A 126,510-nucleotide genomic window follows, 5' to 3' on the forward strand; every position below is an offset into this window, starting at 1 on the left:
ATAATTTGATTTAAGAGGATCCCCTTATAAAGTTTAATACAATTGCATGGCCATTTTGCAATAGCCATGCTTTAGCAACCTTGGGTTTGACAATGCTTTAACATATATGTCTGTGCTGCTACAACCTAATTAAAGTAAATGGAATAATATATATGCATGAATAACACAATGCATATAAAAAACAGCAGCAACACAGAAGGGCCATATAAATGTTGTAATTTTAGACAAGCTTGTCTTCAAATTCCAAATGTTCAAGTATTAGTAAATACGCTGACCGAGGTATCAGGCCAAAAACAAGGAAATAGAGGCAGTGGTACATAACCTGGAGGCCTAATTATTATATGGTCAAGAAATGGAATCACTTGAGTTAGAACAGCAGTGTGGTCTCAGTTGCTCAAATAGCACTTCTACTTTTCTGATCTGCTCTGTGCAATATCACTAAAACTGGGGAGATAGAGACACAACCCTCACACTATGTACTAGTAAGTCTATGGTGGACAAAGGGTTAATAACCAGTGATTTAAAAAAATAAGGAAAAAAATCGTAAGCATAACAGCATGCTGGTGTAACAGGGCAGAGCCGGGCTCATCTGCATTCGTGGTTTCAGAGCTTTTAATCTTATTTCATCCCACCAGCAGGGGGCAGAGTCCGTAACGGCAGTGTATCACACAACACTGCCCGCTACACTGGGGTACCAGTTTCTTATGGTTAATTGTTTTGTTTTCCAAACTTTATATTCACTTTGATTGAGGGGTTGTCACTATTCCTACCAGCAAGCCTTTAGTTCCCGTCCTGTGTGAACATGCTTGTACATGTGTTCTGTGTGGATATATGACATGATTTGTAATGTCACTAAGACATGTAAGTACAGGTATGTGCAGCTATTTATATGTCTTGTCGTTGGGGATTAGTTAAGATGCATTGCTTTGCTTGTGAAGAAAATCACACCAGTGAGTTTTTCATAGTTTTAATTCACAGAACTTCAAGGACTGTTTTAAAGTATATTTTTTCAAGAGTGTTTATTCTCTTTGGTCAAAAAGAAACCCTCTGTAAAATAGTTGTTTAAAAAAAAAAGTTTTGTGATAAATATGACCTTTTAAAAAGATAGTCCCTGAAACAGTCCTTAAAGTTTTGTGCATAGAGCCCAGTGATGCTAAACTACAGTCATATCCACAGCTGTTCTTTCTACAGTGATAGAGCTACTGCCTATAAAGCTGGATGTGTGCATTGTCTCCACACATTCCATAACCCAATCATTGGTGTAGGTCAGACCGGATCTAACTGCTGTCAAGCAGCTGTGTAATGTGTTGCATAATAGACAAACAATCCCCACCTGCACTCACAGACTGAGAGCTCAGACAATCCTTACCTGCACTCACAGACTGAGAGCTCAGACAATCCCCACCTGCACTCACAGACCGAGAGCTCAGACAATCCCCACCTGCACTCACAGACAGAGAGCTCAGACAATCCCCACCTGCACTCACAGACCGAGAGCTCAGACAATCCCCACCTGCACTCACAGACCGAGAGCTCAGACAATCCCCACCTGCACTCACAGACTGAGAGCTCAGACAATCCTTACCTGCACTCACAGACTGAGAGCTCAGACAATCCCCACCTGCACTCACAGACTGAGAGCTCAGACAATCCCCACCTGCACTCACAGACCGAGAGCTCAGACATCCCTACCTGCACTCACAGACTGAGAGCTCAGACAATCCTTACCTGCACTCACAGACTGAGAGCTCAGACAATCCCCACCTGCACTCACAGACAGAGAGCTCAGACATCCCTACCTGCACTCACAGACTGAGAGCTCAGACAATCCTTACCTGCACTCACAGACTGAGAGCTCAGACAATCCCCACCTTCCTAAAAATGCAACTTGGTGTTTGTGTTTCAGTCATCATATCTTGGTGACATTTTTAACCTTTTCATATGGGGAAGGATAAAAAAAAAACTCTCTTCAAGTCTTTATATGGGGACATATGGAAGACGCAAATGCATGATGGCCTCATATGAGGATGTCATGTTTTCTTCATATAAAGAAATGGGAAAAATTTAAAAAATTGCAATGAAATATATATATTTATTATGTGTCCAAAATGTAATTCTTGAAAGGGTTAAAAACACCCCTGTGGCCTCAGCATGCTATCAGAATCATGTCTAACTTCTAAATACATCTGGGACACAGGACTGTAACCATTAACCTGCCCCCGGCCTCGAATTAATGAAAGAACTACAGTAGGGTGCATTAAACATCTGGATTTGAAAAAGACGCAGATGTGATGACTGAAACAGACAGCCATACAAAGTGAATCTAAACCTATGCATCAGTTACCCTGCTATAAAATTACTACAGTACTGCTTCAATATACTATAGTACTTTTTTTGTAATTTTTTGGCAGGGTAAGATTCTCACTTAAGATAATTCTCACCCATACTGATTTGATTTTTACAAGAATAATCCCTTATAAAAGTTGATCACAATAAAAGCAAAGCATAGTGTAATAAAGCATAGTGAAAGCATGATATAAGTATAGGAGGACATTGTAAAGAATAGTAAGGTATGGTAAAGCATATTAATACATCTGGCAAACCAGGATAAACTATGGTAAATGCATAGTACAACCATGGGGAAAATGCCATGTAAAAATACCATATTAAACTTGATTTCCATTACAGTACTGAAATACACTGTCCATAGCATAGCAATCTGCCATCGAATGAGGAAAGGAATTCAAACTGTGGACAGAAGCAGTACTCTGAAATATATCCCCCTCCCCCTCAGCAATGCACATCTGCTCCACTGTTGTGACTGAAGAGTGTGGCCATCACCCTGAGGGCAAGGGGCTGCCTACCTCCGATGTAGCCTGACATACTTCCTATGAAGAGTGCTTCAGGAATACGTTTACACTGTAAGGGCCATATTTTCAAAGCTTTTACTCCAATCTTTAATTAGCTCCTATTTGACTTTTCAAAACTAGTATCAAACATAAAAGTAATGTAACTAAAGGTCGCTTAACACTCTCACATTGTTTGTTTCTCCGATTTGTACGTTACTGTTGAATTTTCATCTTTAAAAAAAAATAGGAGTTCATTAAAAACTAGAGTAAACTTTACAGTTTACAGTTTTGTTTTACTTTGTTCATCCTACAGTATTCATTATTCACATATAAGTTATAAACATCATATATCACACCAGCCAATAAGGTTCTGAGCAGAGTGCTGTTTAGTGTTTAGGCATCTTCACTGAAACAGCAACAACAAAACAGATAAAAAAAAACAAAACAAAAAAAACCAAACACAAAACTGGTGTCAATTGAAGTATTGACAATCAATTAAGCCTGGTATCCTGCCTTTAAAAAGGGGCTGGAAAGCCAGTCTTTTGTTAATTTTTTTTCCTGTCCTTGTGTACCAGTGTGCCAGGTTGGATAGCCAAGCAGAGTGAACCGGATGGATCAGCCACGATTATCACCGCGTGTGTAACTGGGATAATTGTATAAACTTTAGGGTAGGGATTCATTTAATCAAAGTTTATTTAAATTTGTGTTAGGAGAAGGTTCCTGAAGCAGGACCTCCCTTTTAGTGGGAGCAACACTGAGCCACTGGATGGCAAACTTTAGTTTTTTAGCTCTTTTTCCCACTGTGTTTTGTTTTGTCTTTTTGCCATGTACATGTTTGTATGTATCCTTCCGCACTTGGGATACCATTGCTGGTACCCTAGTGGTGACCACCGATCACCGCCTGCAAGCCCTTGTTTATTAATAAAACCTGGACGACTAAGTGGCATTTTCAATTTCAACCCTCTTTTGTCTCTTTTGTCTCACAGTGGATACCCACACAGTAACAGTACACCCCTGTTACAAGGTGCATCAAATATCACCCCATTGGTGTTATAACTACATTGAAAACCATGACATTATAGTTTTATACCCCTCTTTTTGGAAACAGATTGTTTGCTGTCATAGATTTTTTGTGTATAAAGCAACGCTGATGACAAAATAAGGTGTTTTAGAATCATCAACAACAAAATGTTTTAATTGGACAGGAATTATACTGGTAGGTTAAATTAACTATAGTAAACACACACACACACAGGTTTGATTGTGCTGTGTGTGCATTGCCTAACCATTGAGCAGGTATTGGGACAGTCTTTGCTGAGGGCAGTTTATGCATAAAAGCAGAAAACACATTATAAATGTATTTGTCACAGGCTATGCAATGTTAAGACACAATACAGACCTGTCTTTATTTGCATAAACTGTCTCATAGTTACCAAGAAAAAACATTTTATTTTCAACCAACTTTTGTTCTTCTAGTTTTAAAAAGGGGATTTAAAAAAAGTCACAAGACCAGTTATCTTTACTTTCTTAAGCTGTACCCAAACCGCTGCAAGTAATCAAATCAACCAAGAACGGGAGCAATCCACTATCCCCCAGAGGTTCCCCAGGTAAAGGCACTACCTGCTTGGAGTACATAGTAAGTCAGTCATCTGTGTTTGTGCTGAGTTGCAGAGCTCGGCTGGGGTCCCACACTGTGCTGATTGGCTATTAAAGGGTGTATCTGAAGAACCTGTGCGGGGGCCAGTGTAATGAGATTCGATGTCGCATGGTGTTGGGTGTTGTCATGGTGACCTACAATCTAACCTTAACCCTTACCCTTACCTTAACCCTTTTCTGATACAATTGTGTACTTACATATACAGTATATATCATGCAAAAAGATTTCCACTTTAAGTACATTCTAACTATGCATAATAACATTGTAATTATGTGCAAGTACACATGTATTTACGAAGTAACTGCTATGTAAATACACATGTAATGTAAAGTGTTATCCACATTTTTTGAAGCATCTTGTTTTTATATTGTTAAGTAAGTAAAGTTTTATTTTTCCAACATCCTGATATTCTTGAAGCTGCAAAGTGTGTGACAGTAACAGGAAGTTCTGTTGCCCTGAGGGAAACACATTACGCCTGGATTCACTGCTTCAGTTCACTGTAACCTGTTGTCACCGGGCCGAGTGACTGGGTTTGGCTTGCCAAAAAAGGATGATAAAAAAACCCGATTTATTTATATGAAACAAAAGAAAAACAAGCGAAAGTAATATGCCATGAGTCTCTCCAGCATCCACCTTCAAGGTTAGAGCTCCCCCCCTGAGCATTCCAAGGCCTTTATATATAGAATGAATTTCCCATAAGGCAACTCTCATTTAAAGATACAGCTCTCATTTTTTAAAAAACAAATAAAAATAAATACAGATGCAAAAATGCTTCATTAGCATCATCAAAAAAATATTTTGTCCAGATCCACACACATAAGGTTAACCATACACATATATAAGACAACAACATAAAGAAAAGTGCACTTTTAAATATTAGCTATGACCTTTAACCTCAGCAACCATTTTGTTTCTGCTGATGTGGCACTATCAGCCATCTTTATATGCGGAGGTATCACTGGCAGCCATCTTTTATACACTGCTGATCAGCTACTACCAGCAACAAGGATTTTTATACACAGGTATGAATAATACAAACTTTGGTTTTTTAATTATATTTTCTCTTTGCTTGTGTTCTCCAAGAATGGGGATACACTGCAGTGATTTGGGGAAAATAGGGGAAATGGTAAGTCAGAATTCATTAATCATGCATATCACAAGCACACACACACATTCAGACATGAAGGGAAGTAGGAAAGGTTCTTGGAGTCAACAAAAATACCTTGGTACAAAAATAAATTAAAAAGCCACCCTGTCACACCTGTGCATTCCTCTATGGGGTGAAACCAGCACTTCTTCTCAAATCACAACAGCATTCACAGATTGTATCCCATGTTCACCTTGAACAACACCTCATAATTAAAAAAACGACATGGCATTGTTAGATATACCCTTTACTGATCTGCTTTCACAGTATGCTCAATAAAGTCATCAGATAGAGGTCATCATTCAAGCAGGACATTCCCTAGATGTACTGCCATGGACCCAGCCATTTGGGGAATTGCACCTCAGAAATATGGAAGGGGATCATTCGGTTAAAATGCAACACACAGTAATTACAAAGCATAAACCGTGCACATACTTTTGACACCTCTGAATTTCACGTTTTCAAATAGGCAAGGCTACATTCCAGTTTCTGAACAGGTTTGTATGGTAAGGACTGGGAAACACAGCAATTGTTTCATGTCTGCTTTTAGCCATGCAAGAGATGATACATACTGTGCGTCAGCCAACAGTAAAGACAGGGAACAGGTCTTAGGTGGAGAGCTAGATGCAATAGAATTGAATAGTGTTGTTTTTGTTGGATTGGAATGGCTGGTTTTAGCTGTGCTCTGAGGATGAATGCGCACAGCTGGCAGAAGGGTAGATTTAATTTAGCAGTTTCTCCAAGACATGGGCCTGAGGTACAGAAACAGATGAAACTGCAGATTTAAAAACACAGTTTAAACAAGCCTTCTTTTAGTTGTGTAATATACAGACATTATAGGCAGTTAAAAGTTTACCACAGTATATTCACAGGTTTTTCTTATAGTTACACCATGCATTTACCATAGCTTACAACGTTTTCAATATGCTTTACCCTACCTCACTGCGCTTTACATTCCTTACCTATGCTTTACCATGCTTTCACTATCCTTTGTTACACTTTGCTATGCTTTTACTATGCTAAACTTTTGTAAGTACATAGCAGGAAGGTGAAATCTGCTTGTGCTTCAAGTCTTCTATCTAGATAATTCAGTTGTGCCGGTTTTTCTGATATCAAGTGTGATTTAATCCTATTGGCAACACTCATAACAATAAAAAAATGTTGGACTATGAACTAAATCATAAATCCATCAGGGAACAATGTTACCTGCAGACCAGCATGGAGGAGCCGGCTACTCTAACAGGGGTGCAAATTTGGCACTATGGCGCTAAGTTTTAGCGCCAGCAACATTACATTCTGGGACCAGTAGACATGTTTACATGTTTTCTTAATTCCTTAGCAACGATAGATGGTAATAGTTTCTCATTGGGCCTGGACTGCTCATAACCCTACCACACTCCTCATCATACACAGGAGAGAAAGTTTGTGTCGTGTGGGAAGCTTAACTGCAGAAACTGATCGCAAACATGTCTTCATAGCGCACTTTTACTCAATTATCAATTAAATCAGCAAGTCAAAAATGTCTGTGGGCAATAGTAGATTTAACAGGTAATGATAAATGTATTTTACGTTTTTTAAACATTGTAAAATATTGTTTGGGTTGGCAAGCCTCTTCATTTTACCGCAAAAGTTAATTTTGTTGATTAAAAAAAACATCATGGTTTGAACTTATGCATATAATCACAGATTTAAGTTAAAACCAAATCAGTTGTTGCAGCTAATTGTAAATCTAAGCCATTAATACAATTCATCAAAAGTGTGCACAGATTTCTTTCTAACTATCGAGTGCAGCTGAATTCATGAGTTCTTGTTTCGTTAATATGTTCCACGTCTGGGCTACTCAGGTCTGCCGTCTTCGTTTTCTTAATATTGCATTTTTGTTCGTAAGCGATTATACATATAAATATACAGCACACGATTGTGTCTAATACTTTATCACGAAAAACTAATTGAAGGGGGGGGGGGGGGGTGATAATTTAGCACTAGTAGGCTCTCTTTCACAACAATTTAGCACCAATTTTCAAAACGATTTGCACCCCTGTTTAGAATTAAGACTTGGGCTAAGCAGTAATGGGAGGGTGCAGTGAAAAGGGAACTGAAGTTATTTGCTGAAGGCAAGGGTGCTTTACAAAATAAGACACAAGGAGTGTTTAACTGCAACCTTAGCCTCCTCTCACACACAAGAAAATTGTGTGCGAACTTAATTCTACGTGCGTCTAACTAATGTATTTTTAATGTGGGAATACAAATATTGTCTAAAGGCCAGTCAGCAGATAATACTGCAACATCATAATAGAATGTGTCCGAAAATTATGAGTGATTTCAGATATACAGTATATAATGAAGTGACCAAAGCATCTGGGATTCATTTCTGTGAATGAAGGAAACATTAAAGCACGCAAATATATGTTGGCATTAAATAATCGCACACAGTCAGTATAGTTTTTGTAATTTGGAAGGCTATAAAGCTAAGGAAACACAAAGCCACTTTTTCAGGAACAGTGGCTTGAAACCTGATTGCAGGAAACCAGGATACTTAGTTTGAGGCAACTTTGCTGTATCAAACCTCAAGTCTCCCCAGGTGTGCCATACAGTGGCCTGAAACCTAGTTTCCTGCAACCAAGTTCCAAGCCACAGAGTGGCTTCATGTTCCCTCAGCTTAAGTATAGCACCACCATAATTACATTTGAATCCCAGGTTGTTTATTGCTACAATTGAAGTGATTTTAATTCTTTGAGACGCTATTGCTAAATGGGCTGTAAATCCATCTCAGAGTGCAGCAGTGTGGAGTAGTGGTTAGGGCTCTGGACTCTTGACCGGCGGGTCGTGGGTCCAATCCCTGGTAGGGGACACTGCTGCTGTACCCTTAAGCAAGGTACTTTACCTAGATTGCTCCAGTAAAAACCCAACTGTATAAATGGGTATGTAAAAAATAATGTGATATCTTGTAATAATTGTAAGTCGCCCTGGATAAGGGCGTCTGCTAAGAAACAAATAATAATGGTGATGCTGGTCATTTGTGCCATGTCTTCGGAACCCATTGACTGATTAACAGTCCACAGGCAGTCAGTCATGTGTGCATCATTGTTATTAATAATATTATTGTGTAATACTCTCAGTACAGTCACTTTGAAGGCAGTCACACACACGCAGAAGAAACAACCCAATCAGAAAAGAGCAGCAGAGGCAACAGGTGTTTATTGAAGTGTTTGTGTTATTAAACAGTGTGCTGAGGTCAGGGGTGACCCTTAAACAGACACTATCTCTTTGTCAGGCTGCACAGGCTGTGCTTCAGAGCCGCCCGAATCTTATCAACGCATCCCTCTTTTCACTGGGGCTCAGATTGGCCGTAGATATCACATTCAGACAGCATTTGTTTCTGCATTAGCTTTGTGTCCTTTCCCCTTGGGAATTAGATTTTTAAAGTAGAAGGAGCTAGGAGGTTCAGTGTTATTTCAAAATACACCTAAGCAATGACAGGTTTGGAGCTTTTTCATTGAGATCAGTTCGGAGGGTCACAGGGTTAGTTGCAGTTACCGCAGCAGGTAAATTCGTCTTCTGAGCAGTTCATTGAAATTGTTTTATACCTTGGTAAGTAGATCTGACAGAACTTGCATCTCTCTGGTTTCTCTGAATTCTATGAGGTTATTTTTCATACATATATTTAAAGTAGTTTTCTGTGATTTTTAATGTTTACTTACTATATGAAGACAGTAAAGGCTTTTAATCCACAGCACCTTACCAGGCTTATCAAATAAGAAAGCCCAGTATCTGAGTGCTGAGAAGCCCTCAAAATGATTGCTAAAAGGGAAGGAGACAGAGACAAATGGAAATGTAATCTGATGCTTCTTGCTTTTTAATAAACTAAAGAAAGCCCTGAAATAAATAGTTATATCTCTTATAGAAGTAAAAATATCCAGCCTTTTTTTCAGAACCTGTCAAATCAGGTGGCAATCCTCTAATACACTCAGAGTACAATCTGCTGGAATAAAAGAAAGTCTTAAAATAGCCAGTTCAGCCTAGGGTGTTTACCTTCACAAATCCTTACTACCTCTGCTTTCTACATCTGATTTACACATTTGACTTGGGTTAATACCACACCCTGCCTGTAAAGAACACAAGATTTAAAATAGCAATGTGTATAATGTGTATGAATTGTCCTTCGGGTGGAATTTGACATTTTATCCTGAGCTTATACAAAACAGTACGATACAATACAATTCTATAGTGTATTTAATAACATGCTAAAAATACAGTTGTATGATGATGTATAACCTTTGCAAATGCCAATGTGTATCCATTCTTGATAGTACTTTAACATTTATTGCATGCTGTTAACTGAATTCAGTCAAAGCCTGACTAAATAATATGAAGACCATTTTTATTTGATCAGCAGTCCAGTAGACAATAAATTCAGTGATGCTTTTAAGGGACATTTTAGTTTATTAATGGTTAGCAACTAGCTTACTAACATTTGTTTTGTTTTAATGGTTGCTATTTAAATTTTGCTCATTTCTTGTTAACAGCTGACTTTTTTTTTTAAATGAGTTCATAAATAGGTTTCAATATACTGTGATAATTAATTGTTAACAAAAAATTAATTGTTCATATATGTTAGTAATATCCCATAAAAGTTTACCACAGTATCTTTGCACTGTATTTTTGCAGTTTTACCATGTTTGTACTTTGCAATTACCAGTTTACCATGGTTTGTCATGTTAATTAATATTCTTTACAATGGTAACTTATAAGGGGCGGCATAGTGGCGTAGTGGTTAGCACTGCTGCCTCACAGCGCCAGAGTCCTGGGTTCAAAGCCGGCCTAGAGTACTGTGTGTGTGTAGTTTGCATGTTCTCCCCGTGTTCGCGTGGGTTTTCTCTGGGTACTCCGGTTTCCTCCCACAGTCCAAAGACTATGCTTTATTACACTTCGCTATGCTTTTACTATAAAATATCCTTACTTCTTATTAGAGGATCTTGTTAGAACTAGCAAGCAACAATATCACTCCATTTTTTGTGTTGAAAATATTCTGTTTATTTTGCATTCTATTAGTCAATGCTGCTTCCTGGTCGTGTGCTGAGTAAGTCAGTTACACAACCTTGGTCTAGCTGCAGAGAGACTACATTACCTTTTAATGTACCCAGGAAGCAGTAGTGCCATTTTTTATATAGCATACATTGAAAGATCCCATTTTTATTTTAAATAAAGAAGCAAATAACTAAAATAGTTGTCCTACAATACATCTCCAATTCAATTTATATGTGTATAACCCCAAAATGACTTCCTGTTCACTTATAGATATCTGTAAATCATTTTAAGATATCTTAAAATGACTTCCTGTGAAAATGCTCTGTGTTTTGAATGGACTGCCTGTCCATTTAGAGATATGGTTCTATCCAGGATATGATTAATGTTTTTGCTAAAAGAACAAAAAACATTTCAAAGCCTGTGGCAATCCAATAATCTGCAGCCGTGTACATGCCATTCCAGGCACCGTAACCCGAGACAGTGTGCAGAAGAGTCCACGGGGATATCATTGAAGAGTCCACAGGGGTATCATTGAAGAGTCCACGGGGATATCATTGAAGAGTCCACGGGGATATCATTGAAGAGTCCACAGGGGTATCATTGAAGAGTCCACGGGGGTATCTTTGAAGAGTCCACGGGGATATCTTTGAAGAGTCCACAGGGGTATCATTGAAGAGTCCACAGGGGTATCATTGAAGAGTCCACAGGGGTATCATTGAAGAGCCCACGGGGATATCATTGAAGAATCCACAGGGATATCATTGAAGAGTCCACGGGGATATCATTGAAGAGCCCATGGGGATATCATTGAAGAGTCCACGGGGATATCATTGAAGAGTCCACAGGGGTATCATTGAAGAGTCCACGGGGATATCATTGAAGAGTCCACGGGGGTATCATTGAAGAGTCCACAGGGGTATCATTGAAGAATCCACAGGGGTATCATTGAAGAGTCCACAGGGATATCATTGAAGAGTCCACGGGGATATCATTGAAGAGTCCACGGGGGTATCTTTGAAGAGTCCACGGGGATATCATTGAAGAGTCCACGGGGGTATCTTTGAAGAGTCCACGGGGATATCATTGAAGAGTCCACAGGGGTATCATTGAAGAGTCCACGGGGATATCATTGAAGAGTCCACAGGGGTATCATTGAAGAATCCACAGGGGTATCATTGAAGAGTCCACAGGGATATCATTGAAGAGTCCACGGGGGTATCTTTGAAGAGTCCACGGGGGTATCTTTGAAGAGTCCACGGGGATATCATTGAAGAGTCCACGGGGGTATCTTTGAAGAGTCCACGGGGGTATCATTGAAGAGTCCACAGGGGTATCATTGAAGAGTCCACAGGGATATCATTGAAGAGTCCACGGGGGTATCATTGAAGAATCCACAGGGGTATCATTGAAGAGTCCACAGGGATATCATTGAAGAGTCCACAGGGATATCATTGAAGAGTCCACGGGGATATCATTGAAGAGTCCACAGGGGTATCATTGAAGAATCCACAGGGGTATCATTGAAGAGTCCACAGGGATATCATTGAAGAGTCCACGGGGATATCTTTGAAGAGTCCACGGGGGTATCTTTGAAGAGTCCACGGGGGTATCTTTGAAGAGTCCACGGGGATATCATTGAAGAGTCCACGGGGGTATCTTTGAAGAGTCCACGGGGATATCATTGAAGAGTCCACAGGGGTATCATTGAAGAGTCCACAGGGATATCATTGAAGAGTCCACGGGGATATCATTGAAGAGTCCACGGGGGTATCTTTGAAGAGTCCACAGGGATATCATTGAAGAGTCCACGGGGATATCATTGAAGAGTCCACGGGGATATCATTGAAGAGTCCACGGGGATATCATTGAAGAGTCCACGGGGGTATCTTTGAAGAGTCCACAGGGATATCATTGAAGAGTCCACGGGGGTATCATTGAAGAGTCCACGGGGATATCATTGAAGAGTCCACGGGGGTATCTTTGAAGAGTCCACGGGGGTATCATTGAAGAGTCCACGGGGATATCATTGAAGAGTCCACGGGGATATCTTTGAAGAGTCCACGGGGATATCTTTGAAGAGTCCACGGGGATATCTTTGAAGAGTCCACGGGGATATCATTGAAGAGTCCACGGGGATATCATTGAAGAGTCCACGGGGATATCATTGAAGAGTCCACGGGGATATCATTGAAGAGTCCACGGGGGTATCATTGAAGAGTCCACAGGGGTATCATTGAAGAGTCCACGGGGATATCATTGAAGAGTCCACGGGGATATCATTGAAGAGTCCACGGGGATATCATTGAAGAGTCCACGGGGGTATCATTGAAGAGTCCACGGGGATATCATTGAAGAGTCCACGGGGGTATCATTGAAGAGTCCACAGGGGTATCATTGAAGAGTCCACGGGGATATCATTGAAGAGTCCACGGGGATATCTTTGAAGAGTCCACTGGGATATCTTTGAAGAGTCCACGGGGATATGTGACAGTCTGGCTCGCAGTGTGATGACGTCACGGACCAGGAAGTAACTCAAACCAAAACAGTGGATGGGCGGGTGAAGCTGAACGCAATTGCGTTCAGCGTATTTAATAAACAAACAAAAGATTTAAACAAAACAACAAAACACAAAACAAAATGGCACGAGGGCCAAACGAATAAACAGACAAACAAGTAAGTGGCGTGCTGGCTAAACCAGCACGTTTTAGCAATTGTTTCTATGTCTTCTACGCGCTCTCTCTCCGCTCTCCCGTACTCTCTACTCCAACACTCCACCTTGAGTGCAGAGAGCTGCAGGTTTATATACTCTGGCCGAGGGATTAACTAGTTGTTAATTATCTTATTATCCCTCGGCCAGAGTCTGCATGCGTTTGGTAAGGATGCATGACTGTCAGCTAGTTAAATAATCAGTAGCTGATCAGCCATGCATCCTCACGGGGTTTTTAAATATAATAATAAAAGACGCTGCGCTTTTACCCGCGCCGCAAACAAAAATACAAATAATAATACATAGGGGCGGGACACTCTGCCACAGGATATCATTGAAGAGTCCATGGGGATATCAGTGAAGAGTCCACAGGGATATCAGTGAAGAGTCCACGGGGAGATCAGTGAAGAGTCCACAGGGACATTGGAGAGTCCACAGGGATATCACTGACGTCCAAGGGGATATGATTGAAGAGTCCACGAGGATATCATTGAAGAGTCCACAGGGATATCACTGACGTCCATGGGGATATCATTGAAGAGTCCACAGGAATATCATTGAAGAGTCCGCAGGGATTTCATTGAAGAGTCCACAGGCACATTGAAGAGTCCACAGGGATATCATTGAAGAGTCCACAGGGATATCATTGAAGAGTCCACAGGGATATCATTGAAGAGTCCACAAGGATATCATTGAAGAGTCCACAGGGATATCATTCAAGAGTCCACAGGGATATCATTCAAGAGTCCATGGGGATATTATTGAAGAGTCCACAGGGGTATCATTGAAGAGTCCACAGGGGTATCATTGAAGAGTCCACAGGGGTATCATTGAAGAGTCCACAGGGATATCATTGAAGAGTCCACAGAGATATCATTGAAGAGCCCATGGAGATATCATTGAAGGGGCCTCTTCTTCTACCATGCAAAGGCTGTTAGAGGTGGGTTTTAAACTGCAGAAAACATACAACAAAATTAAAAAAACCTGCAGGCAAAGCAGTAGATTGTGAATAAATGGTACTATCAGGGGAGTATTGGTGGGAGGTGTAGGGATTTTAAAAGAGCAATTATCCATAAATGGAACAAGTCAGTAGTACCAGTTTGATATTGGAACAAGATGAGCTTGAGTTTCATAGACTGGTTTCATAGTGCTGGTGGCAACTTGGCATTCACTCTAAACAGTTTCCAAAAAAACATTGTCAGATAACTGTCTTTTGTGTTGGCACTTTTCTAGAAAGCAGTGTCTGCTGCAGAGGGAATTAAGACACACACACACACACGCGCACACACACACATAGACAGGTACACACACAGAGACACACACACACACATAGACACACACACACACACACATGCAGTCGAGATGGCATGCAAAGCTATTTTAGTACAGAGTGGAAAAGGTAGAAATCAGATTTGAAGTCAACTGGAAAAGTACAAAAAAAAGAACTTTTGAAAGGAATGTACGGGAGCTCAGTAAGGACAGGAGGAAAATAAATAACTAGAAATGTGTTATGTGGAGATCACAAGATAAATATCTCAAGATTATCCCGTGTTCTCAATGAGCCACCATGGGAATGAGACACAGCTTGCAAAACAAAGACTGGGATGAGATACAGGAAGACTAATCCGTGCATGGTGGATACACAGAGTTCAGGGATGTAAAGTAATGCTGGAAATGCACCATTCATGTATCCCAGAGGTTCAAAGCCATGTTGTTGCTGCTGAGTCAATGGCATCCTTTTCTTGCAGTCATTGTCAGTCATGGGGCCACTTATTTGAGACAATACAAAACTCATACCAAGGTGTGTGGTTTTCCCTTGGTACTTTGTCAGACTCTTAGGACCTCATATAAATTAGTGTTCTATTGTACAGCTGCACTTGAGTTCTCAAGTCCAGAGGGGAACCCCCATAGTCTGTTTTTAGCTTTTAATCATCACTCGAAAGTAAAGCTTTCATGTTTTAACAGCTGCAGTTAACCAAGAAACGGATAAATGAATATTAGATTGTAAAATCTCCCTCTTTAGCATGAGTAATTTACTCATAGGCTATATTTAGACACATTTTAATTTAGTATGTGTTTTAAATCTGTGTTATATTGAAAAGGATTTTAAAATGAGAATAAACATGATTTTGCTTTCTTTTGCATTATTGTTTCTGTAAAAATAAAGAGTAACACTTTGCATTGTGTCTCTAATTACTGTGCATTTACACACAATTACAATATTATTTTATTATGTATAGTTACAATGTACTTAATGTGTATTTTTTTACACACTATAACTAGGGTGTATTTGTTTCACTGTAAACAATGGACAAACCCAGTTTTGGTGGTACAGGAAAGGTCCCATCCCCTCAGTCTTTGGGAATTGACAGTAAATGGATTATATTTTGGGTACCACAGGTTCTGCACTTGTGGGATGAATTTGAATCTTTAAAGATTGTCTGGCAACAGATAAAAGGATTGGATTGCTTATCTTTGATGTACGAAATTCAAAAAATGCAATATACTGTACCAGTAAGCTTAGACTCCACAAGATGATAAAATATTTTCATTTAATTTTTGGATTGTTGTTATAAATAAATTTCCTTTTACAGAGCTACTTTCTGAAGCTGGAATTCATTCCCTGTTATTTTGACTTATTGCTTTGCTTGTAGGCTTCCTGTCCCCAGACATTTACAGAATGCAAAGTTCCCAGAATTCCTTATTGAACTTCCAGTCCTAGCTCTGTTTGCCCTCAGGCCTGTCTGGTGCTAGATGTCACTTCCTGTGTCGCAGTCTGTTCTAAGAATGTTGAATACAATTAAAAAAAACAAAAAAACTTTGGCATAATTAGAACATTATATGATGCAGTACGTTTGCATTTTAAAATTAATAAAATCATATTTCAGTTTGAAAGAGCTTGGACAATCCCCTTCGAATACAGTTATTTATTTTTTGTGTTGATATTCAAGAACAGACAGTAAAACAGTTGTATTGAGTATACATTATATACCTTAAGCAGTCCTTCAATTGAGTATTTATCAATGGTTTTAAATCCCTTATCTGCCTTCCTGTTAATTACTGTTTATACAGGATATGCAAATATTTCTCATACAGCGCTATAGATAAATTGCTGCACACATTTGCAGCTAGATCATTGGAGGGAGAACCAGGAGATCTTCAGCATAAGAAAAGGGTGACCATTGCATTTAATACAGAAGGTTTTAATAACATGCATGGAGAATGGTCCCTGGTGCAGTGAACCATATATGAAAATACTTAATAAATATGCATGAAACATTTAGAACTGTTAAAGAAGGCAATAACTGTTTTGTTTGTTTGTTTTGTTAATCTCGAAATAGCTCAATATTTAAATATTTGTGGATCAGGCACAGATTTATAAAAATAAAAGGAAATCTCCTTCATAAAAATCTCATTACAGTAAAACTAAACGAAAGTCTAGATGAGTCGGAACCTAAACAGCACCATGTTTAAAATCACTATACAGGATCTTCCGAGGCATTTCACTTTTCTTTTCAGACAGAAATGCACCAAAGACCCTCAAACTCACTGTTAGATTTTCATAACCCTGGCACAACAATTGGAATGATCTAACTGGTAGCATTGACAGCAGTCGTCGTTTTTCTATCAATAGCTTATCTGTAGGTTTCAGTCTATCAATCCTGTTTATTTATATATCTCTCCAGATAAATAAATAAGCACCTGGAATGCTATGGGGGTGAGGCTCGGTCCTCCCTGTCCAACCTGCTGGCAGTATGAAGTCAGTGTGAGCTCAGTCTGTGTGTGTCTGGTGCCTGGTGCAGTGGGTCTATACAGACTGGCCTTTGTGCTCCTGGGACACAGCTTGTATGAGGACCTCTTAAAGAGACCTCCTGCGTGATGATGTTATGCAGCATATTCAATCGCTCTTGTTGAGTATCTGGAGAAGGCTTTGGGCTTATTTATTTGTGAAGAAAATCATTTTACACTGAAACAAGAGACCAGGCTGCCTACAAAGCTGTAAAGAACGACTCAGATATCAAGGGCTTTTCTTTGTTTTATTACAATATTGTGGTGTGAGTTCCTTTTGAAAACATACTATAGTGTAAAATGATCTCAGAATACAGAGGAGTCGTGTACTCCACAAGTTCAACTTCAAAATGCAAAAGTGAATGGAGACTTGGAGGCCCCCAGATACATCATTGCCATCCTTTTTTCTAAACCTAAACCTACCACCAGAAAGAAAGTAAAAAACTAGTAAAGCAGACAACGAACTCTCCCAAGTCTTTATTCCAATTGTCCCTGGGCCATTATAAATGATACATCTTATAGCTGTATCTCCTGATACGCAGGCTAGTTCAGACTGCTTCTATAGTGACCCTTTCCATCAAGCTGTTCATGTAATGGCTTGTCCCATTGAATTGAATGGAGAGGCAGGGGCTGGATGTGAACTGGTAACAATTCAGAGATGGGGTTCTGCGTGAGTTGAATGTGTGTGTGTGTTTTTTTTCTAAATGATTCTACAAAGTAGTGAAAGCGAGGGACTTGTCTACAAAACTAGTACAGTCAGAGATGTGGAATGATTCTGTCGATAGCAAACATCACTGTTTGTCAACCCCCACCCCCTGAAAAAACACCAGACTGTGTGCTCTGTTCTGCAGAAGCCAATATTTGCTCAGAGGGCCATGTAAATTCAACACCACTGCCCCTGTAGAAGAGCAGCATACAGGAGAAGTTTCTGTTTGCTGAGAAAAAGAAACCTAAGAAGGGAGAGTCGCATAACTACACGTTGCACTGATCTGTCACTGCTGACTGTGAACACGCTGATCAGCTGTGTGCAGGAAATGGAGCCTGAAGCCAGTCACTGATTGGAGGTGTCTGAGAAAACACAACAGAAATTCACAGTGTTGTTTCAACGCTCTATGTTCATGGTTCAAATGCACGGTTTAAACATTACAAAAGCAAAGTATAGGGCCAGCTTAAATAGGTTTTTTCTCCAGTTTTTTCTCTCACCGCAGGAATAAACAAAAATATACACATAAAAAATAAAAGGGTTGAGAAGGGGCTCTACAATGATGACTGACTGTCAAGACTTGTACCACACTGAATGATGTGCTTATCTTAGGCAAAATGAAAAATAAACGTCCCCCCGTCATTAAGCTTTGATAGTAAGTTAATAGAACTGGGAGCACAGCTGCACTTGGGTGGATGACCCTTTTCTGAGGAGCATGTGGTTCTAGATTTATTCACCACTTCCAATACTTGAAAAACTATTAGGCCTCTCTATTGATTATAGCTTTACCTCCCACTTCATTTACAAATATCAACATTGTTTAAAAAAAAAAAAAAAAAAGGAAATGAAAATGTGCGAGAGGATTAAAGTTGCAGTAAATAGCTTATGTTCCAACTTAACCTTGTAGCGCTTTGATTTTTGTTCACAGATATTATATTTTCCACAGCATTAATGAAATATTTGTATGATTACCTTTATTTTACCTCCACATTTTTCCCTTGTGTATTAAACTGGTCCCTAAAATAAACCAGCACCAGGGACAGCTGGTGTAGAATTAATATATAAGCTCCTGTTTGGGAGCTATGATATTATTTTAATATTTGTATTATTTATATTTTAATAGCAAGCTCTATTAAGTTTTTTCTTTTTTTGTTTTTTACAACTCTTATGGCTGTTACAGTCTATGCGGCAATATCATTTCTCTTGACTTTAACAGTGTTTAACTTGTGCTTAACTGTGCCTGATATAAAGATAAGATATGATCTGCAACATGATGCTAGGTGGGGTATTATCTTCTCCAGGAACTTGTAACCTGTTAGTGCTGGCTGAACACTCACTCAAGTAAATTGATTTGTTTTCATTCAGTTGCCTTGACAACACACACGTTCAGGAACAGGAACAGCTGTTTTGGTTGTTGTTATTCCCAAGAGTTCTCTGGTATTTCCTGAAGTCCCGTGGCCTGAAAATGAACTCACCTGCTTGCAACTCTGAAAGGGCCCTCCGATCAACACAGCCTTTCCAAAGGGGTGGTTCACAGCCCCAGACCAGCACTCGCCATAGACTGCCAAACCTTAGCTAAAGTAGTGCAAGATTAGTGATACAGATGTAAGTGGGTTCTGTGAAAGCAGCTATAAAAGGCTCAAAGATTGGTTTACCTTACAATGTGGAGAATAGGTGTACAGTAATATTATACATTTGTTTATTACATGATGTTTGTAAAGATATTTTTTGAAATGCTTAGGCATATTGTTAAACTACTGCTGTTATTTCCAGATATTTCCAATTAGTGAATAACATATTTTGCTTTCTATGTGTACTGTATATGTGAATATACAGTATGTTAAATCACATGATCAAAAGTGGCCCACTTTTGCATTGATTTGTATTATAAGAACATAGGAGAGGTAGCCATTCGGCTCATCTGGTTCTGAGTAGCTGATAGATCTTAAAACTTTGTCGAGCATCCAAGTGATTCAGCATCGACAGCATGACTAGGTAACCCATTCCATACCCTCAGCACTTTGTGTGCAGAAGTGTCTCCTTCCCTCTGTCTTCTTAGTACTTTCAATGATTAAATCCTATAGCAAAACATATTCATGCATTTAACATCTATATGACATGCATTGGTTTCCAACATGTGTTCAGACAAGTCCACAGCAACTTTGGGGGGAAAAAAACAAACAAACAAAAAAACAAAACGTTAACCTTTTTTGATCAGATACTGGAATCTTCCATTCTCCCAGTCATTCATTCAGTCAAATGAGAAAAGGGCTCAAAATGACATTTCAGTGTTCTTCTGATTATGTATCTGCCTGGCAAGTTGCTCTGACTTCAGTTTTCTTGTGCTGTTACATAAACTTCTTGTGTGCTTTTATCCACAGTTCAATTGACTGTGCTATAGCTTGTTAGGAATGGTTTATTTGGATTTTGACAATGCCAGGATTATTATTATTATTTTTTTTTAAGGAACAGATACTTTATTAACATTGCAAACATATGCACAGTGTCTGCTATAGCTCACATCCTAATGACCATTTCCAGCACTACACCAAGCTGAGATACAGAGCCTCACTTAAAAACACAGTAGATTTTGCAAACTTATATTCACCACATATTACAAAAGTAGGAACCTGTGCACGTACATACAGAGGGTCTTCATAATATAGTATTGCAGAGACATGTAAAATTGATAACACAAAGTGTAGTTAAGCTCAGTGAAAATGCAGCAAAGCTTACAGATGGAAAGTACCTTAAATGCATATATTGTAGTTTACGCATACAGTAACTGCTTTTTTATTTCAAGATATTAACGTTTTCAAAATGTAAAAAAAAAAAAAAAAGCTCAGCACCAACACAACTGTAAAATATTAACAGTAAAACACAACTGACGTGTATCTGAGTGTCCTAAATCAGAGTGCTGATTGTAATACAGAAAATGTTTAGTTTACACTAACGTTAATCATTAAGGAATAAACTATTTACTTAAAATTATATCCTAAAAGTCCATCTGTTTGAGCTACTGGCAGCTTCTTCAGTTTAAACGCAGAGAAAGTGGGTGTGTTTAAACAGTACTTTCAATACTAGTGTGTTTTATGAAGCAAGAACAAAGCCAAAAGGTCTGATACTCCGCACAACATCGCAGTTCTGACAGAGCGCTTTGAATGAATATGATTGCTTATATGACCATTCTTTACGGCTGTTGATTTAAACTAGAATAAAGGGCTTTCAAACCAGCTTTCTAATACTGCCTGCTTTTTTGTCCAATGACTAACTGTGCCACAGCTAATGTGCAACAGATCATCATTGGACAGTGTATGAATTTCCAATTCACTGAAGCCACATTGTATTTGCAAAAAAACTTTGACACACATTTTGACCGTTAGGGTTGACAGTTAAGAGATTTTACAAAGTTTACTCTGAGACTAAAAGGCTGAGCTGGTTTTTCAAACAAAAAACCTGGCTCAGCCTATTGTTCTAACCACTAGACCATATTGCCACTGAACCACTCTTCCAATACTTGACTCTCTAAGCACATTGGTTTGACAAGTAGCATGCCTCAAATATCTGCCTGTCAAATAAATTCGCTTTAAAAAAAAAGATAATAAATCAGGCACTGAAATGGAAGTGCCCTTACACAGTCCACTTCAGACTGCCTTGTTCCTGTGAGTGGTTTAATAAAAACGACTTGTTGGACCCTAACATTTTAAACAAGGCTCACAGCAAGCATTCCACGATTTGTAGACTATCCCTACTACTTGGTGCTGCATCCTGTGTCGTTTGAAATTTTAACACTATCACGATTAACTCTGTCAAAACAGCAGACCTTTACTGAGGTCTACAAAAAAACTGCAGATCACTCCAGTCGTACTGGACCGATAACTCCACACAACATAGCAAACTACTGTTATGTGTACATACCAGTATATTTTTAATTCGTTGTTCTAGGGTAGTGTTTTAGTAAATTTAGTTTGTGCTAACATAGTTAAAGACAGTTTTATATACTGTATGTGTTGGATGTTTTAGAGTTGGGGGCCAGAGAGTCATGTCTTTGTTTGCTTAACTTCGTACCCTCTTGGACTTTGTGAAGGTACTCTTCTGATAAGAACATTTGAGCATAACCTAGACCCAGTGACCAGAAGAGCACAGGTATGACAGTTCATTTACAGTCTGCCCTCCTGTGGAAAATCACTTCAGAAGCTGTTTGAAGTGCGCACCATGAAACACATTCACCCTCTTTAACTCTGTGCATAAATTAAATACTCAATGCGTATTTTTTTATGTAAAACTAATATGGAAAACAATATTTAAAAAAAAAAACAGCCTGATTTTGGTAAACACTAGTGCCTTCTGAGGCCAGACAGTTGCTAAGGTTTTCCTCGTCTAAATCAAGACAAGCATTTCCTATAATCCATAGCAACAGACTGGCTGTCTCAGAACAGTTACACACACACACGTTTCTGTAAATGTTACTTTGAAGCTGTCCTGAACAATGTGGCAAATTATATCAGACAATAAAAAAAAAAAAAAGAACGAACCACAAACAAATACATACACATATTTTATAGACATACCAGTACTGCTTCATTGTAAACATGGAAATACAATAAACCTCAGGCTTGCAGGCCTCATTTTCCCACTTTTCTGTTTGGAAAATTTGCAGCAGCCTTCATAACCGGAATACTGTACTGCAAACTGAACATACAAGATCAGTTCAAGGAAAGGTGCTTACTGTAAAAAGAGATACAGGAAACCAAGAATGGACACGGTCACGGGTGATTAAACAGCTGAAAGTCCCACATATCCTACTGAACCAGGATCTTGAACACAGATGTACAACTGTGAGCCAATCGCCATTCAACCCTTTAAAGCCCTTTGATGTTCTAATCTTTTATCATTGAAAAACTAATCTTGGAATGCAGAAAATATATATATATATATATATATATATATATATATATATATATATATATATATATATATATATAAAAATTAGAGAGAGAGAGAGAGAGAGAGAGAGAGAGAGAGAGAGAGAGAGAGATCATGAAAATGTAACTTGAATACACAGTTTGATTGTTTCTGACTGGGAAAACAATAATTTGCTTGTTTAACAGGTAATGAAAACCAGAACCTCATACATTCTCTGGCAAACTCATCTTTGGCCAAGTCCTTAAGAGGGAGTCTACAGTGAGAATAGTTGGAGGTACATTTAACACCTTCGTGTACCAACTGCGTTGCCTTTATAATATTACAACAATAATAATAATAATAATAATAATAATAATAATAATAATAATAATAATACACAATTGTGTAAATAGGCACAAAAAATATTTGGTATGTGTAGGATCTTGTTTTAGGACAACATTCCTTTGTTGAGGAATGAATTCCTCTGCTGCCCTCTGCTGGGGATATAAATACTGCAGACAGTGTAGCTTTTTTACTACATGCTGCATTAAAAGAGCAATTTATGGGTGTAAAATTGAATTATTTTGACTAAATGCTTCTTCTGGCTTAGATTCACGCTGTTGCATTTTCTGTTTCACTCAAGTACATCTGGTACACCCGAGTGTAACCATGAACCAATCCCCCTGCAATACTCTAATTATAGTGAATATGAGAAATACTACAAAGAACAAATGTGCCATTTTTACAGCAACTGCGGGAAGAGTGTTGTAGGGGAAGAGGTTAATGGTGAAACGCATGTAATTAGAGGGTGGACATTTTTCTGAGAGCTGTATTGAGGCCACAGGGTGCTTCCTGCAGATCTAAACAAGATGAATAGAATTTCAGATAACTCATTCCCACACCATGTTGCTCTATAAGGCCGACTCAAGCTTCAGCGCCTGTTCACATGCGTAGAACAACCTTAAGGGCAGCAAATCAAAGAACAGATGAGCCACTTGTTGAGATTCACATTCATAATTTCTCCATTGTAACTCTAAAAGCGCTTCCAGCTTTTAATTTAAAAAAAAAGGTCAAGCTGTTGTCAATAGAAGCATTGACTCCCGGAGTAAGGACAACGCATTAGTGAGCTATTAGAGGAACCATCTGAAAGCACTTAATATTGTTCCCTATAAATAAAGTTTCACCTTTTAGTTTTAACCCTATAATAAGATAACAGAGAACACAGGTTATACGAGACTCAGTCAGAAGACACACAATCACACTTTGTAAGAAAGACAGCAAATCCCGTTTTTAAATGTAGTTTTAATTTGGCAATTTGGGGTTTAAAAACAAATTCATTTTTTTTTTGTTGTTATGATAAAAATCAATTGCAATCCATGCTGATTAATACAATCAGGCTGATTTAAACAACAAAGCATTCACACAAACATTAAAACAAATGCATTTATTGATACCTCTGTCTGTGCCCTGGTATTTTTGAGCTACATTTGATTGTAAAGGTTTAAATTTTACTGAATGTTTTGGGCACTGACACTATAGTTCTGTAGCAGAATGTATTAAAAGAAATCATCAAGTTTAAAACTCCTAATTTGAATTATTAGCAGTGATCTCAAAACACCCAAACAGGAGATTGCAGCACCCCTAATTAAAAGGATCACAATCACATCTCAGCTTGATTTACTGTGGGGTCTTTCCAAGCCTCTGGAAAAACACATTTTAAAACGGAAACTACCCACCCAATCTGGGAATATACACATGTAGCTCAGTACCTGCTAAAACACACCCCTTATAAATACTAACAAATAAAACACATTCAAAGCAAGCATTGGGAAAAGTGCACTCTTATTGATAAATATCTAGAAAGAAATGCATTTGAAAGTTATTCTTCAGACAAGAAGAGTACATTAGGATTGTGTATCCTATAGAAATAGACATTCAGGATCAGAAAAGGATTGCTAAAGGTCTACTTATGACAGTGTCAAAATATTATGCAATTACTTTCTTAGGCTATCTGCTTATTAAGTTTGTCAAAAAAAAAAAAGTCACTGGAATAGGCATTTTATACATGTATTACAATATATAATAGCTTGGTCTCCATTTAAAGCAGATGCACAGCTATCTGAAATACAAGCATAACAGATCTAACAAATATTAATGCTAATAATTGTAATGCTCAATTTAATATGTTTTCAAAACAAACAAACAAACAAACAAACAAACAAACAAACAAACAATCTGTTGGAAGTTGGGGTGCACCGATAAAGATTTTCTTGGCCGATACTGATAGCCGAGGGTTATCTACCCATATCGGCCAATACCGATAGGATACCGATAATAGTGCAGTTAAGCTAGTGTAAATTACTAGAACAAGACATAGGTCCTATATTTAAACTTTTTTATAATTATAAATGTTGAAAAATGAACAGATATCGTTTACTTGTTGTATTTACTTCAGAAAATGACTACAAAAAGAATAATGTAGTATTATACTGTGTGCTTGACAGCAATTTATACATTTGTTTTACAACAGTCACAGAAAAATAACATTTTGCATTTGTACTACAGTCAGCACTCGGATATCCGTTACCCAGATACAAGTCAGTTGTGTTTTACCACCCTTGTATTAAGAATAAAATCAATCCCCCTTAATATATATATATATATATATATATATAACAATATGTAACAAATGAATGCACTTTCCCACGCGATTTCCGACTCCGTCTCCAGTTTTCTGGTACAAAGCCCATCTCTTCAATGTTACAGTTTATTTGAATATCCGTCCCAGCCTGCGTTTTTTTTCTTTCTGCATGCCAAACCAGTCTGCAGTTACACAGCGCTTCCTCCAGTTTTACCTGATAAAAATGCAGCCAAAACAAAGCGAACGAGACAAGCTATGGCAATGTAACAGTTAATCATATTGTTTTAGATACTGTGATGTATTTTTTTTGTAATCTGTGATCTTTAGTTGTTTTTGTGCATTTTCATTTGCAAGTGAACTGTGACATTAGGGCCATTATCGAGCACTATATTCTGCAATTTTGAATACTGACTTTGGATACTGTTAATTCTGGAAACTGTTTTTTTTGTGCTAAATTGCATTACCTTTTACATTATACGCAGTCTGTGCATGGGTAACATTTTGATTTCATTTTGCTGTTGGGTCGTTAACGGGGAATTTTACATACTGCTACAAAACGAACTGGATTTAAAAGTATGTACTGTATTACAATCCACGTGTCGTCACTTTTGGCAAAGTGATATTTTCAGAATCATATTGTTCTGAATTAAAATACTACTTCTGTTAATATAGTACTGTACCAACCAAACCAATACAGTACATCTAAATGGAAGCCTACTTATTTAAAAAACACAGTCTTTTCAGATATGTATTTTTGATATTGTATCTTTTTTGTGTTCCCTGAAAAACGGACAAGGGTTGGAACGGGCCAAAATGAAATAATCAGATATGCGTCACACGCGTTTAACCATCACTGAAGTCAAAATTTACAGGGTTGGATATGTGAGTGCTGACTGTAGTGAAAACACTTCTGTAGAAAAAAAATATTTAATGTGACATTAACTTTTATAGCCACTTGCTGTCAAACATTGCGTATTATAACTTCTACCTATACTGTACAGTAGAAAATAAAAATGTAGCCTACGCAATGTCAACTACAGCAACGTTAGTTAAATTCTTATTGTAAGCATACACTGCTTAAAAATGCAGCCCAACTTAATAATAAAAAAAAGACATTTCCGGTTATGAAATTTAGTCAAACTTGAATTTGTTACTTAACAAGACGGCACAGTAATACATTTCTGCTTGAAAATTGATCGGTTCGGATTTGGAGGACTGCACCTTTAAGTTTAGTTTTGGACTACTGTGTTTGCCATATAGGGACAGGTGAACAATAAAGCTAGAACAAATGGGATGTGACAAAAAGAGAGAAGCAGCAGTAAAATATACTCCTTGTCTATACTTTTGTTTCAAGTCAACTAAGCTGTGTTCCGACAGAGAAAATAAATAACACCTCCATTACTGGTACGCTTGCATCGCCCTGAATCAACACAAGTACAACTTTACAGCAGCATCAAGTCTGTTCTGCTGCACACAACTCGCTATCCTACTGTTGTCTTCAGATATTTAAAAACAAAATCCAAACACGGCTCTTTTGAGACAGATTTACTGCAGGTTGATCACACCTTAAACAATACTGCAAGGGAAATGACTGTCTCATAATAAGCGCGCCTGACCAAACATTCAATTCTGTGCTGGCAGAAATTTAAGCATGAATATCGGTGTACATTATCGGCTAAAATAACAAAAACTGGCGATAGCGTTTTATCGGTGCACCCCTAGTTGGAAGAATTTAAAAGTGAAAAGCACTGAACTCAGGCTGGGTCCACACAATACACACAATATAGTTGCTCTGGTCATAGAGCAATATTCCCACCTCACCACACAAGAAATGCAATTTGGAACACTGACTTTATGACCTATATATTATGTGGTTGTAGAAAGAAATGGGTCCATTTCTGCAGCCCCAAGACTAGAATTGGAAGCCATCTGCAATACTTGAGTCCAGTGTTATTCTATAAAACCACTTAAAATGCTTTCTTCCTAATTGGATAAATCTGGCATGCCAAAAAAGTCATTCATTATATGGGTAATATTCCCCATAATAAAAGTCTTACTTCCTCATATCATTTGAATAAAGAAAATGTTATATATTTATACATACATAAGAAATTACTTTGTTAAGTTTTACATGACCGCATTATGAAAAGGTACCGTACTAAAGTAATAAAAACATGTATTTTCCTTGACTTTAGGCATGCCACATTTTAGCAGCAAGACCTATGAGAGTAACTGATTATAACAAATGCAATGATTACCTAAAATGGTTTACTAGATATAGGGGCATACAAATCAATGTAAACCTGGGATCAGCTGGGGTTCAGCTAACTGTAAAAATTTTGTGGCAATACACAACTGAAGTGCAAATCACAGTTGGCTTAATATTCCCTTCTCACTGCATCAGAAGACATGTCAATGAACAGTCAATTAGTCTTTAGCATGTCAATACAGCTTTGCAGGAGAGACACGCTGCTCTGGAAAAAAAACAGAAGAAAAAAGTACATTTAGCTTCCCAGTAGTATTTGTAGGATTATGGGTAGAGCACAATTCAGCATTCTTTTCTAGTATTCCATATTCTATATTCTAGTATTCTATTGTCTAAATGGAAGAAATGTGAATTCTGATCAAACTCATGACTGTACAATGTTCATCAACAGCGTTGGAAAAACATCTTGGGCTTGGGGCATGGATGGCTGTAGGATCAGTGTTCTTTACCATGTTAAATACTTACTTTTGCATGCTTTATTTCTAGTTCAGCCATTTCAATAAGATTCTTGCGAAAAGCCACCACTCTCCTCCCTTTAAAACTTGTCAGTTCTGTAAAATACAAATGTATATATTGTAATTATAATATATATATATATATATATATATATATAGCTCGTCGCTCAAAGCTGCCCAACGTTTCGATATGTTGTACATATCGTTCTCAAAACATTGGAGGTATTTATAGGTTTTTGAAGGCATGACTACTTGTTATTATTTATATTCAAATCCATGATTTATTCTTACATGATGTAATGGTGTTCAATATATTGGGACATTATTTTTACTTCTATCTTAGAATCTGTATTAATTCTAATTAACATTACTTTATATAAACTTATATTTATATTATCATGCAATGCTGGCTCTGAGGATCAGCCTTGATTTGGCCTCCCCAGTGCATCAGTATGCACAACTTTTGAATGAATTTTGTTTATTTATTTAAATGTTATATATTTATTGAAGTTAATTAGTTCATTCTTTTCTGTTGAGTCCCGCTGGCATAATCGTGTTCAGTCTATTTATCCATTTACTTTCTTTTATTCTTCTATATGTCGCATTGTCTAATTTTAGCTGTTCTAATACTACAAACCATTCATCATTTATGTCATGTCCTTGACTGGTGAAGTGCTGTACTATTGGTTTACTACAACATATTTTATTTCACCACATTTTCCACAGGCTATTCCATAAACATTTCTATTTTTACAGTAGGTATTAGTTTTTAGTTGATATGTGTTGTTCTTATGTTTAATTATATTTTTACTGTTGTTTACACACTTTACATGGACTAGTGCAAGTACTTGTAGAACCTATTCTATCAATTATTCTTATGTTTACTGTGAACTAAAATATCATCTAAATTAGCTTCTCTTTTGAATGCTACAACTGGGGCCTTAACAATTACTTTCCAAACTATCTTAGAAATATTAGGCAAAAGTTTTGAGTAAGTTATTACTAATGTGACTCTTGACCTTTTTATCTCTATTTTTATAATCTAAATCTCTTTTTAGTGTATCCACTTTTCAAAACTCTGTCTCTATAATTCTTTCTTTGTATCCTCTTTTTTTAAGATTTGTTTTTAATACATTTCTTTGTTTTACATAGTCACTTTCTTTTGAGCATATTCTTCATATTCTTATTCTTAGACCCTTTGGGATTGCCCTTTTAGTGTGTATCGGATGTGCAGAGGACATGTGGAAATACTGGTGCATGTCAGTAGGTTTACAGAAGAGGTCAGTCTCAATTGAACCTTCTTCAAGTTTTACTATGGTATCTAAAAATTATACTTCTTTTCTTGTCCATTGAAGGCCCACCTTAATATTACTGTGTATTTAATTTGCCATTTTATGAAATTGGAAAAGAGATTCTTCTCCATGTGTCCAAACCCCAAAAATATCATCTACAAACCGAATGTATTCTAAGGGTTCTCTTTCCGATTTTCTAAGTAATTGTTCTTCCCATTTCCCCATGCATGTACTGGCAAAATGCATTCCTAATTTAGATCCTATTACTGTACCATCGTTTTGTTTGTAATTCTTATCAACAAATATAAAATAACTGTTTTCTAAAACTACGTTGATCATGTTCAGCACCTCTGCTGTTGGTATTGATTTATCTAGTCTATTATCTAGTGCTTAAGTTTCTTTACGAGGAACACTTGGATACAAGTATTTTACATCCATGCAAAATAAAATGGTATTCTCTGGAAGGTTGTGCTTTAGTGATTGGGGCCGTATTCACAAAGCTCACTTAAGCCTACGACCAAAACATGGGCTTAAGTCGCTTTTGCGGACTGACGTGTATCTGGGTAACGGATATCCGAGTGCTGCATATATATATATATATATATATATATATATATATATATATATATATATATATATATATATATATATATATATATATAGTATAGTGTAGATAGGTCTCATTACATCAGAAAATGAGATGTCCTTTTTTGGAATACCATGTTCCTTCTCAAAAATATGTTTTAATATTAACCTTTAATAAAGGAAAACGCCTGCATTTTGATGTATCTATTTCAGTGCAAAGTAGTTTCATCATTGTAATAAAGAAATAAGCTTTTTAAAAAACATTTATATTTTCTGTTTCTTGTTGAAAAAATTCTGGGGAGAGTCAAATTTATATAGCAAAGTAATAGTCACCCATAGTCTGTTATATTTGTACAGCAAAATAACACATTATATTTTAATTGAAAGGTTCTGGAAAGCTTTATAGTGAGGGAACACTGTATATATGATACACACACACACACACACACACACACACACACACGCACAGCATATGGTAAGCTGGTCAAATCAATTCAATTCAATTCAGTAATTCAAAAGAAAAAGCTTGAAAAAAATGTTTTGACAGTCAAACTGTCTTCATCAGAGGTAACAAACAGATGTACAAATCTCCTGTCATATCATCAATCTCATGATTAACAAACAAGCATTTCTCATTCCCTATTCAAAATTATTATTATTATTATTATTATTTTTATTATTATTATTATTATTATTATTATTATTATTTATTTCTTAGCAGACGCCCTTATCCAGGGCGACTTACAAATGTTACAAGATATCACATTATACATTATTTCACATTATTCTTTACATACAATTACCCATTTATACAGTTGGGTTTTTACTGGAGCAATTTAGGTAAAGTACCTTGCTCAAGGGTACAGCAGCACTGTCCCCCACACTGCTGCCCCAGAATAAACTACACACAATACTAGATCAGTTTCAAAACATTTTCAAACCAAGGCATTTTCACATCTAACACTTTACAACGACATCAATAGCTTATTTTAAAGACCTAGTCAATTAGCAATTAAACAAAAGTACAAAATTCAAAGTTTTTAATATGCACAAAAAATCCATACTCATACATTATATATATATTCTATATATTATATATATATACACACAGTATATAAACATCCATTAGCCTAATGTAGAATATTTAAGTTAATTGTTAAAAGCTTTCATTATATACTCTATAAACCATTAATTGATTCATAAAAATGAGGACAACTCTGTACGTTCACTTAGTCCCTTAGGATTTTCAGTCTCCAAATGTATTCAGAAGCACTCTCTTTGTAATAACAGCCTATCCAAATTCCCTCCCCTCCTAGGTCTATTAATTCTTTCAAGGAGGCAACACTGTGCTTATACTCATGAAAATGTTTAGCAACCACAGAGGTCACATCTATCAGTCTAATAGCACTCTTATGCTGCGATATTCCTGTTTTTAAAGTTCTGCTAGTTTTTCCTACATATGCAAGTCCACATGGTCAAAATAAAATATATATCACATTTTTAAACTCTATCGGTAACAAACTAGCAATAATGTTCCAATGTTTCAAAATGATATCCTTAATTGTCTTAGATGCAGGACAATATGTAGTAACACATGCAATCCTAGATTGTTCAGTTACATCCTTAGATTTTGTTTTTAGTAGTGTATGTCTGTCAGTCTCCATGTGCTTCTTTCAACCAATTCTGTGGATAACCCCTTTCAAGAAATCTTTGCATCATGTTTTTACCTTGAGATAGAAACTCGCTTTCTATGGAACAAAGTCACCTTAACTGAAGAAATTGACTTTCTGGTACAGGACGGAAGCTGTTGGGCAATAGCAGACAGTTCTTATCCATCTCTTTTTGGTACATTGTTGTGAAAAAACCTGTTGGTCTTAGTTATTGATGACACTAATTAAATAACACCTGTTCTAAAACCATGGCTTACAGATGAAACACTTCACAGAGGGGCTCTCAAAGTGAAGTCTTTCAGTGGACTACAATGACCATTTCAAACAAACAAAGGTAAATTCATAAATAAGCTGGAGTATAGCAGAGATAATGGCATTGGTGTGGAGTGTTCCTCTGTAATAATGGAACTGCCTCATTCAAATAATGAACCGACACAGGACTTCCATTATTACCACAGGAATCCTATTATCCCTCAATCACATCATTGGCTGTTTATCTTTAAGTGATTCTCATCCATCTGCAAGGAAGGCTTTTAAATGTTACCACAATATATAGGTCTGCAGCAGATAAAGAAAATGTTTGCAGCTCAGGGAATTCCAGTGCAATGGGCAGTGCAAAAGGGCCATGATAAGCAATAGCCTGAAGCACTGTGACCCTTCTACTGACCTTAGTGTAGCCAGTACCTACCTCTCTTTCCAGACTCGGAGAGCTTCTCAAATTTCTGACAGCAGAGTTGCTGGTGCTCTTCTGCTTGTTGCACCTCTTTGCTCTTCAGTTGTGCCTTCTCCAGAGCCTTATTGGAGTTCTCGTAGTCTGCAAGGGCTCTCGCTCGCCGATACAACAGGTCCTGTAGAGACAGAGCAAGCAATCTATTAATCATCATCATCATCATCATCATCATCATCATCATCATCATCATCATCAGCTGTGCAAGTGGTAATGCAAGCAAGGCACAGTAATGTTAACCTGTGAATCTAGAGTACTCAGTTTAACTTCTCCCATTCTTTTAAAATAAATTATTTAATATTACTAGAAAATGTGATTGCATTTCAGTTTCTTACCTTGTATTTTTTCTTATTTATGTATTTGATTAAGATGGGTGTCCTGCACAGTTTACAATTATGAAACAAAAAGAACCAATGATTTATTATACAATATTTCCAGTGTGATCCATTTTCTAAAAATGCAACACAAATATAGTACAGGGCAGCAACAATAGGAAGTTACATTAGTTCCATCTAAAGAGTAATGGTGAAATATTGCCATCTACCCTTCAATACAATAATTATAGGGAATTTAAATAAAAGGAAGGATAAAAAAAAAAGTTAGTAGCTTCAAATTACATTAACTTTATTTTACTGTCCCCTGATGATCATTCAGAGTAGTTCTTATTACAATTTCTACAATATTGACCCAAACAGTCTTTCCAATGACCTGAACAGTGGAAAGATACAAATACTGCTTCCCTTTCACTGGAAATCACACTGGTAGTTTACCGCAGGAAAATAAATCATTACCTTAGCTGCTTGAATGTCTCTCATGTAGTATCTTAACAACTCGGTCAACTTCAAATCTTCATCAGAAGCCACTCTCCCTTCCACTTTCTGAGTAACAACAAAACCAAATGAAATCATGAATGTGTTGCAAGGACTCAATAAGAAAATAAACCAAAGAAGCCATTTGTCAACTGGACAGGACTTTTTTTTTTTTTTTTTTTACATGCCATTCATTTTCCAATATTCATGCATGTTACTGATGATTGAGGAACTTACCCTGAGTTTTTCAAATAGCTCTGCAAGCTTCAGCAGGTACCTGAAACAGAAAGCACATTCCGTCCTATCAGCTTTGTTGCAGCTATAAAATAAATCATGTTAGCCAATCACATCATGCACAGCAATATGGCCATAAGCATGAGGTCAAGAAGACCCAGGCAACAGTGATGTCCCTATCAAAGCATCTCAAACCGATCCATTTAAGGTAAAGTTTTGAAAAGCTGCAGGCTGGCTTCCCCCTTTGCTGTTTTCTTCCCCCTCTTTCTTTCTAGTTCCTGTTTATACGATACGGTGTAAATGAAAGGAAATGGGAAAGTGATAAGTATCTGTGTATTTTTATGAAATGACTCTCTTCACACCAGGTACTCAGTATTTGTGTTTGAGCCACTCCATTGTTTAATACAAAGACCTCACCCTGCACTCCAAGCTGCAGTGCTTTCACTCAGGGAGCCCCCAAAAAACAGGAGAACTTTTCACTGGAGCAAAAGCATATGTTTAGTGAGTTCGGCTCTCTCTTCTCCTCAGTGTTACAGATGTTCACACATGTTTTACAAAATAACCCTTTACCCCTTTCAAGAGACTTGTTCACAGTAAAAGGATGGCTTCTTACATTTTAAGTGCAGTGGATTCGTCTGCAGAAAGGCTGTTCAACGTGGCTGAGAAGTGAATGTAGTCATCCGCAACATCTGAGGACAGAAAAAAGTAACAATGACATGCCACTGACTGTGAAGACACAAGCAAAAAACAAGAGGAGAATTGGCAATTTTACTTTTGTGTGTTCTTGTCATTTTTTCCGCTTTCGTAGTTGCATCTCGGATTTTGTTGTAATAATCAAGAAGGAATGTCTTCTCTTGATCAAAAAAATCATCCACTTCCTACAAATAAATAAATAAATAAATAAATAAATACATACATGTAAATAGAAGATAACAGTTCTTACAAAAAATTGGATTCTTGGTCCACAAATGCTGAAGCATTTTTTTAAAACAGCAAATTAAAGTTTTATGATTTTCTTTCTGCTTTTTGACAGATTCATACTCATGCACCTTATATTCTTGACTCCTTTAATGCTTTCCACTTTATAGTACAGTACAGTAGTTCCACAACACCATTTTTCTCTCCAATTTATATTTATACAAAGTATGAGCGCCAGTAGAATCAAACAGAAACTGTGTAAAGAGCACATGTAAATAGATTCAGGACACATTTCCATAGATCTGCCAGTTTAGTAGCCTTTCACCAAAACACAGTTTTAAGAAAGGACAGGGACATGAATATATACTACCCTCCAAGTCACAATCACAGAAGACTGCAGGCAAGTGTAAAGTAAAAAGCTACGGGGAATGCAAACACGAGTAAAAGAGACAAAAAGTAACAGGAGGAAAAAAATATTTGACAAGAGGAAGGAAAGAGAGGAACAGGTGGTCTATCAAATTGGTTTGTTACTTTTCTACTTTCATTGAAGAAGAGACCCCTGAGGTCTTAAAAGCTTGTGATTTAATATTGTTTTTGTTAGTCCAATAAAAGGTATTGCCTCTCCTTCTCTTTGGCTAATTACTTTAATGCACAAAGTCCCAATGGGGATAAGAATGTCAACTTTTCTCACTACAAAATTTCAAAATGTTGATTCTCTGAACTACAATATTTTTTTTTTGGTAAACAAAAGCTGACCAAAATAATATGTTTTTTTTTTTTATTGAAACAAACAGCATTACCTTTATTCCAGAAATGATCACTTCATCCGCAGTCTTCACCATGTTTCTAAAGAAACCGCCAAACATTTCCTTGGTATTCTTCCTCCTCACACTCAGCTGGAAGAGAGTTAAAAACACACTAGCATGGTAAGTGCACAGATTGTTACTTTGTAAAAGTGCATCTGCTGCATGCACCCTACAGACAGTTCTAAATGTATAAAAAGACAGACAAAAACAACAAAAACCATCTGCATTTGACAAGTGGAAGCGATTGCATATAACTATCTCTGTTGCTTTGCTTTTATAAAATGCAGGCTTCTATTCACAAAGCTTGAAATAAGGCTATTTTGATGACTTCAGTAAAGTTTGATGACTCTAGACTGCTGTTAGTTTCTTTAGCAGTCAAGTAAACTTTCATGAATATCTAACTTTACTTTATTTATCAAAACAGTTTTCCAGTTTTGCACAAGTTTGAGAATCTGGGGATTTTGGAACTACCTGTCTGTTTACATATATCACATTTTATAATGATTTAAAACTCATTTGCTGATACTATATTTTAAAAGAGTGGAAGTTTTTCTTATACGTGTCATTAGTGTGCCGTCTTGTCATGTGCACTAGAAATAATTAAACTCTGGGAACAGGTACAGTACTGTCTGTTACCCCTTCTCCACTAGCACATCCGACCAGTGAGGGCTTGGTACGGTACGGGTGGTTCTCCACTGGCACATCCGACCTGTGAGGGCTCGGTACGGTACAGGTACGGGTGGTTCTCCACTGGCACATCCGACCCGTGAGGGCTTTGTACGGTACGGGTGCTTCTCCACTGGCACATGCGACCCGTGAGAGCTCGCTACGGTACGGGTGCTTCTCCACTGGCACACCCGACCCACGAGGGCTCCGTACGGTACGGTACGGGTATGGGTAGTTCTCCACTGGCTATTTGTCAAGCTGAGCGAGAACCAAACCGCGAAACTCGGACCTCACAAGACATCCGAATCTGGCTGCGAGCGGAGCCATATGCAGGGTTAAGGATTTTCGTCATTACGTTGCATCAGTCAGTACACTCCAGAAAAAAAGCAACAAACATGGCGGGCAGCGAGTGGGATGAGAGAAAGGTACAGCCTTGGGACGTGGAGGAAGTGCAGGCTCTGACAGATCTGGAGTCTTGCGTCAGAAATGAGAAAGTCCATATGCCCAAATTTCTGACGATTTGAAGCAAATGGGTATGGTACACTTAACACACACACACTCAAACACAACATTCTACCAAATTTTTACCTTGACCTTTTATTATATTAATATAAAAGAACAAAATGCTAAAAATAAAACAATTCTAAACTTATTTACAAAAATAGTCATACAAAATACTGTACAGCTGTACCACACATACAACTACAGCTCTTGCTGAGCTCGCACAGCTGCTTTTTTTTTTTTTTTTTAAGCACCCAAACAAAAAACAACTAGAAAAAACAACTATCCTTAAACAAGATATCTTTGGCAAAGATTTTTCCCCTTCAACATAACTAACTGAATTTTAGTAAGACGATATAATCTGTAAAATGTGTGGATTATATAGAAATTGACGGGGAGCCCCTATGTATATAGTGTGCACCATTATGATGATTTATTGTATTATTCTGTATTTGTATTACGATTTCTGTAAATAAATATATGACGGCAAAAAGCCATGTTTTGTATTTTATTATTATATGGCCGGACGAGCGAGATGCTGCCACCGTTATTGTTTTGTATTATTTTAATTACCTGTGAGAATGCGTGACTGTCAGCTACTGATTGTTTAACTGGCTGGCAGCCACGCAGACTCAGTAAACCCATGCAGACTATGGCCTGCAGTTTGGCTGCACAGGGAGAGAGTGTTCATAAGTGGAGAACGAGAGTGGAGACAGGAGGTAAAAGATAATTTAGAAGAAAATAACAATTGCTATGCGTGCTGGTTATTAAACCAGCACAATACTTGTTATTGTTTGTTGTCTGTCTGTTTGGCCAACGTGCCCTTTTCTTTTGTGTTTTTCTTTAAACTGTTTGTTTCTATTATTTAATAAAAAGCTGAGCGCCGTAGCGTCTCTGTTTGCCCTGTCATTCCTTGTTGTGGTTTCATTTCCCTGGTCTGACATCACCCTGCAGCCACCCAACTCACAATACTTACAAAATATAGCGATGCAAATTACAGCTTTAGCGTTGGTCTATTCATTTTTGAACACCAATTGTTTGCGCATTTTTGGGCAAACAGTTAATAACAATAATTAATAACAACTGTCTTTCTTTGCGTGCGACGTCAGTAGCATGGCTCGGCTCTGCAGTGGAAACACAACCCAGGATCTCCTTAACCGCACCGTGAGGGCTCAGTATGGACCCAGCGCGGCTCGCTTTTGCAGTGGAAAAGAGGCATGAGTTGCAGAGCTGCAGTACAGAAGCACAAACACTAAATACAACACTGATCTTTTACTGTGAAATGCAATCCACTGCATCCTACCTAGAAACAATATCTGAAGTAAAAAAAAAAAAAAATACTGGAATCAAATCCGATCACTGATGCGCTCAGTTCTATTCTATCACTCTTTATCGCTCTCTGAAACTGCTGAACAAGGGCTTTTTGCAGGAAAAAGGTCAGGAAAAGTACATCCTTCTGTGCTTCCTGCCCTAGGATTCTAAAGGAAATGTAGAAAGTGGCTTACATCCTGATCATACTCCAAGAAAATGTGGAAGTTGCGATCTTTACTGAGGACTGGGTGTGAAGAAAGCCTCTGCAGGAAAACTTCATGGACTTGCACTGTCTTTTTAAATACTGCTAGGTACTCGCTGTAAGAGAAACACACACATTCGAGACATTTAGAAAATGAACACATGAGGCAACATATGAACAGCTCTGAACCCTTTAGAAAACACATGCCAAAATCAGAAAACTAGAAGTTTAAGGTATATATAATTAGGGCTGCTAATTATATATACATTAAATCAACTATGATTAATCAACTAAAGTTGATCACAGATTCTTTTTTTTTTAATTTAATTGTGCAGTTCTATTTTTGTATATAAAATAAAATCAACCAATAGAAGATCTGCATTTTCTCTGCGGCAGTCCAATCATAAGTTAACAGAGGCGGGACAAACAGCTGAAGGTCTTTAGTAAGTTGGTCTTTAACCAATGGGAGAGTCAAAGATCTGCCCCTTGTTATACAGATGTCCAATCATGAGTGTAAGCATAGCTACATTGAGCGATATTGCTTATTATAGAGACAGTTATGGAGAATTATATTGAGAACTTCGAAGTAACATTTCAAATTGCTTTTTACAAATTAAAAAAAAAAAGTCATAAGACAACAGAGACATTTTAGTCCATTTGGTTACAAATCAGTTTTCAAGAACTTTCTCAGAAAAAAATGGAGGTACCAATTCTTGAAATAGAGATCATTATGTGGTATTACTTTCTCTGATTTCTGACTACGACAGCATGTTAAGCAAATTCAGAAGTACAAGAAGGAAGCCAAGTACGTAGCTATGTAAGCAACCAATGTTCTGTGAAAATGTGTCCCATTTACTAAAACAAAAATAATAATAATAATGCTTTTAAAAAGACCAAATTCCCATTGGATTATTATTATTATTATTATTATTATTATTATTATTATTATTAATTTATTTTTATTTTATTTTTTTACTGTTGATTGTTTTAGTATTACTATGCAGGACAACCGCTATAATTTACCTTTATTAAAAATGTGCACAGATTAATCTACCGAATAATCAACTAATGCCCATAAATTAACTGATCAAAGATTGTAATCGACTGACAGCTGTGTGTTATATATATGTGTGTGTGTGTGTGTGTGTTTATATATATATATATATATATATATATATATATATATATATCTCTATCACACACACACGGATGAACCCATTTTATATCACCTCTCATCTACAAAAGGGATACATTTTCATGATATTCAGCAAAACTGATTCTCACGCTTCAAGCTCTTGTTTCATTTTGGTATACTCTTCTTTCGTCATGGTGGCCTCCCCTTCTCCCAGCTTGTGCATCTTTTCCCTCGGACTTTCAAAGTCAGGCTTCGGAGGGGATGGAGGAATCTGAAAAGAGGCAAGAAGAGCAAAACACAAAATGTGGGAACTGCACAAACAGGACCTCCAAGTTACCTGTGGTATCTCATGGTAAAGGCATTGCAAAATGTTCTAGAACATGCACAGACAATAACATAGAACACACATTGCTGGCTGCATCAAATGTATGCCAGTAATTATTAGCCATGACAGAGAAACATGCTTGAACTAGAAAGGCATCAGGGCATATGACTGTCTGCCTCTTTCCCAAGTTACAGTACATCGTCTTTAAGTTGCACTTTCCGTTTAACAAACACACATTTTGTACAAAACCAAAGACGTAGTTTAAAGGGAGGGGTAATCTTGTAAGCACTGGGAAGATGATCACTGGTGCCCCTTTCAATCTGTTGAAGATCTCTTGGCTCCAACATCTAGTACCGAATGATGCGGATAGTAGAGCTGTAATCAGATCATGTGACCTACAGCAAACATAGTGTTGTATTTGAATTATTTACATATTTTTTAATCGACATAAAAATAAAGTAATAAAAAAAATTGAGAAAAAATAAAAGGGGTACCAGTTATAATGTTAATTAACCTAATAAGAGGTAAGAGGTAATAGTTTTTAAAATCTAAGTTACAGTGAACACACATTTCAAAAATGGTACAGCTATACTAAATTGACATAAAAATGAATACCTAGTTACACTAACTACCAAAGTTTATTTCATGCATTATTTATTGAACCAGAATCTTGTAATGACACAAATCAGTCAAAGCCTGTTTTTTGGAATGTGTATAAAATTTGTTTGGGGTGTTATTTTGTGCTCTAGTTTCTACTGTATTTGTTACAGGCTCAGTTTTGAATACAGGCACTCACATGAGTGCTTAAGCAACGCTATGTATTTATTGTGCAATATGTTGCCACTGTGCGTATAAGGGTATATTCTGACCATCGTCAGCCAAATTCCAGGCAAGGGAGAAGAGGGCTCCAGGGTAGGTGTTGTGTGCATGCAGAAGAGTTGTGCAACTCATGTCTCACATGCTGATAAACAGCTTGAAAAACCTTCCCTTTCACACTATGGCCCAACTCAGACATTCATTCTATACCTTCTGATGTTAACATGTGCATATTGCTGCCAGTCAGACATACCAAAAACACTTACAATATGTCCTGCATACTCTTCAGTCTCAACAAGCGTGTCATGTAACCAGATGAAGTCTTCATGTTGTCTGAGCACTGAAAACTCTGGTTTCTGGAAGGTGCCTAGTGTAGTCTGCAATAAGATCAAATAAGAAGTGAAGGTGATGCTTATACAGCATGGTTTTTATTTTATAGCACAATCTGTTATTTCATGCATGCATACTTCTGAAATCAACCAAGTCTGAGAGTTTTCCAGAACAATATGAAACAAGTAGATATTGTGGAAACCTCTTTGCAGTACACACTATTAGTAATGATTACTCTAGCAGATCCATAACAGTTTCACTACCTGCTTTTATATCCAGGTTACATGCACTGCTTCAAACATACTGTACTTTATGCTTATAGAAAATGTTTTGGATTTTTTTTTTAAATGGACATGAAAACATATATTTAAAATCTCACCATTCAATTTAATGCAGATTACTTCACCACTTGCTGTAAACCAGATTATTTAGGTGGTGTTATTGGTTTAAGAATTTGAGGATTCTAACAATCCCTAGCTATTAGAGACCAGTCATACAGCAAGTGTCTGTGTCCATGTTAAATCAGCTCATTAAAACATTCCCAGTGGTGTCTGTATGTTTACTGTTCATGACCCATCACTTAGGCCCACTTAAATCTGCAGTATCCCACAGTCCTGTTTCATTTTACAGTGCATTAGGATTCTTTGGTGTTCACTACATTATTCCATTGTTTACCCTTAAGGGCACCAAAAGTACTGGCTCTTTAGGGTTATCTTCCGTTAAAGGCAGTTTCTGTTGCAAGATCACAAGCACACATGCTTCTCCGCTTCTTCAGCCCAGGAGGCAGAGGCAATCTGGGAAGGTGAACACATCCACAGCCAACTAAACAACATCTAACTGCTTCAGGCCCTAAACTGTAAACTCAACTAGGTGACATAACATTGTCCAGCACAAAACCGCCTCATGTTGTGGTTCCTATAAAACACAAACACACACACACACACACACACACACACACAGGATCCACAAATGGAAATGGATTAAATAAAAGGAAAGGATTGAGAACATTTAAACATAACATTCTTCTGTAAATCCATTATAATTTGAAGAGGCCATTAACGTGAGGTTTTAAATGTTCTCACCTTGGTGTGCACTGTAAACTTGACTTTATCTCTTTCACAGAGGGCGTCAGGAATGTCGATCATGAAAGAGGTGTCGTTGTTCAGGTCCACAGAAACCGATCTGAGCTGGAAAAAATAAGAAAACAATCATTTTTTTTATTACACTGAATACGAAGACTACGCGGTGATCGATTCAAGCATTCAAAATTCTAAAAGGTATTGACAATGTCGACCCAGGGGACTTTTTCGACCTGAAAAAAGAAACAAGGACCAGGGATCACAAGTGGAGATTAGATAAAGGGGCATTCAGAACAAAAAATAGGAGGCACTTTTTTTACACAGAGAATCGTGGGAATCTGGAACCAACTCCCCAGTAATGTTGTTGAAGCTGACACCCTGGGATCCTTCAAGAAGCTGCTTGATGAGATTCTGGGATCAATAAGCTACTAACAACCAAACGAGCAAGATGGGCCGAATGGCCTCCTCTCGTGTGTAAACTTTTTTTATGTTCTTAAATTTCCCACTTGCTCCATGGCCCTTAGAATTTCAATTTATGCTAAATAATTGAAAGCAAAAAGAAAGACACACTGGTTAGATGGTGTTTTGTTTTGCAGTTCCTGTTGAATTGCCAACTACTGCAAACAACGCAGCAACTTCCACAGCCTTTTAAAGAAATTGAAATGTCAATTACACTTTGAACTCAATTTGTTGTTGAGGTTCTCTTGCTTGTATGGTATTGTCTCTATTGTATGAGTGTTTGTAACGTCCTCGCTTGTCTACACAAGTCATCCTTGAGATACTTCATTTCAAGGGTCTATTCAGGTGTAAAAAGGGTGTAAATAAACATGTGCAGAAATTAAATAATCTGGTTAGAAATTGTTGAGTCACTGATACTACCAAAGGTCATAAAGGCTGCTGTAGTCTATTCCAATTGGTTTATTACATTGAGTTCTTTAAAAACAGTACAATGCAACAATTTCCTAGACACACATGCATGCACACACACACAGACACACACACACACACCTCTTCACAGAGGCCATATTTCACGTAGAAAAGGTTTTTTCACAGCCTCAGGACAAAAGTGGCTGAGAGACTAACTTGTCTATTTAAAATGATTAACTTTCCACTGGAGTTTAAAATCAATTTGCCCTCCTGTAGAGACGAGTAGAAACAGAATGCATTTGTTGAATCAGCACACAGTATGTGCACTATTTACAAACCTTTTTGGGATGCTAATGCAATAGTTCATGAACAGACAATTCTGCTCGACCTGCCCTCATATCTCCTCCTGATTTGTAATCCGCAAATCTTCTTGGCAATGCTTGCCTGCATTGCCTCTACAAGTTAAAATGTGCCTTGCTGCATGCCTAGAAAACAGCCAAGCCCTACAACATGCAATTAACTGGCCGTGGCTGTATGCTTGAATTCTGTAATTTCATTAGATTCCAATCCATAAAAACAAAAAAAATATCCTAGCTAAGAACCAGCAGCCAGCGTGTGAGGGTCTGCTGGAGTATCTCACACATCTGGGTCTGTGGATTGTCTCCCAGCACTCCAGATGTGTAGTAGTACGTTTTCTAATTCTTATAATGCATATGGCAAAATAACTTTTCAGCAAAACTTACACAGCACTGTATTCAATTTCCCACAATGACAATAATGCAATCAGGCAGTATTTCTTAATGATGTACTCTGACTTTGAACAGTCTCTTTCAGAATAGTCTCAGCTGGCTGCAATACAGTATTGGTTGAAATAAACCAAACTGTCCTGTATGTAGAAAATAAAACGGAGAAGCGAGAAAGGAGAAGGAACCAGTTGCTTTGGAATGCATTTCAGGACATTTTAAACAAACTGTTCTGAAGCACAAGATTGTGTGTGCACTATTAAGGACTGTTTTAAGAGCAAATAGATTTAGAACAACAGTAGCCTATATCCAACCTTAACATTCATGTGTTATCCCACAGAAAAAGAGAAATGCAAGTAAGTCTAGTTTTGTTTGACCTTCCTGAATTTTTCTATCATATTATAAGCATGTCATGCTTGTACAGTGTATACTGCAGTAAACTTTTACAAGGCCCAGGTTTAATACCGGTAACGCTTAACATTTGAATTCAATATTCATTAACTATACACAGCATCATGAAAGCTACTGTACTGCCATAAAGACTTAATGGTTTAGGTTGTCTTCTGTCAATTCATTTTGCCATACCACAGCGTACAACTGTTTTACAATATAAAAAGGACAGTTTTACAACTGTGAAACGTATATACTTCCTACTATGCAATATAAAACTAAAAGTAAGACAGACAAACACATTTCTTCTCATATTTAGATTATCAAATGACAGTGCATGACACGGGCTATTTTGTGGAAAAGCGAGCCCATGAATGCATACATTGGTTTATCGACAAGTAAATTACTGATAATACACCCAAGATAGCAATAGCAATTAGTACTTGAAAAGGGAACACGATAGTTATAAATTGTATAAAAATATGGTGTGCGGGGCAACTTTCAAAACGAATGAAAACAAGCGCCACAGCGCTTAAAAAAATACGAACCGTCCAAATGAATGTTTACACGTTTACAAAAATGTCTAAGACAGATGACATATGGTTGTTGTTTTTTAAGTATATACCCTATATTATTATATCAACATTACATCTATAGATAGATAAATTAAAATGCACTTCAAAAACAAATACTGTACAGTATAAATTCGTTTAAATTTAGACGCAGAACTTTCGAACAATCGGGACACTGTGTTACAGAAATTCCAAACAGGAAATGCAAATCTATTTTACTGAAGAAAAAAAAAAAAAAAAATTCTGTACAGCTCAGTTTTGTTTCTTACTTGTTTACCTTGCTGTCGTTATCGTTTTCCTCGGGAGTCGATGCCATCTTTAACCTATAAAGCGACAATGGACAACACTGTTCCTTGCACAGCTATTCGGGGCAATGTCATTAAATTAACGTTGAATTTAATTTGCAGATAATGCACAACGCTTTCTACCGTCCCTATCAATCACCCTGCCACTTCCACTAACTTTAAAACCCGACTCCAAACCCTCGCGATTGGCCAGACACTGGGTTTATCAATTTTTCTATTGGCTAATTTGTTTGCCATTCAAACTGTAACTATACAAATGCGCCTTGGAGATCAGCGGCTATCACGAGTTCCCAATTTAAGGCCAAACTCTGTGGGATGTATTCAGATGGTTGCCTCAAAGTCATTGACTTTGAATCACTGATCGGGACCGTTTAAATAAACTGGTTAAGGGCCTGTATATCCAATAGTGAGTCTATGTGGGTTCCTATTACAGATCATTTATTCAGAGAACGGGGGAGGTTTGGAGTTCATGCTTAAATGTGACTATGATGTTTCAAGACTTCCTATAAAAGTATCACACTCAAACATGCATCACTAAAAGGAAATTGGTCTTTCTCACAATTTCACACCTTACAACTCAGTGCTATGGAATAATAAACAAGAAATTGGTGTTTAAAAATGAATGGTTTGATAAAAAAAAAAGTGATATTTGTCAGAGATTTACTGGATGCTCAGGGTTTAATATCTTATAATGATTTTCTACACATATTCAACCTCTTAATTACTAACAAACCATTTAATACATTGATTAAAGCCATACCCAACGCTTTAGTGCTATATACCCAACCTTATTGATTAATGGTTTACAAATTCTAAATAATAAATGTAATAAATGGATTTGCGATGCTCTAAATATGGCCATGTTTAATGATTTCAAATCAAAGTACAAATATGACATCACGGGTCAGTTAAGACTTAGAAAAATCAAGACCCTTCTGTTCATTCAACCTGCCCAATTCCACCAAAAGCTAAAGAAACTCACTTTAAAATCATTAATTCTATATATCCATCCAGTGAATTTCTTCAGACAATGACAATAACTCTTGTGCATTTTGTCAAATATTGAATCTGTAGAACACTTATTGTATCCCTGCCCTCTTACTAAACAGTTTTGGAATGGAATTCATACTTGGTTGTCTATAACAGTTTCCGAACTACCAGATTTGATGTATGATGACATGATATGATATTTAATGCAACCTGTAATAGTGACATTTTATTAATTATAAATATTATTTTGTTTGCAACATGTTTTATTCACAACTGTAAATGAGGAGGCTTGAAGCCTTCGGTCATAGCCTTTACTCATGAGATAAAAATTTATGAAAAATCTCTAAAAATTGTCAATTCTAAACTAGCACAACACACATGATTGCTAAACAGTTTACAGTGTATTTCTTCATGTGATTCATCTCCTTAACATGTAATTAATGCAATCTGAATGTAATGTATCAGCCCCTGCCTTTTGTATTTCTTGCTCTTTGTTGTCATGTTCCTTTCCACTGTGTCCCACTTCGTACTGTAATTTCTGCATTGATAAAAATAAATAATTGAAAGAAAGAAAAAAACTCTCTTGGAGGCAACACGGTTGGGATTAAAAGGAGCACTACAATCAGCGCATTGATTTCTGGGATCCGTAGTTTACAATACTCTGGCCACGCGTCTTACTACATATCCCGTCACACCATTTTCACTCTGAGTTTGAGAGCAGTAAACCCTGGCGCAAACCAAACCGGGTAAGATTCAGTGTGTATTAAAAAAAAAACAAAAAAAAACGAGTGTTATTCTGTTAGTTAGATTTCAGGTAAATTAATTACTTTTGCTACAAAACTAACATTAAAACAATAGGCCATTGTTTACTTGCTACACAGATATAGCTTGTTTCTGTTGTAACGTCGTTTACAGTATTGTTTGTATGTTAGTTAGTCTGTGCATCTGTCAAATGCAGAATTGATAGAAACATTACGAAACCTAACATCACTTAGTCTTTATAACGGGATTAGTTCGCAAATACGAGTATTCATATTAATTACCCGGTATACTTTGAGAAGGCAAGTCGTCGTCGTCTCTACCCCACGCCCCCCAATATATATATATAGATGAGAAGAATCTTGTGCACCTCTCATAACAGGTGTTTCTTGCTTCTATTGGATTTATTTATTTTTGTAGTAGGAACCAGTTCATACTGTTATCGTACATCAAAGGTTAACCCCTAAATGTCCATACTTGTAATTCAATTCCTGGTATTAAAACATGCCTGTATTTGATGCAACACCAGCAGTACTGGTATGAGAGGTGCATTCTCAGAATGGAGATGATCCTAAGATAGCAGAAAAAGACCACGACAGATTCTGTACAAGCGTGTTTCATTCCCAACCATTCTTAAATTCATAATTGTTGCTCCACCTTGCAATAATGTAACACAGACCTACACCCAAGCCATTACATACCCCCACAAAAAGGGATGTTAAGAGTATATGTATTCAAAATATATAAAATACAGACTTTTTAGCAGCAGGATCCAGTAATTGTTAAATACAGGGATTATTTTTAATAGCACCCTTTTTAAAATCTGCTAATAAAAAGGTAATCATATAGTGAATAACCTGGTTACCCCTTTAAGGTACAGGGGACATGTGTGTCCCACAAATAAAATTATGCTAACTTTCTTATTTTTGCAATGAGGTGCACAAAACAGGGTTTAAAATCTGGTCATCCAAATTGTCAGTTTCCTTGTGATACCTGAGTCACTCTCAAATGTTTTTTAAGAAAAAAACGTTTGAACAGCCGCTCAAGTCCTTGTGTACCTTAAGGGTTTAAATGTATGTAATGCAACCCTCTACATTTATAGAAAAAAAAAAAATTCAATTTATTACAGATGTGATATGGAATGGCATCCTCTATCAGTCCTCATTGTTGCTGATTTCAGAGTTGCTCTGCAGAGCGACAGACAGTTTTTTAGAAGTCTTCTGCAGCAGAGCGTTGGCGGGATGCTTGTCCTTCAGGTGCAGGTAGAGGGCCTCGTGACTCTCGCCTGTGTACCCACAGTCCTCACAGACGTACAGCTTGTCCCGACGCTGCTTGTGGGTGAAGCTCTGCTCCACCCCGTGGATCTTTCGGAGATGCGACTCTAATGAGCAGCGCTGTGTGAAAGCCTTACTGCAGATGTCACACTTATAAGGACGGATGCCTGCAAAATGGTTACGACATATTTTACTTATAAAAACCTTATGGACCTATAATAGTGGATTCATCTTTTTTGAATGAGTAGACAGATAGGTAGATAATAAGATGTATCTATTTCCTGCAGTCCATTTTTAGCAGGGTGGCACATTCTTTATAAATACGACCCTGGTCATTTTGCTGAGCTATTTATTTATTTTTTCTCATTTTGTCCCCAATTTGGAAAGCCCAATTATTTTTTTATTTCAACCCGGCTCACCACTGCCACCCCCGCGCTGACTTGGGAGAGACGAAGACGGACACACGCGTCCTCCGAAACGTGTGCCGTCAGCCGTCCGCTTCTTTTCACTCTGCAGGCCCGCCAGACAGCCACCTCAGAGCTACAGCATCAGAGGACCACGCAGCTCTGGGCAACTTACAGGCAGGCCTGCAGGCACCTAGCCAGTCTACAGGGGTCGCTGGTGCACGATGAGCCGAGGACACTCTGGCCAACCTAAGCCCTCCCCACCTGGGCGGCGCTCGGCCAATTGTGCACCGCTCCCTGGGAACTCCCGTCCACAGTAAGGCTCAGGTAAAGCCAGGGGATACTGTAATTAAATGAGAGTTGCTGACCTGTGTGGATTCTGATGTGCCTCTTGAGATCGAAGGTGTCGTTGAATCCTTTCCCACAGAAGGTGCACAGGTGGCTCTTCACCAGGCGGTGGCACTTGTGGTGGCGGTTGAGCATGCGCTGGCTGTGGAATGCTTTACTGCACACAGTGCATGTGAACGGCTCTTCAGTACTGCAGGAGCCTGTTGTGAACTAACAGAAGCAAGACACCTAAATACAGGGCGGCTAACTCAACTGACCAGCTCATGCCAAGGGAAGCAGTCAGTGTGATTGACTTTTCGTGTCATAGGGGGTTTAGCACTGTTTGGGTCAGATTATAAATTAAAACAAGTACCCTTTTCATCTCTCTGCCTACATCTCTGGAGGGCCATTAACAATGTGGGTCAATGGTCAGCATTAAAACAATCAGTTTCTCTTCATGGCACCTCCGACGGCTGGTTTCACTGCTTAACGCTAGTCTGTTTAATACCAGAGCTGGACTACCTCACCTAAATTGATTATTAGGCAATCCAAGATTAGTGCTAATCCAGATTGTGAAACCTTCTTTTAGAGTGGTTTACACATTAAACGCTGGGGGATGGGAATAACACCAAACCCAGCGGTTTAAGAATACTAAAAAATAAGTTTTACCACTGAAGACATTAAGAAAGACAAGAGTGCTTAGTTTAGGTACATATTTGAATGTATTAGTAGTCGTTGCATTAGTTGTAGTAGGTGAAGGTAAAAAGAAAGAAGATGAAGAATCGTGTTATTACCTTGATTTTGGTCCTGGTAGTGGTGTGTTTTATTTCATATCTCATCGGTTCATCTGTGTTCTTCAGCACTGATTCTGTGTGACAGGGGACAGGCTTGTCTTGGTTTGCTGTGGTCTCAACAGCAGTTACTTCAAGCACTGACTTCTTGTCTTCCTCTGTGAAGCACTGGACTAAACAACTAGTCACTGGAACAAACCATGAGAAAATAAATGGTTAAGACATGGAAAATTAGTCTAATGTAAAAAAAGAAACTAAAATACCACATAATATAGACAGGCGTATAGAAGGTAAACAGTACTTGAATTTACCAATGTGCAACTCCATGCCTAGACAACTCACATGGAAAGGATAGAGGTAACTATATAACTACAGTTAGATCTAAAATGCCTTTTCATAAATTATCATGCAAATCAAATTTTGGCATGTGGATCCCCAGATACAGCCAATTATGTTACTACCATAAAAAAATGGCACAAGTATACAACAACAGCTCATCAAATTCGGACACGAGTTCCCATGATATGGCCTTCAATAGACCAGGCAATCTGGGGGATGTTTCATTTGTGTATCGTATTTTAGTCATTTAATATATGTTGCATATGGACTGTATTCATATATTGTAGTGTTAACTATTAAATTAACATTAAAAACATATCAAATTAACAGATATAGTTTTCAACATTGAAAAAGCTTTGTCTAAACGTTTATCATCGAATTTATTTTTGTGTTTCTAAATTCAGCACTTGATAGTTTTATATTGGATGGATGAAAAAATAAAACTAAATATTGTAAACTGCCTTATTTGCATAGTCATCAGTAAAACAAAAACTGTCTGATAAGGTTAATGCTGCATTTTCTGTAATTTAACTTGTTTTAACACTGTATACTTCCATGTTGTGCCTCTTACAAGTTTTTTCGTTCGTTTTTACATATGCATCATATTTCTATTGGGTTTCCATAGAAGGCCCGACAATCCTGGAAGTGCAATGTTTACTTGCTCAGGTGTTTCAAATTCTGGGTGTAACCATGAAAATCAAGTCAATACCAGCAGTATTCTTTAAGATGTTAACCCTAAATACTAAGTGGAACAATGGGAAAATCCGTTATGTTTACAACTGAAATTTAAAACGTATGCAACGAAATGCAAATCCAAAGCGTTTTGAGCAGGCTGTGAATCTACTTTACACACATTGTGAATATGTAATAAACACCCTAAGTAAAGTTAAAAAAAGAAATGTGACACCCACACTAACAAATCTTCTAACAACCGCTGACTTACCTGGAATATAGGTATCTGCTCGATCCTCGTCTCGTAGTTCATCCCAGTTCTTTAGGGTAGGGAAGGAATTGTTTCTCTTTACAAGGAACGCACGGGGCATGATGAAGCGGATTTGATCTCACCTTTGCACGGGTTTTACCTTCTCCGTTCGGCAACGTTTCGCTTCTGCAACAACGCGTGTTAAATAACGATACCTCCTGCTTTAATTGCAGCTAAACTTCGGTTTCCAGGTGAAATGATGTTTCCTAAGCTGAAACTGACGATGAAAACTACCAGGAAATTTGGAAGTGAGCATGCGTATATGAAAAATAACGGAGTCAACAAACTTACCTGTTCTACCGGTTGGAGCACATTATGTCCCAACCCATCCTTGAGGCCCGATTGTAAAGAGCATATATATTAACTGTAGCAGGGATTGTTCAGTGAACAGAAGTGCTGAAAATGCTAATACTATTTTGACTTTAAGAGCCGAAACTTGTTCAGGGCGTGACCACTTTAGGAACCTGCAATACCTGGTGATAATCGATCCTGTAAAACGCCTGTCAAATGTCACTACTTCCCATTTCAGTAAACAGATTATAAGCACTCGAATAATACTATATATATATATATATATATATATATATATATATATATATATATATATATATATAAAACAGCGATATGACAGCATGTTACAAAGTAATTTTTCACTTTTCTTATCAATCGCCATGAATGTTCTGTACATCATTTTTTAAAACTCCTCTCAACGCATTCTCCTTTTGTATTAATATAACCCCCCCCCCCCCCCCAAAAAAAAGAGGTTCATCGGTATTCTTCAGCACTGATTCTGTGTGACAGGGGACAGGCTTGTCTTGGTTTGCTGTGGTCTCAACAGCAGTTACTTCAAGCACTGACTTCTTGTCTTCCTCTGTGAAGCACTGGACTAAACAACTAGTCACTGGAACAAACCATGAGAAAATAAATGATTAAGACATGGAAAATTAGTCTAATGTAAAAAAGAAACTACAATACCACATAATATAGACAGGCGTATAGAAGGTAAACAGTACTTGAATTTACCAATTTGCAACTCCATGCCTAGACAACTCACATGGAAAGGATAGAGGTAACTATATAACTACAGTTATATCTAAAATGCTTTTTCATAAATTATCATGCAAATCAAATTTTGGCATGTGGATCCCCAGATACAGCCAATTATGTTACTACCATAAAAAATGCCCCCCCAACCAAAAAAAAAAAAAATGCTGCAGATTTACAAGTAAATGACACCATAAATAAAATGGAATTATAGCACGAAATTATGTTAGGTATTTTAGGTATTAAATGTGTAATTCCTGGAACAAAAAACATAAAACATGAATAATGTACTGCTTGTAAATCTGTCAGTTTAAATGAATGTATCATTCTGCATTGGTAGTAAATGGATACCATTTGGGGGACACTACGCTTGTGGGAATCGCACGTTAAAATCCCCTGACAAACACATTGGGCATAGGGGGATGTTTTTAAGACTGAAACGTCTGCAACTTTAAACATCAATGGTTTATGGTATGCTTATAATGTGTTAATGACATGTACAATCTTTACCCTAAGGAATAATATTAAGAAAACCATGCAGGAGAGCTGTGTTTATAAAACTGGTACATTTCCAGCGGTTGCAGTCGTCAGCCTCTCATATACTGTTTCCTGGTTTCAGGAGCTGTGTTTGGTTGACCAGAAGCCAGATTGTAATCTATACTGTATCGTGGTTACCGAGATACTCAATAAACCAAGATCATAAATACAAATACTTCCAAAACACTTTAGTAGTATTTCTCGACATTATTAATAGTATTTTTATATGGGATGTATATCTGTTAAGAAGAACAGGGGTAACATTTTGGTAGTACCAATCAACTTGGATAATTATCTATGAATGACAACTGGTACCTTGATTAAGCAAGGGTTGTTCATGGTGTACACTGGACTTAAAAACGCCCTAGCCCCGCCCCAGTAGTTCTGCAATATTCATCTGTCTCAGAGAAATATAATTTATATTGTGTAATAACCGACATAAGTAATTGGAACATGATTTATTGATTACAATTAAATATTTCTCACAATGTTGGACATGCTCTATACGCTTCAAATAACTCAAGCGTTAACGATCTGGCCAATCTTGCCAAGCCCCTTTCTCGACTACTCCACACTCGATTGATACAGACTGCGTGAGACAGATAGATTAGTTAGGTCTGTAAATACACATTGCCAGGTCTCTGTTACCCGTGTATCATTGGAGTGCGCCGTTTGTGTTTTGTTGTAAACGCTGTTAATGTTGTAGTTATGTCTACAACCTCCAAAGTAGTACTGGGTGTTTCTCTGGTGCTTACTCTGGGAACGGTGGCAGGAGTTCATATCAAACAGCATCTGGACAGAGAGGTATGTGAAGAAATCCGCTCAAGACCATCAAGGCCTTTTATAATAAACCTGGACTGGAGACAAAGGCTTCCTAATGTTAAGAATAGCACTGTGTTAATACTACTGTTTATTGCTTTGTAATAACGCTTCTAAACAAATTTGGCAAATAAATGGACAAAGTGGTAGCGAATGTGCACTGCCTTTGGGGTGCCTTTTATTGATGTCCGGGTAGGAAACACGGGAACGATATAATCATGCCTTTGTGTTAGGTCGCGTATTATATTGGGGAATACTACATTGTTTTTTTTTAATTTTGAATAATACATTTTCAGTATAAAATAATGTTATATATTAAAATATAGAAAAACGTAGAGACTGACTTTTCACGATCAAAATGTAGGCTTGCCAACTGGGTCTCATTTACACATAGTAAAGATCCACTATATGTCCAGTAGAAGATATTTGAGATGACAGGGTAGTAACAAAATACTCCTCCCTTAATAAAATCACGAACATTATTAACAATAAAATGATCCGTTATTATCATTTAATATTTTTGTCGTGCAGAACTTTGTGCCTTGTGCCAGTATTGTATAGGTAATAATGTACTGCTCACCAAGACACCAGAACATTGGTATTTATCATAACAAAGCAGATAAATTAGTCACTGTGATCCCTGTCTGTTCTCCTCTGTAGATATTAATCAGACTTAATGAGTATGTACTTTTCTTCACAGAGACTGCATGAAAGTGTCATCAGGGATCTTGAGAGACAGGCTCGTAAAAGGGAAAATCTGCGACAGCTGGAAGAACAAATCACTCTCACCAGAGAGCTTGAAACAGAACGGGAGAAGAGAGCAGCGGGCGCACAGACCTCCTAGACTGCCCTAGATATACTACACACCTGCTATTGCCGTGCTGGAAACAACTCCATTCATGCAGCAAAACTGCCTCTAGCAAGCAGCTTTGGACCAGAGTTTGTTGCTGTTCCTCATGCTTGTAAAGGGACTTTACTGCATTTTGCCAAATATTTTTTTTTTTTAGTTTTTAAATTTGGGGCGGGGTGGACTGAAAAACATATTGGTGAAATGCAGCTGTATGTGAGGCAATGAAGTGTGTTTGCTAGCATTGTTTTGTGGACACTGCTGTAGAGATTGCCTGTTGTTGTAGTTTAGTTTTCCTGAAGTTTTGAAGCGATGGATGACAGTGGAGACTTGAGAGGACTGAGAAGCCAGCGGGTGGACGATGACGCAACGCGGACCTCTGCCTCCGAGGGCCTGGAGGAAGGGGAGGTGGAGGGGGAGACTCTCCTCATTGTGGAGTCAGAGGACCAGGCCTCGGTGGACCTCTCCCATGACCAGAGTGGAGACTCCCTCAACAGCGACATTGGGGATGAAGGAGATAACAGCTGGACTGAGGAGATGTCCTTCTACTGTGACAAGTGTCATAAATGGATACCTGCCGGTAAGCAGAGTTTCATCAACTTTCAAATGCAGAGAAGGTATGGAAAAAGGACTGCAATTGCATAGCAGTTTGAGCCATTGTAGTTGTTTTCCTGTTTAATTAGTCACTGACTGTTGAGCTTAATTATAACTACAGATGAAAATCTCTGGTGCGGCTAAAAACTGGAATGGCTTTAACTGCAATGCAGTAAAAGTTTTAGTTCTCTATATGTTCAAATAATCTAAATATGTACCAAAGTGCTGCAAACAGGCCAGTTTTTTTGTGCCAAAGGTTTTACAAATGTACATTTTTAAGTATGCATTGCTTTCTGGAATAACGCATCCAGCTAGGGGGATTAGTTTCCCCCACGACTCAGGTTGGATCAGAAAGCTAGACTTGTTTCAGCACTGGGACATTGGCGTTTGCGATTCCTGCTTTAGTACTGTATAATGGTGGTTGATTTCTGTTCACAGGCCAGCTAAGGGGAGAACAGCCCAGTTACCTAAAAGGCGACAACTTCTTCAAGTTTACCTGCGCTGACTGTGCAGAAGACGGCAAAGAACAGTTTGAAAGAATGAGGCTGACCTGGCAACAGGTATGAGTCGAAGCTCTAAGGTTTGGGTTGGAAAAAAAGTTGGGATGGGGGAATAAACAATATAAATGGCCTATTCCTGCCTTTTTTAATTAGTCTTAAGCAATACAATTCTGGGAGTATAAGGTCCATTTGTGTGTTGAACTAATAACAAAAAAAAAAAAAAATTAAAAAGCTCAAGAATGACTTTTGTGTGGTGTAAATTACCAATTTGAGTTCAGCAACTATTGACTAACAGTGGATTATCCAGCACATACAGGAGTGAATGCCATTAAGCTAATAGGCTATTTGTTTTAATTGATTGTTGTAAGAATACTAAGCAGTCTATAAAGGACTGTCAGCCACGTTGAGCAATAATCCATCATTGCAGGATATCATGTGTTGGTTTACACAAGTGCTATTAGATAGCTAAAATGTGTAAATAAAGGTTTTAATAACAGAAGACCCTGCCTTGATCTCATTACTAGGACTGAACAAATTGCTGTGTTTGCAGGTGGTTATGCTGGCTATGTACAACCTGTCACTGGAAGGAACAGGTCGTCAGGGTTACTTCAGGTGGAAGGAGGATATCTGCGCTTTTATTGGGAGACACTGGTCCTTCTTGCTGGCAAACAGGTACTAGGTCCCCCGACTCGTAATATAATTAAGCAATAGAACTCAATGCGGAGGAAATTAGTGCTGGCAAGGTCAGGAAAGTCCGATTCGGACCCGCAGGTGACACGGGACACTGAACGATATGTTGGGTAGCAGCGAGAGCCATGTAATAAATATTACCTGGAACCCCCTCCAACCCGGTGGGTAGCTGTCTCACTTTGAAGTATGAGTTATTTAATAGGGTTGTTGCAACAGTTGTGTTTTATATTCCTAACTTCCTCGTGGTGCAGGAAGAAGACCACGACGTGGTGGAGCACTGTGGCCGGATGCCTGTCCGTGGGAAGCCCTTTGTTCTTCCGGTCTGGAGCCCAGGAGTTCGGGGAGCCCGGCTGGTGGAAGCTGGTCCTCAACAAACCTCCCACCTTGAAGCCCGAGGGAGAGAAAATAGCCTCGTCCTCACTGAAGGCAAAAGGTGAAAAGAAAACGTTCTTTCTACAAGTGTTCGTTACAGATAAAGCTATACGAAACAATGTCTCTTTTTATTTTACTAACAGGGACTGGGGTTTGTGTGGTCTTTAGTTTTAAAATAAACAATATTTGGTGGACATTCGTTTCTATGTCGGTAGCCAAGGCAGATTCTGATTTGTGTGTGTGCTTTAAGGGTTTTTCTCCTGCCTGAGTTCTTATTTTATTGCTGAGCAGAGTTTATAGTTTGTTTATCTGAAAAGGTAACAATGTTTTAGACATGGGTTTGAAATGTTTTTGTTTAAACGTCGAGTATATCGTTGACGGTTAAGTGGCCGTCTGCAAAACCAATCATGTCCATTTAACTGAGAATTAGTCAAATACAGAGGAAATTCCCAGTCCACAATGGATGTGGGGTCCCAGATTAAGTAGAGGAAGCAGAATCTAATCCTGAATTCTGTGCGGTCGCCTCGCAGCCTCTTCCAAGCCCCCCCTGGACCCCATCATTACGGTGGAGGGGTTGAGGAAGCGCGCCAGCCGCAACCCCGTCGAGAGCGCCATGCAGCTGAAGGAGAAACGTTCGCGGACGCAGGAGGCCAAGGACATCCGCAGAGCCCAGAAGGAGGCGGCAGGCTTCCTGGACCGCAGCACCTCCTCCACCCCAGTGAAGTTCAGCAGCCGGGGGCGCCGGCCCGACCTGGTCCTGGAGAAGGGGGAGGTGATCGACTTCTCTTCCCTGAGCTCCTCCGACCGCACCCCCCTGACCAGCCCCTCCCCGTCCCCATCACTGGACTTCTCTGCCCCCGGTACTCCCGCCTCCCACTCGGCCACCCCCAGCCTGCTGTCCGAGGCAGACCTCATTCCAGATGTCATGCCACCCATGGCTCTTTTTCATGGTAAGGAACCAGCAGTTGAAATGCCTTTTTAAGTGACTGTTAGGATCTTTAAGATTAATGGCTCTAGTTTCAAAGCATGATGCTTGACATACTGGCTTGGACCAAATCAAAATTATAGTGGCAACATAGTCCTTGTCAAGTTATAGCAATGCCACACATTTCACACCGCAGTCTGGGGAAACTAATACTGTAGCGTACTTGTGTGTAATTTATTATAATGTGCAAATTAACTTTGCAATTAGAGAAAGCATTTCAATAGAAAAAGTCATATCTGAATTGCATACAGACATCTTAAACAAAAAATTACAGACCCCACTGGTCTCTAACCTGGAAGTCCTACACTGATTTAAAACAAACAAAAAAAAAACATGTAATAGAAGAACCCCCAAACCAAAAAGCATATAATGTCCCTCGTCTTCCTGTTCCAGATGATGAAGAGCTGGAAGGGGAAGGAGTCATCGACCCTGGAATAGAGTACATCCCCCCTGTCAGCATGCCACCGGCCCCCGGCAGCGTCCTGATCAGGAAGAAGATGCGCACGGCGGAGCACATCAAGCAGGAGGCGGACAGCGAGGAGGAGAGGAACGACAAGGGGGAGCAGGACGATGGCGAAGAGGCCCTGCACATCAAAGTGCGGGGGGAGAAGAAGAAACCACAGCTGGAGAAGGACGAGGGGCCGGCCGCCCCCCGCTACGCCCCTGTCAGCCTGTACGAGGAGAAGCTGCTGCTGCAGAAGCTGGAGTCCTGCCCCAACGCCATGGCCGTCACCCCCGAAGCCAAGCGACTGCACAGGAAGCTGCTGGTACGGCAGGCGAAGCGGGAGAGGGGGCTGCCCCTGCTGGATCTGGACCAGGCTGTAAGCGGTGCGCTCACCCTCGTCGGGGGGATGTACGGAGCCAAGGAGGGAGGGGCCTTCCACAGGGGGACGTCTGGCATGGCAACGTACCGCACCACCAGCCAGGACCTCCGAATCCTTGACCGCTTCCAGGTATCTCTCTGTCTGTCTAATAACTGCATTCATTATTGGGTAGACAGTTGGATAGATATGTCTATCCAATAATTTAAAATCAACTGTCTCAAAAAAACACCACGAAGCTCAGAAGGTCAGAGAAATGGTTCAGTGGCTAGTTGTTTTCCACCTTTGTTACTTTCCCATAATAAACCAAATAGGTAGAAAACAATATAAACAAATCTCTTCAAAAAAGGGATTTAACAGTTTCTGTGCCATATGTATAATTTTTATTTCCCCACCCCCCAGACTACTTTGTCCAATAGAAAAGGATTTCATCAGGCCGTGGGCACGTTCTGGCATCGCTTGATGGGGTCAGATACAGCTGTAGACCTCTGCATCAGCAGTCCATACACGTCGCGCACCCTGAAACCGTTCATAAGGTACAGTCCAAGCATTTCTCAAGCAGTGTTGCTTTTAGTGACCTTTTTTCTTTTTTTAAATCTATTCTAAACTGTTGCTCTTTTTTCTATCTGTGCACACAGACGTGACTTTGAGAACAAACCTCCTAAACTCCACCTGCTGGCTGAAATCCGGGCGTACCCCCACAGGAACGATCCAGAGTGGAAGCCAGAGCCGGAGGCGCCCATTGATTACTGCTATGTCCGACCCAACCACATCCCCTCAATAAACTCAATGTGCCACGAAATCTTCTGGCCAGGTAGGGAAAGAAAAAACATCATAGATGGTAAACTGCTGTTGAAGTGCAGGTTTCACAGAACCCGATTAACACTAATCTTGAATTACATTACCTAAAATAAGGTTAAGTTGTTCAAGACTAAGTCTGTAACACTAGATCTGTGATACCTTAGGTAAGTAATTCAATTCCAATAAAAGTATAATCATTAGCATAACCGCATTCTCACATGTCACTTTAACCATTTTTTCTTGCCGCAGTGCCAGAATGATAAAGGTTTCCATGTTTTGGGAACTAGGGGGTCAGACATGGTTCCTATTTCCTCTCATCCCGTGTTTGTCTCTTTCTTTATCATTTTGTCACAAATTTAAATGCAAAGTGTATATATGTGTGTGTATATGTATATGTATATACATTTATATTTATATAATATTATGATTTTTTTTTTTAAATAAACAATCCAGAAATGAATTACACATTTTCCATCACACTACCTATTTTTTTTTCCTCGTCTCTTTCATTGCTTAGGTGTTGACCTGTCAGAGTGCTTGCAGTATCCTGACTTCAGTGTCGTGGTGCTCTATAAAAAGGTTATCATCGCCTTTGGGTTCATGGTTCCAGATGTGAAGTACAACGAGGCTTACATTTCATTCCTGCTGGTCCATCCAGAGTGGAGGAGAGCTGGGATTGCAACCTTCATGATTTATCATCTTATACAGGTATTTAAAAAAGACAGCTCTGCATCAGAAAGGCACAAGTCTTATAATTAAATAAATATAATTATAGGGTGATGCAAAACTTTTAACCATAGCTGTAGGTTACTCTGTAAATAGTTACATGTTGACAGTTTCCTACAGCAGCTTCCACATCCTCTCATTGTAAATGTCCCTGTGCCTGCCAGTGTAATTCCACGTCAGTGTTGACACTTTTCACAGCATCTATAGTGTTTGAAGTTCTACTTTTAACCTTATGCTTTTTCTTCACAGACATGTATGGGGAAGGATGTTACCCTGCATGTTTCTGCCAGCAATCCTGCCATGCTGTTGTACCAGAAATTTGGATTTAAGACTGAAGAATACATTTTGGACTTCTATGATAAATACTATCCGGTCGACAGCAAGGAGTGCAGGCATGCATTCTTTCTCAGGCTGCGTCGATAATGTTGTTCGTTGTCTGAACAAATACCGTTACCTTGTGGGGAAATGACTGTAGACATGTTGACCAAGAGTGGGTAAAGTTGGTCCTTCCAGTCTGTGTTTCAGGGTGTTCTAAATTGTTTAATTGAAACAAGCCGGAATTGCCCAGCCCTAGATATAGATAACTGCAGATAGTAATCACCAAAAGCAGTCACCCCAACCCCTTGTTAGGAATTTGTTAGATTAGTCTCTAGTGGAAACATTGCATTGCTGAGCAACGTTTATAGTTTGTTTATCTGAAAAGGTAACTGTTTTCGAGGTGGGTTTGAAGTGTTCTTGTTTAAACATTCATTGTGTCATTGTTAGTATTGGCACTGCAAACCCGACCGTGTCCTTTTAACTGAGTGAAGTCAAATACAGGGGAAATTCTCAGTCCACAATGGATGTGGGGTTCAAGATTTAGTGAAAATGTTATGGATTACCCAGGACTTAAGTTCTCCACACACCGGACACGATACAATTTGTCCTGCGATAAAAATATTATTTTTGCTGCGACTCTACCTTTCACACCAGTGGCGACAGGTGCACGCGATATACAGCTAATAAAAATGTAGAATACATAGTAGCTTTTCAGAATACTTATTTCAGTAAAGGTAAACGAATCATACACACCATCCAGTTCCCTGGCAATGGACTGCCAGATGTTTTCCCTCATTGCCGTGTCTTTAACTTTTGTGTCCTTTATTGTACAGCTCCGCGTATTTTGATACTGCAAGAATGATCTTTTCTTCCACCGTTGTTTACCGCAGGCACGCAAGGGAAGCTGTTCCTCATTGGTCACTTCCCTAGCTGCCGCGTGATAAAATCGCAAAAAAAGCCAATCCTATTTCTTTCGCATCGCTTCAGTGTAATCGGCTCGTATCAAAAAGAGCCATTTTTTTTTTTTTTTTGTTATGGTGTTGTACGACACGTTTGCTTATCGCATCGCGTCCGGTGTGTAGAGGCCTTTATTCTGTAAAGTTTTCATACATTCATTCATACTTTACTTTCATGTAAACACCAACAACTGTTCTATTGGGGTGTGATGTATTTGCTATTAAAACATGTTTTGTTTTCTATTTTGTGTTAAGTTTTGTGGTGAGAATGAAGACAGGCAAAGTTAGTAATCGCATATGGCTGTTACCGCTTAAGACAGTTGTTTGGACAGCAGATAAAACTGATATGTACACAGACAGACCATGTGTGCAACATGCTATCACAGTGGCACCACGAAATGCAATGACTTAGAATTGCTGAATATCTACAGCTACTTGTGCATGCTAATAAAAAACTAAACCCAAAGAATTCCCACTTTATTATTTAGCACTGAAAGTAAAACCTGTATTGTAAAATGGCTGTATTAGAAAAAAGCATGGCATAGAACACCACACAAAAAAAACGATAAACCCAAACTTAATGCATTTATTTCACCTGCTTTTTAGGAGAAGTTTAGCAAAGGTCTGCATTGTTGATTTAATCAACCTATATATAATCCAATGTACGTATTGCTTTAGGATTTAATATATTTCAGCATAAGCACAGCAACTTGATAAATTTGGTACAAAATTAAAATAAAACTGAAAATACACATTTTTATTCTGATTAATTGTAGTAGATCTCACTTCAGTAATAAATATATCAATAAAAAGGTAAAGCATTCTGCAGGCTGGAATAACAACATTCACCACATTGATGTTTTCAGGATCTGCCATCAGATGAAGAGTGGTTTATTTTTCCCCTTAACATCCTCCACCCCTCTGTTTCAACCACTTAACCAAAACCATAAGCACACAACCAACAGAGCCTGTCTGCTGACTTGCTGAGTAGCCAATCAATGTTACAAAGAGCAAAACAAACACATAAAGGCGTCTGTATTACCTCAGGACATGAAGTGATACTAAAATGTAGAACGTTTTATGACAGACAAATCTTCACACATTAAGAAAGACTTCTAGCTCTTTTAGTACTGCTGCGTTACTCCAGTACAGCTAAAATCCATCTAAATTAACATTCCTGGGCTTGGAAAGTTTGTCCAACATACCCTGGCCCATTTTCGCAGCAAACAGAGAAATGAGAGGTTCACAGCCAGTCTTCACAGCCAGATCGTAAGCAGTAAATCCTTTGTCGTTCTTTTTCCTAATACTTGCATTACAGCTACAAAAAATAAATAAATAAACCAGACATTAACATACACAACATTAAAATTAAGACAATTATCTTACGCACAGTATATACTCTATCAGATTCTTGGCCTCAATTTCTACTGCTGGAGTCTCAAAAGCTAGAGTGTATTAAAAACCTTGTTCATATTTACCCTTCAGTAAAACAATTTTAAATACACAATCTTTCCAGCTGGAAGAGTTTACAATGTCTTATTGGCAAGATCCCAACTCATGCTTATGTCTTTTTAAGATGTTTTAATCATTCCAGGGTACAGACAAGCTTGCACTTTGTACTATGTCTCAGTTGGCAGCTCTAAAGACCTTACCCCAGTAATGTTTCAGCACACTGCAATCCTTGGTTTCCAAGTGAAGCCGCCTCATGGAGGGCCGTGTTATTCACTCTAACGGACAAAGCGCATGTTTAAATCACTGATGCATTAACAATTGACCACCCTTTCTCAGGCTTGCTAATTTCACCTGACCTGGCCGTTAACCCAGTAATGCCCAGTGTTGTAAATCTAAATGTATACCAATGACAATTATGATATAAGTAAAAGTAATTGGACAATTGTATGTGTTAAATAAATGTGTTACACTAGTTCAACAGTGGGGATTACAACACTGATCTGTCACTGACTGATGCATATCATTTCTGTTATGAAGTTTTTAACCCTTTTGACAAGTTTGACAAATAGATGACCCTTTTATTCCTTGACCTCTTTAGACACCTGTAATGTCACCTGTCACTTACATTCCTGACTGCTGGTCAGTATCTGCCCCCGTCTGAACAAGAACAGGGATCACCTCATGGTGCTTGTTCAGTACAGCCACTGTTAAAGCCGGCCGGCTGTCATTGGTGAGACAGTTGGGGTCTGCTCCCTGCCAGACAGCACAAAAAAAAAAACAATAGTTTACATTAGAAAAGTAAGTTATGCGTTGTAAAACAATGAAGGAGATTATTCCCATACACCTGGAGTGAAAGTGTACAAAATTGTTAAAAACAGTATCGTTAGACTGCACTTTAGACGATGTTCAGTATTGAATTCAAGCGTGAACCAAGTTGAGTTTCACAATATGTATTACAAACAGTATGTGCCTTCATTCATTGAGATAAATAAATAAGTAACATTTCAAAACAAAACAATGAACATCGGTTTACAAGTTTTAAAAAAAAAAAGCCAGGAGTTAAACACAAAGTTCCCAAATCAATATGTGTGAGTTACAATCTAAAGTCACCTGGTTAATGCGAGACAAGACATCCTTATTTGGTACAAAAACACCCTTTTCAAATGTCCAGTGTCCCTTATGGAATGACGGCTCTCACTAGTTTGTCATCAATGGGCCGATTTACAACAGCAGTGTTTTCTGTTTCTCAAGACATGTATGACTCGAAATAAACATGGACATTTTGCCTTTTTGTGTTTACATGTATAGCCTCTCATTTCCCTTTGGATCACTATGCAAATGAAGGGGGGGGGGGGGGGGGGGGGCAGATTTAAATTAGCCATGCTGACGGCCCACTTAGATTCTCGTGCTGTTAACTGTGAAAGCCCCCAAAATACTGTTTACATGAGCAGAGAACAGTTTCACGAGAAATAATTCACGTGTCATCGTGTTTGATGTAAATAGTTATTAAAGATCTGATTTGCTAATGGATAGTGCCTGTTTTTTCTTTGTTTTAGTGTTGTTGCCCACACTGCTTTTCACACATCATCATCTGTCTGTGTGTGTGTGTGTGTGGGGGGGGGGTATCTTTATTAATAAACAGGGCCAAATCTGAGTGGTGGTTGAACAGGCGTTTGGGCTATTGAAAGGGAGATGGCAGATACTACTGAAGCGTACTGAAGTGAACACGAGTTTGTTCCCCAAATTATTACAGCCTGCTGTCTCCTGCACAATCTGTGCCAGGACCGTAAGGAGGTGCTCAGGCAAGCAGAGGAACAGCTACCTCAGCCTCCAGCAAGAATTGCACAACAGTGATATGAAGAGGGTCCTGCTGTTAGAGATGCACGGCTATCTTTATTTTTGTAACCCAAAGCTGTACTTTTATTTTGTATCACATTTTTGATTCATTAGCTTGTTTTATATCTCTTTATACCAAATATAGCATCCTCATTTGTGCTATATTGTATGACTGTTTCTGCTTAATAAATGGAATACTGAGTAGTATTGTTGATTCTCAAGAAAAAAGTCGCGAAAATTCGACACCACATTTTATTTTGAGAGTGGGGTAAACATTTTTTGTGTTGTGCATTGCATCAAGCTGCCTCATCATATCCTCTTCCCTTATGGATATTAACACCCGAGTCTCTTCATCGCTCCAACGGACGTAAGTGGAGGGTGGACACGAGTTTTGCTCAGACATAAGTAACTAGGAGAAATGACATGGGAGTGTAGTTATACACATTTAAACAGTACATAGTAGTACTTTACAATAAAGACATTTTGACAGCTGTTTGGAAAGCTATTTGCAAGTGTACTCTGAAGTACTGTACAGTAGCTGTAACCACATGAATTCACAAGCCCACGATGCAATTTATCAAACATTTTTTGTAATAGTTTTAAACAGAAACTTGGTAAATACAATCTGTATGATACTTTCCAAACACATTTAGATCCGTGTATGATTTGCATTATGCAAAGTTCTAGGGAGGACGGAGAAAAAAGTGGGGTTATCTGCAACATCAATCTGATAAGGGAAATACTGCAAACAAAAAATTAACTTCCCTGCTGACATCCTTGGACCATGGTAACTTACACATTCCCATGTGACTTTTATAGCGGCTTTAGGAAAGGACTTGAACGAGCTAATTAACATTTTCACATGAAAATGGGACTTTCCTGCTTAAATACATGCTCTGTTTTTTGGGCCAGTTTCACAAGTTTTTCCAGCCAACGTGCACGCGCATTGCCGATTCCCGTGAGAAAAAGCACTCATGTAAACTGTCCCAATGACGGCAATAAAAGACTTACTTCTTCAAGGAGCTGCTGTACTGTGGAGATCCTCCCTTTCCCACCAGGACCCACTTCCTTCAGGAGCTGCCTGTCCTCAGGCTGTGAGAAGAACAGAATTGTAATGGTTGGCTGTTGTTATTCTTGAATTCCCTGATAAAACATGGTCTATTATTGAATTTAATTAGCACATCATAGCATGTAGCTGATGTTTTAATATATTTTTTATTTACTTTTTGTGCTCATTGCAATTTACCTGTAATAAAAATGAAAAACACCTATATAGATAAAAGGTGGTGTTAATTCTATTGATCTAACTAGTGCTCCTGTTTAGAGAACCAGAAGAGGGCTCTTTGTGTACCAAGCTTCTAAAAATCAAACATCTGACTAACCATGTGAGTCTCTTTGATGTGTCAAACTATTCAAACAATGGTGGTATTAAGATAAGCCACTTTTCTTTTTAAGCAGAATACTTAAATTCTTTAAGTGTAAGAAGATTCATAAATGCTACCTTTAACTCAAGCTAATATCCCCAGTAGGGGAGCCATGCTTTTCAATGATGGCTATTCTTTAAGAAGCATTGGCACTTACGGGTAGTTTGTCTTCTCTCTCTAATACCTTCCTTTTCTTCTTTATCTTTTTATTTTTCTTTCCGACGCCTGCCCCCTCAGCACTGTTCTCACTCGCTGTCAAAACAAATGAAGAAATACAACTTGACGAGAAGCCGCGGTAACTTTGAGAGGCCAAGTCTGATTCGCATGTTGCTGTTGATGAAATACACATCAACGCATGCTTTATAATGTAACAGAAACACTGGCAGTATGCACACTTGTACAGTGCTTATACCTATGACACTGTGCTGTCTAGAATATCCAGTTACATCAACAGTCATGAAAAGAAGTCTGTGAGTTGTTCCAGGTTTCACTCTGATCCAAAATTAGACCAGTTTACCTAGTAAGGATCAAACTGACTAAAATCAAAGTGAGGTTCTTTGTAAATGTTAATAACGTCCTAAAAATGCCAGGAGTTACCTAAAGTAAAAAGAATGTGGACTAGGTATTAATTTGGTTTTTCTACTGTACTGTATACTGTAGAGGCCTACTGTACAGATTTATATTTTTACATAATGTAAGGTGTACAGAGAAGAAATTAATGTTATTTCAGTGCAATGATTAATACATTTAAAATACATTGAGCCCTATGAATGTGTGTGTGTGTGATTATTTATTTATTTCATTAAAAAAAAAAAATTTAAAAACAAGACACCTCGTTATTCTGATGACCTGTCTGTCTCCCGACATGTCCGATTTAGTGAGGAGCCTTCTGCCCATGAAGCACACACCTACCTAGACTGGTGTGACTGCTGTAGAGCCCTCTGCCCATGAAGCACACACCTACCTAGACTGGTGTGACTGCTGTAGAGCCCTCTGCCCTTGAAGCACGCGCCTACCTAGACTGGTGTGACTGCTGTAGAGCCCTCTGCCCTTGAAGCACACGCCTACCTAGACTGGTGTGACTGCTGTAGAGCCCTCTGCCCATGAAGCACGCGCCTACCTAGACTGGTGTGACTGCTGTAGAGCCCTCTGCCCATGAAGCACACACCTACCTAGACTGGTGTGACTGCTGTAGAGCCTTCTGCCCATGAAGCACACACCTACCTAGACTGGTGTGACTGCTGTAGAGCCTTCTGCCCATGAAGCACACACCTACCTAGACTGGTGTGACTGCTGTAGAGCCCTCTGCCCATAAAGCACGCGCCTACCTAGACTGGTGTGACTGCTGTAGAGCCCTCTGCCCTTGAAGCACGCGCCTACCTAGACTGGTGTGACTGCTGTAGAGCCCTCTGCCCATGAAGCACGTGCCTACCTAGACTGGTGTGACTGCTGTAGAGCCCTCTGCCCATAAAGCACACACCTACCTAGATTGGTGTAACTGCTGTAGAGCCCTCTGCCCATGAAGCACACACCTACCTAGACTGGTGTGACTGCTGTAGAGCCCTCTGCCCATAAAGCACACACCTACCTAGATTGGTGTAACTGCTGTAGAGCCCTCTGCCCATGAAGCACGCACCTACCTAGACTGGTGTGACTGCTGTAGAGCCCTCTGCCCTTGAAGCAGGTGCCTACCTAGACTGGTGTGACTGCTGTAGAGCCCTCTGCCCTTGAAGCACGTGCCTACCTAGACTGGTGTGACTGCTGTAGAGCCCTCTGCCCTTGAAGCACGTGCCTACCTAGACTGGTGTGACTGCTGTAGAGCCCTCTGCCCATGAAGCACGCGCCTACCTAGACTGGTGTGACTGCTGTAGAGCCCTCTGCCCATAAAGCACACGCCTACCTAGACTGGTGTGACTGCTGTAGAGCCCTCTGCCCATAAAGCACACACCTACCTAGATTGGTGTAACTGCTGTAGAGCCCTCTGCCCATAAAGCACACACCTACCTAGACTGGTGTGACTGCTGTAGAGCCCTCTGCCCATAAAGCACACACCTACCTAGATTGGTGTAACTGCTGTAGAGCCCTCTGCCCATGAAGCACGCACCTACCTAGACAGGTGTGACTGCTGTAGAGCCCTCTGCCCTTGAAGCAGGTGCCTACCTAGACTGGTGTGACTGCTGTAGAGCCCTCTGCCCTTGAAGCACGTGCCTACCTAGACTGGTGTGACTGCTGTAGAGCCCTCTGCCCATGAAACATGCACCTACCTAGACTGGTGTGACTGCTGTAGAGGTTGCTTCTCCCCTCTGTCACGCTGCTCAGATAGTTATTCTCCAACAGCTTGTGCGGCTTTCCTGTCAGGCCGTTCTGTCAATGAAATATTTAAGGACCACTCATCAGGAATCATCATACATACAGCTTGTTATTGTAACTTTTACATTTATTAAGTCTAGGTTGTTGTTACTATGAACCATGTAGAATTGTTTCTTCAATATCAAACCTAATTTGCATAATCAAAACAGACATTTTTTAAAATAACTGATGAGTGAAAAGCTTTGTGAAAATGGATAATAATATTACTCACAATAATACCTACATGCATAATTTCATTTTTAACTGACCTTGTCTTCAGCCAAAACAAAATTAATCCTCAGGCTAACTTCATAATTATCTTCATGAACTACTGCTGAAATCATCTGCAAAATAAAAAAAAAATGATGATATCAGCATGCATGTGTCCTATAACTGAAAAATGATGATATCAGCATGCATGTGTCCTATAACTGAAAAATGATGATATCAGCATGCATGTGTCCTATAACTGAAAAATGATGATATCAGCATGCATGTGTCCTATAACTGAAAAATGATGATATCAGCATGCATGTGTCCTATAACTGAAAAATGATGATATCAGCATGCATGTGTCCTATAACTGAAAAATGTTAAACGTCTATAAGCTGCTAGTGCTTCTAAACACCACATCCTCCTCTGCCCTTTTGGTCAGTATAGTGAACATTTTTCTTTTAAAATTGCACTGGAGTGAGAGAGTGTATATCTCCGAGTGGAGAATAATTCGGAATGAGTTTGAATGACATGCTTAGTGCACTATGTATAGAAAGTAAAAATGTTAAGTGGAAATGAGTGTACAAAAGATACATTCAAAGACATGCTTTCCACGGCTGTATTATATCAAGCTTTGGCAAGAGAATATATATATATTCTGACCTATATTTAACCTATGGTATATATAAGGTGATGGCTGGGAGATAAGCATAGTGTTTGACAGAAATTGGCTTATGACCAGTTGCTTAAGATCAGATAAAAAGGAAATAGTTTAAGGGCCCATCTTATTTTAAACCCTATGTTTTCAGTAGAAATATAAGTGTAGTTATGGGACACCCCGAGACGATTCAATCCCCTCCAGATCTCCTATCCACCCCCTGAAGGAGTCATGTACAAGTCACCTCGGCCTTTACCTTACAATCTGCTGTTTGATGCTTGTGACCGCCTTACATGACTCAATGTAACAGAACTGTAATACATGCATGTGTGTGCTTTGGAATCAAATACATGTGATCTTGTTAAGTTTCAATTATGAGTCATTCAAGTCTTATTTATAATGACAATAACACTGTTGTAATGATATGAAATGGAACCACAAGCCTACAGTCTCCAGTGAAATGTACAGCGTGTTGGAATATCCTGTATCCTTCACTTACCTTTCCCATGCGGGGCTCTGCGATCAGAGCTCTGAACTCTGTGTTATTCTGAGTGTAGCTTCGAAGATGAGCACAGATGTGATCCAGTTGCTTTCTCCAGTAACCTAGAACGCACATGGGCAGTTTATTAAATACTTTACCTCTAGATCACTAACAATTGAATGAAGCGCTCTCATAAGCACGTGTTTAGGAACTTGATGTCATTAATAATCCTAAAACAGATCAAACACATGTAAACAGAAGTCCAAATACCTTTCTCTCATGTGCCGAGTACTTTGCAACAACCAGATTGCTGTTTCCCTTCCCTGTTAAAGAGATTTATTACCTCTGCCGGGGCTGACAGCGGTGGCGAGAGGCTTGCGATCTCTCATCTGCTCCTGCTTCTCCTTCTTCTCAATGGTGTCCTGCGCCGCCTTCTCCAGGATTCTGCCGGAGGGGTAAAATAGGCCGACAGTCTGGGTTTGCTGGTCTACTTTCCCAGCCTGCTCTGCATTTGGCCTGGGCAGTGGGATGCTCAGGGGCTGCCAAGTGGCAGCAGCAGCGGCCTGCAGGTCTGAGGTCTGTGGACAGAGGAGGAATAGGAGAGTGGAGCTTAATGACGCTGTTCTCAACTGCAGCAAAAGAGCACACAAGTCTCCAGAGATTGTAGCTTTAAAATAGCAAGTGCATTTCCAAACATTTTCTAACATTTATAAATTTCAAAAGTAGAAATCTGCTTTTCTTTTGCATTCCAACTTAGAATTCTGTGTTTTGCTCTGCAAAGTTATGCTTTCTATGTCAATATATAAAGATGAGATTTACTAAACATAATGTATAAGCCTTGAAACACACCAAAAGAATACAATTTAAAAACTCAAATAAAAACATAAGGAGGTGATTTTTGACCACTGATACTAATACGATAATCAAAGAAACATTTATGAATGAAATCACCCCTGCCTATATATTCAAATGCGTCGGTTGTGACACTTACATTTGCCTGGCCCATGGGGGAGTCCAGCCTGGGCGGGGCCTCCAGGTACACCCCACAGGAGCCGCAAAAGTGGGCGTAGGGGTGGCTGCTTGCCCCGCACTTGGAGCAGGTCAGGTAGCTCACAGGTGGACTGGGCTACAGTGCAAGACAGGAGACCTTTGTGAGTAAACTAGTAGGGTTGTAATATGCAGGCAGAAAGGAACGATGGCTTATGATCATTAAAATACATTGTATCATAAAGATCCACACAGTTTATGAAAAAATAAATATATATACAGTATATATATATGTATATATATACACACACACACACACATACACACACTCTCTGTATATCCCCTTCTGTGAAAATCCATGAGTGACATAACTACATTTGATGGGGATGTAGTAGCATATAAGTAATAACAGTAGTGTTTTAAATATGAAGTAGAGGTGTCAGTTGTTAACAGTATGTAAGCAATGCTATTTGTAATTATTTGTTCTATAAGTATAGAGAGAGACAGAGCAAGAGTCTGCTGCACAAGTACACAGCTTTGTTTTCTTTGTCTGTATACCTTGGCTCCACACCAGTCACAGAAGCGAGCGTTGGAGGTGTTGATGCGGCTACACTTGGAACAGGACAGCATCTTCCCTGTTGAGCTGAGCAGTGGAGGTGCAGACTCTCCGCAGAACACAGACTGGGGAGAGCAAAGAGCGGGACTGTGGCAAAGCATCTCTTATAGCACAGTGCAAAATCAATGTATTGTTATTGTTAACACATCTTTTCAGTGTAGAATAAGACTCTGAGACAGAAAAAATCCTGGAACACAAGGGAAAGACCACTCTGTTTCTGCTACCCAGTGAGATTATATATTATATATATACATACATATACACACACATATAAAATACACTGAGGTGAACAGTTCATTGAATTTGTAAGTAATACAGCTCACATTTCCTTAGTATACCTCTGGCCCTACTTTCAAATCTGACACAGAGCAAAGTGACCAATATTTCCTTTACAAATATCACGTATACCCTTCCACAAAGATGAGTGAAAGTGTTCATGAACACTAAAGTGAATGTAAATTCTTAACAGTTACTATCATATTCATTCTGTCACTTTGCTTAGCTGTGGTGGGAAAAATAACAAACATTCTAAACCACAGAGCAATGGAGGCCCCGAATCATGTGGAACAGGTAACTAGAACTACCACATCCATCCACAGAGGGCGCTGTCGACGTAGCACAGGATTGTTTTTGCATTTACTGCTCTGTATCCATTCCATTCCACAGCAGACTGACTGGGTTTCGATCTGAGTGAACTTACGCTCTGTGATTCAGACAGTCTGCTCTCACAGGTGACACAGTGTGTGAGGTTTAGAGGGTTTCCGGTTCCACACGATCTGCAGATGATCTTGTCCTAAACCAAACCCAAACATCCTTATTGACATATTGAGAGCTTTGGGGTGAACAGGTAATTTGTAGATGTTTATTGTATTGTACAGAAGTTCCCCGATTACCTTCAGTCGGATGCTGGCTTGCGGCTGCAGCTGGGGTGCTATAGGGGCCTCGCAGACTATGCATGTTGAGGTGTTCATTGGAACCATAGTTTTGCACTCAACGCATAATCCCACCTGCAAAGAAAAATACTTCTTGAAATGTACCGTACAAAACCAAAGTTTTAAAACAAATTTAATATAGTTTTACAATAAGTTTTTTTTTTTACTTTGCCATGTGGCGTTCACCAATAATTAATTGGTATGCTTTTCCGGATTGCCACAATGCATCTTTTGTTGACTTTTGCTAAAACATCAAAGCTTTGTGTAAAGCTAATCTGAATAGGGCAAACAGTTAATAAACGTTTAGTGTGCTTTTGATTTCAAACAGTAAAGTACATCAGTATGGAATGTCCTGGATTTCTTTTTTAATGAGACACTGAACAATGGCAATGGGTGATAATGAAACAGTAATATTAAAATCATGGCTACCTGCCCTCCTTCGGTGGGAGGGAGCTGCTTCCCGGGAATCGGCGGCACTGGGGAACCGCATTCAAGACAGAAGCGGGCAAAGGGGTCTGAGGGACGGGGAGCCAAGCAGTGTGCACACCTACAATCACAGAGGAGTCTATCAATCCACACAGCAGGGATCACAGTAGGACAATCAGCGGCAGGAATGTAACTTGTTGTCTCAATATGAGGGGAAAGGGAGTTCAATTGTGATGTGGCGATTGTCCCTACACTGCATTACACCACCTAAGCAGGATTAAAGCGCTTCATTTGAAACGCACAGTTCAGCTGTATGAATACTAGTTTCAGCTGACAATTACCAAATCACATGCTTGAACATGTCTTTTACCCTTCCTTAAAGTAACTGTATGAATCTTGCAAACATGCACTGCCCTTCCGTAGAAACTGGGTGTAAGCAGAAAACTAAATATGAGAAGAAGCGCAGTAAAGGCAAAGTCACTGCATGCCGCACAAGACGCCCACCTGAGGAAGTCCGTTTCTCTTTGGATTCGCAGGATCTGAGTGCTGGTTAAACTTTTACGAGCGCTGTCTACGGATGCAGCAGTCTGGAAAATATAAAGCACATGTTGGAAGCACATTGTGAATACAATGGATTTTCTCATAATTAAATTACATGTATGTCTAAAATCACATTGCATTTAGAAGTTTTCAAATTGCTGTGAAACTCCCAAGTTTATTTAGGCACTAACTACAGAGTGTGCGAGGAGATAGCAGCCTTCTGAGTGGATAGAACCAGACAGCGTGTTGAATCAGAGCAGCATACAGTAACGCTCCACTGTCACCATGCACAGCAGTGCCGGGACCGCTACCTGTAACCTGTGAGTCTGTGGGGCGGGGTTCGGATGTTGCCCATGAGACGGGGTGCCGAGGCGGGAGTTGAGAAAGCGAGGGCCCTTGGGGGACTTGTGGGTGCTGCTGCCCTCGATCGTCATGGCTGGAAAATCCAAAAGAGCAGGGAATCAAAAAACAATAAAATGAGTAAAGTCAATGAGACAGCACATCCTGTGACACTTTCACGACCTACTACTACCGCCTAGAGAAGCTAAGAGACTTTGATTTGCATTAGAGAACATCGTTTTTTGCTCCTTTCCAAAAATAGGAATAAATGACAAAATATGGCTGTAAATTTAATTTTAAACACAATTGACAATGCCAGTGTGAATATTCTGTTAAAGGAAGTGTGTGAATTACCGTACCTTGATATTTCCGAGTTGTCTCATCCCAGGCTGTTTCCACTTTCCGGTTCATCCCCATCTTCAGCCCACCTCCAGTGGCGGCTATGCCTTCCTGGGACTCCTACAGCCTCACCGACATAACAAAGTGAATCACACGACCTAATGTGGGAAGCCCTAGCCTCTGCCTGTGCAATCCCTACTAAACTGGTAAGCATGCTGCCATATCTCACCCTTCATGAACACATAAAGCCAAGAACACCATGAAAATGTATGAACACAACAGAAAAACCATGCTATGTTACTTGCCTGTATGGATAGCTCTTTGGCATATTCTTTGAGGAAATTGTGTTCATCGTCTTCAGTGGAGGGCAATGGGTTAGACTGAATATAATCCACGACAAAGTACTTGGTGACAACTGCACTCTCCTTGCCATTACTGAAACACAGGGCCAGGTGAGAAGAAGAAGAAAAAAAAAAAAAAAAAGCGCACCACCAACGGAAGCATTATGACATTATTGTTTCTTGTTTTTCCCTACAGATTATTTGATGTATATATTAAATACGTACAGTTCACCCTGTATTTTATAATATTCAAATGTCTTAGTCTGGCTAGTCTATATGCTGAAATAGGCCCAGACACATAAAAGGGTCACCAAAAGCATTAGGCAGTTGACTGAACCCTCGCTAATTCGCACAATCTTTAAAAGGTGTTTGCCACGTAAAAATTCTGTTAGTATTAAAGGGGAAGTATTTTAAGCCACAATACTTTTATTTCAGGAGCAGCTTTTACAGGAATAAGTGTAGTGTTTTAGAATCTTTACAGGATTAACTGGCAGTATGTATGAAGGGAACTCAAATAGATATAATTCCAAAAACTTGCAAAAAGATACTTATTTTTTGAATCACATAAATCAACAGCAGTAAAAGTAAAATTATTATGGTTAATAATTATGATAATGATAGTGAAAAGTACTGTATCAGACCCACAGGGCTAATGAACATACAGGGCCAATGAACATACAGGGCCAATGAACATACATGGCCAATGAACATACTGTATGACTTACCTGGTGACTGCCAAGGCTTTCACTGTGACTTTGCCTTCAGGCAGTCTTACAGGCCCCCGGTATTTTAATGTACTGTTCTCCCCATAACCCGGTTTCTTCAGCACCTCAGGTTTAGTGCCATCCAAGGTGTAGTATATATTGACATCGGGAGTATCTGTGTGATACGTGGAAAAATGCAATGATCCTATCAGGTCAAATAACCGCAGGGGAACCACCATAACGCTATTCCATTAAACATACAGAAAACTGTATAAGCAAATCAAACTCTCATAGTATGTATTAGAGATTATTTGTTCAATTATACTTTATTTATTACGAAGTACAATAGAAAATGAGTTAGAAGGCCAGCCCAAAAAATACAATATTAATCATCAAATAATCATTACTTGATAATGATATTCATCAAGTATAATACATATCTCTCACCAAAGTAGGTCACGATGAAACAGTATGCGTAACAATCCTGCTTATAAATTAAAGGAAAGCATTCCTGGGTGTGCGATCGTTCTTCAAAATTGAATAATTTTTTGTAGCATAATGTCTGTTTAAAGTTTAACCAAATTCGGGTGTGCAGCTGAGGTGTCGAGCTTATGCTAAGGAATGTGCAAAGCAAGTTTCACCAGGTTCCCCTGTGCAGTTCAGAAGATGTAGGTAACAATGCACAGTGTACACACAGTTCAAACTCTTACCTGACTTTATCTCTATGGGTGTGATGGTGTCTATCTGGTGCTTTGCCTGCCCAGGCAGGGGGACTCTTATTGGAATGATCTGAGGCGCAACAACCGAACCAGCAGTCATCTTTCACTGCTGGAGTGCTACAGTATATCACTGCAGGCTGAAAGAAGAAGCATTGAACACCAAGCAGCGATTAACAATTGTCATAGAAATCTGCAATATCACAAAAAGAGTTTATCCAGACTGTAGGATTCTGCCGGCATACAGTTCCCATGCCTCAGGTCTGCCCTTTAGAGACCAACCTCTCAGTGTATTAGGAAGCAATTCAGTCTACAGTCTTCTTTTTCTTCTTCTGTTGAGATCTGTTTGGTAAAGCAAAACCTCATTCCTTCCATCCATTGGTTAATTTTATTATTGTTCTTACTGTGCAATTACTTTGTCCCAATCAGATCCAATTATATTAACCAAATTATATTTAATCAAATTAACTGAATTATTGCACTGTCTGCCCTATTATTGCACTAATATTTCATAGTGAGTTAAATCCTGAATCCCTCCTTTTCTTAATGTGTCAAATAGTTCTTGTCTCTGTATGTTTTATATATTGCAATAAATAACATGTTCTACATCAGCCATGTGTATGTCTCCCCACCCTGACCAGGCAGCGATTCAGTCCCTATTCTGATTCGTGTGATTGATGTTTCCTCTCTTCTGCTGTATGTATTGAGTTTTATATTTTATTTATATTTGCTTGCATTCTATAAATATGTATTCCTTTGCTTTTATGCCCAAACAAGCTCTGGTTTCTCTTTCTTTGACAGGCAAAAGTTTAGAGGATCAAATTTAGTTATTGACCCAGGACCTCCAGTGGTGAGATGCTGCCTCTAGTGCATTAACTATTGCAACTCATTTTTCTAACTGGTTGAGTTGTATCACGTACACATGTTAAATGATTGTACACTGAATATTTTTACTGGTCTTAGTGCAGCCGTTCCAAATGCAGCCAGATAAGCTGCAGGTTCTATCACATTCTAGAATGTGCACCGGTATAAAGCAGAACTTATTTTCCAAAGTAGAATTGAAAAATATGGGTGTGCTTGAATATTTTGCATTTGACAAAGAGATAGACCGACACCACACAATATTATAGTCTGTGTAAGAATCAGAGTCACAACACCGTTCAAAAAGACTTCTGTCGACTCAAGAGATACGTCGAAAACGAAAACACTCAACTAAAAAGCACATACACAATTATTTTTCAAAACCAAATGTTGATTTTACACTTGAGAGAACAGTTCAAATCAAAATGGTGTTTATAAACTGTGAAAATGAAAATGTTTTACGAACCTTTCTGCCGTCTTCAAATCGAAATCGAGCATTATAACTGAATAAACCAGGGAAAACAGCTTGGCTCGACTGCTGTAACCAGCGACGCTTCTGTAATCCCGACAACAACGCTATACCGTCGGTCGATACTCTCCCATAGCAACCAGGCCATACCTGGCAATCATTGACGAGAACAGAAAAGACAGTAAGTAAGTCACGGAGAGTTATCTGATGTATGTTTGTGAAATACTGCGATAGTAAGTAATACTTGAGAAGTGAACATGTTTCTAAACCATTACCATTATTTTAACAGAATTTAGTTTGTGTTCTTTGGGGGTTATTTATAGTAGAAGGCTTAATTAAAATCAAAAATAGCGTTTCTGCTAGAATTATTTGTTTGTATGTAAATGCCCACTTAAAATAATTCCAACGGTTATATGAGTGATTTTAATTCGTATTTTGTGTGTGTGTTAATTACCTGTTCTACGCAGGCAAGGCGTGGGCTACTACAGAATCATTTTATGGGGAAAAGGAACCTCGCTGCATGCGACACTACAAGGAAGGACCCTAAGTGGAAGTGGTTCATGTTTTGATGTTAACGGTTACAGGACAAGGGTACAGTGTTCATTTGAGAGAATTGTGGTGCTTTAACCATGGCAGATGTGAAGGTGAAGCAAGAATCTGCAGATCCTGTGGATATTGAAAACAGGTGACGTTTACTTTATATTAGGTCAGGCTGAAGAGCTCAGTTCCTGGGACAACATATAACGTACCTTTCCAATCATGGTATCTATAAAGCACATGTCCTAGTTAATACCATTACTATGTGTACCTTAGAATGCTGATAATCACACGAGAAACATTTGTCATCAATCACTTTACTGTTCAGGCGTAATGTGTTGTCACACGCTTGGGGAAATACTGCTTTACTGACTTGGGAAAAGACATTTGGTTTTCTAAATTCTAGCCCCATATTTTAGGGGTGTCTGAAAAAAAATCATCAATATGAATGTGTCGTAGCTGCAGTAAATAAGTATACACACAGATTCATCAAATATCACAGAGGTGGCCCACTTTTTGGAGATACAACCCCATTCGATTAACGCGTATTCGTCATGCCATATATATATATATATATATATATATATATATATATATATATATATATATATATATATATATATATAATATATATATATACAGTATATATAATGTTGGAATTTATATTTGAGACATAATTGTTGTGATTGTTCAACTGCTTTCATTCTAAGCCAGTTTGATGGACTAACAGTGATTTCAATGTAAGTAATTTGTTGCCACTGTGAAAAGTTCAGTTGAACAGAATACTGCTAATTGCAATCTTGATCAGTGATGTATTGGAATTGATTAACAGAGAATTGGAATTGGCCCCAGCCCTCTGTGTGTATATCTATGTCTATCTATATATATATATATATATAGAGAGAGAGAGAGAGGGAGAGAGAGAGAGAGAGAGAGAGAGATTGATTCCAGAGTCATGTTTTAAAACAGAATTGTTTGTTTGATTGCTTTCAGGATAAGAGATCTGTGTCAACAGTTCCCACATGGAATAACAGACCAGGTGATCCAGAATGACATGCCTCACGTGGCGCCACAACAGAGGGCCATGGTCATAAACAGACTGCTGTCAATGGTATCTTCTTTTCTCAACTTATTAAACAGCACCACAAAACTCATTTCATGCAAATTAAGCCTACTTATCCCTATGCAACTTTTTAATTTCATCTATACATTTTGGTTTAAAATATTTGTTGGAGTGTAGTCATAATAAAGTTTTAAAATAAAATTACCCGTAACATGACTGACTGACATTCTTCTGCTGACAAACAAAAATATGCTAATGTGCATTTGTGTTCTTCTCTTTACACCTGACATAAAAGTTACTATATATATATATATATATTTTTTTTTTGTTTTAACTATTTCAGGGCAAGCTGGACCTTCTGAGAAGTGCCTCATGTCTCATGTACAGGATGAAAGATGCTCAGACTGCAAAGTAAGGACCCTGTCAGTCATTGCTTTTTGTTACTAATACCCACTTTCCATCGTTAAGAGTGAGTCAGTGAAATATTATTCTGTATGGCTGTATGGCTGTATTTTTTTCACGGTTATCACAGACTTCACAATTTCCGTGTACTGTACCCATTGGAATAATGATGTTATTTTGCTTTCTTTTAAATTTGTATCTTTTAGGTAAATGTTCAAAATTATAGAAAAGTTTGAAATTGAGAGGATAACTTGTGAGGTGTAAAATTGTGGCTAATTTTTTTTCCAGCAAAATGAAGGGATCTGACAACCAAGAGAAGTTAGTTTATCAGATCATAGAGGATGCAGGAAATAAAGGTAAGCTATGAAGCAATTATAGTGTATCCTGTTTTACATGAACACTTCCACTGCATTAAGAAGTCACAGCAGAGAAAAGCATCCATTCATTAAAGTGCTGCTTTCAGTCTACTTTATAGATCAAATGTCATAATTACTTGTTGAATGTTCATATAATAAATTATAGGTTGGTGGTAAGGGAGGATGGATAGATCTTATGTGTCAAGTGATTTAAATACTGTGATTAAAATCCTCTAAATGTTGACTTGGCTTGGGACTGTGTTTCACTATTAATATGTAATAGTGTGCTGCTGGGGGAACAGTAATGGAGTATAAACATGTTCTTGTCCCAGGTATCTGGAGCCGAGATATTCGATTTAAGAGTAATCTACCACTAACAGAGATCAACAAAATTCTAAAGAATTTGGAAAGCAAAAAACTCATCAAGGCTGTAAAATCTGTTGCGGTGAGTATGTGTTTCAGCAGCAGTTCCTTTTGAGTCACTCACAGTGGTATTACTATCTTACACCTGGGGAAAAAATTATTAAGATTATAGTTTATTAAGTTTCTGATATTATTGTAATTCTCTCTCTCTCTCTCTCTCTCTCTCTCTCTCTCTCTCTCTCTCTCTATAGATATAGATATAGATATAGATATAGATATAGATATAGATATATATATATATATATCGATAGATATATAGATATATAGCTATAGATATAGATAGATATATAGCTATAGATAGAGAGAGAGAGAAATGGATAGATAGATACAAACTCTATATCTTGTAATATATATGTACTTCTTGCCTTATTTGAGAGCAGCCACAAACCTTTTCTTTGACATGCATTTCACTTGTATTCCAGGCTTCTAAGAAGAAGGTGTACATGTTGTATAATATACAGCCAGACCGCTCTGTAACAGGCGGGGCATGGTACAGTGACCAAGACTTTGAGTCAGAGTTTGTGGAAGTGTTGAACCAACAGTGCTTTAAATTCTTACAGAGCAAGGTGAGAGAGTCTGTACGTAATATGCATTAAACATTACAAAAACAATTAGGGTTGAGGAAGGAATAAAAAGATCAGAAGTACTCTTCCTCTTCGCTTTCCCTTCCAGGCGGAAGCTGCCCGGGAAAGTAAACAGAGCCCGATGGTACAGAGGAACAGTTCGTTTGCTTCCTCCAATGAAGTGTGGAAATTCATCTGTGAACTGGGCATCAGCAAGGTATGTGAAATGGGCATCAGTGAGGTATGTGACCTGGGCATCAGCAAGGTATGTGAAATGGGCATCAGTGAGGTATGTGACCTGGGCATCAGCGAGGTATGTGACCTGGGCATCAGCGAGGTATGTGACCTGGGCATCAGCAAGGTATGTGACCTGGGCATCAGCGAGGTATGTGACCTGGGCATCAGCGAGGTATGTGACCTGGGCATCAGCGAGGTATGTGACCTGGGCATCAGCGAGGTATCTGAACTGGGCATCAGCGAGGTATGTGAACTGGGCATCAGCGAGGTATGTGAACTGGGCATCAGCGAGGTATTGCCAACATACAGATATGTAGCCCAGGGCCCAAACAAAACAAAACAAAACAAAAAATGGCTCATTTAAAGTGTTTCTATCTGTCAGCCTGATAGAGGGACTCCTGGAGTTCAAATGAGGCAGGGTGTGGCAAGGCTGAGTCATGAGTCCCTATTTTTTTTTTTTTTTAAATAGAATTTTTTCTTTCTCCAAAGTTCCACTCGTATGATAGTAAGTAGGACAGTATAAACTAGTGCTTTGTGAATTATACTCATCAGAAATGCATCATTATTTTGTTTGTGATATTTATATTTTCAGTTTTTATCTTAAAGGTGAGCCTTGTAAAAGCAGTCAAAGGACAAAGGCCAAATGGCATATACTGTTAACAATATACATTGATTTACACATAGTGCAAGCATTGTATTTTGACTTGCTACGAGGAATAAAGTTTTACCTGTGGCTTGGTTTTAATTATGCCTAATTTCCAACAGTTGGGCTTTGTTTATGCCTACTTGGAGAATTCTCTTTTTTAAAAATGTTTTACTCAATTTTTTTCTAATTACAAAAAATATATATATATATATATATTGATTTTGTTTTATAACTGTGTTCTTTTTGAGGTTGAGCTCTCAATGGAAGACATTGAAACCATTTTAAACACACTGATATATGACGGGAAGGTGGAGATGACCATCATCGCGGCGAAGGAGGGGACAGTCGGAAGTGTCGATGGGCAGCTGAAACTATACAGAGGGGTCAACCCTATTATCCAGCCCACAGGCCTGGTTAAAACTCCCTGTGGCGTGTGTCCAGTAAGTTACTTTCCAATAATCACACAATTCAAAGGAGGTAATATGCCTGATTTAAGAGTCAACTGACACTGTTTCTTTAATTTGTCCTAGTAGTGAGTGATAAACATTCATGGAAATAGTAGTTTTGACATTTGAATGTATCAGTTAAATCCGTGTTCTTCTCCACGCTTAAATCGTTGATTCTGGACTCTGACTTGGTTTAAGTTCTTGGTTTTCTTTGTCTATTTGAAAATGTATTTTTTTTATTAGTGTTTATTATTTTCTTTCTTTTAAAGGTTTTTGATGACTGCCATGAAGGTGGAGAGATTTCTCCATCAAACTGCATTTATATGACAGAGTGGCTCGAATTTTGATTAATTTTTATTTCGATTAATTTTATGGACTCTTTAAAAGACATTGACCAAGCAGAAGAAAAAAAATTACACAGTACGTTCTGAACTGAGAAGGAAAACATAAAGTGAATTGGCCAGCTGAATGATAATTTATTTTATTTTAACAAAACAAGTCTGTATTTTGTGAACAAACATTATTTGTGTATATATAATCTAAGAAAATGTTGTCTATGTCTTCAACAACAAAATCACTTGTATCTGTGAGGATATATAATTCTGTAAATAAAATGAAAAGTATTCCACGCCTGTTGGATTGGTGAGCGACGGATAAACTATCTCTGTGTACTAAGCAAATTAAGTATGAATGCTGCATTGAAAAGCATGTGATGGCAAGCTAAATTATTAATACTGTGAAAGATACTTGCAAGCAGGTTTCATTAATTTGTAGTGTTGCACAAACTGATTATTCAGACTGAGCTCTCCACAGAAATGATAACTGGTCAAGGGTCATTGGTGTTTGGGACAGTTTACCACTGGAAGTGAACCAAGTGAAGAAACAGCAGCTTGGATTTGTGATTGATGCTTTTCTTCGACTCTGTGGAGAACAGCAGTTCATGGTATATCAGCCCGATCGACACCAAGAGTTCTCACCTGGGGAGAGCTCCATCCACATACTCCATTAATCAGTTTTTGCAGCTCTACTTATTTGACACCTCACAGATGCAACAGAGATATAACTTCTGTATTTCTTAATGCAGATTGGAGATCCTGGTCCTTGGAGATGGTGGATTTAGTTCGTTGTTTATTTGTTTACTAGGATATACGACCTGAGATGCTTTTAGCGTGGCAAAAGTTATGGTGGTAGTCCTAGAATGATGTCTGACATTGTCTGGTGTATTTACAGGATTGGCAGTATTAGATTTCCCAAGGGTCATCTGCAATTATAATAGCCAATCAATGCAACAATAAGAAAACAGTCATTAAAAAAAAGTAATTTCAACACAGCAGATCTGTACATTTAAACTTCTTTTATTGGTTTTAGCAGGGCGGGGGAAATGCACTCGCTGTTTAAGCTGGACCATTTACTATTTTCTGAACCACATTGATCAGTTCATGAAACTGGGTGTTCTGGAAGTGGCCCCGGTCTGTATATTTATGCAGCTCTGCGCCCAGGCCGTCCGCCACCTGCTGCTGTTCGGACCACGGTAGAAACGGATCGTCCGTGGAGCCGAACTGCACGATCTGACGACAGTTCGTCTGGATCGTCTCCCATTGCCACGGCCGGTTAAAATAGCCTGCAGTAAAACAGAAAAAAAATAATGTTTTTGTTCCCTCTTGTATAAAATATCAGGGAACATTTTGTTCCACTATCAATCTCTACATACACAGGTTCTGCTGAAGTATTAATGTTTATTGATTTATTTTCTGTTAAGTTTAATAGAGTTCTGTTTGTTCCCTGATAAACTCCATGATATTTAAAACAAGCTTCAAGAAAAAATATATCCAGACCGCTTACCGCTTTCTCTCTCATTTTCGTCCTTGAGGTCTGATACATAGGCAGACACCAGCACAATGCCATATACTTTGTGAGTCTCAGCATATCTACGAATAGGAAAGATAAAAATGATTCACCAGCATTAGCAATGTCCAAATAGATAAAAGTTACGAGAAGTTTGAGAAAGATGTACAGGATAATGCTGGCAAACATTTGATGAACCTTACTGCTCAGTGATTGCTTGTGGAACTGGAAACATTACTTTGTGATGCACTTTGTTTTTTTTGTTTGTTTGTTTTTCTTTAATAAAGGCCAGTCTGCAATAATAGGTTATGTGTGTGTTAACTGATACAGGCAATAGAAAGGTGATCCTACCTCATGGCAGCTGCTGCCCCAGAGCTGTGTCCAATGATCACAGTTTCTTCATCACAATGAAGTTCTTTTTCCATAAACGGAACCCATATACTCTCTCGAGCTGTCACTGCAAACAATGATTGAGATCTAAGTAAAATAACTCCTATCAGGTCAAAATTAAGTGTGCAGACCAATAAGAATTAATAATACTTACTAGGGTCAGGCATATTTTTAAGTAAGCACTGCATCTCTGGTATCTGTAATACATAAATAAATACATTGGCGATATTCTGAAGTTAGACTAAAAATATTCAGATGAAAGTTGTTTTATTGAGCAGGTTCCATTAATACTCAAACATTAAAGAGAAAATACATCCGAATTTTAAGATATAGCAGAAGCAATCTGCATTTAGTCCAACATGTGTCCTTTACTGTGTAGCAACTGCTTCATTTAATTATTTTTTTTTACCAGTTTTTGTTAATTATCTGGCCAATAGTGCCCCATAGATGGAGCCTAAGGGAATAGCAAAAACAAGTACCGGTATTTTTTTTTCAATATAATGAAAAAATAGCTTGACATGACCCATCCATTGTTTGTAAAGGAATTGTAATAAATAATGTCCTAACCAAGTTAAATCACAATTAGCGATTCACAAGATGTAAAAGGCTCGCATACTATAGCTCCGATTTATCTCCAGTGAGGAAAATAACAAGTAACTATATCTGGGTATAGGAAACTTAAAGGGCGGGATACGGTTCTGATGCCGTAGTTGTAATTCATGTAGAGAACGTTTTTTACAATTACACACTGAGCGATATGTTGAGATGTTTACTACTAGCTGAGCCTACAATTAAAAATACCGCCCGGGAACACAACGTATCTATTCTTTATCGTGCATGTTGTTAGGGGGGCACTGTTCTGGGATCATTAGAGCAGTCACCCTGTACTTTGTAAAAGGTTTTCCGATTCCTTACGTGTTGTTATACTTAAAAGTTTGCTGGATCCGTGTTCATTTCATTACAAAATACTGTACTTTACCTTTTTTGTAACGTCTCCATTAAGCACGCAACATTTTTTAAGCTTGGTACAAGGTTGACAGTAACACTGCATCGGAGTGCCTGAAAACTAACATTTTCGAATTTTACGCAGGAGGATTTACATGAACGGAAAATGTGTTGAAAATTCAATAGATTTATTTACGACAATTCACAAGAGCTGCAGTCTAGCTTTAATTAATTTTTTTTTTTTTTTTTTTTTTAATAAACTCGACTCACGTTTTATTTACAGATCATATAGTATCATAGTGCCATTGCTCTGCACGGGCACATTTTCAACCTGCACGGTTCCACGTCTTAGGTCAGAAGATGCGCATTCGTTAATTTACCTTGTTTATTTGCTTTTTAACCCACCCGTACCAGTTACAATGCTCCACATTTCCAGCACCATTCCCGGGTACTATCACAACTTTAGTTGGACGAATTATCTTGTCTTGATGCATTTTCTGGTAGAACTCCTTTTTTCCCCCACAATGATCATTCAGAATCGAAGTGCATTGTGGGACTTGTAGTTCTTAATCTCAAAATCTAATATGGCGTTTGACAGATCAAGGACTGCGCTAAATGTGAAATGAGCGTTTCTTTGTTTTCTCAGTCTAAAGTCTAGAACTTTTAGTTTTTATGTTAATTGTAAAACGTTTAATGATATAGTCAATATAACAAGAAATTAAATAAATATCTACTTCAGCTGAGCTTGCAGGTTATATGAACATGCAAGGGCAGCAGTGTGGAGTAGTGGTTAGGGCTTTGGACTCTTGACCGGAGGGTCATGGGTTCAATCCCAGATGGGGACACTGCTGCTGTACCCTTGAGCAAGGTACTTTACCTAGATTGCTCCAGTAAAAACCCAACTGTATAAATGGGCATGTAGAAATAATGTGTAAAAAAATAATGTAATTGTATGTAAAAATAATGTGATATCTTGTAACAATTGTAAGTCGCCCTGGATAAGGGCGTTTGCTAAAAAAAAAAACACACACAAAAAAACATGCATATTAGCACCAGTTACAGCTTGTAATGTTTGAGCCTTTATCTCTTGTGATTTCATTCCATTATTCTAATATCATTTTTACAACTGTTGGGAAGCAAAGGACTGCCACCAGCAGCTGTATAGTGTTAGTAATGCATCTGCAACTTGTAACGAAACAAAATGAACCCTAAAGCCCATGAAACGCTATGCAAGCCTTTTTTGGCACCTTTTCACAATTTGTTTTAGAGGACATTTTCAAGCAATTCTAACAAAGTAGCTCAAATCAAGAGTATTACAAATGTGTGTCCTTAATTATGCACATGTTAAAAATAGTTAAAATGTCCCCTAAGCTGTGTTGATTTAAAATAAAAGTTATTTAGAAGTTAGTGTTCTTTTTTCTTTCATGCATCTATCAGTATAAATAATTATTGTGATTCCAACAATTATGTTTTATTCAATTCAGTACAGCAGTTGGGTGTTCCATTGTCCCCAGGCAAAGGTCATAAGAGAATCAACAAGACAACACAGTTTGGGGATTTAATATAGCTTCTCTCACACATAACCCCTTATTCCTTAACCTATCAATAGGAAGCATGTTGTTGTGCAACCCTTTATGCAGTGACCAGGGAAAGCAAAGCAACCCCAGTTTGGTTCCGTTTGAACTTTATAATTGGGTACAACCAAACTTCCTGCCTTAGCTACCATATGTTACCATATCCCAGCAGGTTGCATTCAACAGATACGTTTACATATTTGAAAACAATGAATCTAAGGGCAGTTCAACTCAAACCACACAGCTCTATAGTCGGGATCCTCCTCAAACCCCAGCGATTTGAACAATCGGTAAGAAATCTCATTGCCTTCTTCGATGAAGCAGTAGACTGGATATCCCTGGCTGAGGAGGTGTTTGGACATTACAGTTACCAGTACCCTGGCCCAGCCCTTTCTGCGGCACTCAGGTAAAGTGTAGAGAAGTCCCAGAGCGCAGTGCTGGTAGAGCAGTATCCAGGCCACTGGGCTGCCAGACTCATCCAAAATGCAGAAGTTTGGGAAATTCTGTATATAGTTCTTGACAGATCTATAGCTGATCTCAGTGCCACCAAAACTCCAGGTTTTGTTAACCAGCTCCGCATGAGACTCATCCAGCGAGGACAGCCTGGGTGAGGCATCGCTGACAAAAACAAACCAAACAGGTGAATAATCAAGAAGAAAGCAGCGATGACAAATTAATCAGAAGGCACTGTATTTCAAACATATTTAAAAAAAAAAAAAAAAAGGATTTTAACATGGAGTGTCCCTCCCTTGACCAAAACACAGTGAATTGAGGGTAGTGAATTAATGAAGGCGCCATTACACAAGAAAGTATAGTATAGGATATAGTACATGGACAGCTTACTGTCGGTCACCATGGCCTAAACATGAATTAACCCAATTTGTGAATTATCAAATTGAAAAATAACACTGTAGATATTTGTACCAATCATGAGCCTGAATACGCCTCGATTTTCCTGTGAAGACCCAAAGTTTTTTTTATTATTATTTTTTTTTATATGAATAGCTAATTACTGCTGTAGCTCAGAGCAACATAAATTCTTTGCTGATTCTGTTTGAAAAAGTCCCAGCCATATATTGCATTGTTCTGGCCTCTCCATGGTGGCGTACCTTTCCGAAGGCAATTGAGGAAGACGTCTGACATCTCTCAACATCATGACATGCATCACCGATCCGATCTTTGAAGGGGTGTTTTTGGAAACGGCAAGTTCCTTCATCATGTCTACATGCCCAATTTCAATGCCTTAATGGAAAATGAAATATATAAACGTGCTGCCATTGATGTGCACCTTGGGTACATGTCACTGAACAGCCACGGTTTAAGAGAGAAGGTACTGGCTCTTAGCAAAGCAAGGGGTGCTTCTCGGCTCTATTAGGATTAAGAATGGAGATATCATTGCCCAAATAATTTCACCATGCTATATCTGCATATGATACAGTTTACCTTTTTTTAAAGTCGTCAATGGTTTTTACCCCAGTTCTCTCCCCAATTTGGAATGTTTTTATCCCGGTTCACCGCTGCAGCCCCCCAGCGACTCGGGAAATGGAGGCTGAAACACACGTCCATGGAAACGTGTTCCTGCCAATCAGTCATTTTTTCGCACTGCGGATCCACAGCGAAGCCACCAGACCTATAGTGCCAGAGGACAACACATCTGAATGGCTCCACCGCAGACACGCAGGCACCCCATCAGCCACAGGGGTCGCTAGTGCGTGGTGAACCATGGATTCCCCTGCCGACCTAATCCCTCCTTGTGCGCCGCCCCCTAGGAACCCCCAGTCACGGTCGGCAATGACATAGATCTTCAGGCTATAGGGCACATCCTTCACCCCACGCGGAGCGCCTTTACTGGATGCGCCACAGTTTACGAGTTTAAAAATACTTCATATCATTCAACACATGAAAGTAATTAAATGATCTAGCTTTTACCAAGACATAGGAATACTTATACCAAGTACCTGCAAACAAAGCAAATGCGCTCCACTCGACAACACCGGTCTCTTCCAGTAGTTTCCGCAAGTTGTCTTTGTTTTTCGAGAACACGCTGTATATATTAAAAACCCCTTCTCGATCCCGCACACTCTGAGTACACAGCAAATGAGGCAAGGGTTAACGAGGAGCAGCCATGTAACAAGAGACTTGAAATCCTGTTACCTGCGTCAAGTCTGTACCTTGCTGTGCGGTTTACAGATTACAGTTTTAAAGTCAGGCCAGGAATCCACCAGGACTTCTAGATTATGTGGTTTCTCTCTGTTGAGGTTGAAAAGGCAGCCATACACCTAAACATTAAAAAGACAAAAAACTAGTAATCTATAGAACAAAACGTGTGAGATTGCAACATGTAGCATTATGTATAAACACTGTCCCTCGCATGACTTTATGCAAAACATATTTTGGAATACATAAACGCTGCATTTCCCCGTCCCGAAGTTGGACTAAGCATTGGATCTGGCATACTTTGGTGGTGGGTTAATACAAGGCACTCAGTTAATACAGCTGTATAAATATACTTGGGAGAGGCGCCATCAATTTAGAATCACTAAAATAAACTATAAATTAAATGACAAACACTTTGACTAAACGTCTTTTCCTGTGTCTTCAGGGGTGAAATGTTTGTCCATGGATTTCACAAAGTGTCTTTTAGCATTTCTACATTTAGCACTTTTGAGCGATTTATAGTTATGGATGAGAGATTAAATAAATCTGAATTTCCTGTAGGGGATGTAAACAAACCAGAAGGACTACATGAAATGAACACAAAAAATGTGATGTCAAATGCAGTGAACACTAACAATAGTTTAGAAGTATAAAGCAAATTCAACTGAACGAAGTTTCATTTGAACGGCATTTTAAACTGCATATTGAACTGTTTTACTTAATTTGTTTTTGCTTTCCATGCCTTTGCCTTACCTTTTACCATTGTATTTAAATAATCTTTTAATTCCATATATTCCTAGAAGCCCACTCAGATTACAGAATGCCAGGTTTCTTACTGTTAATTAAAAAAAACAAAAACAAAAAAAAAACAAACACACAAACACAGGTGGTAGAGCATTCAGTTATAGGGCCCGAAAACTCTGGCATGATCTGCCTAGCTCTGTGAGGGAAGCAGCAAGTGTCACTGCTTTTAAAACAAGATTAAAAACACACTTTTATAATGTGGCGTTTTTATGCTGAAATTATGTTGGAGTAGTGGTTAGGGCTCTGGACTCTTGACTGGAGGGTTGTGGGTTCAATCCCAGGTGGGGGACACTGCTGCTGTACCCTTGAGCAAGGTACTTTACCTAGATTGCTCCAGTAAAAACCCAACTGTATAAATGGGTAATTGTATGTTTTAAAAAAAAAAAAAAAGTAATTGTATGTAAAAATAATGTGATATCTTGTAACAATTGTAAGTTGCCCTGGATAAGGACGTCTGCTAAGAAATAAATAATAATGTTCCTTTTATTCTCTGCCTTGTTTTACTGATGTGTTTTTTTTCTTTTTATTGCTATTCTTGCACTCTTACTAATATTTGTCAATGTTTTTATTCATGTGAAGTGCTTAGCAGCAATTTTTATTGTGAAAGGCGCTATATTAAAAATAAAGATTATTAGAATATCTCTATGGCAGGCAATGGCAGTTTCACAAACCCTGCTGAAAGTAATATACAATTACATAATCTGTTTTATTAATTTCAATTAGAACTCAGAATTATTGACACCATAAATAATGTAAGGGGACTTAATATATTTTAAAGCTATTTCCTCTTTTAAAAAGTTAATTAAATGCTATTGTGGGATACCTGTTCCCAGGGGTAAAATGCTGCTGGTATTCGGTACTGAGACTTATTTTGATACCGGTGTCATGAAAAATTAGCCTGGAAAATAAGTAGCTGCTTGCCTTTTTGCGCATGCGCGAAATTCAAAATTCTACAATAAAAGTCTCCATTAGTGGCATTTCAGGAAAAAGTGAAAATTATATGTAAAGCTGCGCGAGAACTCATTCTTCACCTAAAGTTATGATATTTTTAAAATAATTTTTATGTTGTACACCAGCTGCAGCTCAGTTTAAGAATACTTATTCTACCATAACTTAATTCATGCCCTTGCCTTATAATTTGAAAGACATCACATGCATCATATAAAGAGATCATGTAGCATATATTATATCACCAAACATCATAAATTAATACTTAAGCCCATTTACACTTCACAATTAATAACACATTTTAAAAAAACGTAAACATATAACTGTGTCACTCATATGGACACCACCCCCCCTAAAAAGCCCGACCTGATCATATTTAATTTCGGGGTGCCGAATTGAATCCCTCCCTAAACCCCTTACAAAATCCGAAATTACACTGGTCACCCAGTTATGTGCTTTGTTTTTATTTCCCCCCCTCCTCCCCCCTCCCTCAAAGATGTCTCTGGGTGATGCACGAGAATTTTTGTTTTCGGAAAGAGCTCATGCAAATTTGTTAAATCTTTTCATTCTTTTAATTAATTCCACGCTTTTCAATTTTCCTAAATCATTGCCTCCAGCATGGATCACCAGGATATTGGGTTCAGGGGAATTAAATTATAAACAATTTTAAAACAGGTGCCATCTCAGTCCACGCCATCCGAACCAGCGGACAGAGGTGCTTGGCAGCTGCTGGTCCAGCCTGAATTCTCCTGGCACATTGCTCCCCCCCAGTGCACAAAACTGCCCAACAATCCAGACAGAGGTGGCTGTGAAAGAATCAACAAGATATCCAATGTTATTTACAGCAGGTTGATTGCACTGATGATAGCAGTAGGGGCTGCTGAAATGTTTGCATTTTAGCACTTTATTCACTTTTTCCACATGTGGAGTGTGAATAAGATGAAATATTTCTGCTTTGGATTTTTTTGATATTTGTCATTGAGATAGTGTGCGAACATTAGACTTTAAAAAATATATAAATAAAATAAATAAATAAATAGCAGACAAAATAAAAAACACAGCACACTTTAGGAAAAGTGGACCTGCATGAAACCAACAGGATGTATGTTTATATCAGAGGTGTAAAATGTTGTGTATTTTAAGTCAGATAATCTGGTTGCTCCTCATTTGCAAATTATATAGACAACATGTATGTTTAAAAAATTGTACTGTATTTTAAGTTACTGTATTTTGTACAGAACATGCACAAAATACAGTAACTTAAAATACAGTAATCCATCACTAAGATTTTTCTACACATTTTTGGGTTATTGGTTTAATACACAGACTTGTATACTTACTAATCTGTTGACTTGTCATTTTTAAATGATTGGGATGTTTTTAGTCTGTTTAACGTCCATTTAAACAGAGCATAGCAGTAGTAAAAGTGAAATGCACCTAGAAATACACTTTCATAACAAATTTCACGTTTTATCGTGATTTTTCGTGCTCACGATAGAATCACGGCCGTGACATTTAGCAGACGACTTTCTCCAAAGCGACTTATACTAGAGACTAGTGGGTGAGCTATGAATCAACAACTGCTGCAGCGTCAATAGGACCTCGGCACGTCTCATCCAAAGGACGGATTAAAAATCTAAATTGACAAATTATCTTAACTCTGGTGTGATAGTGTACCATGTCTTTGTAAACTATGTGGTAAGGTAAAGTTAACCACTCACATTAAACAAGAATAACGATTGTTTTTTATATATTATAAAATATATATAAATAAAACAAATAAAAATAAATAAGTAAATAAATAATGTAAAAAAAAAAGTCTTCCTTCAATAATAATTAACTTAACGGTATGTTGTTCAAAATGGTATTATTACCTAAACGATACCTAATACTGTCAGAACACTTAAGTGTAAAAAATGTACTACGTAGAAAGACGGCAATCAAACATCAAGTACAGCTTGAAAATTAAAGTTCAGACAGAAAATGTCGACCACGACACAAACCTCCCCTTTAAATTTTGAATTTCGCGCATGCGCAAAAAGGCAAGAGGCTACTTATTTTCCAGGCTACTTAATTTCCGTGACACCGGTACTGGGTAGCGGCACTTATTTGATCTGCTTTTCATTCAATGCACCTGCATTCCATCCACTCAATCCACTAGCGTTCCGCTGGAAAGCACCATTGTCACAGCAACTAAACTCATTAAAATATTATGGGAATGAACCAATCGATGACCTATTGACCAGAGTAAGATCATAACAGGTTATTTGGCATCTTTGGTGCCAATCATTATTAAACCAATCGGACACTTTCATTTTGGCATGCTTCACAAATCTCTGCCCATTTAGCTTTGTGTCAGTGCACATTGGTTGATCGAGTGAAGGGATGTGGAAACAGCGGCATTGAGTTAATGTTTTCTTTAGTGTGGAAAAATGAGCCGAGTGTGAAAGAGCTGCTGCACATAATTAACTTGAAGGCAAAAACCCACGTCTGTGTCCCCGCTGTGAGTAGTTGATAGGCATTAGAAACGAGTCAACTTTGGTACCTGCCTGAAACACAAGAAAAAATGTATCATTTTAAAACTACTGTTCAGCATCCTCTGCTTTAGTTCAGTGGGGCAAAGCAAAAAGTGCTCACAACCAGTGGTGGCTGGTGGGTTTTTGTAAGGTGGGGCAGAAACCTGATAATACACCCCCCCACCACCACTTTTTCGTCTTTTCCGAGATGTGCTTCAAGTCGCTCACTCCTCGGTCCGTCCAGGCCAAATCCGACGCAGTTGTCCGAAACAGGAGACATGGAAAGCAGAACACTGTGTTGCGTTGTTGCACACCCACACAGCCAGGGCTTTTTCTCGTACCATGTTGCTGATTTACTGTACTATTTGGCTGATCCAGGCCCAGCTCCTTGATCTGTAATCTTTCTGGCAGAGTTCTCCGCTCAAACAGACTTTGCTGTAAAGACAGCACGGCGTTCATTGGCCTTTCTTGTTCTGTCATCGTTCACTTTCTAACAAAAATGGCGGCGAGCCACAAACTTCTTCTCTTTCTCCTTGTTTAATGTTCTTATTCTGAGGCTGCTATTTGGCTGCAACATTAATCGTCTTGATAAATATAGCAATATTTTATAAATCGCCATCTAGTGTGTATAGGTGGTAACTGCACAGACTCCCCATTGGGCGTTAAATTTGCCACCCCAAATGGGATTAATAGGAGCAGCGAAAAACTAGACTACAATTTCAGCTGAAAATCATAACTACGCACGCTCATAAACGGTCCTCCTCCGGGCGAGACCCTCCGGAACCTGCTATGGTGGGGCGGAGAATCTAGCAGAACACCTGGTTTTTGTCTCCAGATTATTGTTAGAAGGGCCTGGGATTAAGACCCAGTAGAGCGGAGGGCCTACTATATTTCTAGAAACAAAATTATAAAAGATAGAAGTGCATATGTCTATATCATAGGATATACTTAGTATTTTTATGAAAAAAATGCTTTGCTTTGTGGCAACCAGTAAGTGTTGGGTGCTGCACTCTGAGGCCCGGGCCACAGTATGATGAAAAATTAATCTAAATAGACAGAATATATTATTGTAGATAAGCAATAAGTTGAAAAAAAAGGAGAAAACAGGGATATATATTATATTATATTCCAAGGCTATCAATGTGGAATGGCCAGGTCCTGTTGTAGGGGAGTACCCAGGGTCTGGAAAGTACGATTTCAGAGAATACTATGGAGAATAAAATGGTCAAGTAGAGTACAGCAGTCACTGCATAGTGTAATAGTTCTCAATACTTATCCTTGAAGATGCAAGTGTTATACAGAGGTATAGCACATGGCTGTGGTACTGCAGAGAGTACAAAAAACGCTTTCAGTATTTTCAGCTTCCTTGTTTATGGGGAACTGGTTAGACTCTTATTTTTTAAAGCTTATTTTGTATTTAAAAAATGCATAGTGTATCGATGTCTACACATTTTAGAACTATGTATTAGTTACTACTCAAATTGTCTTTAATGTTTACGTGTAGGAGAAAAAATAAAATAAGCCACAAGTCTACTTCAGCCAGCCTCGCATAGAAGGATCTGCACTTTTTTTGTTGAGAATTTCAGCCCTACCAGTTGCCTTTACTTCAAGGCTAGAAAACAAACAACAACGAACCTGCAGCAAGGCTATCATTTATTTGGATGTATGTTTACCTTGATGGATTGAGGGAAGAACTCCTTGAGAGCCGACTCTGCTATTCGCAGTTCTTCAGTGCCCAGTGCCAGCATGTTGTTTTGAGTCCAGTCAGCGTTCCATTACCAGGAAACACAACACAAGAGATCACGTGACTATCCATAGTTCATTGGTCGTGTTCTTGTAGTATTCCACAGCTAGCTGCTCTGTTTGACGTCACACACAGCTACTAGAGAAACGTCTTCACAGGGCTTACTGCGCGTGGCGGTGCTGTTTCACACCACATTGCTACTCGTAACGTCTTCTCCAAACCTTTGGGGAACTTACCAGCAACATCACCTCTTTATCCTCTACGTGCATAATTAACGACTTATTCTATTTGTTTGATGTGTATAATGAAACGTAATTACATTTAATCATTTAATTTATGACAATGTATCCCACATGGAGATTGCATTCACTTGCAGTCAGTTATATCTTAATTAAATTTTCTAAACGTCCTATAGTTAGTTTATGAATTATCAGGCTATACAGAGTCAGTTTGATGTAATTGTAATAACAATTATAACATTATAACAGTATACATTACTTATCATGGATTAGTACATTGTGTTTAATTTAGTATTAATTACTATTTTGTATTGATTAATTCATTTATTTATGTGGGTGTGATGGACTTACTTGTCTAAAAGATTGCACCGCAATTATACTTGAGTGCGTGCTGTGTTCATTCAAGCAGATTGATTGATTGATTGAGAGAGAGGGGAGCAGCGTATAAAAATCACTGCACTAGTTGAAGTGAACTGTTTTCACTGTTTAACCTGTATTAATAGGTATCTTTAGTCTCAATTAAGTGCAGCAGACTTTTAGTGAAGCTCAAGAAGTGTTTCTTTCTTTGGTTTGTACACAGAAGTAGTATTTGATTTTGATGTGTGGTATTGAATTGTGAATTGCACTGAGTTCTTTTTAAATGCTTTGATTGTTTGTGTGGGGTCATAGTTATATTGATTTATAATTGATGTTGGCTTATGTTTATTGGTTTGTGTAATGTTTTAATATAGTGACGCCTGTTTGCTAATTTAGCCTGGGATTGTGTAATAAGTGATCCATTGATTGAACCTGATGGTAATTGTTTTGAAATCCTGTAGCTCATTTTCTCTGTGTAAAGACATATTTTAAACTATATCTAGCTTTGTGTCTTGTTTGAGCTTTTACCCTCGTGAGTGTTTTGGGATCTCTTAAACCGGACCTTCCTGGTCAAATAAAGGTGGTGGCAGCGAATTACGTTACTGAAATCCAGCTGGCCTTTAAAATAGGTCTGTTACATGAGTAACACTTTAGAACAAGTGTCTAATTGATGATGAATTACGCATGAACTAATTTATCAGCATGATAAAATAGGAATTCATGATGAATACACTTCTAATTCTAATGTAATTCCGTGTCTGAAATAAATTATGAATTACATATGAACAGACACTTATTTTAAACTGTTACCATGTATTTAATATAGCGTTGACAAGGCAGTTCACTCTTTGCATAAAGATAACATGTCGTTCCCCTCCACTAACAAGGGGGCAGCAGTAGTTTTAGTAGCTATTTGAATTACGATTGGCAGGTCATTAGTGATCTCTGCATCGTCTCTTTGGTTCATAGCCGCAGCCAGCCTCCCGCTGCAACTTTTCAGAGCTTCAGCGGGTGGAGCTTAAGTGACGTCACGCAGCAGCCCTCGAAGAACGCGCATCTGTGCAGATCTGCGCTGTAAGAACACGACATACTTTGGACGCAGATAAATTGACATGTCAGGCGCAGACAGCTATAAAAGTTGTGCAGCTGCACTATTTGCTGTATGAAGGACCCATCATTTCGCAGGGAGTGATGTGAATTTGAGGAGATTTTTCGAATCGGGAGAGTCCATATAATTTAAGATAACACTGAGACTATTAAATAAAGATATCCCAAATGAAACAAATCAATAACACATAACATTAAGAATAACTAAAATTAACTAAATTGAAGCCCTGATCCACCTTGATTGAACACTGACCTGTTCTATACCAGAAAAATTGTAAATTGTGTAGAAAGATACATATATAAGACTTGATATAAACTAGGGGTGATATGTCAAGTTAGATTTCTCTTAAAGTTATAAGCACTACTTTTTAAGACCATTCTTAATTCATACAGACACAAAGGAGGCCGTGCTGATCACCTTTAACACTAAGGCTGTGTCAACTCTAATATGAACTAGCCAATCAGAAACTTCCTCTTGACTTCGTTCCAAAATCACGTAAAAACAACAGCTTTAGCCACTAAACTGGCTTCAACTATAACTTCCAAGCTGTTATCGTTGTACCACAATCTTCTAACTACTCCACAGAGGAACTCAATCTTGTTGCCTTAAAATATGCCCTGACTGCTTTACCTAAGAAAAACTATGCAACGAGTATTACATTATGAATAATATTTTTTATTTATTTGGCAGATGCCTTTATCCAAGGTGACTTACAGGTGTTATAGGGCAGTACAGGGTTACAAAGCAAGATTAATATTTAAATACAGTATAATTTACAGTAAATGCAATAATACTACTAGAATACAATATGAGCTAGGATGCAACAAGTCAGGATTACAACAAGTTATATCTACAATGACATAGTAGTGCAATAGTGCAAGGATAGTGCATTAGCCGAGGATCCAGTAATGTGGTGCTGAGATCAGGCAAATCCAGTGCATAGTAGGAGGGGTAAAGCAAGAGATCTACAATGCAGTCTAAACAGGTGGGTCTTGAGGAGGTGACAGAAGGCAGTGAGAGACGGAGCAGTCCGGAAGTTCTCTGGTAGCTGGTTCCACCACAGGGGCTAGGGAAGAGAAGGAGCGGGCATGGGAGGATGGAGAGTGGAGGAAAGCATGACCAGTTAGCCAGTAGAGGAGGAGCGGAGAGGGTGAGAGGGGGTGTAGGGAGACACGAGGTATTAGAGGTAGGAAGGGGCAGTGTGGTGAAGAGAGCGGTAGGGAAGAACAAGGGTCATGAACTGAATGCAAGCAGAGATAGGTAGCCAGTGGAGGGTGTGAAGCAGAGGGCTAGCGTGAGAGTAGCGAGGCTGGGAGAATACAAGACGAGCAGTGGAATTTTGAATGAGGTGAAGGGGGCGGAGAGCTGAAGCAGGGAGACCAGGAGAGAGTTACAGGAGTCCAATCTGGAGAGTACAAGAGCTTGGAGCAGGGCCTGAATGGAGTAAGTAGTGAGAAAAGGACAGAGTCGGTAGATGTTGCTAAGAAAGAAGCAGTTAAGCAGGGCTTCCCAACCCTGGGCACAGGGACCCCTTGTGTCTTCTGGTTTTCAACTCCAATTACTTAACTAGACCCTTAATTGAACTAATATTTAGCTTAATTAGACCTTTTTACGTGTTTTCAGCTCTTAAACAGTTGCAGATTTCAAGTTAGCTATAACATAACTTAGCTATAACTTGAACTGTGCAACTTTTTAGGAGCTGAAAACAATTAAAAGGTCTAATTAAGCAAATTCTTAGTTTAATTAAGGGTTTAGTTAAGTAATCGAGGGCTCAGTTGGAATGAAAACGCTCGGCCAATTGTGCGCCGCCCCCTGGGAGCTCCCATCCATGGTCGACTGTGGAATAGCCTGGACTCGAACCGGCGACGCCCAGGCTATAGAGCGCATCCTGCACTCCACGTGGAGCGCCTTTACCGGATGCGCCACTCGGGAGTCCCTGGCCTACTCATTTTTAGAGAATGTGTTCTGTGTGAAATCTTAGAAGTTACTTTGTCACATGCTAGAGTACAGAAAAATACCTTAAATACATAATCAGATATTTCAAGAATGAAACGTTGCTGTTAAGTAATGTTTGTTTATGTGGAAGAGTCCTTGTTATAATTACATGCAATTTACAGTTTTAATGCAATTTTGAGAGAATCTCTTGTGTGTAATTCTACAGAACTTCCTTTCACTAATTACTGGAATACTATTATTGTTTGTTTTGTCAAGTTGTACAAATAAATCATTATTGTTTAAACAAACTGAAGAGTCTCCATTGCAAGCTTGCTCATATATATATCTACCTCAGGTCAGAACTTCAATCAAAGGGAAATTAATAGTGTACTATTTGGGACAGCATGTAAATCTGATGTTATTTTCAGAGGACGACATCACAAAGGATTTATATACTGTAATGAATACCGATTGTTAAATTCCTTAATAACTAGAATATCAAACTTAGCTATAGCTACCCCCCCTGTACAACATCGTAAATTCAGCTATCCTCATTTGTGTTTTACCCACAGTAGGCTCCTCTATGAACTATCATAGTGCATCCTCTATTCGCAGACCGGTGCAAGGTAATCACTGATATTTATATACCAAGGAACAGACCACGCTACACCTTAACATAAAACCACCACGTTCTATAGTAATTGTGTAATGAATTATCCTTGAGACACTGAAGTAGATGCTTGCCCACATTATTCACTATCAATACTGGTTCATTAAAACTCTAAGAAATGAGTTTGTTTGGTATATCATCATTCAGTCGGAACCATGCTGCTCTATAGTCAGGAACTTCCTTAAAACCCAGGTCTTTAAACAGGCGGTAGGATTGCTCGTTGTCCTCTTCGATGAAGCAGTAGATGGGGTACCCTTGCTGCTGAAGGCTCTTTGCTGCTGCAGTTACCAGCGTCTTGGCATAGCCCTTCCCGCGATGCTCGGGGGAAGTGTACAGAATGCCCATGGCGCAGTATTCATAAGTCAGTATCCACGAGACTGGCTTTCCAGACTCATCCACGATGCAGCAGGACGGGAAATTCAATATTAGGGTTTGGATAATTCTAGCACCACTTTCATCACCTCCAAATTTCCATGCTTTGTTCACCAAATCAACGTGAGACATATTGAGAGATGTGATCCTGGAACCGGAAACCCTAAACAAAACAAAACGGATTAATTTGTGGTCATAAAAATGAATGGAATAAATAAATAAATGCAGACACTAATAACTACAACTTCTGTGGCAACATATTGTATGTAATAAATATGCATATTTATTATCACAATCCATGGAAATAAATAAATATATACAGGGTGATTGGAAAGTAGGTTTACCACATCAACACGCCATATCATTGATGTGGTAAAATTACTTTCTAATCACCCTGTATATGGGCTGGAAAGGAGGGCTATAACGGAAAATTCTTGACCCGAGGAAAGACTATTGTTGCCGCAGGCTGAGGGCCTTGCACCCTGGAGGTAACACCCTGGAGGTAACAATAGTCTTCCCGAGGGGCAGCAGTGTGGCGTAGTGGTCAGGGCTCTGGACTCTTGACCGGAGGGTCGCGGGTTCAATCCCCAGTGGGGGACACTGCTGCTGTACCCTTGAGCAAGGTACTTTACCTAGATTGCTCCAGTAAAAACCCAACTGTATAAATGGGTAATTGTATGTAAAAATAATGTGATATCTGTATAATGTGAAATAATGTATAATGTGTTATCTTGTAACAATTGTAAGTCGCCCTGGGTAAGGGCGTCTGCTAAGAAATAAATAATAATAATAATAATAATATTCCACTATGAGCTGAGTCTGCAGTACACATTTAATGTATGAATCAGTCAAGAAAATAAGCGAGGCAAGGTTGGATAGTAAATATGACTTTATATATTTTGTTTAAATATAGCTGATACAGCATAAGTAAATTCATACCACATAGTTATTTTGGCATACATCTCTCAGTGTCACTTGCTGACTGCTGCATAATCCAGTCTATATCCCGGCCATCCTATTTGCTGAGTTGAATTTGTTTGAATTTCAGAAAGTCAGAAAACAGTGACGTTTTAATCACCATTTTAGTGTTTGGAGCATCTTTCTTTTGTAGTATGTTTTGCAATGAATTTTCTGTTAAGTCACAGAATCACTATTCAGAAGTGTTTTCACATCTGTCCTGCACTCCTCACAACAAGAGAAAATGGTGTTCCTTTGAAAAGGGGCGGGGCTGAGTGATGTGAGCCAGTCACATGACAGATGGAGACTATTGTCCAGTGGTGTAAGAATGTAGGGCAATAGTTCAAGCTATAGTTTTTGCTCAGACTTCCCAATGTTTCGGTATGTTTAACACACCTTTGTCAAGGGAAAGGGACATATAAGCATGTAATACATTTCCATTGGTTACCATTATGATAATCCATCAGAAGAAATAAATGGCAATTCAACCTAAATAGCAGAACAAGTCTTCTAAGAATAGAATGGATTCCAGATGGTTTGAGAATAGAGGCCATACGACAACATAAATACTGCATGGTAAAGTAATATTTCCACACTCATTATCACTGTGGTTTATTAGGCTTTATTACACTATAAATAAGGTATCTTTTATAAACAACATCTTACCTGTCTACAGGGAGTTTAGGAAGATGATCTGCGTTTTCTAACGTCATCATAAAGCACTTTGCTGCTAAATATATAGAAGCATTCCTATAAGCAGCAACTTCCTTCACCATGTTCAGATGACAAAAATCAACCCCTTAAGAGAAAAAAACATGAAAAATAAAATGAAACAATATTCAAGCGATAATTTGTTTTAAGTGTAGTGTACTAGGGGGCAAACATTCCAAATTCTAATAAACTTCGAGGCCTGCTGAGTCTTATTTTACAATTTGCAATGTTTGCCTCCCCCCATTTCACAGAAGCCTGCCAAAATGCAGTGATTGATTTTTTTGGTGAAGGTTGTGATGGTGTAAAACTGTAAAAATTATTATTTTTTTAACTGTGCAGAATAACGCAGAAGAGATCCAAAAACAAAGAAAGTAATGGTGGCAATTTCCATGTAGCACTCTTCTCTGCAACTTTAATATCTTTGGGCAAATACAAAGCTGTTTCCCTTTTGATATCAGAGGAAAATATGTATTGGTGTTTGTGTAATTTGACCTAAATTAAATAAAATGCACTACAGTACCTCCAAGCAGGAAAAAGCCACTCCAGTTGAGTACATCTGTGTCTTTCAGGATTGTCCTTAAATTGTCTTCATCTTTTGTAAATGCATCAACTCTGTAACCCTGAAAAAAAAACAAGCCTACATATGAGCCGTTGTTTGAGTGTCTGAAAACTAAAACCAGACCCATCTTCTTAAGTACATGTTAATTACTGTCATTTGACATAGGTCTCACATCTCTTCCTTATAAAAGAGGCACATGTTATGGTAAATGTGTATTTGATTTTTTTTTTTTTAAGTGTTTTTTTCAAAATGATTAATGAAAAAAAATGTAGAGATCACTCCTTGGAGATATTTCATTTCTGCACTTGTGGCACATCCCTGCATTCCGCTTCAAGAAGTCACATGATTATACGCAGACACACTCAAAACATAACTTTTTAAAGATGAATTAACTGTGCAGAATACCACAGAAGAGATCAAAGTTAAAAGGCATGTCTAGTTGACTGCTGTTGTTGTCCGCTTTCTTGAATTGTCTACCTAAAGTAAATCTATGTGAAACTTAGCCAGTGAACCCAACTGCTGAATCTCCAATGACCTGTGTGTTTTCCAATGTCCATGTTATCAAAACAAGCAATAACAATAAAAAAAAATCAATTAGGCTTTTCCAAAATGTGTGCATGTTTAATAATGGAAATGTAGTACGGGAAGCAAAGTATTACATATCAGGTAAGATTTGGTGCTCTATGTACTTTAATGTTTTGAAATGAAAGCATCCATATGGGGTCATTCCACATGAAATCAATCAAAAAATGGTAATTTTTCACTTGACCTCCTCTGTTTTTCATAACTTTTGCACATAGTATTGTCTTTGGAAGAAATGTTTATACTGTGAATTGTAGGCATGAGTGACCTCCCATTCATGAGATACAGGTCATCGAAGCTTGACCTGATTTGGACACTCACCCTACCTTTACATGGTCATAACTTCTTCCATAATTGACAGAAAACTGGTGTTGGTGTTGTTTTAAAGCTCTCAAAGAGGAATATATATATATATATATATATATATATATATATATATATATATATATATATATATATATATATATATATATACACAGACGTGCTCAAATTTGTTGGTACCCTTACAGCTCATTGAAATAATGCTTCATTCCTCCTGAAAAGTGATGAAATTAAAAGCTATTTTATCATGTATACTTGCATGCCTTTGGTATGTCATAGAATAAAGCAAAGAAGCTGTGAAAAGAGATGAATTATTGCTTATTCTACAAAGATATTCTAAAATGGCCTGGACACATTTGTTGGTACCCCTTAGAAAAGATAATAATTAGTTTGAAATATCACTATAATCCAATTAATTAGTTTCTTTAATTAGTATCACACGTCTCCAATCTTGTAATCAGTCATTCAGCCTATTTAAATGGAGTGCTGTTTGGTATCATTGTGTGCACCACACTGAACATGGACCAGAGAAAGCAAAGGAGAGAGTTGTCTGAGGAGATCAGAAAGAAAATAATAGACAAGCATGGTAAAGGTAAAGGCTACAAGACCATATCCAAGCAGCTTGATGTTCCTGTGACAACAGTTGCAAATATTATTAAGAAGTTTAAGGTCCATGGAACTATAGCCAACCTCCCTGGGCGCGGCCGCAAGAGGAAAATCGACCCCAGAGTGAACAGAAGGATAGTGCGAATGGTAGAAAAAGAACCAAGGATAACTGCCAAAGAGATACAAGCTGAACTCCAAGGTGAAGGTACGTCAGTTTCTGATCGCACCATCCGTCGCTTTTTGAGCGAAAGTGGGCTCCATGGAAGAAGACCCAGGAGGACTCCACTTTTGAAAGAAAAACATAAAAAAGCCAGACCGGAATTTGCTAAAATGCATATTGACAAGCCACAATCCTTCTGGGAGAATGTCCTTTGGACAGATGAGTCAAAACTGGAGCTTTTCGGCAAGTCACATCAGCTCTATGTTCACAGACGAAAAAATGAAGCTTTCAAAGAAAAGAACACCATACCTACAGTGAAACATGGAGGAGGCTCGGTTATGTTTTGGGGCTGCTTTGCTGCGCCTGGCACAGGGTGCCTTGAATCTGTACAGGGCACAATGAAATCTCAAGACTATCAAGGCATTCTGGAGCGAAACGTACTGCCCAGTGTCAGAAAGCTCTGTCTCAGTCGCAGGTCATGGGTCCTCCAACAGGATAATGACCCAAAACACACAGCTAAAAGCACCCAAGAATGGATAAGAACAAAACATTGGACTGTTCTGAAGTGGCCTTCTATGAGTCCTGATCTGAATCCTATTGAACATCTATGGAAAGAGCTGAAACTTGCAGTCTGGAGAAGGCACCCATCAAACCTGAGACAGCTGGAGCAGTTTGCTCAGGAAGAGTGGGCCAAACTACCTGTTAACAGGTGCAGAAGTCTCATTGAGAGCTACAGAATACGTTTGATTGCAGTGATTGCCTCTAAAGGTTGTGCAACAAAATATTAGGTTAGCGGTCCCATCATTTTTGTCCATGCCATTTTCATTTGTTTTCTTATTTACAATATTATGTTGAATAAAAAATCAAAAGCAAAGTCTGATTTCTATTAAATATGGAATAAACAATGGTGGATGCCAATTACTTTTGTCAGTTTCAAGTTATTTCAGAGAAAATTGTGCATTCTTCGTTTTTTGTGGAGGGGTACCAACAAATTTGAGCACGTCTGTATATATATATATTATATATATATATATATATATAATATTCATTATAATATATATAATATTCATTATATCAAAATTGATATCAAATACAAAATAATGAAAGCTGTGTTAATCTGTGACCTTTGACCTCACCCAGATCAAATCACGCAACCTTAGATTTTTGTCAGGTTTTGATACGATTGTAGCCTACACCCTTATCTACATTTCCTGAAGTTTGCTCTTCCTGGGTCACGGGTCGGTGTCATGCGGCTCAGCTACGTGATTTCACACTGGCATGCTCTACCTGGGTCGCGGGTCGGTGTCATGCGGCTCAGCTACGTGATTTCACACTGGCATGCTCTACCTGGGTCGCGGGTCGGTGTCATGCGGCTCAGCTACGTGATTTCACACTGGCATGCTCTACCTGGGTCGCGGGTCGGTGTCATGAGGGTCAGCTACGTGATTTCACACTGGCATGCTCTACCCGGGTCGGTGTCATGCGGCTCAGCTACGTGAATTCATACTGGCATGCTCTACCCGGGTCGGTGTCATGCGGCTCAGCTAAGTGATTTCACACTGGCATGCTCTACCCGGGTCGGTGTCATGTGGCTCAGCTACGTGATTTCACACTGGCATGCTCTACCCGGGTCGCAGCCTGGTGTCATGCAGCTCAGCTACGTGATTTCACACTGGCATGCTCTACCCGGGTCGGTGTCATGCGGCTCAGCTACGTGATTTCACACTGGCATGCTCTACCCGGGTCGGTGTCATGCGGCTCAGCTACGTGATTTCACACTGGCATGCTCCACCCGGGTCGGTATCATGAGGGTCAGCTACGTGATTTCACACTGGCATGCTCTACCCGGGTCGCAGCCCGGTGTCATGCGGCTCAGCTACGTGATTTCACACTGGCATGCTCTACCCGGGTCGGTGTCATGAGGGTCAGCTACCTGATTTCACACTGGCATGCTCTACCCGGGTCGGTGTCATGCGGCTCAGCTACGTGATTTCACACTGGAATGCTCTACCCGGGTCGGTGTCATGAGGGTCAGCTACGTGATTTCACACTGGCATGCTCTACCCGGGTCGGTGTCATGCGGCTCAGCTACGTGATTTCACACTGGAATGCTCTACCCGGGTCGGTGTCATGAGGGTCAGCTACCTGATTTCACACTGGCATGCTCTACCCGGGTCGGTGTCATGCGGCTCAGCTACGTGATTTCACACTGGAATGCTCTACCCGGGTCGGTGTCATGAGGGTCAGCTACGTGATTGCACACTGGCATGCTCTACCCGGGTCGGTGTCATGAGGGTCAGCTACGTGATTTCACACTGGCATGCTCTACCCGGGTCGGTGTCATGCGGCTCAGCTACGTGATTGCACACTGGCATGCTCTACCCGGGTCGGTATCATGAGGGTCAGCTACGTGATTTCACACTGGCATGCTCTACCCGGGTCGGTGTCATGCGGCTCAGCTACGTGATTTCACACTGGCATGCTCTACCCGGGTCGGTGTCATGCGGCTCAGCTACGTGATTGCACACTGGCATGCTCTACCCTAGAGCAACAGAAGAATGTACACAATGCCACACTAGGTGAGATTGTGACCCAGGTAGCCAGAACCCGGGTCAGGACCCGAGTAGGAGCATCAGTGTGAAAGGGGCTTTATACGAACAGCCTGTGGCCTCTTCATTAACACCGGGAATGGAAGAAAACAACAACAGAGGCTGCAAACTGACAGACTGAGCTCAAGGTTCTAAAGACGATTGCTTGAGGCCATAAACAGGATTGGAAATGAATCTGTGTCGAAGCACAGTCTGTTGACAATGAAAGTAAAGATCTGCATTGATTTCATTGATTTCATATAAAACATGTACACATTTTACTGATACTTATTTTAAACACATACTTAAACACATACTGGTATAAACAGAATACTGAAGGATCGTTTGTGGTTCACGGTTTTTATTCTCCTAGGGAGGATGTCCTTACCACTCGCCTCTGTCTGGGTTTGTGGTTTACTGGGACATCCTCCTGCAGCGAATAAAAACAGCATACCATGAACGATCACTCAGTATCCTCTATTTCAACTTTAACAGATAACTTTTTAATATGTTTACAAAAGTAATCAAAATGGTATGTATTGGTATTTGTTAAGTACAGTAATGTCCATACCTTCAAGGATGATCTACAAATAATGGTTTTAAAGTCCGGCCAGGAATCCACAAGGACTTCAGTGGTATGTGATTTACATCTGTTAATGCTGAATATATGCCCATACACCTAAAGTCAGAAAAAGGTTGTTAATTTCCCCAGCAGTTATACAATTAAGAACAACTGAATTAAACTGAGGCTCCACTGAATGGCGATCTCTCTCAGTAGTCAACATTGGCTTCACACACACACGATTTCAACACAGGGTACTCATACAACACATATGAGAAAGTCAGACCTGTCAACTCTCCCGTATTCACAGGGAGTCTCCCGTATAATTGGACCTTTCTCCCGGACATCTCCCGGGGCAGCTTTTCTCCCGTATTCTACTGTTAAACCCCCTTATGTCAGCAAACTTTTAATGTATACAAAATCCATGGCCGGTGTGTGATAACTGCAATCCCCGTCTATACGTACAGAGTTTAGGACCCAGAGGAGTCCTGTGGCAGGCATGCCTTCAGTGCGCCAGGCAAGCTTATGTACTTAGCCACACACTGCACCCCCCTCTCGATTTTGTATAAATACAAAAACTTTCCAAAGTTGACAGGTATGAGATTTCAGTTCACAAAAGCTCCCGTATTTTGAAAACTCAATGTTTGACAGTTATGAAAATTGTTTATTCATATCTATAAACGTCTTCATTTTTGTAATCTGATCCAAAATAAAAATACAAACTTATCATAACAATATCATAGTGCGTATTCTGTACCTTCAGAGATTTGGGGAAATAGCCTTTCAAAGCCTTTTCTGCTGACACCAGCTCCTCTGCAGTTAATACCCTCATTACTTTCCTATTTTGGATAAAAGTGGTTTGGGGTCGTTGTTTTTAGTAGCAGAATGCACACTTGCAATTCACTCGGATCATATCATATAAAAATCAGAACGTATGATCTACGGCGCGCGTGACCTGTGCTCTTCGAACAGGCGGAGACATTTTGTGTGACGTCATGAGATTTTCCAGTCTCTGTCAAAGATTTTAAATTTGAGTTATGTGGGGAAAAAAGTGAGATATACGTTATGGCCAGTAGGTGTCATAATTGGGTTTAATATTGCTAAAGCCATCACAAATACCAGTCGCCCGCCTCGATTCTGGCATTAGAAACACGTCTGATGATAGTATTCAGCGGCGTGCAATTTACAGCGCTGTTTATATGTAGTCGGTATTTGTAAGAAAGATTCGCCGTTTTGTGGTTGCACTGTCTGAGCCTCATATCTGATCGATCAGATGAGGTACGAACCTATCATTTGCAGGATCACGCTAAATTATCCAATATTTTTCCAATATTATAACAGCAAGAGATCATTCAAAGAGGAGGTTACATGTCTAAGAGACACAAACGGCAAAATCATAGATGAAGAAAAAAAATAGCAAATATATTAAATGATTACTTTTCACAAGTTTTTACAAAGGAGGATACGGACAACATGTCCCACATGTCGACCTGTTCCTATCCAGTTTTAAATAACTTTAGCATAACAGAGGCAGAAGTGTTAAAGGGACTAGGAGCTCTTAAAATAAACAAATCCCCTGGGTCTGATGAGATCCTGCCAATAGTACTCAAAGAAATGAAAGAAGTTATTTACAAACCGCTAACCAAGATCATGCAATAGTCTCTTGACACAGGGGCTGTACCGACAGACTGGAGAATTGCAAATGTAATACCGATCCACAAAAAGGGAGACAAAACCGAACAAGGTAACTACAGACCAATAAGCCTTATATTATATGTAAACTTATGGAAACTATAATAAGATCCAAAATGGAAAATTACCTATATGGTAACAGCATCCTGGGAGACAGTCAGCATGGTTTTAGGAAAGGGAGATCGTGTCTAACTAACCTGCTTGATTATTTTGAGGATGCAACATCGACAATGGATAATTCCAAAGCATATGACATGGTTTATTTAGATTTCCAGAAAGCTTTTGACAAAGTCCTGCATAAAAGATTAATCCTCAAACTGAACAGTAGGGATTCAAGGAAATGCATGCACATGGATTAGGGAGTGGTTAACATGTAGAAAACAGAAAGTACTGATTAGAGGAGAAACCTCAAAATGGAGCGAGGTAACCAGTGGTGTACCACAGGGATCAGTATTAGGTCCTCTGCTATTCCTAATCTACATTAATGATTTAGATTCTGGTATAGTAAGCAAACGTTAAAAAATAGGAGGAGTGGCAAACATTGCAGCAGCAAAGGTCATTCAAAATGATCTAGACAGCATTCAGAACTGGGCAGACACATGGCAAATGACATTTAATAGAGAAAAGTGTAAGGTACTGCACGCAGGCAATAAAATGTGCATTATAAATATCATATGGGAGATACTGAAATTGAAGAAGGAATCTATTAAAAAGACCAAGGAGTTTATGTTGACTCAGAAATGTCTTCATCTAGACAATGTGGGGAAGCTATAAAAAAAAGGCCAACGAGATGCTCGGATATATTGTGAAAAGTGTTGAATTTAAATCAAGGGAAGTAATGTTAAAACTTTACAATGCATTAGTAAGACCTCATCTAGAATATTGTGTTCAGTTCTGGTCACCTTGTTACAAAAAGGATACTGCTGCTCTAGAAAGAGTGCAAAGAAGAGCGACCAGAATTATCCCGGGTTTAAAAGGCATGTCGTATGCAGACAGGCTAAAAGAATTGAATCTATTCAGTCTTGAACAAAGAAGACTACGCGGTCATCTGATTCAAGCACACGTTCAGGTATTAAGTACACAGCTGTACTCTCACCGGTTTTATTACAGGGGCTACTAAAACATTTACAATCTCACTACACAATTTCACATAGAATTCTCTCAGTAACCAGTGTAATTGTCACTGAGTTTGTTTTGATGCAAGATATTGCCCATTGTCATACTACCAGGATTGTCATGGGTTATCTTGAGCAGGGGACTATAGAGGTTGTGGACTTGCCAACAAGAAGCCCAGATCGTATTCCCATAGACCACCTTTGAACGGCCGTCCACGTGACATCAGCCCATGCTCGATACCAACGCATGCCTCATTCCTGTGGACCATTTTGTTTAAGAACGGTATGATCTCCAGAGACCTGGGCATTTTGGTTTCAAAGGGTCTTGTATTCAGGTGTGTCGCTGATGTTACACATAATACAATGAATTGATCTGCTAATTTCAGTGTGTAAAGCGTGCTCCCTTGAAATATTCAAATTTGATTCTCGGTGTTAATTATGTTTAAGAAAAAATCAAGAGATCTTTAAATTTTTTACAGCTACCGCTCCACGTATCCATTTTATCAAGAGATGCCATTCCGCTTATGCACCTTTACTTTTTGTTCACAAAACCACCAATTCTATATATATATATATATATATATATATATATATTCTTTTTAATTTACTTAGTGAATCAAGTTCACGTGATTGTTTGTGCAATGGTACATAGCCTTGAAAAAGAATGAAAATATTGACATTTTGGTTTGTTTGCTTATCAGTTTCTTTGACAACATTGCATTCTGTGCATGGCCATAGCTATGAGGTTGTGTCCTCGGTTGTTTTATTGCATCATAAATGCTGATGCTCATGTAAAAATGCAGGTAAAGTACATAAAGACTCTCTGTTGATTTGCAGTGCAACATTTCAATACTTTGAGGAGACTTGATGCAAATCAAGCTGAAACGTACTTAATAATAAACACTGCGCTTTTCTCTATATTAAGACTGGAAGGCTGTGTTTTGTAACACGTAGTGTAGATTGTGTGCTATAGTCTGTATTTTAAAGCAGCTGTCAGAAGTAGACAGTAACATATACTGCAGGGTATGTATGTTATATTAGGACCAGCGCTTGTCAGTTACCATGCCCCTCATCTGTGGAGTTCTATTTCTCAGAATATTAGGGAAGCAGATACAATAACATTTTAAATCTAGGCTTAATACATCTTTTTTAAACCTGTCTTTTAGTCAATAGCTTTTCTCAGATTTTATATCTATCATTCTGTTGTAAAGCACTCAGGCACTATGGGAACGTAAAATGGTATTGTATTGTATAGCCTATGTATATAAATTCTGCCAGCTATAGCTTGAAACATGAGGTTGACCTCAGTATAATGTCAGCTCTGATTACAGCCATGATGTGTGTCTGTGTGTTTGTGTGAGAACGAGGGAGATGTCAGATTCACAGTAAAGACTAAATCAAAGCAAAATGCATCATGTGAACTGATCAAACGCCTTATTGATGTATGTTACAAAGAATGCAGTGAAACAGCTTTCTGGAGGTATTGGAAGTTACAGGATTTGTATGATAAGATTAAACATAATTCCTTGTAATTAAATTGATGCTTCATGACACCTGAAAACAAGGTGTGTCATGAATCATCTGGATTATAAATGTGTCATAAACTTTGCCCATTCAAAACTTCAAAAACAGAAACGAAAATATTGAAACTTATCCACATGCTAACCTATATGAACACCTCTGCTGAAGCGCTATTTGAATTGCACGCTGTTGTATTTGTAGAGATTAGTAAGATTTCAGTTCCTCTAGCTAGAACACTGGGCACACAGTTGGTTTCTTATTTCCAGTTCCTTATACTAGAATGATACTTCCTACTGTATTGTTTCTCTCTAGCCAAGGCTGCACAGTGTAATTGCCTGATTTACATTCTGAAATTAAAACTACATACTGTTATCTTCAGACTGTGATTATTGTTACAAGGTTGTTGTTCTCAGCAGCTGAACAGCATCGCACTGTGTCCTGGTTTGTTTCCCAGTGCTAGGATAACTTAAAAGACTAGCTTAGACTACCTAATGTTATCTTAGGTAAGGTAGTCTAATATTAGGTGTAATCGGGTTATGTGAAACCAGCCGTAGCTATCTGTTTATTCATGACATTGACTTACTTATGTCAGTTTTATGTCTGTTGAATGATCACACTGACCCTCTCAATTTTGGGCTTTTGACAAACATCTAATACAGTACTAAATATGATTATTTTCAGATAGAACATAGTAGGGATACATGCATGCATTTGATTTGTATTCTAAGGCAGTCTACACTTACCCTGTGTCAGTCCATTAATTCATATTTAGTTTTGTTTATAAGTCGTGGGATCATTGCCAGGTTTTTGATGTGGCCCTTATGATACAGTTTATGTATGCCTCAGTGAGGGATTGTTAACGTCCAAACATTGCCAAATAAAGTACAACAGCCCAATAAAAATGATTTAAAACACCAAGTTGAAAGAGCTCAATTACAATTATATTGGTTATTTATCTTTCATTCCATTTTTTATTATTCAAACTTTATTTTTCATTAATATTTCAGGGGCAAAACACAGGTCTTAGCGACACTCACTTTTTGTGTTACTTGAAAGAATGACCATTGAATTTGAAATCTTCCCCTTTAATTTACATGAATAAAAAAAATATGAATTATAAACTGGAGTAAAAAAAAAAAAAAAAAAAAAAAATTTAGAAGAGTTACCAAAAAAATGCTTTCGTGCCAAATAAGACTCTCAAAAACATTTTTAACAAGAAAAAAAAAGAAAGTAAATAGTGATTTTTGGGCAGCAATATTTTTGCTTGGTATACAACTGTTAAGGTCACAATTTGTACATTAACGTCATTGGAGGTGAAGGTTTTATTTATATATAGTGCTATAGTCTGTATTTTAAAGCAGCTGTCAGAAGTAGACAGTAACATACACTGCAGTGTATGTATGTTATATTAGGACCAGGGCTTGTCAGTTACCATGCCCCTCATCTGTGGAGTTCTATTTCTCAGAATATTAGGGAAGCAGATACAATAACATTTTAAATCTAGGCTTAATACATCTTTTTTAAACCTGTCTTTTAGTCAATAGCTTTTCTCAGATTTTATATCTATCATTCTGTTGTAAAGCACTCAGGCACTATGGGAACGTAAAATGGTATTGTATTGTATAGCCTATGTATATAAATTCTGCCAGCTATAGCTTGAAACATAAGGTTGACCTCAGTATAATGTCAGCTCTGATTACAGCCATGATGTGTGTCTGTGTGTTTGTGCGAGAGCGAGGGAGATGTCAGATTCACAGTAAAGACTAAATCAAAGAAAAATGCATCATGTGAACTGATCAAACGCCTTATTGATGTATGTTACAAAGAATGCAGTGAAACAGCTTTCTGGAGGTATTGGAAGTTACAGGATTTGTATGATAAGATTAAACATAATTCCTTGTAATTAAATTGATGCTTCATGACACCTGAAAACAAGGTGTGTCATGAATCATCTGGATTATAAATGAGTCATAAACTTTGCCCATTCAAAACTTCAAAAACAGAAACCAAAATATTGAAACTTATCCACATGCTAACCTATATGAACACCTCTGCTGAAGCGCTATTTGAATTGCACGCTGTTGTATTTGTAGAGATTAGTAAGATTTCAGTTCCTCTAGCTAGAACACTGGGCACACAGTTGGTTTCTTATTTCCAGTTCCTTATACTAGAATGATACTTCCTACTGTATTGTTTCTCTCTAGCCAAGGCTGCACAGTGTAATTGCCTGATTTACATTCTGAAATTAAAACTACATACTGTTATCTTCAAACTGTGATTATTGTTACAAGGTTGTTGTTCTCAGCAGCTGAACAGCATCGCACTGTGTCCTGGTTTGTTTCCCAGTGCTAGGATAACTTAAAAGACTAGCTTAGACTACCTAATGTTATCTTAGGTAAGGTAGTCTAATATTAGGTGTAATCGGATGCTGTGAAACCAGCCGTAGCTATCTGTTTATTCATGACATTGACTTACTTATGTCAGTTTTATGTCTGTTGAATGATCACACTGACCCTCTCAATTTTGGGCTTTTGACAAACATCTAATACAAACATCTAATACAGTACTAAATATGATTATTTTCAGATAGAACATAGTAGGGATATATGCATGCATTTGATTTGTATTCTAAGGCAGTCTACACGTACCCTGTGTCAGTCCATTAATTCATATTTAGTTTTGTTTATAAGTCGTGGGATCATTGCCAGGTTTTTGATGTGGCCCTTATGATACAGTTTATGTATGCCTCAGTGAGGGATTGTTAACGTCCAAACATTGCTAAATAAAGTACAACAGCCCAATAAAAATGATTTAAAACACCAAGTTGAAAGAGCTCAGTTACAATTATATTGGTTATTTATCTTTCATTCCATTTTTTATTATTCAAACTTTATTTTTCATTAATATTTCAGGGGCAAAACACAGGTCTTAGCGACACTCACTTTTTGTGTTACTTGAAAGAATGACCATTGAATTGGAAATCTTCCCCTTTAATTTACATGAATAAAAAAATATGAATTATAAAATGGAGTAAAAAAAAAAAAAAAAAAAAAACATTTTTAGAAGAGTTACCAAAAAAATGCTTTCGTGCCAAATAAGACTCTCAAAAACATTTTTAACAAGAAAAAAAAAGAAAGTAAATAGTGATTTTTGGGCAGCAATATTTTTGCTTGGTATACAACTATTAAGGTCACAATTTGTACATTAACGTCATTGGAGGTGAAGGTTTTATTTATATATAGTGCTATAGTCTGTATTTTAAAGCAGCTGTCAGAAGTAGACAGTAACATACACTGCAGTGTATGTATGTTATATTAGGACCAGGGCTTGTCAGTTACCATGCCCCTCATCTGTGGAGTTCTATTTCTCAGAATATTAGGGAAGCAGATACAATAACATTTTAAATCTAGGCTTAATACATCTTTTTTAAACCTGTCTTTTAGTCAATAGCTTTTCTCAGATTTTATATCTATCATTCTGTTGTAAAGCACTCAGGCACTATTGGAACTTAAAATGGTATTGTATTGTATAGCCTATGTATATAAATTCTGCCAGCTATAGCTTGAAACATGAGGTTGACCTCAGTATAATGTCAGCTCTGATTACAGCCATGATGTGTGTCTGTGTTTGTGCGAGAGCGAGGGAGATGTCAGATTCACAGTAAAGACTAAATCAAAGAAAAATGCATCATGTGAACTGATCAAACGCCTTATTGATGTATGTTACAAAGAATGCAGTGAAACAGCTTTCTGGAGGTATTGGAAGTTACAGGATTTGTATGATAAGATTAAACATAATTCCTTGTAATTAAATTGATGCTTCATGACACCTGAAAACAAGGTGTGTCATGAATCATCTGGATTATAAATGTGTCATAAACTTTGCCCATTCAAAACTTCAAAAACAGAAACGAAAATATTGAAACTTATCCACATGCTAACCTATATGAACACCTCTGCTGAAGCGCTATTTGAATTGCACGCTGTTGTATTTGTAGAGATTAGTAAGATTTCAGTTCTAGCTAGAACACTGGGCACACAGTTGGTTCCTTATTTCCAGTTCCTTATACTAGAATGATACTTCCTACTGTATTGTTTCTCTCTAGCCAAGGCTGCACAGTGTAATTGCCTGATTTACATTCTGAAATTAAAACTACATACTGTTATCTTCAGACTGTGATTATTGTTACAAGGTTGTTGTTCTCAGCAGCTGAACAGCATCGCACTGTGTCCTGGTTTGTTTCCCAGTGCTAGGATAACTTAAAAGACTAGCTTAGACTACCTAATGTTATCTTAGGTAAGGTAGTCTAATATTAGGTGTAATCGGGTTATGTGAAACCAGCCGTAGCTATCTGTTTATTCATGACATTGACTTACTTATGTCAGTTTTATGTCTGTTGAATGATCAAACTGACCCTCTCAATTTTGGGCTTTTGACAAACATCTAATACAAACATCTAATACAGTACTAAATATGATTATTTTCAGATAGAACATAGTAGGGATATATGCATGCATTTGATTTGTATTCTAAGGCAGTCTACACATACCCTGTGTCAGTCCATTAATTCATATTTAGTTTTGTTTATAAGTCGTGGGATCATTGCCAGGTTTTTGATGTGGCCTTATGATACAGTTTATGTATGCCTCAGTGAGGGATTGTTAACGTCCAAACATTGCCAAATAAAGTACAACAGCCCAATAAAAATGATTTAAAACACCAAGTTGAAAGAGCTCAGTTACAATTATATTGGTTATTTATCTTTCATTCCATTTTTTATTATTCAAACTTTATTTTTCATTAATATTTCAGGGGCAAAACACAGGTCTTAGCGACACTCACTTTTTGTGTTACTTGAAAGAATGACCATTGAATTGGAAATCTTCCCCTTTAATTTACATGAATAAAAAAATATGAATTATAAAATGGAGTAAAAAAAAAAAAAAAAAAAACATTTTTAGAAGAGTTACCAAAAAAATGCTTTCGTGCCAAATAAGACTCTCAAAAACATTTTTAACAAGAAAAAAAAAGAAAGTAAATAGTGATTTTTGGGCAGCAATATTTTTGCTTGGTATACAACTGTTAAGGTCACAATTTGTACATTAACATCATTGGAGGTGAAGGTTTTATTTATATATAGTGCTATAGTCTGTATTTTAAAGCAGCTGTCAGAAGTAGACAGTAACATATACTGCAGTGTATGTATGTTATATTAGGACCAGGGCTTGTCAGTTACCATGCCCCTCATCTGTGGAGAATATTAGGGAAGCAGATACAATAACATTTTAAATCTAGGCTTAATACATCTTTTTTAAACCTGTCTTTTAGTCAATAGCTTTTCTCAGATTTTATATCTATCATTCTGTTGTAAAGCACTCAGGCACTATGGGAACGTAAAATGGTATTGTATTGTATAGCCTATGTATATAAATTCTGCCAGCTATAGCTTGAAACATGAGGTTGACCTCAGTATAATGTCAGCTCTGATTACAGCCATGATGTGTGTCTGTGTGTCTGTGCGAGAGCGAGGGAGATGTCAGATTCACAGTAAAGACTAAATCAAAGAAAAATGCATCACGTGAACTGATCAAACGCCTTATTGATTTATTTTACAAAGAATGCAGTGAAACAGCTTTCTGGAGGTATTGGAAGTTACAGGATTTGTATGATAAGATTAAACATAATTCCTTGTAATTAAATTGATGCTTCATGACACCTGAAAACAAGGTGTGTCATGAATCATCTGGATTATAAATGAGTCATAAACTTTGCCCATTCAAAACTTCAAAAACAGAAACCAAAATATTGAAACTTATCCACATGCTAACCTATATGAACACCTCTGCTGAAGCGCTATTTGAATTGCACGCTGTTGTATTTGTAGAGATTAGTAAGATTTCAGTTCTAGCTAGAACACTGGGCACACAGTTGGTTCCTTATTTCCAGTTCCTTATACTAGAATGATACTTCCTACTGTATTGTTTCTCTCTAGCCAAGGCTGCACAGTGTAATTGCCTGATTTACATTCTGAAATTAAAACTACATACTGTTATCTTCAGACTGTGATTATTGTTACAAGGTTGTTGTTCTCAGCAGCTGAACAGCATCGCACTGTGTCCTGGTTTGTTTCCCAGTGCTAGGATAACTTAAAAGACTAGCTTAGACTACCTAATGTTATCTTAGGTAAGGTAGTCTAATATTAGGTGTAATCGGGTTATGTGAAACCAGCCGTAGCTATCTGTTTATTCATGACATTGACTTACTTATGTCAGTTTTATGTCTGTTGAATGATCACACTGACCCTCTCAATTTTGGGCTTTTGACAAACATCTAATACAGTACTAAATATGATTATTTTCAGATAGAACATAGTAGGGATATATGCATGCATTTGATTTGTATTCTAAGGCAGTCTACACGTACCCTGTGTCAGTCCATTAATTCATATTTAGTTTTGTTTATAAGTCGTGGGATCATTGCCAGGTTTTTGATGTGGCCTTATGATACAGTTTATGTATGCCTCAGTGAGGGATTGTTAACGTCCAAACATTGCCAAATAAAGTACAACATCCCAATAAAAATGATTTAAACACCAAGTTGAAAGAGCTCAGTTACAATTATATTGGTTATTTATCTTTCATTCCATTTTTTATTATTCAAACTTTATTTTTCATTAATATTTCAGGGGCAAAACACAGGTCTTAGCGACACTCACTTTTTGTGTTACTTGAAAGAATGACCATTGAATTGGAAATCTTCCCCTTTAATTTACATGAATAAAAAAATATGAATTATAAACTGGAGTAAAAAAAAAAAAAAAAAAAAAACATTTTTAGAAGAGTTACCAAAAAAATGCTTTCTTGCCAAATAAGACTCTCAAAAACATTTTTAACAAGAAAAAAAAGAAAGTAAATAGTAGGCAGCAATATTTTTGCTTGGTATACAACTGTTAAGGTCACAATTTGTATATTAACGTCATCGGAGGTGAAGGTTTTATTTACATATTGTCTGCACAGTCAGTGAAAGACAAACATATTACAAAACCAATTCCTGGTATATGGACTCTTGCCTCTGTGCATGAACAGAGGGAGATTAGATAAAGGGGCATTCAGAACATAAAATAGGAGGCACTTTTTTACACAGAGAATTGAGGGTCTGGAACCAACTCCCCAGTAATGTTGCTGAAGCGGACACCCTGGTATCTTTCAAGAAGCTGCTTGAGATTCTGGGATCAATAAGCTACTAACAACCAAACGAGCAAGATGGGCCGAATGGCCTCCTCTCGTTTGTAAACTTTATGATCTTATGAGGGTATGAATGCAATTCCTTTACCGGTTTAATATCTCCCTTCTTTCAACAGCAGTAGTCATAGTACCAGTTCAGGGTGATTTAATGGACTAGTCATTTATAATACATTTGCAATCTCAAACCACTCTTATCGTTTCAAAAGGAAAAATAATCTACTGCTTACCCAATAATAGTTTCTAGTGGTTTGTGCTAAAATGAAACTATCAGACACTATTAGACCAAAATATGTTTCTTACATATATTAGTATCACTTCAAGGTACAAAAAAAGGACACAATTTCTAGTAAGTGTTTATTTTATTTCAACTGAAGTTACAGAATTGTATTGCTTAGCGATAGCTAGAAGATACATTTAGAGGCAGCTTAAAAACAGAAAATGTGTTTCAGTAACAAGAGTAAACACTACAAAAATGTTCATTGCCAGTGCCTGCTTTGTTTTAGTTCTTTAAAAGTGAATTGTTAATATAGTTAGTTTTAAAAAAAATGCTTTAACATTACATTCCAGCAGGATCAAACTTAAGCTTTTGAAGTGCAGGTCTTTTTCACCAGCTTTGTGTCTGGAATCCAGGGACGGGACCAAACTTCAAAGGTGCAGGTGGAAGTCTAAAAAATAAAAAAACAATTAACATTCATCCAGCATCTAGCCAAACCTACATACATCATATGATTCCATTGTTAGTAATTTAGCAACTACTAATAATAATGAACAGGGTATTAAGACAGGTCTATACGCCCAGAAATACACTGTATCTATAGTGATATGGTTTTCCTAAGCAGTTGGTTACGTGGATAATGAGGGGAGGAGATTGCTGAATCATCTGGTTTTTAAAAGCAGGGTAAACCTGTACAGTTCAGCAACTTTTAAAATGGTGTTTTATTTACATAGACCTTCACTTATCTGCATTAAAAAAAAAAAAGCTAAAAAAAAGGAATACCATATTCCGAGTGTTTAATTTTTACACTGATAAAACATCCACTAAGTAAACACATGTATACTTTTAAACCTGACACCCCTGTATTTAAACTGGACACCCCTGTATTTAAACCGGACACCCCTGTATTGTACATATTCAGATACATTATGAGTAGGAGGACTAGTATGCCACTTGCACATCCAAATTCAATTATTTAGATTGAGCAAGGTGATGAAACCCAGGTCAGGGTCTATGGTGTTCATTGGAGGTGATTACTAGTTAACTTTCTCCCTCCAGTTACCTTAGCCAGTTTAGGCCCATCATGGAATGCACACAGCTCGATGTTCTTCGCTGTTCCCTTTCTGCAGGATGTGCGACCCATCTTCACTGTCATAATGTACTTGATTCCTGCAACAACCTGTAAGACGCACATAGGTGTTAGTTTTCTTTTTGTGGAGGAATGTAGATAATTAGGGTCAGCCTTAAATATGATTGTTTCTGATAATGGAACTTAAGCGATTCTACTTCGTGTTCAGACTGGTCTAAAGGACACTGTATACTCATTTCACAGAATGTTCTTTTGTAATACTCATTAATACAAAATTATACTACACCCACAAGTTGGTTTCTGAAAACTCAGGTAAGTTGTACAGTAGTTAGCTGAGTCAGACTGAGGCATGTACAGTTTAAAAAAAAAATAATTAAACATATGGTGTTGCCTGAAAACAGCATTTGTCAATATAGGGTTAAGGATCTGAGCCAATGGAAAACCGAGTCATAATACACATGTGATTTTGCAGGGTCTCCCGTCTGCTTGATCTGTCCAAGCACAACCTTCAACAGCCCAAGTATGACTGTTTAACATTTTAGAGATGTGAGCAACTGATACCGCACAGTAGAGATCAGGTAAAGCGTCAAATGTGTGTTTATCAGGTGTTCCTCTCTGCACTGTTGTCAACTACAAGGATTAGGGGAGTTCTTTGCCAGAGAACAATGGATTTATTTTGTCAGTGGAAGTGAAACTTGGGTACAGTGCCTTTTATATGTGACCTTAAAAACTGTCAATACAAAAATAAATCTGTCCCAGACCGTTCTTTCCTTTAATAATAATAAAAAAGTATATGTTAGTCCCCTTGCAGCTTTGTATCTCGTTTGAAATGGGACACTAATATTGCTGCACAGGGTGTCACACTTCATTTCAAATGGGGCCGATTTCCAACCAAAGCATTTACTGTACCACATATTTACATGTCACACTGTAACAAACATACATTATATGGAATAAACCATCTACTGTTGCAAGTATTATTTGAAACAGACTGGGAGGTTAAGGGTAAAGTAAAAACACACAGAAGGAAACAATGACAGGCTACTCAACACCAAAGCATTATAACTGATTTAAATTCAACACTTTTCACTATTTATCGGAGTATCTTGTTGGCCTTTTTTTTTTCTTTTTTTTTTTTTTTGATAGCTTCCCCACATTGTCTAGAAAGACATTTCTGATTCAATGAAGGTCTTTTTCATAGATTGCTTCTTCAGTTTCAATGTATCTAGCTAAAACAAGCAGCTGGATATCGGTAGTTTTTTTTTTTTTTTTTTAAACACGATATATTTTCCCAGTTTCCTAGTAATATTGTAAAAACAAATAATGAAGTTAACTAACTTAAGGTTAATTGGGACTAGGGTATGACTATGTGAGAGGGTATGTCAAGATCACTAAAATAAAGCATAGTTGTTCTTCACTATTTATTTAAAACACAAACACACACTCGAGCTGTTGTCTACTTTCCCGTTTTACTAACCTGCATCTGCAACCTGACGACCTGTGAGACCCTGGAGACGTAAATATCATTGCTAGCTTTGTTGAACTCGGTGACCGCGAACTTCAACGCATCCTGAACCCCTTCGTCTCCAATGACCACGTCTACCGGACCTCCAGGTATTCCGCCAGTGACACAGACCGCAGCTACTGCAAAAAGCAGAGTGAGAAACGAGAAGCTGTGCTTCCACATAACAGTCATTTTCAACCGTGTGCACTTCACGAACAGCTGAGAAGGATATAAACAAGGGTCGTTGCGGGTTACAGATTATAAATGCTGACGTGACGTCAGGTCAGTCCAATCCCCTCCTCTCCTTTTGCCTCGCCTCGTCTCGCCTCCCTTCTGTCTGTGAGTGGGTAGGTTTTCTCAAAGCGTTCTGCATGCACGTGATTCTCTGCAGCTGCGCTTTGACGCGTGCCTGTTTAAACCTACATGAAAGGGGGTCTGTTTGTATATGTCTGGATTCAGAAAGATTTGGGGTCCTTATGAGTTCAATCACGCTAGATTTAATGGATCACCAAAAAGAAAGAAAGAGTAATGTCACAGAAATATGCAACACGGATAATGATGATAGTGAGTGTTTTTTTTTTTTTAAAGTTGTGAAATATCCTGCAATCCCATGGGTTTCTGCATGCCAAGGCCTTTGGGTCTCAAAGTCTTCGGAACCAGTGTTACCAGATCCCCCCAAAGTTCCTGTTTTTCTAATTGTAAACACAAACAATTAGTTTGGTGAAATATTCAATATATACTGAATTCATTAAGAGACCATTCATGTAAATCGCACTGAAATCCAACTTTAAATAATATCAGAAGTAGGTCTGGGACGATAGTTTTTTTTTTTGTTTTTTTTTTTACTATCGATGCATCATTTTCATAACGCAAAAGATGCATCGTTTTTTCATAACGCGAAAGAAACGTGTACATAATAAGTACATATATTTTAATCAAATCTAATCACAAAAAATAAACATTTCTCCAGTTGAACTTAAAACTGCACATTTCTAATTATTTATGTTTAGTCACACTGTCGGCGAGGTTCCCCACAAAAAGTTAATAAAACATTATAAATATTATCATCTTAAGTTGTAAAGTACAAATACAACAGTACACTTTTTGCCCGAGACGTTATCTGATGCTAATAGAGTGGTAGTTTAAATCTATATCACTATTCGTTAATGGTAATCGTGGATAATGCACTCAATGCAGAGAAAAGCCTCGATGTTTCTTGCATTAGGCCCTCCAGTGGTTTGCATAAAATATCCACGACTTGGCACAGTTGTAGATAATGTTTTTTCCTTTTGGAACTACATCCCCCAAACTGCAGGAGTGCAGTTACAGAAAGAGCGCACAACACCTTCTTCTGTGCTTTCGACTGTTTTCTGTCTGGTCACATATCAAAAGCTATAAAGTTTAATAACATACTTATTAAATCAGGTTTTTGGTTTTGTCAAATATTGCAAACATATTTTCTTTATTGGTAAATTACATATTTTCGTAGCCAGCCTTCCCGTGTTTAACTTTGTTCCAGTTTTCAACTGTTGTGTTTCTCCTTGACATGAGTTTACTCGCATTATGATTTATTTTGCATTTTAGGTTCCAATCGAATACGTTAGGCAGTATTTTTATTTTATATTTTACAGTGCAAGTGCCGTGTTCTGTAACCAATGCTGCAGTAAAAGCGCTTGCTAATATATTATACTAATTGAATATCACACAAAAGTGACTGGTTATTCTGAACTCAATCAATAAAACACAATGTAGATACAGTATATATTTGTTTTTTAGGTTATAGTTAGGTTTGGATGATAAACACGTGTTAAGGTAGTGCTGGAACATTATATATATATATATATATATATATATATATATATATATATATATATAACACATAAACACATAATCAACACAGCAGCTCTTGAGCATCTCATGGGACAGAAAAAAGGCAACACGTCATTCTGAAATGCCTTGCTTAAACCGTGCCCAACTTCCTGGAAATGTTGTGTTGTGATTTGTATATAGATTTTATATCGTATATATAACTTTATGTTATGTGGAATGCAATACACGAGAACCAAAACGCTGAGCCCCCCCCCCCCCCCCCTTCATTCTACAACGGCATTTCCAGGTTTGTTTTATTTTAAGTGTTTAAAGTTAAATTTCAGCGTTCGTTTGCTTGTTCAGGAACAATAAAGACACACGCAAACCTCATATTACTTTATGAAAACGTGTCTATGGTCACGGTTTACTGTGGAGAAACGGCAATGGCAAGGAATGAAAAAAGTAATAAATAAATAAAATGCTGCGTCAACTTTATGTACTATTTATTTCGGGAATAAACAAAACAACGTTTAACTTGAACTGCTATTTGGCATCCTTTGTTTTGTAGTTAATTCACTGGGGTAAAGTAAGGCCTACACAATGTATTCGTTACTCCTGGGATATTTTTCTACTTTAACGTGTTACACATTGTAACGTCTTGCTGTAAAACAAAGGCACACACACACACAGGGGCCACATCGCTGCTGCTATGCTGTCTCTGTCTGCGTTCTGAGCAATATATAATGGTGTGGCGGAGTGTCCCGCCCCTATTTATTATTATTTGTATTTTTGTTTGCGGCGCGGGTAAAAGCGCCGCGTCTTTTGTTATTATATTTAAAAACCCCGTGAGGATGCATGGCTGATCAGCTACTGATTATTTAACTAGCTGACAGTCATGCATCCTTACCAAACGCGTGCAGACTCTGGCCGAGGGATAATAAGATAATTACCAACTAGTTAATCCCTCGGCCAGAGTATATAAACCAGCAGCACTCTGCACTCGGGGTTGAGAGTGTAGAGGAGAGTACGGGAGAGCGGAGAGCGAAAGCCATATTTAGAAAAACAATTGCTAAGACGTGCTGGATTTCCCAGCACATCACTTACTTGTTTGTTTGTTCATTCGTTTGGCCCTCGTGCCCTTTTGTTTTGTGTTTTGGTGTTTTGTTAAATCTTTTGTTTTTGTTTTGTTTATTAAATACGCTGAGTGCACCAGCACTCAGCTTCAACCGCCCATCCACTGTTTTGGTTTCTACTTCCTGGTCCGTGACGTCACCACTGCGAGCCAGACTGTCGCATATGGTGTCCTGCGTGGGACAAACAACGCCTCCAACAGCCGGACCAGGATTGAAAAGTGCGTTTTTTTTTTGTTTGTTCGTGTTTTTTTTTTCAAATTAAAAATGGGGAAAAGTAGCCGGAGGAGAAAGCAGCAGCAGCAGCAACAACAGCAGCAGGAGGCGCAGCAACATCAGCCTTACCTTGCCACACTGGATATCTGCCTCACCTGCCTGAAGGGTGAGGAGTGGTGCTTCGCGGTTGGTGAGGTTGGGCACGTGGCACCAGACCAACCCCCTCCATGGCAGGAGAAAGAGGAGCCAGAGCGTCCAGTGAGGGAGGACCTGCATCCTCCAAAGAGGACGAATGCACTCTCCTCTGAGGGAGTCTGGGACTGGCTGGTGGAGCCGGGGAGGGATTATGAGGAAGCCCTCCCTGCAGTGATCAACCTCCTGTGGGCAAGAGATGGGGAGCGCTGGGAGGCCTGGGAACAGCAACACCACCCAGCTTCCCTCCCAGACATCGCAGCCATGGTGTTCAACTACCTGGCTGCGGATATGGGAGAGACTCTGCTGCTGCCATCTCCAGCATCAGAGGGAGAGGAGCCATCGCTGCCGTCTCCAGCGCCAGAGGGAGAGGAGCCATCGCTGCCGTCTCCAGCGCCAGAGGGAGAGGAGCCATCGCTGCCGTCTCCAGCGCCAGAGGGAGAGGAGCCATCGCTGCCGTCTCCAGCGCCAGAGGGAGAGGAGCCATCGCTGCCGTCTCCAGCGCCAGAGGGAGAGGAGCCATCGCTGCCGTCTCCAGCGCCAGAGGGAGAGGAGCCATCGCTGCCGTCTCCAGCGCCAGAGGGAGAGGAGCCATCGCTGCCGTCTCCAGCGTCAGAGGGAGAGGAGCCATCGCTACCGTCTCCAGCATCAGAGGGAGAGGAGCCATCGCTACCGTCTCCAGCATCAGAGGGAGAGGAGCCATCGCTGCCGTCTCCAGCATCAGAGGGAGAGGAGCCATCGCTACCGTCTCCAGCATCAGAGGGAGAGGAGCCATCGCTACTGTCTCCACCAGCAGAGGGAGAATGCCTGCTGGTTTCGCCTCCACAGCCTGGGGAGGAGCCCGAACGTCCTACGCCCGAGTGGGAGGAGCCCGAACGTCCTACGCCCGAGTGGGAGGAGCCCGAACGTCCTACGCCCGAGTGGGAGGAGCCCGAACGTCCTACGCCCGAGTGGGAGGAGCCCGAACGTCCTACGCCCGAGTGGGAGGAGCCCGAACGTCCTACGCCCAAGAGGGGGGAGTCGGTGCGTCCACAGCCCAAGAGGGAGGAGTCGGTGCGTCCACAGCCCAAGAGGGAGGAGTCGGTGCGTCCACAGCCCAAAGAGGGGGGAGTCGGTGCGTCCATAGCCCAAGAGGTGGAAGTCTGCGCTTCCACAGCCTTAGGACCCAAGCTGCAGTCCCAAGAGCCAGAAGGGGAGGAGTTACAGGCTCAACCCCCTGAATTTTTCTGGGGGGGAGAAGGGCAGGATGCTGGTGTTCCCCAGCAGCCTCTATTTATGCTGCTGAAGGGAGCACGGCACACACCAGCCCAGCCGCCACAGCAGAGGGAGCCAGCACCGCCACAGCCTCCCTCTGAGTGGCCAGCATCCGCCCCATCGCCTCTGCCTCCACCACCACCAGGAGCAGAGCAGCAGGAGCTGCCTCTGTCTCCACCACCACCAGGAGCAGGGCAGCAGGAGCTGCTTCTGTCTCCACCATCACCAGGAGCAGAGCAGCAAGAGCTGCCTCTGCCTCCGCCACCTCCACCAGCAGAGGGTGAATGCCTGCTGGTTCCACATCCACCGTCGTGGGAGGACTGCTTGCCCCTCCCACCTCCACCAGCAGAGGGTGAATGCCTGCTGGTTCCGCCTCCACCGTCGTGGGAGGACTGCTTGCCCCTCCCACCTCCACCAGCAGAGGATGAATGCCTGCTGGTTCTGCCTCAACCGTCGTGGGAGGACTGCTTGCCCCTCCCACCTCCACCAGCAGAGGATGAATACCTGCTGGTTCCGCCTCAGCCGCCGTGGGAGGACTGCTTGCCACTCCCAGCTCCACCAGCAGAGGGTGAATACCTGCTGGTTCCGTCTCAGCCGCTGTGGGAGGACTGCTTTCCCCTCCCACCTCCACCAGCAGAGGGTGAATACCTGCTGGTTCCACATCCACCGTCATGGGAAGGACTGCTCCTGCCCTGCCTCGCACCACCCAGGGATGCCTGCCTCGCATCGCCTGGGGCTGCCTGTTCCACATCGCCTGGGGTCGCCAGGGATCCTGCTTCGCCTGGGGTCGCCAGGGATCCTGCTTCGCCTGGGGTCGCCAGGGATCCTGCTTCGCCTGGGGTCGCCAGGGATCCTGCTTCGCCTGGGGTCGCCAGGGATCCTGCTTTGCCTGGGGTCGCCAGGGATCCTGCTTTGCCTGGGGTCGCCAGGGATCCTGCTTCGCCTGGGGTCACTACACTGTGGTCGGAGCCCCACGGAGGGGAGCTGCCGGCCATGAAGAAAGGGGGGGAGGTCAGGAGACCAGCTCCCCCAGCCGCACTTTCGCGGCCGGAGATCATGTGGTCAGAGCCCCACGAAGGGGAGCTGCCAGCCATGGAAAAGGGGGGGGAGGTCAGGAGACCAGCTCCCCCAGCCGCACTTTCGCGGCAGGAAATACTGTGGCTGGAGCCCCGTGAAGGGCAGCTGTCAGCCATGAAGAAGGGGGGGGAGGTCAGGAGACCAGCTTCCCCCGCAGCAATTTCGCTGCAGGAGAAAGGGTGGCCAGAGCCCCACGGAGGGGAGCTGTCGGCCATGAAGAAGGGGGGGCAGGTCTGGAGACCACCCCCAAAAATTTTTTGGCCAGAGGAGCTGGCCGGTGCGCGGGCCATTGGAACACTACGGCTGTTTGGGTGGGAGGAGGACATCCCACCGTGGCCGCCACCTTTGGCCCGTTGCTGCCCCTGTTCCTGCGCCGGGACTGCTGACCGGGACTTTGGGGACTAAGGGGGGAGGTGGCCGAAAAGGCCATGTGTGCTGCGCACAAGGGGGGGCATGTGTGGCGGAGTGTCCCGCCCCTATTTATTATTATTTGTATTTTTGTTTGCGGCGCGGGTAAAAGCGCCGCGTCTTTTGTTATTATATTTAAAAACCCCGTGAGGATGCATGGCTGATCAGCTACTGATTATTTAACTAGCTGACAGTCATGCATCCTTACCAAACGCGTGCAGACTCTGGCCGAGGGATAATAAGATAATTACCAACTAGTTAATCCCTCGGCCAGAGTATATAAACCAGCAGCACTCTGCACTCGGGGTTGAGAGTGTAGAGGAGAGTACGGGAGAGCGGAGAGCGAAAGCCATATTTAGAAAAACAATTGCTAAGACGTGCTGGATTTCCCAGCACATCACTTACTTGTTTGTTTGTTCATTCGTTTGGCCCTCGTGCCCTTTTGTTTTGTGTTTTGGTGTTTTGTTAAATCTTTTGTTTTTGTTTTGTTTATTAAATACGCTGAGTGCACCAGCACTCAGCTTCAACCGCCCATCCACTGTTTTGGTTTCTACTTCCTGGTCCGTGACGTCACCACTGCGAGCCAGACTGTCACAAATGGTTTTATTGCTTTTTGATAACGAACGAATATCCGAAAATGAACATCCTGTTTTCGTCCCAGCAATAGTTTTAGTCGCAGTAACACTGATTTCATCCCATTCCTCTTCAGGATTGGTGTCTATGTCCCCACTG

The 126,510-nt window shown here is 39.0% G+C and overlaps 10 protein-coding genes across 13 annotated transcripts; 3 read left to right on the forward strand and 7 right to left on the reverse strand.

The window, feature by feature from the left end:
- Nucleotides 1–24,069: 24,069 nt before the first annotated feature.
- Nucleotides 24,070–44,645, reverse strand: LOC117410393 (sorting nexin-5-like). 2 transcript variants are annotated; one of them, XM_034016894.3, is made up of 13 exons: nucleotides 44,395–44,645; nucleotides 41,557–41,661; nucleotides 40,411–40,521; nucleotides 39,153–39,274; nucleotides 37,861–37,984; nucleotides 35,183–35,278; nucleotides 34,237–34,342; nucleotides 34,078–34,153; nucleotides 33,468–33,507; nucleotides 33,213–33,299; nucleotides 32,383–32,542; nucleotides 28,158–28,243; nucleotides 24,070–27,900 (listed from the first exon to the last, which is right to left on the reverse strand). In XM_034016894.3, exons 2-13 carry the CDS (start codon nucleotides 41,617–41,619, stop codon nucleotides 27,850–27,852), a joined length of 1,122 nt encoding a protein of 373 aa, XP_033872785.1. In that variant the 5' UTR covers nucleotides 41,620–41,661; nucleotides 44,395–44,645; the 3' UTR covers nucleotides 24,070–27,849. The 2 variants fall into 2 exon arrangements, with proteins under 2 accessions (XP_033872785.1, XP_033872784.1); XM_034016893.3 differs by having other exon boundaries at nucleotides 44,403–44,642.
- A 2,629-nt stretch (nucleotides 44,646–47,274) lies between these two features.
- Nucleotides 47,275–50,740, reverse strand: LOC117410395 (transcription factor Ovo-like 2). The gene is made up of 5 exons (XM_034921531.2): nucleotides 50,588–50,740; nucleotides 50,258–50,422; nucleotides 48,979–49,163; nucleotides 48,226–48,415; nucleotides 47,275–47,620 (listed from the first exon to the last, which is right to left on the reverse strand). The coding sequence occupies exons 2-5, from the start codon at nucleotides 50,355–50,357 to the stop codon at nucleotides 47,334–47,336; spliced, it is 762 nt and encodes a 253-aa protein (XP_034777422.2). The 5' UTR covers nucleotides 50,358–50,422; nucleotides 50,588–50,740; the 3' UTR covers nucleotides 47,275–47,333.
- Nucleotides 50,741–52,413: 1,673 nt separating this feature from the next.
- Nucleotides 52,414–53,547, forward strand: LOC117411067 (protein PET117 homolog, mitochondrial). Its single transcript, XM_034018127.3, has 2 exons — nucleotides 52,414–52,681; nucleotides 53,397–53,547. The coding sequence occupies exons 1-2, from the start codon at nucleotides 52,586–52,588 to the stop codon at nucleotides 53,538–53,540; spliced, it is 240 nt and encodes a 79-aa protein (XP_033874018.1). The 5' UTR covers nucleotides 52,414–52,585; the 3' UTR covers nucleotides 53,541–53,547.
- A 282-nt stretch (nucleotides 53,548–53,829) lies between these two features.
- On the forward strand, nucleotides 53,830–60,549 carry kat14 (lysine acetyltransferase 14). The gene is made up of 10 exons (XM_034018119.3): nucleotides 53,830–54,123; nucleotides 54,576–54,697; nucleotides 55,188–55,309; nucleotides 55,579–55,760; nucleotides 56,230–56,649; nucleotides 57,078–57,637; nucleotides 57,908–58,041; nucleotides 58,144–58,319; nucleotides 58,824–59,014; nucleotides 59,282–60,549. Exons 1-10 carry the CDS (start codon nucleotides 53,856–53,858, stop codon nucleotides 59,453–59,455), a joined length of 2,349 nt encoding a protein of 782 aa, XP_033874010.1. The 5' UTR covers nucleotides 53,830–53,855; the 3' UTR covers nucleotides 59,456–60,549.
- A 329-nt stretch (nucleotides 60,550–60,878) lies between these two features.
- dzank1 (double zinc ribbon and ankyrin repeat domains 1) lies at nucleotides 60,879–76,121 on the reverse strand. Of its 3 annotated transcripts, XM_034018121.3 has the most exons (21): nucleotides 75,987–76,121; nucleotides 74,654–74,799; nucleotides 73,965–74,118; nucleotides 73,204–73,333; nucleotides 72,919–73,018; nucleotides 72,532–72,656; nucleotides 72,185–72,267; nucleotides 71,684–71,801; nucleotides 71,216–71,329; nucleotides 71,023–71,115; nucleotides 70,265–70,387; nucleotides 69,711–69,845; nucleotides 69,063–69,297; nucleotides 68,738–68,841; nucleotides 67,637–67,711; nucleotides 67,283–67,382; nucleotides 65,176–65,270; nucleotides 64,606–64,686; nucleotides 62,384–62,511; nucleotides 61,959–62,033; nucleotides 60,879–61,624 (listed from the first exon to the last, which is right to left on the reverse strand). In XM_034018121.3, exons 2-21 carry the CDS (start codon nucleotides 74,760–74,762, stop codon nucleotides 61,459–61,461), a joined length of 2,343 nt encoding a protein of 780 aa, XP_033874012.3. In that variant the 5' UTR covers nucleotides 74,763–74,799; nucleotides 75,987–76,121; the 3' UTR covers nucleotides 60,879–61,458. The 3 variants fall into 3 exon arrangements, with proteins under 3 accessions (XP_033874012.3, XP_033874013.3, XP_033874014.3); XM_034018122.3 differs by lacking the exon at nucleotides 67,637–67,711; XM_034018123.3 differs by lacking the exon at nucleotides 61,959–62,033.
- A 414-nt stretch (nucleotides 76,122–76,535) lies between these two features.
- Nucleotides 76,536–81,290, forward strand: polr3f (polymerase (RNA) III (DNA directed) polypeptide F). Its single transcript, XM_034018125.3, has 9 exons — nucleotides 76,536–76,674; nucleotides 77,520–77,637; nucleotides 77,933–78,000; nucleotides 78,280–78,347; nucleotides 78,680–78,792; nucleotides 79,193–79,336; nucleotides 79,443–79,550; nucleotides 80,465–80,656; nucleotides 80,932–81,290. Exons 1-9 carry the CDS (start codon nucleotides 76,619–76,621, stop codon nucleotides 81,007–81,009), a joined length of 945 nt encoding a protein of 314 aa, XP_033874016.2. The 5' UTR covers nucleotides 76,536–76,618; the 3' UTR covers nucleotides 81,010–81,290.
- Nucleotides 81,291–81,999: 709 nt separating this feature from the next.
- Nucleotides 82,000–84,404, reverse strand: rbbp9 (retinoblastoma binding protein 9). Its single transcript, XM_034018126.2, has 5 exons — nucleotides 84,223–84,404; nucleotides 83,052–83,094; nucleotides 82,859–82,964; nucleotides 82,505–82,590; nucleotides 82,000–82,283 (listed from the first exon to the last, which is right to left on the reverse strand). Exons 1-5 carry the CDS (start codon nucleotides 84,334–84,336, stop codon nucleotides 82,057–82,059), a joined length of 576 nt encoding a protein of 191 aa, XP_033874017.1. The 5' UTR covers nucleotides 84,337–84,404; the 3' UTR covers nucleotides 82,000–82,056.
- Nucleotides 84,405–84,905: 501 nt separating this feature from the next.
- LOC117410633 (glycine N-acyltransferase-like protein 3) lies at nucleotides 84,906–93,829 on the reverse strand. The gene is made up of 5 exons (XM_034017323.3): nucleotides 93,515–93,829; nucleotides 87,588–87,695; nucleotides 87,375–87,498; nucleotides 86,526–86,658; nucleotides 84,906–86,034 (listed from the first exon to the last, which is right to left on the reverse strand). Exons 1-5 carry the CDS (start codon nucleotides 93,587–93,589, stop codon nucleotides 85,632–85,634), a joined length of 843 nt encoding a protein of 280 aa, XP_033873214.3. The 5' UTR covers nucleotides 93,590–93,829; the 3' UTR covers nucleotides 84,906–85,631.
- Nucleotides 93,830–97,347: 3,518 nt separating this feature from the next.
- si:dkey-76k16.5 (uncharacterized protein LOC566887 homolog) lies at nucleotides 97,348–106,289 on the reverse strand. Its single transcript, XM_034017888.3, has 5 exons — nucleotides 106,070–106,289; nucleotides 105,322–105,429; nucleotides 100,455–100,554; nucleotides 99,890–100,022; nucleotides 97,348–98,429 (listed from the first exon to the last, which is right to left on the reverse strand). The coding sequence occupies exons 1-5, from the start codon at nucleotides 106,142–106,144 to the stop codon at nucleotides 98,006–98,008; spliced, it is 840 nt and encodes a 279-aa protein (XP_033873779.1). The 5' UTR covers nucleotides 106,145–106,289; the 3' UTR covers nucleotides 97,348–98,005.
- Nucleotides 106,290–117,224: 10,935 nt separating this feature from the next.
- LOC117410765 (cystatin-like) lies at nucleotides 117,225–120,001 on the reverse strand. Its single transcript, XM_034017556.3, has 3 exons — nucleotides 119,666–120,001; nucleotides 118,162–118,278; nucleotides 117,225–117,549 (listed from the first exon to the last, which is right to left on the reverse strand). The coding sequence occupies exons 1-3, from the start codon at nucleotides 119,882–119,884 to the stop codon at nucleotides 117,463–117,465; spliced, it is 423 nt and encodes a 140-aa protein (XP_033873447.1). The 5' UTR covers nucleotides 119,885–120,001; the 3' UTR covers nucleotides 117,225–117,462.
- Between the last annotated feature and the right edge of the window lie 6,509 nt (nucleotides 120,002–126,510).

The sequence above is a fragment of the Acipenser ruthenus genome, chromosome 6, assembly GCF_902713425.1.
Source record: "Acipenser ruthenus chromosome 6, fAciRut3.2 maternal haplotype, whole genome shotgun sequence".
Taxonomy (NCBI): Eukaryota; Metazoa; Chordata; class Actinopteri; order Acipenseriformes; family Acipenseridae; genus Acipenser; species Acipenser ruthenus.

What these genes read in the sequence shown, in the direction of transcription:
- LOC117410393 (XM_034016893.3), bottom strand. Translation starts at nt 44,441, where the DNA reads ATGGCATCGACTCCCGAGGAAAACGATAACGACAGCAAG. An exon ending in AAAACGATAACGACAGCAAG is followed by an intron (nt 41,662 to 44,402) that starts GTAAACAAGTAA and finishes TATTTTTTCCAG; the next exon opens with CTCAGATCGGTTTCTGTGGA. An exon ending in CTCCGAGTCTGGAAAGAGAG is followed by an intron (nt 28,244 to 32,382) that starts GTAGGTACTGGC and finishes TGTATTTTACAG; the next exon opens with AACTGACAAGTTTTAAAGGG.
- LOC117410395 (XM_034921531.2), bottom strand. Translation starts at nt 50,357, where the DNA reads ATGCCCCGTGCGTTCCTTGTAAAGAGAAACAATTCCTTCCCTACCCTA. An exon ending in AGCAGATACCTATATTCCAG is followed by an intron (nt 49,164 to 50,257) that starts GTAAGTCAGCGG and finishes GGTTTGTTCCAG; the next exon opens with TGACTAGTTGTTTAGTCCAG. An exon ending in GCACATCAGAATCCACACAG is followed by an intron (nt 47,621 to 48,225) that starts GTCAGCAACTCT and finishes ACCATTTTGCAG; the next exon opens with GCATCCGTCCTTATAAGTGT.
- LOC117411067 (XM_034018127.3), top strand. Translation starts at nt 52,586, where the DNA reads ATGTCTACAACCTCCAAAGTAGTACTGGGTGTTTCTCTGGTGCTTACT. An exon ending in AACAGCATCTGGACAGAGAG is followed by an intron (nt 52,682 to 53,396) that starts GTATGTGAAGAA and finishes TTTTCTTCACAG; the next exon opens with AGACTGCATGAAAGTGTCAT.
- kat14 (XM_034018119.3), top strand. Translation starts at nt 53,856, where the DNA reads ATGGATGACAGTGGAGACTTGAGAGGACTGAGAAGCCAGCGGGTGGAC. An exon ending in GTCCTCACTGAAGGCAAAAG is followed by an intron (nt 55,761 to 56,229) that starts GTGAAAAGAAAA and finishes GTCGCCTCGCAG; the next exon opens with CCTCTTCCAAGCCCCCCCTG. An exon ending in CCACGAAATCTTCTGGCCAG is followed by an intron (nt 58,320 to 58,823) that starts GTAGGGAAAGAA and finishes TTCATTGCTTAG; the next exon opens with GTGTTGACCTGTCAGAGTGC.
- dzank1 (XM_034018121.3), bottom strand. Translation starts at nt 74,762, where the DNA reads ATGACTGCTGGTTCGGTTGTTGCGCCTCAGATCATTCCAATAAGAGTC. An exon ending in CCAAAGAGCTATCCATACAG is followed by an intron (nt 73,019 to 73,203) that starts GCAAGTAACATA and finishes GTGAGGCTGTAG; the next exon opens with GAGTCCCAGGAAGGCATAGC. An exon ending in AGAGAGAAGACAAACTACCC is followed by an intron (nt 64,687 to 65,175) that starts GTAAGTGCCAAT and finishes TTCTTCTCACAG; the next exon opens with CCTGAGGACAGGCAGCTCCT.
- polr3f (XM_034018125.3), top strand. Translation starts at nt 76,619, where the DNA reads ATGGCAGATGTGAAGGTGAAGCAAGAATCTGCAGATCCTGTGGATATT. An exon ending in AGGCTGTAAAATCTGTTGCG is followed by an intron (nt 78,793 to 79,192) that starts GTGAGTATGTGT and finishes CTTGTATTCCAG; the next exon opens with GCTTCTAAGAAGAAGGTGTA. An exon ending in CTCCCTGTGGCGTGTGTCCA is followed by an intron (nt 80,657 to 80,931) that starts GTAAGTTACTTT and finishes TTTCTTTTAAAG; the next exon opens with GTTTTTGATGACTGCCATGA.
- rbbp9 (XM_034018126.2), bottom strand. Translation starts at nt 84,336, where the DNA reads ATGCATCAAGACAAGATAATTCGTCCAACTAAAGTTGTGATAGTACCC. An exon ending in TAAAAATATGCCTGACCCTA is followed by an intron (nt 82,965 to 83,051) that starts GTAAGTATTATT and finishes CATTGTTTGCAG; the next exon opens with TGACAGCTCGAGAGAGTATA. An exon ending in CGAAAATGAGAGAGAAAGCG is followed by an intron (nt 82,284 to 82,504) that starts GTAAGCGGTCTG and finishes GTTTTACTGCAG; the next exon opens with GCTATTTTAACCGGCCGTGG.
- LOC117410633 (XM_034017323.3), bottom strand. Translation starts at nt 93,589, where the DNA reads ATGCTGGCACTGGGCACTGAAGAACTGCGAATAGCAGAGTCGGCTCTC. An exon ending in TCTGTAAACCGCACAGCAAG is followed by an intron (nt 87,499 to 87,587) that starts GTACAGACTTGA and finishes CTGTGTACTCAG; the next exon opens with AGTGTGCGGGATCGAGAAGG. An exon ending in CCTCAATTGCCTTCGGAAAG is followed by an intron (nt 86,035 to 86,525) that starts GTACGCCACCAT and finishes TGTTTTTGTCAG; the next exon opens with CGATGCCTCACCCAGGCTGT.
- si:dkey-76k16.5 (XM_034017888.3), bottom strand. Translation starts at nt 106,144, where the DNA reads ATGAGGGTATTAACTGCAGAGGAGCTGGTGTCAGCAGAAAAGGCTTTG. An exon ending in TTTGTAGATCATCCTTGAAG is followed by an intron (nt 100,555 to 105,321) that starts GTATGGACATTA and finishes TTTTTTTTTCAG; the next exon opens with GGTTACAGAGTTGATGCATT. An exon ending in CCTAAACTCCCTGTAGACAG is followed by an intron (nt 98,430 to 99,889) that starts GTAAGATGTTGT and finishes TGTTTTGTTTAG; the next exon opens with GGTTTCCGGTTCCAGGATCA.
- LOC117410765 (XM_034017556.3), bottom strand. Translation starts at nt 119,884, where the DNA reads ATGACTGTTATGTGGAAGCACAGCTTCTCGTTTCTCACTCTGCTTTTT. An exon ending in TCGTCAGGTTGCAGATGCAG is followed by an intron (nt 118,279 to 119,665) that starts GTTAGTAAAACG and finishes TGCGTCTTACAG; the next exon opens with GTTGTTGCAGGAATCAAGTA. An exon ending in ATGGGCCTAAACTGGCTAAG is followed by an intron (nt 117,550 to 118,161) that starts GTAACTGGAGGG and finishes TTTATTTTTTAG; the next exon opens with ACTTCCACCTGCACCTTTGA.